Source organism: Lampetra fluviatilis, chromosome 48 (genome assembly GCF_964198595.1).
Source record: "Lampetra fluviatilis chromosome 48, kcLamFluv1.1, whole genome shotgun sequence".
Taxonomy (NCBI): Eukaryota; Metazoa; Chordata; class Hyperoartia; order Petromyzontiformes; family Petromyzontidae; genus Lampetra; species Lampetra fluviatilis.
The window spans coordinates 1965372-2098483 of NC_136322.1; the positions used below are offsets into that span (position 1 = coordinate 1965372).

The 133112-nt window shown below is 46.9% G+C and overlaps 1 protein-coding gene across 4 annotated transcripts; it reads right to left on the reverse strand.

The window, feature by feature from the left end:
• Positions 1 to 5003: 5003 nt before the first annotated feature.
• LOC144948270 (NACHT, LRR and PYD domains-containing protein 3-like) lies at positions 5004 to 62554 on the reverse strand. 4 transcript variants are annotated; one of them, XM_078877693.1, is made up of 8 exons: positions 62449 to 62554; positions 30321 to 30711; positions 26617 to 28333; positions 24085 to 24168; positions 21993 to 22076; positions 16657 to 16740; positions 6319 to 6402; positions 5004 to 5500 (listed from the first exon to the last, which is right to left on the reverse strand). In XM_078877693.1, exons 2-8 carry the CDS (start codon positions 30685 to 30687, stop codon positions 5404 to 5406), a joined length of 2517 nt encoding a protein of 838 aa, XP_078733819.1. In that variant the 5' UTR covers positions 30688 to 30711; positions 62449 to 62554; the 3' UTR covers positions 5004 to 5403. The 4 variants fall into 4 exon arrangements, with proteins under 4 accessions (XP_078733819.1, XP_078733821.1, XP_078733822.1 ...); XM_078877695.1 differs by lacking the exon at positions 6319 to 6402 and having other exon boundaries at positions 5420 to 5500; XM_078877696.1 differs by lacking the exons at positions 5004 to 5500; positions 6319 to 6402 and adding an exon at positions 9636 to 10164.
• Positions 62555 to 133112: the final 70558 nt, after the last annotated feature.

Here is a 133112-nt window from a genome sequence, read left to right on the forward strand (position 1 = left end):
ACACCTTAGAGATGGTGTTCATGGCACATTTCTGGGACGTCATACTTGACCGGTTCCATGCTACAAGCATGCACCTACAGAAAAGTGACATTTACATCTCTGTAGCAGCACAGCTTTATCTTCGTTGAGGGATTTTGTGGCAGGACAGCGAGACCAGTTTGAGTCTTTTGAAAGGGAAGCTTTAAATGTGACGGGTGTCTCTCAGTCATATAAGCACGATCTTCAGTGAAAGAGGGAACGCAAAACATTTGCAGATGAGAGCTCAGAGCCAGGTCTGTCACTTGAGGGGAGGGAGAAGTTCAAAATAGAAACATGTTATGTGGTCATTGATAAGCTAGTGGCATGCTTTGAACATCGCTTGGACACTTACAAACGTTTGACCAGTCTCTTTGGAGTTCTGTTCATGTCAGATCAGGTGTCAAACAGTGATGTCATAGTGGAAAAGATAAATGCACTCTCCGCTGCATATCCATCAGACCTGGACATGAACTTTGCCAAATAACTCATCAAATTCAAGTCTTTCATGTCTGACTCTGAGGGTGAGAAGTGCACAACTAAATTGCTTCAGACGTTGCAGGAACTTAATCTGCAGTCAGTATTCCCAAATGTTTTCATGGCACTTCGGATTTTTCTAACTTTACCAGTGACAAACTGCCAGGATAAGTGGACGTTTCTTTTAGGCAGAATAAAAAATGAGCCGTGGAGTAGCATGTTCCAAACACGTCTCAGCTCATTGTCACTTATGTCAATCGAGTCAGACCTTGTCAGACAGCTAGATTTTGACGATATAGAGGATGATTTTGCGAGGAGGAAGGCAAGAAAGACACCAATATAGGAAAGCGGGGGGGGGGGGGGCATCAAAAGACATGTGCCCAGGGGCCTCACGGGACCATGATCCGGCCCTGGACAAACCTCTCCCCCACAATAGTGATTTTCCCTAACACTTAAGCGAGTGGTTCCATTGCTAAGGGAAAAAGTATTGGGGGAAGTGGGAAGCCCAGTCTCCTAGTTCCCGTCCCCAAGGGGAAGACATTAGCAGTTAACCCATTCGTCATACCTGAGGCCATGTGGTCTGTATAGAGTAGTTTTCACATGTCTATAAATTGTTGAGGAAATCCAAATTTATCCGCTGCTCTGAAGAGAAAAGGCCCATTTGACTCTTGAACGCATTTTCCCCATCCAATGTCAGGGCATATGCAGGGAGGTTATATCTGTTGATAATCTATATTGCGTTAACTAAGGTCCTAACGTTTTCAGTGGAGTGCTTATTTTTGACAAAACCAGTCTGAACTTCCCCGATGCTTGTTGGTAGAAACTTTTCCAGTCTCCTGACTATGATTTGGCTAATACTTTATAGTCTGCATCTAAAAGGGAGCTTAGCCAAAAGCCACCCATGGCAACTTCTCGGGAACCTGCCTTATGGAGAACTGTAATCCTGGCATCATTCACAGAGCAGGGGAGAAGTTATAATTCGAATGCTGCATCTAGGGTATATTTTAACCAAGTTGACAGAGGGGATACAACCCTCCTGTTGAGTTCTACTGGTATTCCATCGGGACTGGTCATATTCCCCGAAGGAGACACAGCCAAGGCCACCTGAAATTCCTTAAGGGTGATGGGTTCACAAGGCTCTTGGGCTAATTTGGGAAGAGATATTTTCCCCAGGAAGGAATAAAGTCTTGCTGAAAGGAGAGTCGGATTTATAATATTCCATGAAATATTAATTGATCTCTTTGGTTCTCCTAAGAGGTAGATCTTTTCCTTTACGTATGAATGAGATGTATGCGCGGTGCCTCCTGGTTTTGATAATTATTGACAATATGATTAGAGTGGCTGGAGAACGATCATGGTAGGAGTGCCTAGCTCTTTGGTATAATCTGCTTCTCTGGTCGTTTATTCGTTGCTCGTTATAATCTTGTCCCATCTATTTCTTCAATAATTTCTGTTAAGCACGTGGTTTTAAATCTTTTGTGTAGCTTAACCAAAGCGTCTTCCAACTGTAGTAGCTTTTCACAGGTTTCTTTAAAGCCTCCATTCTCTCTATTACAGAGCCCCTAATATATGTTTAGAGTGGACCAGGATGTCCGTTACCCGCACATCGTGCACAAATCGAGCACGCCGCCCTGCACCAGAGTCAGATGGGGAGGGGAGCTTGGGGTCCAGATCGTCTCATGAGGATGAAGTGGCCGATGGAGCCCGGGGCACTGGGGCTTGCAGTCAGGCAACCCGGGCGCCCCCGGTCGGGTCTGACATGGAGCTCCACACATGTTGCACGGCATGTACACTAAACACTAGGAATGGCTTTAAAAGTTGTATAATTTCCTGTAGATGTCACTGTTTTTTCACGTTCTGCAAATGTAGTTCCCACCACCATAATCTATTGCTTGGAGGTTAAACTTACGACTCTCGGTCCGAACATACAACTGGACATACGGACAGGTTTGTTCGTATCTCTGAGAGTTTGTAAGTCGAATGTTCGTAAGTAGGTGAGTCCCTGTACATTTCCGTCTCGTTGTTTCCTTGATCCGATTTTTTCTGTTGATTTTATGATTAAAGTGTTACCTGCTACTGGTCATTCTGAGTTTATCAGGAGATCTGTGAAGCAACTCTGCGCTTTATGTAAAGGGAACACTACCGCGTTGCATTAAGCGACTGTTTTCTAGCAGGAGGAACCGGTTGGGTAGGTCGCAGAGCTCAGTCAAGAACACAATCATAATCCTTATTTAGACTGCAGGAGGAGGTATCTGATGAGCTATGAAGCTCCTTTCCTGGAAGTCCAGTAGGGGGCACGGGGTCGGCGAGTTATATCACACAATACAAATACAAACCGAGTATATACCGTTAGTATACCACAGTGTACACAGTACACCACACAGTATACTCAGTACACACGACACCACAAAGTATACTCAGTAAACACTACACCACAGTATACACAGTACACACGTGTGTGTACTGACTGTACACACTACACCACAGTGTACACACTACACCACACAGTATACTCAGTACAGTGTATACCACGCAGTTTACACTGTGTACACACACACTACACCAGTATCCACAGTTAGTACACACACATTGTACACACAAAACCACACAGTATACACAGTAAACAGATTCAGAATCTTTATTTAGACCGGAGGAATCCGATAAGCCTACAGTAGAAGGCATGGGGTGTCTTGGAGTTACATCAACAACAACAATACAAACAAACCGATGTCACGAGAGTAAGACAAATGAAGAATAAGCAAGTTGCTTAAAACACAATATATAAAAAGGACCAATAGTCCGAAACTTGCGAACACCCGCACTTACGAAACCAGCTTCCATGACATGTTGAAGGAGCTAACAGCAGGACCCCAGCAGTGCACGCAGTCGCGGCAAAGGTGGTTCCCGGCTCAGCACCAAGGCGGGGGAGTCCACCAGGGCAACCCCGAAAGCAACCCGATAGGTCAGGCGAAGATCCACGGAGGAGCCCGGAGCCAGACAGGAAGGCAGACGGTGGCAAAGCAGACGAGTGTGCGCCACGAAGTGGGGTGGGGGGGAGCAGCCCAAAGTTTGTGGTGGCTCAACGCTACGACAGCGAGTCGGGAAGCCGGCTAGGGTGCCGTAGCAAAAATAATGGGCCATAAAGAATAAATACAAAAGGGAAAAATAGGGAACTGAAATACAAAGGGTGTGGGAGGGAGGAAGAAGGGGTGACAGGGGGGACTGGGAGCAAAAGCTGGAGCAGAGAATCGCTGTCTGCAGATGCAGAGCCATCTGATGCGTTGGTCATGTGCAAGAGACTGCTGTTGGTAGGCAAGTATCTAACTCTATGAGATGGCTCGGGACCGAAGGGGAGGCCCTCCATTTAGAAAACCTTCCCTGCCGCCTGCGAGGCGCGTGCACAGGGGGTCTTCACCCCGATTAATCATCTCCCTGAGCTGTTGGAAGGCCGCGTGACCTTGGGTGGCAGGGGTATTTTTTATTGGGTGCAATTGTGAACAATAGCCATATCAGACATGAGTACATCTAATCGGAATAATAATTGGTTCACTGCAGCTCAACGACTCAGTCCCTACAATGCATGTGGTGAAGTGAGTAGATGTACCATGTGTTCTGCATTTAAAGGCCTGAAGACCAGAATCGGTGATTTCATCGACAATTAGTTCAGATATTAGGCCGCGCTCACGCCGCAAGCAGAGGAACCACCGCCGGGTAATTTGAATTGTAAACGAAGCGGTTCCCCCTCTATCAGGCGAGATCAGGCACGACCCGATATTACTCCGCCATGCACCACCAGAGGTCGAGAAAAATCAAGGAAAGCGCCGATTCGCAGTATGTGTGTGGCGCGAGGGGCCTCCTTTAGGTTTTGCTCACACCACTCCCAAGCTGTCTCTGCACCGAAAATCCTGGAGCAAAGTTTTCGCGGGCGGGGGGGGCTATAGAGCTGTAGAAATACACACATATATTACATGCCCACAAGCCGATAATGGTATAGATATATATATACCCCAACCACAGCTGCCGTTCACTACTAAGTGGCAGTGACGGTACCTTGACGCTTGTGCCAGGCTAGGTGCCACGTGAAGTGTTAAAGGCTCACCGGCAGGAAACTAAGCACGTTGCTGGTTATATACATATACAAAGATCCCCCATTTCGCCTTGACAGACTATTGGGGCAAGTGCTGTTAGCGAACACCTATGAAGGCCGGCATGGCACACGAGGGAGTGAGTGGCCAGCAACATGCCTGCACAGACGCACAGATACGTTTAGAGCAATCCACCTACATAGAGACACACTCACCATGAACCGATGACCGCACGGGCACTTCCTACTCTACGAAGCGGGGTGGAATATTAACCCGTGTGAGGTCGCGAGGTGTAAAGTGGTTTCCCAACCGAGGTGGGCGACGATGGGGGGAAGAAGAGGACCCAGGAGGGATGCACTCTGGGCGAGTACACCTCGGGGTCGCCCCTCCGCCCCCAGACGCCCCCCCTCCCCCACGCGTCGCTCTATGATTTTTGGTGCAGAGAGGCAGCTCAAGGGAGGCCAGAGGTGGGGGAGGGGGTACCACCCCCTCCCGTGCGTGTGTGGGGCGAACCGCTGCCAGTTGGCTTCCAGGGCACAGGGCTACCAGTCCCTGCGCGCTCAAGTGAAAGGACTGTCCTCCCATACAGGGGATGAGGACACCGAGGAGGAGATGGAGACCTGCCGGGGCGGCCTCATCGAGTCCGCGCGCCAGGCCCGGGGACGTAGCAGAGGGGCCACGCGACGCACACCGGCAGGACTTTCTCGCAGAAACTGAATGATGATGGTGGCCCGAGGTCCTGGCAGAAGTGGGCAAGGCCTCGGGGTGGCGCAGCCTCACCAATTATGCTGATGTAGACTTTGCATCGCATAATACATCGTCTCTCTCAGAGGTAATTAAAGGAAATCGTCAAGTCTCCTCTGTGAGCCCATTTGCCCTTCAGTTCCATCTTCCCCTCTTCACTGAAGCCATTGCCCCGCACCCTGCAGCACACAGAGAGGTTCACGGCAATCGGGGTTCATAGGAGCCTGAGGCAGCTCCTCGCAGCTCGAAACCCAAGCAGCCCCCACAGCAACAACAACAACCACCCTGTGGGAGTTAGTTTACCATACTTCACCAAACTGGTCAGTGAAGATAGGTGATGGCTGGGACTGCAGATGTGGCATATAGGTTTCCAATATTTTATGCGGGTTTAATTTGTGCGATTCTGTATACGAGGCTAACACATTTCTATCCAAACTTCACTATATATGCGGTTTGAATTCACTCATATGCCAACACTGTCTATGTACTGTATGTGCTATTCGGCAGGCAAGCAGCTGTCTCGTGCGGTTTCACTTTGTCCATATTTTTTTGGGAATGCATCGAACGCATACAACGAGCAAAACCTCTCTTAGTACGGTACTATGGTGGGATTGTGCGATGCTGCATCCTGCTACTGACAGCAACACCCTGCAGCCCATAACACTAGTTTTTATTCCTGGTTTTCACCCACCTAATAACTATCCACGCTCAAACCTGCTTCTCTTCCAGATCTGATATGAACAGGCACATTCCCAGTGATTTGGCCGTGTGCCTGGGACTCAGAATGAATATCAAATGCACTACAATACACAACACTATTACTAATCTAACCACTGGCAAATAGCGCTTCTTCATAGAGCAAAAATGTGCTCAAAAGAAAGGTCATTACCCGAAATGTCACCAATTACATATTCACTTTCACGGCAGAGTTTTTTTGTAACGATAATACGCAGTTTTCACACAAAGAGCGTGTTAGAAATGCGTAGAACATCTTTACCCGAGCCACCACAATGCTCTGTTGGTGCTGATGATGTCATGAAGACCCACGATTGATTTGTCCGTCAGTGAGCAGCGATCCAGGCTACAGGGAGAGAAGAGACGAGTCGGGGTTGAGCAGAGATTGAGAGATGGTGGAGCAGCGCAGAGTGACGGATGCTGAGCGGTGGAGAGGGGTGAATACGTGACTGTGGAGACAGTGGAAGACGAGAGCACCAGCTGTAATAGGAGCTCGCAAATAGAAATTGCTCTCAAGCTGAGTAACATCAGCTGCAGCAGTAACAGCGCTCACTGCCTTTATCATCTTCTTCATCATCTTCTTCATCATCATTATCATAGCGACTCGTTCTAATAGGTGGTACAAAGGGAATGACAGCAAACTGAACACAAAACGTAGTTATAAAAAAAAAACGAGTTTAAATCTATATTTAAAAGTGCACAGCTCCAGTGGCTTCCTAATATTAGAAGGAAAGCATTCCAGACGGCCGCAGAAGCACACCTGAAAGCGTTTGATGCAGTGAACATCTTTGTTCGATGGCCAGCGGCATGTGGAGCGAGTGTGGGAGTGGATTGCCGGGGAGTTTGTTGTATGATGGGAACAGCATAAATCCTGCTCCTGTTTTCACTCGCAAAAGCTTGCTTGCCTCCAGTGAATTTTTCTTTCTGGCTCCTCTTTCTCGTTCACTTATTTAATTCTCCTTTTCTCTCACTCCTCCTAGTGGATAGACCCCACCTATCTCTCTGCTCCTTGTCCTCCAACTCTTCCACAATGGCCTCCTCTATCTTGCTGCCGTGCATGCTTCTCTCGCACCACTTATCCACATTCACCTCTCGAATCGTCCCATCCTCTCCTCCTGCCATACCATTCCCTACCTTATGCCCCTCCACTCTACCTCCCTCTCTGCCCCTCCTCAATCCTTTCCCCCTCTCTACCTCATTCCCTCCACTTTCCAATGATTCCCTCTGTCGTCCATTCTCACCTATAATACTAAACTATTTTCATTTAACCAGATAAGGCCCACTGAGCTATTTAGCTCTTTTTTTAGAAGCGACCTGGTCACAAATTATAGCTCAAGGAAGTGGTTTGTCACGTGGAAATTGATATCAGCCACACACTCTAAAAGCATAATTCTAAACGTAGAAAGAAAACCCGGAGGACTCGGTTGAAAATCCACGTGCCCGAAGGTAGAACATGTAAACTCCAAATATACAGGCGTCAGGATCGAACACAGGACCTCCTGTATACCAAGCGAGATAGTCAACATCTCTGAGCCACCATGGTGCCCTACATTTCACTCCCACACCAATTAACATGTTCCTTCGGAGTGGGCAGGTAGGAACTTCATTTTACCAGATAAGGCCCACTGAGCTATTTGGCTCTTTTTTTAGAAGCGACCTGGCCACAAATTATAGCTCAAGGAAGTGGTTTGTCACGTGGAAAATTATATCAGCCACATACTCTAAAAGCATAATTCTAAACGTGAAAAGAAAACCCGGAGAACTCGGTTGAAAATCCACGTGCCCGAAGGTAGAACATGTAAACTCCAAATATACAGGCGTCAGGATCGAACACAAGACCTCCTGTATACCAAGCCAGATAGTCAACATCTCTGAGCCACCATGGTGCCCTACATTTCACTCCCACACCAATTAACACGTTCCTTCGGAGTGGGCAGGTAGGAACTTGGTTGGACAGCGCATTCGTGCGACCCGTGTCACGTGGTGCAAGCTGCGTGGGGTGGCGCGTCACGTGGTGCTGAGCCCGCCTGAAGCGCTCTATGAAATACAAATCGAGGGCGTAGCTATGCACGACAGACAGACAAATAATCCCTGGTGGGCAGTGTGGAACTGTTGTTCCTACCTGTATAATTTCCTTCCACTAGCTCTCTCACTAATTCCCTAAAATTGCTGTTCTCCTAATATATCCTCAGTGTTCTTCTACTAAACTCCTGCGACGTAGGCCCATTTGTTGATAACCAAATATCCGTTAGTAAGCTGCTAGTCTTGCTCCTACTCATGAGCCGGATTGAACGTAACTCTGGGCCTACATCGTTCGTGCCTCCCTCTTCTTTATTTAGCGCAACCAACTTTGCTAATCGTTCCGGCTTGGGCATCCTCCATCTGAACATTCTCGATTTCTGAACAACAAAACTGGACCTTCTCAAGCTTGAATAAGACAACCGCTGACCAGACATTGACTGCACCAATGAAAATTTGGCACTCATCTAGAAATAACACAAATTAAATTTGTATGTCTTCTTGGTTCTTTCGGTAAAGTCACGTAGAAGGGAAGTAATAAAATAATAAAAATAAAAAATAATAAAATAAAATAATTCTCACGACGTTTCGGCTACAACGCAAGCAGCCGTCTTCAGGTGAAGAATGAGACACTGCCAAGCTAGGAGCTTATATATAAGCTGAGTTGGAGGTGGAAGAAGAAGAGAGCCTTAACAAAAGAATGTGCATATCAAGAGGAATTTAGCATATTCATGGGAAATACATAGGAGGTGGGCGGGGGGGGTTTCAAAGTCATATTATGCCCATGCATTATGCAGGATCAGCAGCACCAAGGGAGGGTGCAGGGAGTAGCATTAACAAAGGAAAGGAATGTTAATAGTATGTAGCTGCAGTTACTAAACAACCACGTAGAAAACTAAAGTATAAACTACATAAAAAACTAAAGTATAAACTGCATAGCGCCATCAGTATATTTACTATACTCTACAATAAGCTGAGTTACTAACAGCAAGTAATACATTACAATTCTACGTCGTAAAAATTATATAATATGCTTCCAGCTAAACTTTATTCTCTTACATCACACGGGTCTACCCCATACTATATACTGCCATAGACAAACCCAACATTAAATTATATATACTGTATTACTATACACCACCTTATACATTTTAATATAACACTATGTATTATTCTACCCACCCTAATGTGTATCACACTGCTATATGTTTACTATACAATTACGATACTATATATTACTTTGTACATTGTGTAATGCGGGCGTAAACGGCTTGGCAGATATGACGTCATGGGAGGAGGAGTCAGGGTCACGTGGTAGGGGATGGTATAACGGGGAGACAGGAAGACATCGGGGTCAGTCGGGGGAGAGAAGAGTGGAGACCAAGTTGGGTGGTCACCGTGCCTCAGCCTGGTGGCTGAGGGGCTCATGACGGCGCCAGCCAGCGGGGTGGAAGAGAGAGTTGGGGATAGAGACGGAGAGTGGCGAGGTCGCCACAGAGGCCACGCAGGGCTGAGATTGGAGAGTGGCGAGGTCGCCACAGAGGCCACGCAGGGCGAACGTTGGGGAGTGGCGAGATCGCCACACACGGTAAGATGAAAGGCTACGGGAGCGAAGGCAGAGGTCGAGCTGCCAAGCGGGGGAGACTCTGAGCGAGGGCCGTGTGGGAAGAGTGTAAGAACCCAAATAAAGGACAACGGAGACAGACCCAGGATCGAGTCCTTTATTACACTGGTGTCAGAAGTGAAACGGCTTGTCAAGACAGCTCAGAAGAAAGAATATTCCTGCGCCATCATCTGCTACATCATCCGACTTACGATTGAGACAGATGGCGCAGCTGGAGACCTGGAAAATCGTGCTGGCGCAACTGTGTGAGCTCACCACGCCGACGACGGCAGTGGGGAGAGCCGATGGTGGTCTGCAGGCCGCCGCCTTGCCTGCGCTGCCAGCGCCATCGGCCACGCGGCACGAAGACGCCATCTTGGGCGTGGCAGGGGAGAAACGGCGGGAAGCCGCCATCTTGTCTTCACCGCGGCGGGGAGACGCCGCCATCTTCAACATCGCGGCGGAGAGGCAGCCTTGCGCTGCCATCTGGAGGTGCCGCGGGGAGAGCAGCCTGCTGTGAGCTGCTGTTTTGCGAGGGGGAGCTGCGAGGAGAGGACGCTGCAGCTGCTGGGGCGGGAGCTTCCCGTCCTGGCTCGGGTGCGAGACAACGGAGCAGTCAAGTCATCGTTCGAGTTCCGCGAGGCGTCTCAAGTTACCACCCTGCTGTCCTCTTCTTGCTGCAGCCCCGGGCGAGTCGTAACGATACACACCCGGCCTTAACACACACCTCACCCATCTTTCGAGGGCCGGGGGGGCGATTTTTTGTCATGTCTCGAGCGTGTAGAGCGCGGTTCGGGCTGTGTGTGTGTGTGTGTGTTCTGGATGAACGCGCTATTTGCTTGTTGCTCGGTGTCAATTAGTGTGTATGAGTGTGTGTTGAGGAGGGAAGGAGAGTCGGCTGTGCTTGCTGAGTGTCAAATTGTGTGTGTGCGCTGCGGTGTGGAGTTGTTATCTTGATGGCGAAGTTAATTATTAACTCGGGAGCGTCGGGTATCCTAAGCTGTACCATCTCGTGGGTTACCGCGTGCGACGGGCTTGATTGAAAAATATTTTTTTTTTGGAGTATGGTGCTGCGAGATGCTGCGTACGATGTGGTTGGTTGCAAGAGAGAGAATATTTGTGTTGTTGCTGCAATGTTACGACTGGATTAATGGTGTGTTGGTTGCCTGCAGATCTGCTTGCTATTGTGCTTAAATGTACGCGTGTGATCGCGATATGGTGACTGCATGTGCTGTTACACCGTTCTGTACGGTTATGGGGTGCGATGCATTGGTTGTCTATTGGGTTTCGGAGTGTTATTAATTGTGCGTACCTGTTGGAAATTGGTAACAAATTCGAGGGGGACCCAAAAATTTGGTTGTATGGGTGTTGTGCACACGAGATTGCGTGTATATTATAGGGGTAATTGAGCTTTTTGAAAATGAGGGTGCGCGATGACGCCGTTGTGGGTGGATCAGATGTTAATGGTGATGGGGCCGTAAATTGGCGCCAAATGGCGTCGCTCATTCGGTTGATTGCATGCAGCCAGGAGTTGCTTTGCGAGTTGATGTGTGTAACCAATGTGGTTTGGTAAAATATTGGTTAAAATTTCCCCGATGTGACTGCTGTGCGCAGCAAGCTGGGGCTGTGCGTCTATCATTGGTGGGGTTGTTACAACGTGACGGGGGATGCATTTTGTGACCCCCAGCAAAGGGCAGCTGGGGTGCACGCACGGAGAAAACTGGCCACGTGTTCGCACGTTGGGCCGCCATTTTGTGCGCACGCGGGGTATGGCGACGATAAGCTTTGCGCAAGTGGCCGCCATTTTGAGTGCGCGCGAGATATTGCGTGAACGCGCTTGGCGCAGGGGGCCGCCATTTTCAGCGCGCGGGAAAAACCTCGGTGGGGCAAATATTCCATCTGTTATGCCTGCCATTGTTGATTGGGTGATGCACGAGTGGTGGTCACGTCGGCCTATGGCTGATGGCTGACCTGACAGCCTGGAGGCGAAACCTCCGTGGTATGTCTCAAACTAATGGGCCGTGTGCTCATATGGCTCGGGGAGTCATGGTTCAGTTGTGCGGTGGCAGACTGAACCTGGTGTGTCGGGGGCTCACGGGATTTGGGTTAGGGCGTTATTGTCTCTATAAGAGAACATTACCCCGTGGGGGGGGGGTCGTTGGTGTCTGGCCTTGTCGAGGGATTGATCTTCCCTTGGCTATAAAGCGTCAGACTATAAGAGGCTGGTGTGTGTCCATCGCTGATGGGATAGTAAGGGAGGAGCATGGCCGAGTGCTGCTCATTCCCGAAATTGCACTAGCTGAGAGTATGATCAGTGGATGTTGCTGTGGTTTGACGACCACGGTGAGGGTTAGGGCGAGTTAAACGTTACCGCTGGGGAGCGTGGCTCTCTCCACGCGAGGGTGTGCGACTGGGGGTTTGGTTGAGAGTGACCGTGGGTACATGCTGTGTACGTGAGATGTCTGTGCTGGTCCTCAAGGGAGGACTGCTGGTGGGCAAGAGCAGAAATATTTTTTTGTTGTTGTTGTTGTCGCGTGTAAATAATATTGTTGTTAAAATGTAAATACTGGGGCATCCATCGCGTTATTTTGGGTAATTATTGGGGTTTTCTTAAACGGGCCGGAATTACATCATCTCCACTACCCTTGGGCCGGGTGGCTGTCGTGTACGACATGCGGATGTGCGTTGTTGTGCTGTGCCTCAGGGGATTGGATTCTCCTTCTCGTCACAGATCTTCGGCGCCTGCCACACTGGGTGTTACCTGGTGTGCTAGCTGGATGAGGACTTGAAGGAGCAATTGAGCGCCCGTTCGTCATTCTGCTCTACCACTTGTTCTTTGATGTTGGACTTGAGCCGAGTGGATGGAACAACAACATGGACACGCTCTAAGACACCACATTTCTGGGTTGTGCGCGTGTGCCATTCTTGCGTGTCGGTTGCCGTTGTTGCGCTTTGTGCTATTATTATTCTTTTTGTTCTGTTCCGGTTCCTGATCCCTCCCCTTTCGTTACTTGCATTGTTGTTATAATCTCCGTTGTGTCTGGGGGACTCCTGTTTGTGATGCCTTCGCCCGCATTATTTTGTTCTGTTTCAGCCGAGGACGGCTGGAATTTTCTCTACGGGGGAGGGTGGTGTAATGCGGGCGTAAACGGCTTGGCGGATATGACGTCATGGGGGGAGGAGTCAGGGTCACGTGGTAGGGGATGGTATAGCGGGGAGACAGGAAGACATCGGGGTCAGTCGGGGGAGAGAAGAGTGGAGACCAAGTTGGGTGGTCACCGTGCCTCAGCCTGGTGGCTGAGGGGCTCATGACGGCGCCAGCCAGCGGGGTGGAAGAGAGAGTTGGGGATAGAGACGGAGAGTGGCGAGGTCGCCACAGAGGCCACGCAGGGCGAACGTTGGGGAGTGGCGAGATCGCCACACACGGTAAGACTCGGCACCGCCAGCCAGCGGTGACCGAGCACGGAGGAACGGGGAGCAGCATGGAGCTGCTGTGAGAGCAGCCGGAGCGCTGCACAAGGGAGACCTGCAGCGGAGCTGCAGGAGCGCGAAAGGCTACGGGAGCGAAGGCAGAGGTCGAGCTGCCAAGCGGGGGAGACTCTGAGCGAGGGCCGTGTGGGAAGAGTGTAAGAACCCAAATAAAGGACAACGGAGACAGACCCAGGATCGAGTCCTTTATTACAATTGTATTAAGCATATAAATGTTATACTATTTGTTATTATACACTATACCATTGACCGTCGTGTCAATGGGTGAGTCGTGGGGGAAAAAAACTTGCAGCGGAGCAAAGAATCCATTCCCTGCGGAGAATACAATGCCAGTGAGTGGAACGCGGTCTGAAAGTCACCGTAAACTTGAACACAATCAGTTAAGATCCGAAATGGTTTATTACGTCCTTCCAATGATTCATCTTCTCGGTTGAAATTGTCTCTGTGTTTGTATATGTGGATCGCCTCATGAACGAATCTCTCATGATAGCCAGATGGCTTGCAGAGAACCTCTGTCTTGGAGAAGTCAATGTCATGTGAGCCCACTGAGTTGTAACAGTGATCTGCCACTGCTGAGGTGTTTGTCCTACCGTGTTTCAGGTCTGCTTTATGTTCACGGATGCGGTCCGAGACATGTCGTTTGGTTTCCCCAATGTAACTGCTACCACAGAGGCAACTTAGTTTGTAGACGCCAGGGTACTGTATGTCTGGAACCACATCTTTTACAGACGGGACCAGATCACGGATTTTATGTACTGTGTTGAATCGGACCTGGATCTTGTGTTTAATCAGGATTTTGGAGATCTTTTTTGTGACCCCAGCAATGTAGGGTAAGGTGATGGTCTTGAAAGGCTCCTCAACAGGATCCTTCTTGATGGTTGGAGTGATGGCTTTGCGGATTGTGTAGTCGGAGTAACCATTAGCCTTAAGAACTTGGCGTACGTGCTTGAGTTCACTGGCAATGTGAACTCAAGCACGTACGACAAGGTCTTAAGGCTAATGGTTACTCCGACTACACAATCCGCAAAGTCATCACTCCAACCATCAAGAAGGATCCTGTTGAGGAGCCTTTCAAGACCATCACCTTACCCTACATTGCTGGGGTCACAAAAAAGATCTCCAAAATCCTGATTAAACACAAGATCCAGGCCCGATTCAACACAGTACATAAAATCCGTGATCTGGTCCCGTCTGTAAAAGATGTGGTTCCAGACATACAATACCCTGGCGTCTACAAACTAAGTTGCCTCTGTGGTAGCAGTTACATTGGGGAAACCAAACGACATGTCTCGGACCGCATCCGTGAACATAAAGCTGACCTGAAACACGGTAGGACAAACACCTCAGCCGTGGCAGATCACTGTTACAACTCAGTGGGCTCACATGACATTGACTTCTCCAAGACAGAGGTTCTCTGCAAGCCATCTGGCTATCATGAGAGATTCGTTCATGAGGCGATCCACATATACAAACACAGAGACAATTTCAACCGAGAAGATGGATTCTGGCTTAGCAATCATTGGAAGGACGTAATAAACCATTTCGGATCTTAACTGATTGTGTTCACGTTTACGGTGACTTTCAGACCGCGTTCCACTCACTAGCATTGTATTCTCCGCAGGGAATGGATTCTTTGCTCCGCTGCAAGTTTTTTCCCCCCACGACTCACCCATTGACACGACGGTCAATGGTATAGTGTATAATAACAAATAGTATAACATTTATGTGCTTAATACAATGTACAAAGTAATATATAGTATCGTAATTGTATAGTAAACATATAGCAGTGTGATACACATTAGGGTGGGTAGAATAATACATAGTGTTATATTAAAATGTATAAGGTATAGGGTGGTTTATAGCAAGATAGTACGTAATTTAATGTTGGGTTTATCTATGGCAGTACGGTGTATGCTCGTGTGATGTAAGAGAATAACGTTTAGATGGAAGCATATTATATAATTTTTACGACGTAGAATTGTAATGTATTACTTGCTGTTAGTAACTCAGCTTATTGTAGAGTATAGTAAATATACTGATGGTGCTATGCAGTTTATACTTTAGTTTTTTATGTCGTTTATACTTTAGTTTTCTACGTGGTTGTTTAGAAACTGCAGCTACATACTATTAACATTCCTTTCCTTTGTTAATGCTATTCCCTGCACCCTCCCTTGGTGCTGCTGATCCTGCATAATGCATGGGCATATGACTTTGAAACCCCCCGCCCACCTCCTACGCATTTCCCATGAATATGCTAAATTCCTCTTGATATGCACATTCTTTTGTTAAGGCTCTCTTCTTCTTCTTCCACCTCCAACTCAGCTTATATATAAGCTCCTAGCTTGGCAGTGTCTCATTCTTCACCTGAAGACGGCTGCTTGCCTTGTAGCTGAAACGTCGTGAGAATTATTTTATTTTATAATGTTTTATTTTTATTATTTTATTACTTCCCTTCTACGTGACTTTACCAAAAGAACCAAGAAGATGAATCCCTGCAGTCACGAAAGCTTTAAATCGAAATTTAAATTTGTATGCATAACTTTAGAGTTGATAGGTCCTCTCTGTATTTTTGGATTTGTGTGCATTTGTGCGTCTGTCTCATTTGTGTTTCTGTGTGTGTCCTATAACGCCTCCCATTTCCTCTTGAATTCCTCCCATTTTTTTAATAACTAACAATTATCTCACCTTCCTCCCATTTCCTAAAAACTTCTTCCATTCCCTCTCAAACTACTCCCATAAATGTGTGTGTGTGTAGGGAGTGATATTGCAGCGGTTAGCGCGCTGTGCTATGAACCCCACAACCAAAGTTCGATTCCTGTTCACAGCCAACACCAGTGGCGATTATCTGAACCGGTCATGGGCCTCCCCTAAGTTTATTCAGCCTCAAATGTGTACCTGGTGCGGTGTGTTAGTAAACATCGCCACTGGTGGACAAAGGCGGACGGGCGTAGTGCTGGCCACTCACCCCCTCGTGTGGCGTACCGGCCTTCATAGGTGCTCGCTAAGAGCACTTGCTCCAACAGTCTGTTCAGGCTATATGAGGGATCTTTTATCGTTGTATTTGTGTGTTTGTGCATGGGGTGAGGGGCGATGACGCAGTGGTTCGTGCACTGGTCTAAGAACCCGACGACTCGAGTTTGATTCCGGCGCACGGCCAACATTGGTTATCAAAATGTGAACGGGTCCTTGGCCTCCACTAGGTCAATTGAGCCTTAAATAATTACCTGGTGCAGTGTGAGAAAATCAGCATTGAGGAGATAATGGTGATAATGGCGTAATGATGGCCACCCACCCTCCTTCCCTCATTTGGTGTGCTTATTTCAAGCGAGCCTTCGACATTTCACGTGGCCTCAAAGTGGACCTGGCCTGGCGCCGTGGTGATATCACCACCACTTACTTGCGAATGGCAGCTGTTGTTGTTATGTGTATATGTGTATGTACGCGTGTATGTAAGTGTGTATATGTGGGTTGCACGAGGACATCACTTACTATAACATCTCCAAACGCCCTTCTCTCCCCGCCATGCCATCCACCAGAAGTTGGATGATGTCTGTAAGGTTGTTGCCACTCAGCCTAAACCCACGTAGACGAAAGAAGGAAGAACGCCGACTCAATGCAGCCCTTGAATCTATTATCTCCTCTTTCAGCTTTCCTCACCATTTCTTTGCTGGCGACACACACGCATCTTATTTTCCTCTTTCACCCCTGATATTTCCTCTGACATCTCCTCCACCTGTCTTGCTGCTATCCAATATTGGATGGCGTCTTCTTTCTCTCAATTCGTCTAAAACTTCAATCATTTTCTTGACAGCCTCTCACTCTCCTCCTCCCGTCCCAACCATCTCCTTCCCTCCTCTCTCCCTCACTCCTGTTTGCGCTTCCCTCAACATTTGTGTCACCTTTGCCTCTTCCCTCACCCATTCCACCCACATATATGCTACTACTCACATCTGCCGCTTTTATCTGTTCAACATCATTTACCTGGCGCGAGTTGTTAAATCTCTCCATGGCATTTCCCAACCTGATCTCGCCTCTCTCGTCTCCTTCCATGTCCCCTTCTCGTCCTCTTTGTTCCTCAATCGTTCCCAATCTTCTCTCGGTCTCTCTATGTCACTCCTGCTCCCTGTGCTCAATGCCGTCTTCACTTTTTCACTCTCCTTGCACCGCTCCACTGAAATAAATTTATCTTAAACATGAAGCAGCGCTGCCCATAGACTCAACACTGCCCTATACTCAACACTGCTGACAGACTCAACACTGCCCATAGACTCAATACTGCCACTGTACATGAAGCATTCCTCCTCTATAATAACCTCCTTCCATTCCTCTCTTAAAGCCTCACCTCTTCTCTATCATCCATTAACTCAACAATGTCCATATACTCAACACTGTCCATACACTCAACAATGCCCATAGACTCAACACTACCCCTGACATGAAGCAGTCCCCCGCCATAATCTCCCTTCATTCTTCTCTTAAAGCCTCACCTCTTCTCCACCGTCCATTCCAGCCCTTTTGTGACCCCACGTGCCCTGTGTTATGGTCTCTCATTCCTCGGCCCTTGTACTGTTCTTGCCATATAAATACATCTGTTTTGTTTCGATTTAAAGCTTTCGTGACTGCAGGGATTCATCTTCTTGGTTGTTTCGTTAAAGTCACGTAGAAGGGAAGTAATAAAATAATAAATAATAAAACATAATAAAATAATTCTCACTATTATTATGTTTTATTTTTTATTATTTTATTACTTCCCTTCTACGTGACTTTACCGAAAGAAACAAGAAGACATCTGTTTTGGTTACCGATTTTAAACTATGGAAACCCCCTTGAGCTAAGGCACTATGAGTATAAAATAAGATATGCAACAACTTTTGGACACTCAAAATCCCGGTGAACATGACCAGCGCACAGCTGCTTACAGTTTTATTCCAGTGTTATACATTTATATATATAAACCAGGAGACATTTAAAAACATTGCTATACTCAACAATTTTTGTCATTCTGCACTGCACCATTATAATCTAGAAAAGTTTGCATTTATATGAACATAATGTTGGATCAGTAGTTTTTAAACGAGTTGTTTTGCATCTATGATCACAGGGACGTGTTTTATAATTAACATTGTGAATATGAAGATGAATTTAACAAATGTGTTAAGGTTCCAGTAAAACTTCCTGAAGCTGGTATCAATTAAGGAGGGATCCTGGGTAACCGAGAAATCATCCCCTAAATGGCTTTACATATATAGGGCATTAGTCAGATTTTAAAATAAACCAATAAACTATGGGTAGAAAACTGCTCACATGTACATCGGTCTGGAACAGGGGTAGGATACAGAGTTCTCTATTCTAATCAAGCGAATACAATTTGAGATTTCGATGGTAATCAAGTGTATAAAAATTGTGAAATCTTAATGCTTTTCAAGTGATTTTCAGACAGTCATTCCAACTACTGCTAACTTAAAAACTGTATACACCTATGTAACTTCTCACGTTACAAAAATAATAATGAACACCATAAATAGATTATTTTTTTTACCTTTTCAGGGAATCCTATCTAAAGGAATCATATTTGGTGGTGGGAATCAGGCTTTAGAAAGGAATCCTATCTAAAGGAATCCTATCTAAAGCCTGATTCCCACCACCATCCAGCCCAGAAGAATTCCCTCATCAAAACACGACACCATAGGGCCCATTGCATCTCCGACCAGCACCATCTATCCAGTGAACTGGAGCACGTACGCCAATCTCTCAAGATGAATGAATATTCGGACCGCACAATCCGCAAAGCTGTATCCCCAACCATGGGTAAAGAACCATCTGAGGACCCAATCAAAACCATCACCTTGCCATACATAGCAGGGCTTACCAAAAAGATTTCCAAAATCTTGAACAAACACTAGATCCAGGTTCGATTCAATACAGTACACAAAATCCGTGACCTGATCCGATCTGTTAAAGATGTGATTCCTGACATCCAATACCCTGGTTTCTACAAGCTAAGTTGTGTCTGCGGTAGCAGATTCATTGGGGAAACGAAACGACGTCTCGGACCGTGTTCGTGAACATAAGGCAGATCTGAAACACGGTAGGACCAATAGCTCTGCCGTGGCTGATCACTGCTTGAACGCGGTGGGCTCACACGACATTGTTTTTTTCCGAGAGCAAGCTACTCTGCAAACCTTCGGGCTACCATCAAATATTTGTTCATGAAGCCATCCAGATATATAAACACAGACATAACTTCAACCGAGAAGATGGGTACAAATTGAGCAATCATTGGAAGGACATTATTAACCAGGTAAAGTCTTAACTGGTTGTTGATGTTTCCATCCTACCTGCCATTGTCAACAGTTATTTCCGACTCTCTGAGTTACATTAGCAAGTTAAATGTTTTTACACTAACGGGCTAAATGTCTCACTAACAAAGCCAACGTTGCCCCATTCCCTCGATGTGGCGGTGGCTCTCGTTTTTTAGCAGACTATAACTGGCTGTGATGTTGTTGTGTGTGTGTCTCTGTGTGTGTGTCTCTTTGTGTGTGTGTCTATCGGTTTGTGTGTCTCTCTCTGTGTGTCTCCTTGTATGTCTCTCTCTTTGTTTATCTTTGTGTGTATGTGTGTCATTTTGTGTGCGTGTCTCTCTGTGTGTGTGGGTTTGTCTTTCTGTGTGTCTCTTTCTGGGTGTGGTCATCTGTGTGTGTCTCTGTGTGTGTCTCTCTCTGTCTCTCTCTCTCTGTGTCTCTCTAGGTGTCTATCTCTCTCTGTGTCTCTGTCTGTGTGTCTCTCTATATGTGTCTCTCTATGCGTGTGTCTCTGTGTGTGTCTCTCCCAGATGCCTTTTATGACCTCCTGTCACAGGTGCTGGCTAAAGTGGCCACTCGGGACAGAGTCATCTTGTTGGGTGACTTCAATGCCCGAGTTGGTCATGATGCTGGCACCTGGTCTGGAGTGATTGGAAGGCATGGGCCAGATCAGCTCAATAACAACGGTAGGAGGCTGCTAGATTTTTGTGCAGCCCATGGGCTTGTAATTACCAACACGCACATCCGGCATCGGCGCATCCACACAACATCATGGATGCATGCCGGGTCCAAGCAAGAACACCTGCTGGACTACATAGTCACGGACCAGCGGATGCGAGCCCATGTCCTTGACACCAGGACCTACCGTGGAGCTGATCTGCCCTCTGACCATCGACTAGTCATCTGTAAGATGCGCCTGCCATTCTTCCACTCTGCAGGTAGGGATGGCTCCCTATTGATTAACCACGTTATGTATGCCGATGATTTGGTAATAGCTGCTCATTCAGAGGAGTAGTTGGAGATGCTGCTGCTGAGACTGGAGCGTGCCACTAAGAGGTGGGGCCTTACCATCAGCCCCACCAAAACTAAGCGCATGCCTGGGTATTTTGTACCATCGGACACTCCAGCTCACAACTCCCAATCGGTGATGGGGCAGTAGTGGAGAGAGTGGAGAGTTTCCCATACCTGGGTAGTGTGCTTATGACCAGCTCCAGTTTAACAGCAGAGGTCTCACTCCGAATCAGTCGAGCGGCAATATCTTTTCATCGGTTGTGTAACGCTGTGTGGAAGCTACCTGGTCTGTTGCTCCGCACTAAGCTTCAGGTTTCACTAGGCTGGATTGTGTTAAGAGCTCACAAATCCTTGAAAGATCTGGACAAGGTCTCATCAGTGAACTCCTCCGGCAGGCAAGGCTGCGTTGGCTGGGTCATGTAGCCCGCATGCCCAGCCACCGCATGCCTAAACAGCTTTTGTTTGGCCGGATCGAGGGGGCTAAGTGGGCGAGGCATGGGCTAGAGAAGAGATGGAGTGATGTGGTGCAGGAGGACGTGGAGCTGAGTGGACTTGCCGATGACTGGTACCAGCGGTCTCAAGATCGGCCTCAGTGGAGGAGGCTCGTGAAGGATGCCACTGGGCAGTTGGAGGCAGTCGCCCTCCAACAACAATGGAGGGCGGAGGAGCGACTCTCACAACAACGAGCGGAGCGCCGGGTGGCTAAAGCACAGCAAATTGGCACAGTAGGGGGCACAGGTGGTACATCAACCAGTCATCTCAGTCGTCTCAGTCAGTCAACCCGTGGCACCTGGGTCTGCCCCGTGACCTCCTGCCAGTGGGCTTTCGACACTTCACGTGGCCTCAAGGTGCACATGGCCTGGCACAAGCGTCGTGGTGACGTCACCGCCACTTAGTGGCGAATGGTGGTTGTTGTTGTTGTGTCTCTCTCTGTGTGTGGGTGTGCCTCTCGGTGTGTGTCTCTCTCTCCTTCCCTCGATGTGGTGCTGTCCCTCGTTTGTTTCCCTCGTTTTCTAACGAGCTGGATGTCTCACTAGCACAGCCAACGTTGCGTTGGTTCGTTTACATTGACATGCTAATCTCTCACAATACAATGGCCACCTCCTCAGCTCTGAGTCGTCGTGCTTCAACCACAACCCCCCCTTCCCCCTCCCCCCCCATCTCGGCTCCCATCTTTGAATTTCCCACTCGCTAAGGCACAATCTCTAGCCCCCACCCTCTTGCCCGATGCGGTAACCCCCCCCCCTCCACCCCTCTCGGCTCTATATATTTAAGGACTTGTTTCAGCTGCTAGTTTCTCTCTCCCACCTGAAGACGACTGCTTGTGTGGCGATCGAAACGTCGTGATCTATTATTTTTTCTACCTACGTGACTTTACCGAAAGAACCAAAGAGTATGGATTCCTGCAGTCACAAAAGCTTCAAATCAAGAATTTTCGTTTATATTAATAGCAACAATAACAATATTCTGTGCAAAGAGCAGATGTGAGAAACGAGCAACAGAGCTTCTTACCGGAGTTTTTTCAACTTTGCGTTGGCCTCAAGAATGTTTCTGAGGGAAGAACTTGACTTGTCCGTCAGTGAGCAGCAATCCAGACTACAGGGAGGGGAGAGAGACAATGAGGGGACAGTAGGAGAGCATGGGGGGGGGGGCATAGTGTGGATCGATGACTGGCGGTGATTCAGGGGGTTAGTGGTGGATGGGGGGCGAGTTGGTGAGGAGCATGGTTGTGGAGTCTGTGAGCACCTATTAAACTTACGCCAGCTTCAATGGGATCTCACAAATAGCAACCGCTGTTTCACTTTCGAAACATGCATTGAGATTACTTTGATTATTTTTGCTGATATGTGATAGCCAGGTCGCTTCTGAAAAACAAGTCAATGCTGAAGTAGGCTTTGCCTGGTAGGATGGGGATGGTTTAGTTCTATTTGTATGTTTAGGCGATGTGTTTACCTTTCTTGTACTTTGCACTCCAATTGTGTTTTTGTATTGTTGTTGTGATGTTCTTACCCCATGCCCCTACTATACATTGGTGAAATGAAGCTTCATAGCTCATCGGATCCTTCCTCCAGTATAAACAAATATTTTTATTCTAATTCTGAGGTTCATGGGGTTAAAATGCGACGTTTTCCTTTGTGCATGTGTAGAGGAGTAAAATGGGGACATGACGTCAGGTGTGCCGTTCAGTGTGATGACGTCACGTCTCCTAGGGTACTTAAGGGAGACCCCGTGACGTAAGCGGGGTCACTGTGGGAACGGGTAGAGTAAGCAGGGTGAAGAGGTGAACCAGGGGTAGAGAAAGGGACCGAATAGGGAGTCTGGGGAAAAGCCGGTGGTAGCCGATAGAGGTGCTTCTCTCTCTGGTCGGTGGAGTCGGCAGAGTCCACGATCCGACACGAGAGAGAGAAACCGGAGCTAGCCGGCAGGGACCCGGACTCAGAGTAGGAACCCTAGCCCCTGGGAGTTGTGTACCCTTGTGTAATATTGATAAGCTTTAATAAACCCTGGCGAAAGCCCTTAACTTACCTCCAAGTACGTCCGTCGGAACTTCTCTACACATGTACACAAGTGTGTAGCGATGAGCTCGCTGTGCTATGAACCCAGCTACCCAAGTTTAATTCCTGCTCATTGACGACACCAGTGACTATTATCTGAACTGGTTCTGGGTCTCTCCTAGATCTGTTATGCTGGCCACCCACTCTCTCATGTGCTGTGCCGGCCTTCATATTTTCTCCTACTCGCTACCAGCACTTGCCCCAATGGTCTGTTAAGGCTATATGGGGGATCTTTGTCTTTGTATGTGAACACCTCTGGAAAAAAAAAACATCTTGCTGATTGCCGGTCGGTAACACTGTGGTGTGCTGTGAGTAGTGCCATTCTAGGAAGGCTATTTTTCAGAAGCAACCTGGCCACAAATGATAGCTCAACGAAGTGGCTTATCACGTGGAAATTTATAGCAGCCAAATACTCTAAAACACATGTTTAGAAATATGGAGGGAAAAGCCGGAGGACCCAATAAAAAATTAAAGCGTCTACGGGTATAACATGCAAACTCCAAATACATCAGGGTCGGGATCGAACTCACGTACTCCTGCATACCAGGCAAGGTAGTTAACATCTACTCACCGCGGTCCCCCTCTCGGCGCTCGCAGCTGCCACGGTGGTCAATGGGTGCTCTGCAAATGTGCAAGTGGCTAGTGACCCCTCCCCACCTTCAATGCCATTACCCTGCTAATCGACATGCAAAAAACAAACTAAGCTTGTGCTGTAGGTCCTGATCCTGCCCACTCCAATCTTGGGGTTTTTCCAGAAACAGCAGCAAACAACTGCTTGTGGTCACATAGAATGTTGGAATGCTCACTGCGGATAAGAGACTGCCATTACAGTAGATAATCGATTATCCGGCACGCAACTATCCAGCTTCTAAAATTACCGGGCAGTTCCAGGCCGATCTGGCAAAACAGGCATGCAATCCGGCGATCGCCATAATACCGCTCCGAAGGCTGCACCAGTCCGGCGATCGGCACCGTGTGCATACAAAAAACCAAGTAGCTATGTTAATGTGTGTGTACGTGAATGTGTATTGCATCAGGACATCACTCACTCTAATGTCTCCAAGTTTCCTTCTCTCCCCACCATGCCGTCTGCCAGCAGTTGTATGCCCTCTGTCAGGCTGTTGCCACTCAGCCTAAACCCAAGTGGACAAAATAAGGGGACAACCCTGACTCATTGAGCCCACGTGAACTGCAGCGTCAAACATGTGGCAAGTGGTGAACATGAGCAGCACATATACACCGTGTTTATGTTATTTGGGTCTTTCGGTCAAAAGAAGTTCAACATACATACGGACAGGGTAAAGCATGTTATTTTATCTGACATTTATGGAACGTGTACGTGCATCTGCCATGTTGTGTTCGAGCGTGGTTCAGCGTGGCCCAGTCGTCATGGAAGAGAGAATCCCGGTACTTCTACCGTCGGATCGTGAATTATGTTTCTGTTTGCCACGTCCATAGCCGCCCACGATTCAGACCACCGAGTGGAGGTGTCTTTAATTTTGGCTGCTAGAGCGGAGGCGCGTATTCAGAACAGTTTCCTGTATTTTAAGCCTTGGGTGTGGGGGTTCCTTTAGATCTTGGTGGAGCGGCAGAGTGAAGTTCTTCATTATCTTGTTGTACTGCCATGTCGTCGCATCATCGTGTCAGATGTTGGCCGGAGCAATATTCGCCAACACAGGAAACTACGGGAGTGGAGTAGACTTTAGCGAACCGCTGATGATACGAAGCGCATTATTAATTTCGGCGTCGACAAGGTTTGTGTGAGGGCTTGCACCCCACACTGGGGCACAGTACTCCGCAGTAGAGTGAACAAGAGCCTGCGTTGATATCTTCAACGTGCTGGCATCGCTCCCTCAGGTTGTCCCTGCAAGTTTCTGAATAAGTCACTCGTGCTTTCATTTTATCTTAAGCTTGGTTGAGGTGGTGATGGTAGTTAAGCGTCTGATCCAGGGTAACTCCTAAATACCGAGGGTGGTCATCATGCCTTAGCTTCGCCGCACAGAAATTAACGTTAAACGTTTTTAAAGCTGTCTGTTGTTCAGGTGGAAGGCGGAGATGACGCTCTTCGATGGGTTAGGCTTAAGGCACCAGACTGCACTATTATAATGGGTTTTTTGTCATTTACAGATTTCATGTGGAATATTATACTGTACTATACTGTTAGAATCTGGAAGAATGACGTCTCATATGAAGACCACAATGTCGCCGTGGTTTACGCACAATGCTAATATTCTGCAATGAGAAGTAAAGTTACTCATGAATGTCATATATGAATATTTATCGTGTTAATCCTATCGTTATATACTTCATTCTACATTTAAATTTCTGCAGACTAAAAGCAGTAGTGTGTATGTGTGTAGTAACATGTATGCATTAGTGTACAGTACACACACGTGTGTGTGCATTGGCAAAGTAGGGGACACAGCTGGTGTGCATCGGCCAGTCATCTCAGTCAGTCGACCCATGGCACCTTCTGGATCTGTCTTGTAGCAACCTGCCAGCGTGCATTCAACACCTCACGTGGCCTCGAAGTGCCTATACCCTGGCACAAGCGCCGTGGTGATGTCACTGCCACTTAATGACGATTGTTGTTGTGTGTGTGAGAGAGAGAAATAAAGACAAATTAATAACAGTGCAAAAGCTTGAATTTATCTCCCTGACTTGCCACTACCTCGTTGTTGTATATGAGAGTTCGTCTAAGTGTCGTGGTGTGGTTGTCAGCATTTCTTCACGTGACTTTGGGCCACACTTTTGTTGCGAGCCTGTGTTCGCGCGCGTTCTTCAGCTGACGCGTGTGCTTTCGTATTTATCATACAGTAGTGTGTAGTGAGCAGATTGTGGTAAATGCGCTACAAACCCTGCGACCCGAGTTCGCTTGCCGCTCACGGCCAACACCGGTGACGATTATCTGAACCGGTTTTGGGAATTCCCTAGATCGCTTCAGCCTCAAATGAGTATCTGGTGCGGTGGATAAACATCAGCACTGGGGGAGACAAAGGCGGCCAGGAGTGGTGCTGGCCACCCACCCCCTCAGGTGCTGTGTTTGTTAAGGCTATACGGGAGATCTTTGTCTTGATGTGTAGTGGAGGAATATGAGGTATGGTGTAGTGTGAGGGTAAAGTGAGTATGAAGCCAGTGTGGCGTGACCCAAAGATTACGCAAAGAAAAGCCTGAAACGAGGCAGTGGCAAGGTTGGGAGATATATTCAAGTTTTTGGTACTGTTATTAATTTGTCTTTATGTCTCTCTCACACACACTCAACAACAACTGCCATTCGCCACTAAGTGGTGGTGACATCACCACGGCGCTTGTGCCAGGCTATGTGCACGTTAAAGCCATGTGAAGTGTCGAACGCCCGCTGGCAGGACGTCATGGGACAGACCCAGCAGGTGCCATGGGTTTGACTGATTCAGATGACTGCCGATGCACCACCTGTGCCCCCTACTGTGTCAACGTGTTTTATCAGCCCGGCGCTCCGCTGGTTGTTGAGCGTCGCTCCTCTGCCTCTCTCACACAAACACACACTCGCACGCAAACACACCATTTGTGAAGCAGTTGAACGCAAGGCGCGCGAGTCTTACCGCAACACTTTACACCTGTGCAGCGCAGGCTGGAGCCTCTTCATATCCTCGGTGCCGATGCCGCAGCTCTGCAGGTTGAGGCGGTGCACGGGCTCGTCCCGGAACTGCAGCGTCCAGCAGAGCGCGGCGCAGTCGAGCGAGGACAGCCTCGTGTAGGAGAGGTCCAGCGCGGCCATGGAGCCGGTGGCCTCGCTCAGTGCCCCCGGGTCCTGCAGCTCGTGCAGCCGATGGAGCAGACTGAGGAGCCGGTGGCCGTTCTGGTTACGCGTAGTCCTGTTGTGCAGCGTGATCCACTCGTTGATTGCCGTCTGGGACTCAACAGACGGAGGGTCAACAATGCCATCGAGGATCTTCCATGGAGCATCTGTGGCCAGTCCGCAAAGGAACCTCTGAAACACGTCGTAGCGCCCGTCCTTGTCGTCCTCAATAGCCTTGATTACACGGGCAACTGAATGCTTGGAGGGCCATATTAGCTCGGAGACTGACGCAAAGAATCCACGTTTGGGTTGTTCCAAATACACCGCCAGGGCGGCAAGATATTCTTGGATTGTCAGGTGGGAAAATGAATATAACGTGTCGCGCCTGATGCCATCCCATCTAAAAACCTTATTGATGAATGTGCTCGATCCTTCAGCAATGGTGACCTCAAACTTTTGAAGGTGCGCGCGCGTGAATATCTGCATATTGTCATGTACCCCTTCGAGAGCCATTTTAGAAAGCGATGCAATGATTTTGCTGGTCTCTGTTGAATCACCCGTGTGGTGTTTGATGAGCACGAACAAGTAACGTGTAAACAGATCCGTCGTAGACCTCAGGGCAAATTCAGAAGTGCCCGGGCGTTTTATTAGATCCCCAATTGTAATGGCGGACATGTGACAGAACGAGGGATTGTAGCACAAATCACTCAGCGTTGCATTTTTCTCCAGAAGCTGATACGCTCTCTCTCCCAGGATGGGGTCCTTGTAGAATTTGCAAAAGAACGATTTTCTCTCTTCCACAGAAAACCCAGTTATCTCCACTGAGCGGTCAACTCTCACTGCATCCAACTTCTCCATCGCTATCGGCCTGGTCGTTATCAAAACAGAAGATCCTGCGAGGAGCTTTCCAGTTACCAAACCAGCAATGAGCGCTTCCAAATTTGTTCTCTCGCGGGGATCATTACAAGCCTTTGAGAAGTCAAGATGCCTCCCAAATTCATCCAGACCGTCCATCACAAACAAGACTTCCTCTGGTTTTTCAAATACATAATCGGCTATCTCTCCCAAACTTGGATTCAGTGTGCGCAGTAACTCTGCGAGTGACACCTCGCCAATATCACTCATCTCTCTGAATGGAATGTAGATAACAACTTTGAATCGCCGATCGAATATGTTGCCATCTGTCACCAACCTGTACACAACCAGTTTGCTGAGAGTGGATTTACCAATGCCGGGAACCCCAACCACAGCAACCAGTCGAGGCGGCTCTCCATTGGATTCCATTGGGTCAAAGAGTTGCAGGAAGGTCATGCCATTGCTAATCGCTTCTTGCATCATCGTCTCATGCTCACAGGCCCTGTCAAGGAATTCGTGCCTCTTCCTCTCACCCCTACGGTGGTAACACACCAACACAGGCTGCACAAATCTTTCTGGTATGAATATCGTTTCTCCGGGCAGGTAGTCTTGTATAAATGAGGTTTCTCTCTTCATGTAAGTCCTGTATCTTTCGAGATGTTTACCTAAAGTGACAGAATCAAGTCGAACGTGTTAATGTTTTTATTGCCTTGAAATCAGAATCTGTATTTATACTGCAGGAGGAATTCGGTGAGCTGTAAATCTTTTTTTCACAGATGTCCAGGAGGGGTACAGGGTAAGAACGTCACAACAACAAACAGTAGAAAACACGAGAAGAGTACAAAACACGAGAGGAGTGCAAAGCATAGAAAAGGTAACCAAATCTTTTAGAAATATATACCAAGAAAAGTAAACTAATTTATCTTACCAGGTAACGCCCATGGAGCTATATAGCGCTTTTTCTGAAGCGACCTCGCTATCACAAATGATAGCTCAACGAAGTGGCTTATCATCATTGTGTGCAAATGTATAGCAGCACAATCAAACATAATATCGACAGGAGTATGATATTGAATATTAAAATACAGCAGAACATAAGTGTAGTGGTTAGCATACTGTGCTATAAATCAGTCGAACTAAGTTTAATTCCCAGCCATGGCTAAGACCAGAATCAGAATCTTTATTTGTCCTGGAGGAATCCGATGAGCTATGAAGCTCTTTTTCACAGTTGTTCAGTAGGGGTCAGTGTTGTGACCGGCGATTCATACCTCTGACAGCCCTTCACCAACCCAGAAACGACACTTCATTGATTGACAAAGCACTGTGAAGTATTAATAATTGTAATTTAGATTGGGGATAGCTGTCATTATAATGACTGTGTGTGTGTGTGCGTGACACTGTGTGTGCGTGTGTGCGGAGTGGTAGTGAAATGGTTAGCACGCTGCGCTACGAACCCGGCGATGCTAGTTTGATTCTCGCTCTCAACCAACACCTGTGACAATTATCTAATTGGGTCCTGGGGCTTCACTAGGTCGTCTCAGCATTGCCGCTGAGGAGTGAAAGGTGGCCAGGCGTGGTTACTGATTACCCACCCCCTTGTGTGCCGTGCCGGCACTCATAGGTGTAACTTGCTAACAGCACTATCCGCAACAGTCTGTTACGGCTATCCTGGGGGATCTTTGTCTTTGTTTTTTGATTATCACTTATAAAGACAGTCACTCCTATACTGTATCATCAGATCTGCAAAATATTATGAGTTGAAGAAAAAAAACTGTTAAAATGTTCAAACATCAAATAGACACCTATTCCAAGATATATAATCTGTATTAACCACACATGGCTGTGGTAAAACATACAAACATTACGTAGGTGCAAAATAAAATAAATCACGACGTTTCGGGCTCAACACAACATCATGCAAACATTATTTGGTAATAAGAATAACCTATGCATTCTCTTTGAAACTAATTGTCCTACACCAAAGACAGCCTCCATGCTTGCCTTGTCTAACCAAAGTAATGCCTTGCAATAGGTGCCTATTTGGTGTTTGAACCACCGTAACATTTATATCATTGCCGGAAAGGCTAGAGCCTATTATCTTTTTCATTATTTTGATACCGGCAAAAAGGGTCCTGCTCACAGAAGATGTTGGACAAATCTAATACTGAGGAATTTACCAGTTTCTCCAATGTAGCAGAGACCACAGCATTTAACATGCGATGCAGAGCAAACCAGATTGGTGGAGGTCCATGTAAACATATTGGTACATCACAAATGATGCTCTGAGAGTTAACAGTCTTTTGTGACCAATATTAACCATAAACTCTCATGAACGTTCTGGAAGTTTTAATCCGTGTTATTGGTTGACGTGAAGAGGGAATTGTGTTGCATCTTCTCTGATTGCATGGGAAAAGTGTCTGGTGTGCTCATCGCTAGTGTGTGTCTTTCGCATTGAGCCATGTACCAGCAGGTCTGCAAGGTTTGTGTCATCTGCGAAATGCACAGAGGTGGTTCCTTTGAAATAGTTTTCATTATTTTGATACTGCGACTATAGTGGGTGTCCCATAGGTTAAAACATTATTTGTCTCAAATGTGGACGAGTTCTGCTGTGAATGTTCACATGCCACAGCGTCCATACAAACTTCCACTCACCAAGAGCCACTCCAGGGACGCCACTGTCCCCGTCTTTGCCGAGTGTCAGGCCCAGTCCGCGCAGATCCTCCTGGTGGCGTGAGACCCACTCGCTCAGTTGGGGGATCCTGGACCTCAGCGGCAGAAGCACCTCCTGCAGGAACTGGCTGCAGGTGTCCTCCCCCTTGTCGAGCACCAGGTCGATGAGGCGTCTGATCTGTCCAACGGGGTCCGTGTCACTTCGGAGCTGTGCGTACTCCCTGCGCCGAATGATGTCATCTTGATCCGAACGGCTGAGCACGTCCGGCGCAAATGGATACAGATGTTCTTCCAGATACACTCGGTGCTTTTTAATGACTTTCCACGAGGGACCAGAATTTGAAGCCATGGCAATCAGCTGATGATAGATATCCTAAATAAATAAAACATTTGAAACTGTGAGTCATTTATTAATTAATGTAACAATGATTACTATCATTACAATGACTATCAGACAGCCTCCTTACACCGCATAGAGAATAAAGCTTACATGGCATGGCTACACAGAACTAAGAGCCATAATTCGGACCCAACACACAGGGAGAAGGATAATGAACCCAACCTCTCAGAGAGAAATAAAAATCACACAAGCAGCCATCGCACTCCAAATACGAGGCATTCAATGCAGAGCCCCTCCATGCAGAAAGGAACAAGCACCCACAAGCTACCAACATAATTACACACACAAATGGCAAAATAACAATCCAGAGAAAGGGAGGCACATAGACTGGAGGCGACCACAGCACAGAAAGCCAAATATTTACGAGAATCGCAGGATGTGGAGGCCAAGAGCAGAATCCTATCAGTACCCAATGCAACGGCACATGAGAGGTCAAACACAATCTTCCCATTTCCGACCGATTCCCCCACCAGCTATACCAGGAGGGAGTAGAGAAACAGGTAATAAAGGAAAATAAATGGGCTTAACTGAGATACAAAATGCGGCACAAACACGTGATGAATCACCCACATTAATTGAGAATGAGCTGCCAGAGAGCACACCACCCGCGGAATTAAAGCAAAATCACAGCCCAATTGAAAAATGTAAGCAGGCTGCTAGTTGCAAGGCAAACCAGAAGGATAACCACAATCGAGAAACTCTAAATGCATCGAGTACCAATTCGGATAATGTGGTAGAGAACGCAAGCATCGCTCCCGTAATTGACACACCTATCGAACGCAATAACATCACTACATTGAGGTGTGATCGAATAGGAGATAACAGACAGCAGGGAGGAAGAGAAAAACCGAACCGCCAGGTAATGGGAAAAGCCGCCCGGGGTGTCGCAAAATCGCGCGGTTGTACTCCGAAGGGTGCAGGGGATCGGGCCACAGAAATACACCCTGAGGAATGCGGACGTCAGCCTTTGAATGAAAAATTGTGCATTGATACATTGAGGATGGATGTAGATCGGAGTGCTGAAATGGAGGAGATGAAGATCCATAACGTATCGGGAATTGTGTTGAAATCCAGCACACTCGCAAGCACAAAAAGGGAGACACCACGGGGCATGGAATCAAATCGACTCACTGAGTCGACAAATGTGCATATTGTCGCAGGGAGGGCAATTGCCACCGACAACGGAGCACAAAAACTCATGGTGTGTGCAGATTCTGGTTATGTGCAACACAATTTCACACCACACAGTCCCACAGCGGGAGAGAGTGACATGAGAAATTACAAAAACGAATCCGGAAACCGTGATCGAATGATCAAAGCCATAAAAACTATGAACCAGGTCGATAATCTTCTTGGTGCTTTCGGTAAAGTCACGTAGAAGGGAAGTAATAAAATAATAAAAATAAAACATAATAAATTCATTCTCACGACGTATCGGCCACAACGCAAGCAGCCGTCCTCAGGTGAAAACCAGGTCTGTCGAGGCGACAGCGTCTGAATGAAACAGCACCATGCTTGGAGCATATATTTAAGCTGGGTTGGAAGGGGGGGAAAGGGCACCTTGACAAAATAATTTGCATATCAAGAGGATTTCAGCATATGTATGGGAAATGCAGGTATGTGATTAGTAATACTTATGCCCGTGCATTATGCAGGATTAGCAGCATCATTGATGCATCAATGATGCTGCTAATAATGATGCTCCCATACATATGCTGAATTCCTCTTGATATGCAAATTATTTTGTCAAGGCGCGCTTTCCCCCCCTTCCAACCCAGCTTAAATATATGCTCCAAGCATGGTGCTGTTTCATTCAGACGCTGTCGCCTCGACAGACCTGGTTTTCACCTGAGGACGGCTGCTTGCGTTGTGGCCGAAACGTCGTGAGAATGATTTTATTATGTTTTATTTTTATTATTTTATTATTTCCCTTCTACGTGACTTTACCGAAAGAACCAAGAAGATGAATCCCTGCAGTCACGAAAGCTTTAAATCGAAACAGGTCTATAATGTTGTGATGTTGCATAAAAGGGTAAATGGTTGCGCTAAAATACCTGGCCATGAAAATATTTCGATTTAAAGCTTTCGTGACTGCAGGGATTCATCTTCTTGGTTCTTTCGGTAAAGTCACGTAGAAGGGAAGTAATAAAATATTAAAAATAAAACATAATAAAACAATTCTCACGACGTTTCGGCCATAACGCAAGCAGCCGTCCTCAGGCGAAGAATGAAACACCACCAAGCTTAGAGTGTATATTTAAGCTGGGTTAGAGGGGGGGGGAGGTGGGAAGAAGAGCGCCTAAACAAAATAATTTGCATATCAAGAGGAATTCAGCATATGGAAAATGCGTAGGAGGTGGGCGGGGGGGGTTCCAAATCAATACTATGCCCGTGCATTATGCAGGATTAGCAGCATCAAAGGGGGGGGGGGGGTAGCATTAACAAAGGAAAGGAATGTTAATAGTATGTAGCTGCAGTTACTAAACAACCACGTAAAAAACTAAAATATAAACTGCATAACAAACTAAAGTATAAACTACATAGCATCATCAGTATACTTACTATACTCTACAATAAGCTGAGTTACTAACAGTAAGTAATACATAAAAAATTCTACGTTGTAAAAAATTATATAATATGCTTCCATCTAAACTTTATTCTCTTACATCACACGCGTCTATACCGTACTATATACTGCCATAGGCAAACCCAACATTAAATTACATACTGTATTGCTATAAACCACCCTATACCTTATACATTTTAATATAACACTATGTATTATTCTACCCACCCTAATGTGTATCAAAATGGTTTATTACGTCCTTCCAGTGATTGCTAAGCCAGAATCCATCTTCTCGGTTAAAATTGTCTCTGTGTTTGTATATGTGGATCGCCTCATGAACGAATCTCTCATGATAGCCAGATGGCTTGCAGAGAACCTCTGTCTTGGAGAAGTCAATGTCATGTGAGCCCACTGAGTTGTAACAGTGATCTGCCACTGCTGAGGTGTTTGTCCTACCGTGTTTCAGGTCAGCTTTATGTTCACGGATGCGGTCCGAGACATGTCGTTTGGTTTCCCCAATGTAACTGCTACCACAGAGGCAACTTAGTTTGTAGACACCAGGGTACTGTATGTCTGGAACCACATCTTTTACAGACGGTACCAGATCACGGATTTTATGTACTGTGTTGATTCGGACCTGGATCTTGTGTTTAATCAGGATTTTGGAGATCTTTTTTGTGACCCCAGCAATGTAGGGTAAGGTGATGGTCTTGAAAGGCTCCTCAACAGGATCCTTCTTGATGGTTGGAGTGATGGCTTTGCGGATTGTGTAGTTGGAGTAACCATTAGCCTTAAGAGCTTGGCGTACGTGTTTGAGTTCACTGGAAATGTGTTCATGGTCGGAGATGCATTGGGCTCTATGATATAGAGTCTTGATGAGGGAATTCTTCTGGGATGAATGGTGGTGGGAATCCGGTTTTAGATAAGCATCCGTGTAGGTGGCTTTCCTGTAGACAGAGTGGCTCATTGAACCATCAGGTCTCCTTTTGATTAGGACATCCAAAAAGGGTAGCTTGCCATCATTTTCGACTTCCATGGTGAATCTGATGGCTGGGTGTATGGAATTGATGTGGTCGAGAAATTGGTCTAGAGCAGGCCGGCCATGTGGCCAGATGACAAAAGTGTCGTCTACGTACCTCTTCCATAAGGTCAGGCGTAGAGTGGCAGTCTGGATGGCGTCCGTCTCAAATTTCTCCATGAAAATGTTGGCTACAACCGGAGATAGGGGGGAGCCCATTGGGGTGCCCTCAATTTGCTTGTAGAAGGTTCCATTCCAGGTGAAGTATGTATTGATTAAGCAGTGTCTCACCAGGGGGGGTACCCCAGCATTCAATCCTTGATGAACCAAGTCTTCAATGATTGCGATGGTGTCAGGCACAGGCACCTTGGTGAACAAGGAAACCACATCAAAACTGACAAGCAGGTCATCTGGGGACAGGGCAATCCCCTTGATTGTCGATACCAGGTCAGTAGAGTTTAGTACTGCAGAGGTGGTTTTTCCAGTGAAAGGCCGTAGGATTTCGGACAAAAAACGAGCCAGTTTGTAAGTAGGGGAGTTGATAGTAGAGACAATAGGACGAAGAGGTGTATCTTCTTTATGTATCTTTGGCAAGCCGTACAATCTAGGTGGCCTGGCTGCAGAAGGTTTCAACGAGAACCGTTTGGTCTGATCAATTAATGCGGTTGAAGCAGAAATTATGTTGTTGGTTTTGGAGACGAGGCTCTTGGTGGGGTCTCTTTTTATTTTTGTATAGCTGCCATCGTTGAGTAGTTCTTGAATTTTGTTGTTGTATTCTATTTTGTCCATGATGACAGTGGCATTGCCTTTGTCGGCTGAGAGGATGACAATGTCATCCCTCTTTTTTAATTGAGCTAATTCAAAACGCTCATCTTTGCTGATGTTGCTAGCTGGCATCTTAGCGTTTTTGAGGGTTACAGAGATTTCAGATCTTGCTACGTCTGCAGCGATGCGACTCAAGCCCTTGAGAGCTACATCTACTCGAGCAATTATTGGGGAAACCAAACGACATGTCTCGGACCGCATCCGTGAACATAAAGCTGACCTGAAACACGGTAGGACAAACACCTCAGCCGTGGCAGATCACTGTTACAACTCAGTGGGCTCACATGACATTGACTTCTCCAAGACAGAGGTTCTCTGCAAGCCATCTGGCTATCATGAGAGATTCGTTCATGAGGCGATCCACGTATACAAACACAGATACAATTTTAACCGAGAAGATGGATTCTGGCTTAGCAATCACTGGAAGGACGTAATAAACCATTTTGATACACATTAGGGTGGGTAGAATAATACATAGTGTTATATTAAAATGTATAAGGTATAGGGTGGTTTATAGCAATACAGTATGTAATTTAATGTTGGGTTTGCCTATGGCAGTATATAGTACGGTATAGACGCGTGTGATGTAAGAGAATAAAGTTTAGATGGAAGCATATTATATAATTTTTTACAACGTAGAATTTTTTATGTATTACTTACTGTTAGTAACTCAGCTTATTGTAGAGTATAGTAAGTATACTGATGATGCTATGTAGTTTATACTTTAGTTTGTTATGCAGTTTATATTTTAGTTTTTTACGTGGTTGTTTATTAACTGCAGCTACATACTACACACCACATAACATTGAGATCCTTCAACAAGCTCCGTGATAAGAAGGCTCAGCTAATCGAGTCTCTCACCTTTCTGAAGAGATGCCGCGACTCTAAGGTAATACCAAACGCATTTACACTAACATCTGCTGCTGTAACTTCTTCTAATGCGAAACGAATTCTGTCTAGAACTAGCTTAGCTCTTATCTCAGAGAAAATCAGACTTACGCGCACCGAACTAGATCAGTTAGACAAGACACTCTACAAATCACACTTATCTTTGAGTGCAACAATGTCCACATCGGATTGGGAACATGTAGAAAAAATGACTGCCTCTTCAGCTGCCGCTATGTCGACTAAATGTAAGGACAACTTGATTTCCAAATTCAACCGCCTCTCAAACAAGAAACCGGACCCACACATTGAAAAGCTAGATGTTAACAAAGTCGTAATTAATCGCAGTAACAAGCCTATTTCTGAAGGTTTGAAATCCGTTTTAGCTAAAGGACTAAACTTTGCAGTCACACCTAGACACATACCAGTTAATGATATAATTGCTCGAGTAGATGTAGCTCTCAAGGGCTTGAGTCACATCGCTGCAGACGTAGCTAGATCCGAAATCTCTGCAACCCTCAAAAACGCCAAGATGCCAGCTAGCAACATCAGCAAAGATGAGCGTTTTGAATTAGTTCAATTAAAAAAGAGGGATGACATTGTCATCCTCTCAGCCGACAAAGGCAATGCCACTGTCATCAAGGACAAAATAGAATACAACAACAAAATTCAAGAACTACTCAACGATGGCAGCTATACAAAAATAAAAAGAGACCCCACCAACAGCCTTGTCACTAAAACCAACAATATCATTTCTGATTCAACCGCTTTATTTGATCAGACCAAACAGTTCTCGTTGAAACCTTCTGCAGCCAGGCCACCAAGATTATACGGCTTACCAAAGATACATAAAGAAGATACACCTCTTCGTCCCATTGTCTCTACTATCAACTCCCCCACCTATAAATTGGCTCGTTTTTTGTCTGAAATCCTACGGCCTTTCACTGGAAAAACCACCTCTGCGGTACTAAACTCTACTGACCTGGTATCGACAATCAAGGGGATTGCCCTGTCCCCAGACGACCTGCTTGTCAGTTTTGATGTGGTTTCCTTATTCACCAAGGTTCCTGTACCTGACACCATCGCAATCATTGAAGACTTGGTTCATCAGGGACTGAATGCTGGGGTACCCCCCCTGGTGAGACACTGCTTAACCAATACATACTTCACCTGGAATAAAACTTTCTAGAAGCAAATTGAGGGCACCCCAATGGGCTCCCCCCTATCTCCGGTTGTAGCTAACATCTTCATGGAGAAATTTGAGACGGACGCCATCCAGACTGCCACTCTACGCCCGACCTTATGGAAGAGGTACGTAGACGACACTTTTGTCATCTGGCCACATGGCCGGCCTGCTCTAGACCAATTTCTTGACCACATCAATTCCATACACCCAGCCATCAGATTCACCATGGAAGTCGAAAATGATGGCAAGCTACCCTTTTTGGATGTCCTAATCAAAAGGAGACCTGATGGTTCAATGAGCCACTCTGTCTACAGGAAATCCACCCATACGGACGCTTATCTAAAACCGGATTCCCACCACCATCCATCCCAGAAGAATTCCCTCATCAAGACTCTATATCATAGAGCCCAATGCATATCCGACCATGAACACATTTCCAGTGAACTCAAACACGTACGCCAAGCACTTAAGGCTAATGGTTACTCCGACTTCACAATCCGCAAAGCCATCTCTCAAACCATCAAGAAGGATCCTGTTGAGGAGCCTTTCAAGACCATCACCTTACCTTACATTGCTGGGGTCACAAAAAAGATCTCCAAAATCCTGATTAAACACAAGATCCAGGTCCGATTCAACACAGTACATAAAATCCGTGATCTGGTACCGTCTGTAAAAGATGTGGTTCCAGACATACAGCACCCTGGTGTCTACAAACTAAGTTGCCTCTGTGGTAGCAGTTACATTGGACAAACCAAACGACATGTCTCGGACCGCATCCGTGAACATAAAGCTGACCTGAAACACGGTAGGACAAACACCTCAGCCGTGGCAGATCACTGTTACAACTCAGTGGGCTCACATGACATTGACTTCTCCAAGACAGAGGTTCTCTGCAAGCCACCTGGCTATCATGAGAGATTCGTTCATGAGGCGATCCACATATACAAACACAGAGACAATTTTAATCGAGAAGATGGATTCTGGCTTAGCAATCATTGGAAGGACGTAATAAACCATTTTGATACACATTAGGGTAGGTAGAATAATACATAGTGTTATGTTGAAATGTGGTTTATTGCAATACAGTATATAATTTAATGTTGGGTTTATCTATGGCAGTATATAGTACGGTATATGCTCGGTTGATGTAAGATAATAAAGTTTAGATGGAAGCATATTATATAACTTTTACGACGTAGAATTGTAATGTATTACTTGCTGTTAGTAACTCAGCTTATTGTAGAGTATAGTAAGTATACTGATGGTGCTATGCAGTTTATACTTTAGTTTTTTGTATGTAGTTTATACTTTAGTTTTCTACGGTGTTGTTTAGTAACTGCAGCTACATATCATTGGCATTCCTTTCCTTTGTTAATGCTAATCCCTGCACCCCCCCCCTTGGTGCTCTTGATCCTGCATAGTGCGTGGGCATGGTATGACTTTGAAGCCCCCCCGCCCCCTGCGCATTTCCCATGTATATGCTAAATTCCTCTGGATATGCACATTCTTTTGGTTAAGGCGCTCTTCTCCCACCCCCAACCCAGCTTATATGTAAGCTCCTAGCTTGGATTGTCTCATTCTTCACCTGAGGACGGCTGCTTGCGTTGTGGCCGAAACGTCGTGAGAATTGTTTCATTTTATTATGTTTTATTTTTATTATTTTATTACTTCCCTTCTACGTGACTTTACCGAAAAAACCAAGAAGATGAGCTACATACTATTAACATTCCTTTCCTTTGTTAATGCTACCCCCCTCCCCCGTTTTGATGCTGCTAATCCTGCATAATGCACGGGCATAGTATTGATTTGGAACCCCCCCCGCCCACCTCCTACGCATTTTCCATATGCTGAATTCCTCTTGATATGCAAATTATTTTGTTTAGGCGCTCTTCTTCCCACCTCCCCCCCTCTAACCCAGCTTAAATATACACTCCAAGCTTGGTGGTGTTTCATTCTTCGCCTGAGGACGGCTGCTTGCGTTATGGCCGAAACGTCGTGAGAATTGTTTTATTATGTTTTATTTTTATTATTTTATTACTTCCCTTCTACGTGACTTTACCGAAAGAACCAAGAAGATGAATCCCTGCAGTCACGAAAGCTTTAAATCGAAATTTAACCGCCTCTACGGGGAGGGTTTCCACATAACTTTGAGATCCTTCAACAAGCTCCGGGATAAGAAGGCTCGGCTAATCGAGTCTCTCACCTTTCTGAAGAGATGCCGCGACTCTAAGGTAATACCAAACGCATTTACACTAACATCTGCTGCTGTAACTTCTTCTAATGCGAAACGAATTTTGTCTAGAACTAGCTTAGCTCTTATCTCAGAGAAAATCAGACTTACACGCACCGAACTAGATCAGTTAGACAAGACACTCTACAAATCACACTTATCTTTGAGAGCAAAAAACACACACGCCCCCTCCCCCGGACGAGGATAACCAACAGGCATTTCATTTCAGTTAACTTTTTTTTCATGTTTCTTCCAACAACGGTAACATTATCGATCCTCACACCCACTCAAATTAAAAACCAGGCTACAATCTACATTAGTGGATCACTACTCCTCATTTATTAATTCAATACTAATGTTATTTTTACTTTTCATAATTTTCTACACGACCTGACCGAAGCATCAAAGAAGAATTCTGGCAGTCAGGGTTATTCCTAAGCCAAGACGAATTCTCTAACCTCGGGATATCAGATAATAATAATAATAACTCGAGAACAAACAGTACAAACCCAGGATACAGGCGGTGGAATGAAGGTTAGTAAAACCCTATGAAATACGTAATAATAATGCTAAATCACAAATCTTGAATAAACACAAACCAAATAATAATTACTAGTAGTAGACAAAAGGTCACCTAGAAGAATTAAAGGCGAAATAAGTCAGTCATACCTAACCAAGATGTAATGTACTAAATAGGAAAAGAGCCTCCCAACCATTTGTCTTCCCGCAGCACGGGATAGCAAAGAAGGTAACGCCCAGAGCGAGGGAAGTGGCTCTCACAAAGAGTTGTATTGCAGGTTGGGCATCTGTGTTCCACGGATAAAAAGATGGCTTGGGGAAGGAGATTTAACAGATGTCTCAATAAAACACACGCACACACGGACACACATACCACTCCCCCTCCCCACAGCCAGCAAAATCAAAGAAAGTTAGGCCCTTTTGTGAACAGAGAGAGGGGAGGGATTATACAATTCTAAGTACCAACACGATTCACAAATCGTCAGTCTTGCTACAGTCTTGCTCCAGTCTCACAAGGGCGAGTCTGGCGGTGCCGTCGCGAGGGAGCAGGCACCGACCCCAACCATGGGTGTCACATCTCGCAGAGAGAAGTGACGATGTGTGTTTGGAGAGCTGGGTTCGGCATGAGCCGACAAGAGTATCACCGAAAGTGTTATGCTACATTTACCCTGATGTGTTGATACATTCACAAAGTCAAGGATTGCGACTAGTGGTAGTGTAATAAGCTTTCACAGTTGTTTAAGAGGTGTGCGAATACAATTCACAACTTTTAAAAGTGAGCGCGCAGCAAAAGCGCCGTGAGATCATCACCACCGACGCAGGAGATCATCACCACCGATACAGAAGAAGCTTGCCAGCAGAAGAAGACTCCGCAACTCATCAAGGATGGAGGCTCGCTGAGTAGCGACATGCTAAACCTAGCAAGAGTTCTGCGCCAACAGAAGAAGTATCGCTCCACCGATCCGCTGCAGTGCGAGTAAAGCTGGCGAAATTCCAGCTATCACTCTCGTGAAATAGCGGAAAGCGCCCAACATCGATCAAGCAACGAATGAGAGCATTGTTCATTGCCAGAGAACCTGGAGCCGGAGAGCGCGCACAGCCGTGTCGCCTAGTGCCCAGAGCACAGGTGCCAGCCTACCAGCGCACGAGCGAACGAGCACTGCCAAGCACCGCCAGGCACCACTGGGGCCACCGGAAGCCACCGGGCACCACCGAGCACCACGAGCGACCGAGCCTCTTCAAGAACAACATTGTGCCGACGCCGCTCATCTAGCAGCGGAGAGAGAAAGCCGGTGGCTCACTGCAGCCACGCCCGAGCGAGAGGGAACTCCTCCGAAGCCGTTCGTATGATACGCCCTCCCCCACACTCACAAATCCACGACGCGCCCGGCGTCTGCTCACAGAAGAATTTATCAAGGGGACAATCAAACACCCCCACACAATGGAATCAACCCTAGCCAATCATAAGAAGACTAATTATAAAAGTGCATGAACCATCAGCTGGCCGTGAAGGCATCCCGGCTCTACGAGTGATAAGAATACGTCGTTTATAAGTACCTCAGTCGTTTTTTCTCTTATTATTTTTATATTACTTCTAATCGCATAAATTACCAATAGATTCATCGACACAAACGAAACGTTTGAAACCTTCGTCACGAATCTACACGCTCACAGAGAGAGAATATCGTGTTAAACCTGCTTCTTCATCATAGAATCTTGTTCACGAATTAATTAACGCTTAGCCAAAGATAATAATCTCCCGTACGAGGGCACGCACACACGCACACCATTGTTCGAAGACATTTCGTTAATTATATAATGTTGCCGATGAATCTATTGACGTATACGTTTGCCTTTGGGGTAGAATAATTAGCTTTTATTGCCTTTCATATGAATATCGTTGCATGCCTGTTTTAAAGACTCTCCATCTCCGTCTAAGCTCGCGTTACGCGGTGGAATTAATTATATGTGCAGTTGCAAAAGTGAAACAACGCAATCCTTGATGGTTATCTATACTGCTCGTGGAGGGAGATTTCCCCGATGGTACCGTGGATAATTCCACCCAGCCCCACCCCTCCCATTTTTGGATGCACGACGGACGGACGGACACAATAATCCCCTGTGGGCTGGTGTAACCAGGAGGTTCCTACCAGTATAAATATCCCATCCTATATGTACAATATTTATAATATATGCAGTGACGAACAGGGGAAGAGAACAAATGTACAGGACCAACAGTAGGCAAAAACACAACGGAAGAGAGAAAGGAAGAGAGAAGAGAGGATGAGAAAAAATGAAAACACACGGTAACACACGAAATCTTGGGACCCCCTCCAGCACCAGCATCACCCATAACAACACCCGCAAGCACAATAAAGGCAAGGTTCAGCCAATGATCAATACATGACGAGTGCGACAACCAACTGACGGCATGAGTATGTGTGTATGGGGGTCACGAAAACCGAACGGTCTTGAGTCCTGGTGGCCGGGCCCCTGTTGTATATGTCGGGTTTTGAAAAATTTATAAAAAAAATAATAAAAATTCAATGCAGATTTTAAAAATGCATAATTAGCGAAAAATGTGCTAATTTATGAAATGATGCACATAAATTATGCCAATGTCGTGTTGTTTTATGCGAATGCATATTATGCTAATGTGGGTTGTTATGATAATTAGACTTAGCTTCGTTGTCCAGGATCGTATTATCAATCGGGATAATGCAATTATTATAGCTTAAACATTTAAGTATTATATCTTAGTGTGTTTATGTCAGGTCTCCAAATTCAAATCTCAACGCAGGATGCAGTTCTTATAAATAAGATTGTTATGCATGAACTCAGGAAAGAAACTCCTACACTTCTGTGTTAAGCAATTTTTATTCTAAACAAAAACATGACACTCTAATATGCGAACTCCCATGCTTGGAATCATCCACGGTACCATCGGGGAAATTTCCCTCATTGAGCAGTACATTTACCCATCAATGATTGCGTTGTTTCACTTTGGCCACCGAACATGCAACAATATTCATACGAAAGGCAATAAGCAAATTGTTATATCCCGAAGGCAAAGTATATATCAATTCATTGGCAAGATTATGCAATTAACAAAAACGAATGACTAAAATACTTCTAACAATCGTATTCATGTAACTTGATGGGCAGAAAATGCTTTTCACGATCAGTTGATATTTAACGCACCACCTTGGAATGGCAACCCTTCTCGAAACATAAAGATAACTTTTTGGAACAATCTTATTCGTCCCGATATGCGTGTTGTGTGTGTAAAGCAGATGCCGAGGTTGGGCATTCCTTGTACCAAAATTTAGTTTGTTCCCTGCGGAGTGGTGAGTGTGTGAGGGTGGGCATGTCATACAAACGGCTTCGTTGCTCCCTGTCTCGCTCGGGGCGTCGTCTGCAGCTGTTTGTCCACTGCTGGATGACGAGTCTGCATGACGCTCGCCGTCGTGGTGCGCGATGATTCCGTCATCAGATAGCACGGGCAGCTCGTCAGCTGCGCAGGTTCTTCACTCTTGTTTTGGTTCCCAGCTGGTGCTGGTCGATGTGTGTGTGTATTAAACACACGGCGCTCTCGCTGGCGCTGACACTCTTGCTCACGGGCAGCTGGTCAGGCTCTTTCCCCTGCTCCGTGCTCTCTCCTTGATCGTGCAGCTGCCAGCTTCACACGGACACCCGCCCTTACTTCAGGGCTGCGTTGGCTCAGGCTCTTTCCACTGCTCCGTTCTCTCTGGCGATGCACGATGGCTCTCATCGCTTATCTGCTGCTGCTGGTGCCGACACTCTTGCTTGGTGGCGCTGTTTGCGTGCTCTCTTTCCTGCTCCCTGCTCTGGCGATGCATGATTGCAGTTGCAGCTTGTCCTCTGCTGCTGGTCCTGTGCGATGCTCGCTTGGTCGATGCTTGGCGCTTTCTGCCTTTTCTCCAGGTTGTTTGCTTGTCGTTGCTCGTCACTCTTTCTCTCTTGCTCTCTTCTTGATCGTGCAGCTGCCAGCTTCACACGGACACCCGCCCTTACTTCAGGGCTTGCGCTGGCTCAGGCTCTTTCCACTGCTCTGTTCTTTCTCATTTCTATCTCCTTGCTTTTGCCCTTGGCATGCAGTGGCCTTTTTCACACGGGCACCCGCTGGTGCCTCTCCCGGTTTCACTTCAGGGCTTCGCCTTATTGTTGCTCAACTTTCGTGCTCTCCACCCTTCTTCCAAGAGGGCTCTTGCTGTGAGCTGCTCGACGCTGGCTGGACCACTCACTCTCAAAACTTGTAAATTGTATTCGCACACCTCTTAAACAACTGTGAAAGCTTAGTACAATACATGGGTTGGAGCTGTCTCGGGTGTGGACCAATCAACTTCAAGGACAGTGCATACATTATTAGAGTTATGTTCTTTGTTTGCAATATGACTGCAGGTATTGTGGTCTATGCAAACATGACTCCTTGTAAAAAAAAAGGTGTCAGTTTTGTTGCCAGATAGAAGGGTAAAAAAACAATTATGACAATACCACTTGTCGCAATCCTTGACCTTGTGAGCGACTCAACACATCAGGGTAAATGTAGAATAAAGCTTTCAGCGATACTGTCGGCTCATGCCGAACTCAGCTCTTAACCACACATCGTCACTCCTCTCTGCGAGACATGACACCCATGGTCGGTGTCGGTGCCCGCTGGCAAACTTCGTCGCAAGCCTCTCCCTGGCGAGGCTCGAGTCAGACTCGCCCTCATGAGACTGAATTGCGTGATGTGCGTTTGTGCTTAAAACATAGAACGTGAAACTCCCTCCCCTCTCTGCACGTATCTTGCGAGAGAAAAACAAACAAATCCCAGATGCCCTCTACCATGTTCTCTCTCCGCGGCCGCCCTGATCCCCCACTCCTTCTGAGTGCTTGTTATCTCGAGGCCAGACCCCTTCATACGTATTTATGGCTGGCATGTGTTTGTGTCGAATTGTTGGAAGACAAAGATGGCCGGGGAGGCTTTGGTTCTATGGGATACATATTATGTGGTCCTGTGTGTTAGATGTATTCCTTGTATCTCTTATGAGTTACCCCCGGTTTTAATATATCGTGGTTATTATTCGATTCATGTTTAATCAATATTCGTAATGCTCCACGTTACGTCATTATTTTGAGGGTTTTGCCAAGCTTTGTTATGAGTTATATTTCGATGCTGGAGGAATAGTTTTGGTTTGGACTTAAGTTTTTCGTGATGGCAGGGGCTCGTGTATTTGGTTCATTTGGTGAAGTTACATAGATAGAAAGATACAATACAAAATAATATATATGAGTTGTATAAGGGTGACATAAAATAAGTAATAATGAAGCCACTAATATAGACCGCAGTCTATAACGTCGATTTGTTCTTTTTGCTGAGTTTCAAACTTTTACCGTTAAAGAAAACACGAGTTGTAACGTCCGTTTGTCTCTGCTATGTGCTCTGGAGACTTGTTTGTGCACTGTTCAAAACGTCCGGGGAGGTCATGTCAGGTGGTCATCTGCCAGCCTGGAGATTTCCAGATAGTCGCTAACCCCTCTTTGCCCCGAAGATTGTTGTTTAATGGCATTTTACGACCTCCAGATGCTTGGTGTGGCTTGTGAGTGGTAGAGTTGAGAGTTTTGGGGGTATCTGTTTTATATAAAAAAATATATATAAAAAAAAATATTGGTCGAATTATTCTTAATAAGAATTTGGAAAAAGGCTTACATATACAACACCCCGAGGCAAGTTAGGTGTAAGCTCCCTGGGGTTCCCGGGAGGAATTTGAAAATGTCCCGATGAGCCCGGCTCCTCACGAAGAGTAGTCGGCCGAGCAAACGGGCCCTCCGCTCCCGAAGTTTCCGGAGACGGCACAGGCGGCGGCATGGGCGAAGTTAAACGTATGGAACCTGAGAACAGGATCACATAACTCCCCTGAGGACCAACCTCAACGGATGCACAGCTCAGCTCGCCCGACACACCTGACACTCGGCCCCTGTGTAGTGGAGATTATATGAATTCACATGGCACGATGAAAGGTTTTAGGCGAGAGGGATGTACAAACCAATTCCGTCTACCCCAGCAAATTTGGACGCACTGGGGCCGAACGGCTCAAATCACATCAACTGGCCCCCTCCAAGGTTTAAACAATTTGGGCGATGTACCCATCGGTACCTGGGGACAATGCAGCAAGGCTCTGTCACCTGGAGCCCACTTATGTCCGGAAAGACGGAGACCCCTTAGCCGCTCATTTGCCAATTGGTGTCAATTAGAATTTTCCCTGGAAAGCCTCTGAAAAGTAAGCAGCACGGGCTCCGAAATTTTAGATTTAGCCTTGCTCAGCTTGGCTTTTAATTGGACATCAATCGATTGGTCATGTTCTCTCCCATACAAAATGGGAAGTAGCCGGTGGATACGTGAGGGGCCATTCTATAGGCAGCCAGGACCCCGAGAACATGCTGATGGCTCAACATGGAAGTCAGAGTCCTGTGCAACCGCTCCACCATCCCATCCGTCTGGGGGTGGTAGGGCGAAAAATAATAGATTAGATTAGAAAAATAATAGATAATAATAAATAATAGATTATAATAGATAAATAATAAAAGATAAATAATAGATTACGACGTACTTTCTTTTTTGCCAAAAAATCACACACTTACGTGAGCATTTTAGAAGAAGTTTTTTTTACCCTGATCGGTCAGAAGGTGCTCAGGGGCGCCCTTGTCCATGTAATAGCCGTGGAGGAATGCCTTGGTGATGACCGCCGCTGACTAGTTGGGAAGCGGCTAGGCCATCGGCCACAATGAAAAATATTTGATGCCCACCAGTAAATACTTATTCCCACGAGGGGTGGTAGGAAATGGACCGAGGACATCAAGAGCGACCAGCTCATTTAGGCGGGAAACTCTAATGGATTGCAACGGTGGACAACATGGTTCAGATGGGGGTTTCCGCCGAGCGCACTGCACACACCCGTTCAATATTGATTTGAAGCTTTCGTGACTGCAGGAATCCATACTCTTTGGTTCTTTCGGTAAAGTCACGTAGGTAGAAAAATAATAGATTACGACGTTTTGATCGCAACACAAGCAATCGTCATCAGGTGAGACAACTACGGCAACAAAAAACTGCTGAAGTAGGTGAGAAAGCTGCTTTGGCACGAGGTTATATATATATATATCGGGCAGTAGGGGGGAGAGAGAAGGGGGAACCCCACAGCAGTACTGGGGGAGAGATCTGCTGAGAGACCCTGCAATAGCACTTGAGTCAGAGATCCGAGAGAGGCACAGAGAGAGAGAGAGACACAAGGAGTCGGAAAAAACTGCTAACATAGGCAGGTAGGATGGAAACATCACAGTCAGTTAAGACTTTACCTGATTAATAACGTCCTTCCAATGATTGCTCAGTGTTGAAGTTGTGTCTGTGTTTATAAATCTGTATGGCTTTATAAACAAATCTCTGGTAATAGCCGGTGGGTTTGCAGAGTACCTTCGTCTTGGAAAAGTCAATTTCGTGTGAGCCCACTGCGGTAAAACAATGATCAGCAACGGCAGAGCTATTGGTCCTACCATGTTTCAGATCTGCCTTGTGTTCGCGAACGCGGTCCGAGACATGTCGTTTCGTTTCCACAATGTAACTGCTGCCACAGCCACAACTCAGTTTATAGACACCCGGGTATTGCATATTAGGAATCATATCCTTTACAGGTGGGATCAAATCAGGATTTCGTGTACATTAGCGACATCTTCCACCATCCCGGTGTAACAGGCTAAAATAACCCCTGCCCCGATTAAATTTGGCCCAGGTCAGAGTATACCCTGGGGGATAAAGTGTCCTAGGATAAACTATACCCAGGGGTTTATAAACTAGACTGGGCCAGACCATACTCCTCCAGGCCAGAATATGCCCCATGTGAAAGTTCAAAGGCAATTATCCATACAGAGAACAGCCGACAACGAACTTCAATCGATATATAAAAAGCGTATAAATGTAAGTAAGAATCTCAATTTGATCAATTGAAGCATTTTTAGAAGCAGTCAAAGCCAGTGAAGTCGAATACGCATGCAATTCCATTGAAGTGTTGTCGGAAGTCACGGAATAGGGTTAGCGTTAGGAACTAAGAAATACAGGACTACTTGGACCAAGATGTCAATGAATATGTAAACACCTCTGGCATCTCTCATGATAGAGTCTGGGCAACAGATGCCGAGATCATGGCCACAGCAAATTCATGTGTATATCGCTCAACACTATTACTATCATGGGGGTATGATTTGGCCTAGAGGGGCATAATTTGGCCTAGGCCATAATATACCCGGGTATAATCTAGCCTAGGCCGTTTTAACCCCGGGTATACTACGGCCGGTGGGTATACTTTGGCCTGTTACACCGGGCCAGAAGTCGAGCTTAAGTGTGGCTAGCGTCTTATGCACAACCAGGTACAGCAGTCACTCTTGCACCGCCCAGGTGACTTTACCCCACAGGGCAGTGGGCACGACAATGTTGTAACGGCGCAACCCTCCATCCCAGTGCATGAGCAATCCGCCTCTGAGGATGACAGAGGCTATACCCCATCGATCCCCACCCCCGTCCGCCCCCTTGACATGGCGTCATAATTTAAACAGGGAAGCGTCCTCAACTTGGAGGATTCCCCACTCCGCATGGTCCAAGCTAATAATGGTGTCACGCGCCTCAGGACCGTCGGCTTCATCAGGGGTGTCAACCTCGACCGATGTCGCAAGGGGAGGGGGCAAGGCCTCGGTAGGCGTCTTACAGTGCCCCGAGCCCGAGAAGCACATGCACCCGTCGCTCGTTGGCAATCACGACAGAGCATCCGCGTTCGTATGTCGGGTACCTTTACGGTAGGAAACAGTAAAAGAATAGTCCTGCAGGACTTCCATCCAACGTGACAGTTGGACAGACGGCTGTTCAATACGCAGCGCATACTGTAGTGCTGCATGGTCAGAGCGTACCTCAAAGAGTCTTCCATAAAGATAGGGGCGATACTGCTGCACAAAAAAAAACTATAGCCGAAAGTTCCCGGCGTGCGACACAGTACCGTTGTAAGATGGAGACAGGACTCTGCTGCCATATGCTACAACACTCTCCACGGCATTTATGACTTGAGTCAGAACAGCACCAATTCCGGTGTTGCTAGCATCCGTATCAAGAATGAACAGCAAGGAAAAGTCGGGGCACAAAATGCCAACCACTTATGTCGTTGCAAAAGCAGGTGCGCCTAGATGCATCTTGAGAGAAGACAAATCGTCTTTGTCGACGGCCGGCAGGACGATGTTGAGGTCCTTCGCCAAAGTCAACAGTCTTTTGAGGACCAGCGAGTCGACTCCGTCATGGTCCATCTTCAGAAAGGCAGCCTTCGCTAGCACCAATAAAGTGCTGTAGAAGGCGAGGGGCGTCTCAGCCTCCCCCCTCCTCTGCGCAGTGAACTTATGGCATACATTTTACGGTGGTTCATAAATTGCCGACATTTGGGTGAAGGTTCGCTGAAGCACGGCCCTCTCCGACGGCGGGATGGTGCAAAACGAGGCCAAGGCATCGTCGTCAAGCGTTGCGGGTAGCGCTTTCAGTGCCTCTGCCTCCATCCATCCCGCCAGGTCGCAGTTTGTCTGGAACCGGTGCTCGAAGGCCACCCAGTCAACTCCCGTAGCCGAAAATTCCTTTACAAAAGGTAGACCGCCTAAGAAATGGAATCTCGACAGGAAAACTCAGCATACTTTCAGACTTGGCGGGCTCTCCGTCCCGCTCTGTGAACAAAATGACGGTCGTGTGCGCGGGCTGCGCCACAAAGTTTTCCCGCTGGCGGGTAACAGCAATGGGAGGATCGACCCCACGCAGCTCCAGTGCTCTCTCCTCCACCGCTGGTTCTGCACGGTCGAGGTCAGCCACCATCGCAGCCATGCCCTCGCGAAATTCAGTGAGGCGGGCGCGGAATGTGTGGCACTCTTTCCGGGATGGTGGTGAGCTATCGCTGAGATGATCATCGCGATGCTCTGCCAGGGGCGCCTCACTTCATTTTTCCGGGGTCACCATTCCCGGAGCTGTCTGGGGAATAACGCCTTCGTTATCCTCGTCGTCCGACAACGTCCTGGTATGTAGTCTGCATCACGTAAGCATAGCCTAACTCGGCCTATCTTACCGACCAAATAACGTTTGCCCACTTCTGATGCCAGTTGTAATGGGTTCAACTGAGTCGCAGATGTAGACTTGCAGGCAACACATTTATTCAGTTCCAACACACAGGGTAACTTCCCCTTAACAGACAAACAACCTAAGGTGGTGACCACCCGGCTAACTACACTGATTACAATGTAACTGCTACTATGGACAGGGACCAATGAATTCGGCCCTGGTCCACGTGGTGGAAACTTGTTGAACGGAGAACGTAGAACGTAGGTGAAGGTTTCTTCCAGGATGAACAACAACGCCGGTCCCTCTGGGGACAAGGCTTATTATCTCTGTGGTATCCTTCGGTCGGCACCTACACACCCTGTCCTGTAGGGTCGGCACAGCACTTAAAGCGTGGTGCCATCCAGCGCAATTATTCAGCGCACACCTTGCCCCTCTAGGGCCGGTACTACACCCACAACATTGTGGTATCCGGCGATGTCGCTACACCGCATGCCATGCCCCTCGAGGGCTAGTACTAAACCCACAGCATGTTGACATCCAGCGAAGTCACTACAAATGTGTTATGTTCCTTGGCTGCCATTGATTTTAATACATACCATGGGGCATCATGCCTTAAAACTACGTCCTGCCCAACCCCACTTCATTTTCTCATCACATTGAATGATCGTACGGATTGAAATTCAAAATAATCATGATCTATATTATAGAAAAGATAAATTACAAAATTAGCGGATGTCTCCATATATCTGTAGTGGTGGTGTTGACGCGCGCCGACTGTGACAGTGATGGATCACGGGGCGGCACGGGGTGCGGGGTTGGGCACGCGTTGTGGGCGTGGTATGGACGCGCGCGCCGGGAGTGACGGATGACGGGGCGGCGCGGCGTGGGTGGTGAGGCACGCTGAGATGTGGGAAAACAGGATCGTAGCCAGCGCCCAGTGATTGGTCAAATAGGATGGGTGCTCTCAGCGACGTCCGCAGGTGGGGTATAAAGGGGGACGCGCGAGAGCACTCGGGGTTGTTAACCAGTTGAAGATCGAAGACGGAGTTGAAGACATAGTGCCCCGAGACCCCTAGTCCCGCTGTCCTTGTAGGGACCGGGGCCCTGTGTGGCTCGGAGGCGAGACTGTGGGACCCGTGGTTCGACGCCCACGTGGGTCGGGACTGGGGGACCCACAGTCAAGACGGACACCCCGGCAGGGTGTGTCCCGAGTAGCTCAGTGGGTGTTTGTCACCCGAGTAGCTCAGTGGGCGTTAGTCGCCAGAGTAGCTCAGTGGGCGTTAGTCGCCAGAGTAGCTAAGTGGGTGTTGGTCACCCGAGTAGCTCAGTGGGTGTTTGTCACCCGAGTAGCTCAGTGGGCGTTAGTCGCCAGAGTAGCTCAGTGGGCGTTAGTCGCCAGAGTAGCTAAGTGGGTGTTAGTCACCCGAGTAACTCAGTGGGTGTTAGTCACCCGAGTAGCTAAGTGGGTGTTAGTCACCCGAGTAACCAAGTGGGTGTTAGTCACCCGAGTAGCTAAGTGGGTGTTAGTCACCCGGGTAACCAAGTGGGTGTTAGTCACCCGAGTAACCAAGTGGGTGTTAGTCACCCGAGATACTACAGTGGGTGTTAGTCGCCTGTGAACCGAAGTTGGTGAAATAAAGAGTGTGCTACCCGTGAAGTCGTCTCCCGCCAAGTTACTACATTACATATCCATCTGTTATCGAAATAAATGACTTTTTTACACAATCCATCAGCCGCACAGACTTCAGGAAGTGCATAAGTTCAGCTGCATTGACTGAAGACAAGAAACCTCAGAACCGAGTTTAACATTCAGTGTCTCTTCAGCAGTCAGGCTTGCTTTAAAGAATGCTGACGAACTGCCGATGTTAAGATAAGGACACTCTCTTTACATTGTGGGTCCTTGTTCTTACTCTGCTGATAAGCCACTGCCGGTCGAAACTGGTCCAGTTTCATATGATGTGAAATTATTTCTATGACCTATTCAATCACGAGCAAAAGCAATACACATACATTCCTTCAAATATTTGAATTTGTGAAGCCCTTTTGAAATACCAGCCATGTAATGTAAAATGCACGTGTACACGTTACAGGTGGAGTTGTGTTAATAATTAAATAATCCCCGAGTCCCTGTATAAATACGGCAGCAAGAGCAATGCTACACTTCAGCGCCTGGAGGCTGGCAGAATGGGGTCATCAAAGAGCAAAGGTAGGTAGCGTGCGGTGATTGTGTGGAGTAGTCTAGAGGTGTGCATGTTCCCCGAATTTGAATGCTTTCATATTTAATGGCAAATATATTGAGTTGATGGTTTCATCTTATTGATTATTTCGGTAAAGTCACGTAGAATGGAAATAATAAAATAATAAAAATAAAACATTATAAAATAATTATCACGACGTTTCAGCCACAACGCAAGCAGCCGTCCTCAGGTGGAGACTTTACCGAAAGAACCAAGAAGATGAATCCCTGCAGTCACGAAAGCTTTAAATCGAAAATTGATGGTTTCAATTATGTAACCAATGACTGCACAACTATAACGATGAATTTGGTCTTAAAATTAAATTTGCCTATTTTGGAGTTGTGGGAATTACATAAACGTGTTATTCAAAATTAATTAACATGTTAGTCTGTCATGTGATGAGCGTTATATTCTGTGGCAAGGGGGATGGGATGGTACACTGGTTGGGTGGATTGGTGATGCAGTGGTGAGTGCATTTTGCTAGAAGCCATCCTGAACTCGATTCCTGGCCGCAATATAAAATCAGTGGCGAAAGATATCTGAGCCAGACCTGCAAGTCCCCTTTCACCAACCCACATTAAATGAGTCATCAGACCCCTGTGAACGAAACAGTGTGGGAAAGTATTCATTCCAGCAGTGGATTAACAAAGGGCAGGTGTACTTGAATGTCCACTCTTTTATTGACGTTTAATCATTTGTTTTAATGCAGTAGCCTACTTTCTATGCTACCAACATAGGCAGTGTAACGCGTGATCGCTGCGCAATTCATCAAGCCTTTTTGAGTGTGCACGAGTTGACGATTATATTGTTGAAGTATATTAGCAGTGGCTGAGGCCACTACTGCAGCACAGGAGTGCATAATATGTATGTGGTGTAAGCACAGCCAAGATGCTAGAGCATAACAAGCATATGGGACAGGATGCAATGTCTTTGCTGCTACGACCCCAACAACACGGGATTGTGTATACAAACTCCACTCACTGTTTCATAATTTTAACTTCATCCTACTCCAATCTGCCCATTTTATCTGCCAATAGTGGGGTAGTTTGTTTGTTGACAAAAGGTCAAATTTATTAACGTAAAAAACTCGTTCCATCCATGTTTTCCTATAACGCGATATGCAACATCTATTCAGATGGTGTTCAGGATGCAGACAATGCTACGTTTAACCACTACAGTGTAGTCTGTCCACTGTGCATTGCAGAAGTTCCATTGTGGTTTGAAGGTGCTCGTAATAATGGGTAGCTGTAGTCCGATGTGTATCAATGATAGGTAGTGCTGACTCCTGGGGAATTGTTCAGAACAGCAGTGTATGACGCTGGCATTTGATGGCCGTGAGCTGCGCTGACCCAGCAAGAGGTCCGGTGAATATTTTCCCATTTTCATCTGGCTGAGAGGAAGTTGTCACGCTGTTTGGGGTCGTGTACCAGATGAAATTCTCACTGTGATGTCCCCAACCACAAGCGCCTCGCCATTTCCATCAGACTCTGCATATCACGTGTTGGACGGGATCGCGACGATTCAGCCAACTAGCTGCAGTTTTGGTTTCCTCAGACATGGCTCACATGGCCGGATATTTAGAGGAGACATGACGAGGAATTATCTGAATTTGTCCCCCCGGTTCACAATGCGAATTCACGCAAGAACTGAGCTATTCGCACCTGATGCTGGATGTAATCTGCAGCTAAACTTCGCCTACTACATTCTCAATCTTTGATATCTCTGTCCCTCCTTTTCCTTGCGCTCAATCCATGCTTTCGCTCTTTCGATCACTTCACCCCAGCTCCTTCACTGGAACAAACTTCCCCCTCCACATTAAGCAGTCATCTTCGCTCACTAGTTTCCACTAAAACTCACCGATTGTTCCCTAGCTCACCAAATGACCCCCCGCTTAATCTCCTCTCCCCCTCGAACACGTCCGTTATTGATTCTTCTTAATATGCTCATTATACAGCTATCACTCAATCCCCATTCATTTAATACATTCATCTACTTCATCAATATAGCTTTTACCAAATTACCGCATCATATATTCACCCCCATTGCCTCATGTCACATATTTCATTCACCTAATTTCCACCATTACATTTATGTATATATCCTGTTTTTTTTTTGTAAAGTGCCTTAGTTGAGGTGCTACAAATTCCGTTAAGATGTAAAATTTGATTTGAAGCTTTCGTGACTGCAGGAATTACTCTTTGGTTCTTTCGGTAAAGTCACGTAGAAATAAAATAAATAAAATAATAGAGTACGACGTTTCGATTGCAACACACGCAACCGTCATCAGGTACAACAAAATTTGAGAGACAAAACAGAGACACCGAGACACAGACATACATACAAGCAGAGAAAGACAAACAGACAGAGAAAGACACACAACATAGACACACATAGATCGAATGCCTATGTGTCGATGCCTTAAATAGAGAGAGAGGGGGGGGGTAGGCAGAGAGAGAGGTGGGTCTGCTGGGGCAGCTGGCTGGAGCAGAGAAATGAGCATGTCAATGAATCCACCCCGAAGCGACCGAGAGGAAAGAAGAGAGATTCTATTTATTTATTTCTTGGTCAGTTTTCTCAAAGGGCCTATTTATCCCTCTAAAATTTACCAGGCTCTCATAGGTCCATTCGCTCTATCTGTCCCCCGGCCGCTTCGGGGTGGATTTCCACACCTCTCTGTGTGTCTCTGTCAAATTTCACACTTTACTTCTAATTTTACCAATCTTTGGATATCGTTATCAACCAGGCTATGCGTTAACTGTTTGTTAGCCGACTCTCTGTGTTGCATTACATTGCATTTCCAAAAGATTTGCTAAATTTAGTTTTCTCAAACTATTTCTCTCTCTCAAAATTTACCAGGCTATCATAGGGCCATTCGATCTTCTTTCCCTCGGTTACTTCGGGGTGGATTCATTGACATGCTAATTTCTCTGCTCCAGCAGCTGCTCCAGCAGCTGCCTCAGCAGACCCACCTCTCTCTCTGCCCCCCCCCCTCTCTCTATTTAATGCCTTGACAGAGGCATTGGGTCTCTGTGTGTCTATGTTGTGTCTCTGTCTTGTTTCTCTCTGCTTGTGTGTGTCTCCGTGACTCTGTTTTGTCTCTCTCTCAAATTTAGTTCTACCTGATGACGGTTGCTTGTGCTGCAATCGAAACGTCGTACTCTATTATTTTATTTATTTTATTTCTACGTGCCTTTACCGAAAGAACCAAAGAGTAAGATGTAAAATTGTTAAAATTGTGTTTGCGTTTCAACATTTCTGACTGCTGAAAAAACTAATCGATTAGCATATTTGCCAAAGTGACAACTTGACTTGATCCATTGTGCAGGTGGCAAAAGGTATATAGCTGCAAATTGGCAATGTACCTGCACGTATTATGAATCATATCTCATCAAATCAGCGATAGAAAATTACCAATACACCAAACATAAGAAAACAAAAAAAAATGTGCGTGGATTTCATTGAATTGATATTTTAGTTCAGTAATTTAGTTGTGTTATATGGGAATTTGGTTCATATGTTAAACATTTTGTAAGCCACTATGTTTGGAGTATTTAGTGAAACGATATATACTTTGTGAATAGCAATCAATCCCAAATTGAGGGCATTGATTTGACATTCCTGCACAGCATCACTACGTAACTGCACAACTTTCACCAACCTATTGGGCTTCTCTATACCTCATGCACACCTACGTGTAAGATGACAGTTGGCAGGATAACGAAACCGACATTGTAGTGGAGATAAAAAAAAGTAGACATGAAGTGAAATAGTTAAATCTACAAAGTGGATTTCGGTCCTGCTATCTTTTCGATTTTGGTCGTTGAAACCAATATTAAAGCCACCATATAAACACAAACATTATAACATCAAAAACCACCAACCCGTAACTGAAATAGCAACAATACCACTCCAACGAAAACTACATTGTAACCACAACAATACCCAAAACAACTGCATTATGACCACAGGCACAATCACATCATAACTACAACCATAACCACAAGTATAACCGCCACCTTTGTCTCACCAATGTTGATGTTTATACGTATACACTGCATATACATTCTAGATTTGAAGCTTTCGTGACTGCAATGATTCATATTCTTAGGTTTTATCGGTAAAGTCACGTAGGTAAAACATTAAAATTAATGAAAGCAAAATAAAACAAAACAAAAATAAAATTCACGACGTTTCGGAGGCAACACAAGTCTCCGTCATCAGGTGGGACCGTCACAGCCGAATTAGCTGCATCAAGTGAAGCAATGATTCAAGATGTAATCCCTTATAAGCAAGTTGAAGGGAGGTGGAGAGGGGGGGAGAGCTTATCAGACTGTGGTAGCCAATGAATGGAAACGTATCGGGAGGGAGGAGGAGCGGTGATCAAAGACTACACATAGTGCTCAACACAATGAACACGTGTCGGGAGGGAGGAGGGGCGGTGATCAAAGACTGCACGTAGTGCTCAACACAATGAATGGAGACGTGTCGGGACGGAGGGCGAGCGGCGATCAAAGACTGCACGCAGTGCTCAACACAATGAATGGAGACGCGCCGGGACGGAGGGCGAGCGGTGATCAAAGACATCACGTAGTGCTCAACACAATGAATGGAAACGTGTCGGGACGGAGGGCGAGCGGTGATCAAAGAACAATGAAGAGATTACTGTTAAACACTGGGGATGTTAACACTCGGTGAAGTAAATTAAAAGTGCCTGTCAGATAAGATGGTCCAAAAAGTGTAATTAAGTCTTTTTTGCGTGGTTAATAACATCTTTCCAGTGATTACTGAGTTTGTACCCATCATCACGGTTGAAATTATGTCTGTGTTTGTATATTTGTATGGCTTCGTGTACAAACCTTTGATGGTAGCCAGGAGGTTTGCAGAGAACCTTGGTCTCGGAAAAGACAATTTCATGAGAGCCCGCCGAGTTGTAGCAATGATCGGCAACGGCCGAAGAATCAGTTCTGCCGTGTTTCAGATCTGACTTGTGCTCGCGGACACGATCAGCAACATGACGTTTTGTTTCTCCAATGTAGCAATCACCACAATTGCAACTCAATTTGTAGACTCCAGGATACTGTAAGTCAGGAACGACATCCTTCACAGATGGAATCAGATCACGGATTTTATGCACTGTACTGAATTGGACTTGGATCTTATGTTTGTTTAGAATTTTGGAGATCTTTTTGGTCACGCCTGCTATGTATGGTAACGTGATAGTTTTGGTCGGAGTTTCATGTGGTTGTTTCTGTGTGGTGGGAGAGACAGCTTGGCGGATAGTCCGGTCAGAGTATCCGTTCATCCTGAGGGCCCGATGTACATGTCTTAATTCATCAGTCAGGTGGTGTTGGTCAGAAATGCCATGGGCTCTGTGGTATAGCGTTTTGATGAGAGAATTCTTTTGAGATGGGTGGTGGTGGGAATCCGGTTTCAAGTAGGAATCTGTGTGGGTGGCTTTCCTGTAGACAGAATGTCCCAAGGATCCGTCAAGCCTCCTCTTAAACAGAATATCCAAGAATGGTAGTTTACCGTCGACGATAAACTCTCCGACGTACAAACTAGCCCGTTTTCTATCAGATACTCTGCTCCCCTTCACAGGCAAGACCTCTTCGGCAGTACTCAACTCAACCCAATTAGTCTCTATGGTTAAGGACATGGTACTATCTCCTGATGACATCCTCGTCAGCTTTGATGTAGTATCTTTGTTTACCAAAGTCCCACTACCGGACACCCTAACAATAATTGAGGACTTAGTCCAACATGGATTGAATTCTGATGTACCTGTGCTGGTTAGGCATTGCCTCACCAACACCTATTTTACCTGGAATGGCACCTTCTACAAACAGAATGAGGGTACCCCTATGGGCTCCCCCTTGTCACCAGTTATAGCCAACATGTTCATGGAAAAGTTTGAATCAGACGCCATCCAGACATCCACCCTGCGTCCTTCCCTGTGGAAGAGATATGTGGATGACACTTTCGTCATCTGGCCACATGGCCTCCCAGCATTGAACCACTTCTTGGACCACATCAATTCTAGACACCCATCTATCAGATTCACCATGGAAGTGGAGAAAGATGGTAAACTACCATTCTTGGATATTCTGTTTAAGAGGAGGCTTGACGGATCCTTGGGACATTCTGTCTACAGGAAAGCCACCCACACAGATTCCTACTTGAAACCGGATTCCCACCACCACCCATCTCAAAAGAATTCTCTCATCAAAACGCTATACCACAGAGCCCATGGCATTTCTGACCAACACCACCTGACTGATGAATTAAGACATGTACATCGGGCCCTCAGGATGAACGGATACTCTGACCGGACTATCCGCCAAGCTGTCTCTCCCACCACACAGAAACAACCACATGAAACTCCGACCAAAACTATCACGTTACCATACATAGCAGGCGTGACCAAAAAGATCTCCAAAATTCTAAACAAACATAAGATCCAAGTCCGATTCAGTACAGTGCATAAAATCCGTGATCTGATTCCATCTGTGAAGGATGTCGTTCCTGACTTACAGTATCCTGGAGTCTACAAATTGAGTTGCATTTGTGGTGATTGCTACATTGGAGAAACAAAACGTCATGTTGCTGATCGTGTCCGCGAGCACAAGTCAGATCTGAAACACGGCAGAACTGATTCTTCGGCCGTTGCCGAAGAATCAGTTGATGGGTACAAACTCGGTAATCACTGAAAAGATGTTATTAACCACGCAAAAAAGACTTAATTACACTTTTTGGACCATCTTATCTGACAGGCACTATTTTAATTTACTTCACCGAGTGTTAACATCCCCAGTGTTAAACAGTAATCTCTTCATTGTTCTTTGATCACCGCTCGCCCTCCGTCCCGACACGTTTCCATTCATTGTGTTGAGCACTACGTGATGTCTTTGATCACCGCTCGCCCTCCGTCCCGGCGCGTCTCCATTCATTGTGTTGAGCACTGCGTGCAGTCTTTGATCGCCGCTCGCCCTCCGTCCCGACACGTCTCCATTCATTGTGTTGAGCACTACGTGCAGTCTTTGATCACCGCCCCTCCTCCCTCCCGACACGTGTTCATTGTGTTGAGCACTATGTGTAGTCTTTGATCACCGCTCCTCCTCCCTCCCGATACGTTTCCATTCATTGGCTACCACAGTCTGATAAGCTCTCCACCCCCCTCTCCACCTCCCTTCAACTTGCTTATAAGGGATTACATCTTGAATCATTGCTTCACTTGATGCAGCTAATTCGGCTGTGACGGTCCCACCTGATGACGGAGACTTGTGTTGCCTCCGAAACGTCGTGAATTTTATTTTTGTTTTGTTTTATTTTACTTTCATTAATTTTAATGTTTTACCTACGTGACTTTACCGAAAAAACCTAAGAATACTGCACATACAGTGCGAGTATAAACACTTTTTATAGACTGCCATAAAAAAATGGTTTGCCAATGTTCATCGGTTACTGTCCATGTTTGTACTAAAAACAATAAAATGCACAATGCATTCATTCTTATTTGTTTCACCTTTTGTTCACAACAGCCCAATTATAAACAAATAAGTAAACAAACGAAAAAAACTTTCTCTGAATGGAAATCGCAGAGAATGGAGATCTTGAAATATCTTCTTCGTGTCATTATTCTACTGAGAGAAAGATCTAAAAATGTGAATATCACCAAGATCACTGGTGCTTCTGCCGGTGTTGCTGGAGGAGCTATGTGCATCGCCGGCATCGCCCTGATACCGGTCACTTCCGGAGCTTCTCTGGGCCTCACCATTGCTGGAATATCTGTCGGGGTGGCTGGTGGAGTCACTTCTGCCGGGTCTGTTATCGCCAAGTCGATTATGGACAAGACGACGACTGCAGAAGTCACAGATGTCCTTGATGCAGACATCAAGCTCAGCGAGCAGCTAATCAAGAATATGGAATGTTTGTTCAAGGCGGCAGGTGGTGGTAAATTAGACAGCATTATTTTACTTTTATTCATTTAAATTTTTCACCTACGTGACTTTACCGAAAAAACCTAAGAATATGAATCCTTGCAGTCACGAAAGCTTCAAATCTGGTTCTTAATATAGCTGATGACGTCGCAGTTGGGGTAATCAGGGGAACAGCAGCGGCTGGTTTAAGAATCGCGGGAATTGCGCTGACTAGTGTTTTCATGGTCATTGACCTCGCTAGCATTGTAAAAACTGGAATTGACATGAGCAAGGGTAGCCCATCATGATTGGCTGACCAACTGCAAATAATTTTTGATGGGCTTAAATTGCATCTCATCAGCATTGTCAAACTCGAGGTTAAACTTTAGTTGCCATTGATTAATGTATCACGATGAATGGGTAAACCAAATATCTGTGTAATTGCTATGTATCGTTTGCATGAATTTTAATGAATAAGCCAATAAAATGTCATTTATTAAAATCGATACTTACAATACAAGCATCAGTTAGTGTATGTGTATAGTGATTTAATGATTACTTTTTTCCATTCCTGTGTGTTGGGTGTAAATTGATGTCATCCATTGTGCAGAGAATTACAAATCTATATGCACAAAACAGAAATTAATACATAAATAAAACATTAATTTAATTGCGAGCCAAAATTTAGGAAATGCAGGCAGTACCCGGGTTACAGAAGACCCGACTTACGGATATCCGACTTCACGGAAATGCTCCTGTAAATCATGTAACAATTTAAATACAATATCGTACGCGTAAATGTTTGCATTAGTTATGTAAGCACAAATAGTGCAGTGTGTGAGATTGTAGATGAATACAGTGGCGCAAGATGTAATGCGGGGCTGCATAATCCCAAAGACGGTGGTGTACTGTACAACACTCTTCGTCACGCTCTCACATTGTACCCATCACATCGTCTCTTTTCCTTTTGTAGCATTACATAATTGTTTTCTAGGCTTCATGGAATTCGTAAAAATTGTACAGTATATGTTCCATTAATTTGATTATGGGTAGTGTTAGGGTAGATATTCTCTACAATGAAAGATCCCGAGGAAGTGCAGAGCATATATACAGCGATACAATACATGTAGCGATAAAAAACGGACAAGAGCGCGATACAGTAGAAAGAAAACGGTAGGGGAGGCACAAGTATTTCCCAATATGGGATTTTAACTTGATTTTGGAGGAAAATGGTTGTTTTCCACATCAGGAAAATTCGGGTTATGGATATTTCTCTGGAACATAACCCGTCCGTAACCCGGGAACTGCCTTTACTTGCAAATTGTAAATAAATAAATTAATATTTGCCTGCAGAGCTAACATATTTAAGAGGCCTAGGCATACTTCAGAAACTAAATGTTTCAATAGTTTTTTTTATTTCCTTTGTGTGATCACCATTTGTTATATTCAGAGTAGCTAGTTACATGCTGCATTGTCAGATCACGGATTTCTGCAGAAAATTCACAATACTTATTCCATTTCTCTACATTAGTTTAAATATAACACTATTTATAATTTCATGATCTTCAAATGTATACTCATTATGGTTATCTTGGCCGCACTATGTATTGCGTTGACCCACTATCTGAACAGATCAACTTCGTCTTAATTACACAGAGAGCCAGAATGAAGGTCAAGAACTCCAATTAGTTTAATTAAAGTAAACGTGGTGGATAAACAGAACAGATAATACAACATCCATTAAGATTTGCGATATTATTCAAATGAATGAACACTGCAGCAAAATAACATTATGATAAATAATATCAAACTCAATAGATCTTGGATGGACCAAGCACCTATATTAATAGCTATACAACAAAATGAGCGATTGCGTTACATTGGGTTACGTCAAGTAAACACCATAGTGTGTCCAAAATGTACAATGGACCATATAACACTGACTGTGGGTGATATATTTCATCATCCTTGCTCTGAAGAGCACATTCAAGTTAACATAGGCGCAAGTCTGGCTTGACTTATCCAACCACAGCTGACAAGAACAAGAATGTTGGTGGCAGGTTTTACTGTTAAATGGGCCCCAGATTTTTCACAACAAATTCACAGGATTATAAATACTTTCACAGCATGAAAGCGGCACTCAAAACCTTATTACAGCGTTCCCAGCATTATAACAAGATAAACAACACTTACAGACAATTCTTCTTAAAGTCTTGCCACGAACAGATGCAACTGTCTTGGCTGAGATGCTACACTGGCCTCCATTTCGGTGTCTGTCTAATAGCCGACACCCCGAGGGCCTCGCCGCCAAAAATAACCTTTCACCCGGAACATCACTGGTCACGTGGCCAAAGTCAGGAAACTAACCAGGAAGTTTTGTGTAAACAACACCCACATATCTGCCGTGGGTCATAACGTGTTCCATAAATTATATGTAGTCATTTTGTGATTGATAGATGTATGGGTTAAGATCGTGGCTATCATAGTGATTGTTAAAATAATTAATATCTGGTCACATTTTCACTGTGAAGCTAAATATCGCATTTAGCTTCAATTGTAGTGTAATTGTACAGAATGGATAAATAGGTTAGATATCTTGACTTAAAGCTGCAGGAATTCATATTCTTTGGGTCTTTCGGTAAAGCCATGTATATAGAAAAAAATAACAAACATATAGACGTTTTGATCGCAACACAAGCAGTCGTCGAAACGTCGATATTTTTGTTATTTTTTCTATGTGGCTTTACCGAAAGACCCAAAGAATATAAGTTAGATATATGAGAGGCTCCCAGTGAAGAGAAGTGTAAACATGGATGTGTCATTTATATGAGCAGACCAAAATTAGCTAAACACGTGCTTGCTAGGCGTTATAGGCTAGAGCATTCCAAGCTCACAATGGGCCCATTTAGCACCAACAGCAATGTCAAAATCCTAATTGTGTGTCATCGTGGCGAATCATAGCTGGCATCTATCATTGTGTGGTATTAAGAGGAATGTTGGTCGTCGTAAAGCCACTCGACCCCCACCTACTATCCTCACTGGGATGTTAACCCCCTCGCCTGGTACATTGTTCGTGGTTTTGGTCCCAACCCCGACGCCTATATATTTGGAGTTTGCATGTTCTCCCAGTGGTCCTGTGTTTTTTTTTTTCCTTCAGGTTCTCCGATTTTTCTCTCCACATTTAGAAACATGGATTTAGACTATTTGACTAATATAAGTGTCCACATGATAAACTGCTTTGTTGAACTATCGTTTGTGGGCCAGATCTGAAAGAGCAATATAGCTCAGTGGGTCTTACCTAGTAAAATAAAGTTTAAAAGTTTAGCCCTCACCTGCACCTACTGACTGGTGCACATGCACTCAGACCTGTTACATAACCCCGACCACTCCCATGTTTATCCCTCACACCCCTTCCTCTCTAGGCACCACCCCTTAATGTGTATGCTGTCAATTTCTACTTCAGCCATTCTCTTCCTTCAGATACGGGGTTAGGTTAATTTCGTTTGTGGTGAAGCTTGTGGTAGGCGTGGTTATATAGTGGTTGGTGAAATATACGAATCATTATGGTTAAAATAGTATTTGTTTGAAATACATTTTACATATTTAGTGCGATAATATGGTTGTGCATGTATTTGGATTCATGGGATAATATTTTACTGTGTATAATTTGTGGTTATAGTGGAATAAAAATGTTTTACTCCCCCCTCCTTTACCTTGCCATTCCTTTTGGAGCAGTAGCCCTCTTCAACAATCTCAAATTTGCAGTGCCATCATTTATCTGGGGCTATAAAACTCCATGGATAGACCTTCGCACCCTCACCCTTCCTAAATTAAAGGTGATGCTGAGCTTTCTCAAACTTTTAAAAATACTACGTAGCAATTTTTATTTATGCACCATACCATATAACGCACTTCCAAGAGCCCCATGGCTGGGCCTCCTGGGTTGGGAGAGTATGTGAGCCTTAATTGCCCTTTGGGCCAGCACTTTCTCCAGCCAGTACTATGCACATACCACAGCACTCGACAACCCCCCCCCCCCCAACTGTCATATGAAGAGCCCATCTGGTGTAACCTGGAGCCCATCTGGTCTAACCACAGTATTTGGAAATTGTGGCATAATAGTGGGCTCGTGACAATCTTAAACTAATGAACCCCCAGGGAGTGTTTAGACCCTTCAAGGAAATGCTAACTAATCTTGCTTAACCCACGTCACAATTCTTATTCCTTCGTTGAGAGAGGCCATCATAGTAGCAGGACCATGCCCATTTTCCCAATCCAGGTGACGGAATGGCTGGTAGACCAAACCCCCATTGGCAACCTACTACTTATTACCCCAAAAGTTCCCAGCTTCAATGGCAGAACCTGATACTTGTTTAAGCGGCCACATTTGGGACAATGCTTATAATCGTATTTGTACCGTCCCATTATGGGATACTCAATTTAAATTATTGCATATTGACTTCCTAATGAAACAAAACTATTCTAAATTTAATTTAGATGACTCAGACAAATGCCCTAGATGAAAACCAGACACTCCGTAAACCTACTGACAAAGCATTTTGGTACTTCCCTGACATCACCAGAATGTTTTGCCTTGTAAGTTGTTACTTGAAATCACATCACTAACTCGTGTATTACCCCCTCAACTTCCACCAACCTCCGAGGCTTATGACCACCAGGACTCACTCAGGAGGAAAACTCCCTGTTCCAAATCTTTATCACTCCACATGACAGCCACATACATGTAACGGGTTCCGGAGACACTTGTAGAGGTAACTTCTATATTACAATTCAACACTCCAACTCCCCAACACTCCAACAGTCCAACAGTCCAACAGTCCTGATACTCTGTAACAACTCCCAGGTACACAGCCTCGGTACACAGCCTAGATACACTACTCTGCCCTCACAAGGTCGTAGAGTCGGGAGTTCCAGAGTCCCACCACTGGCTCTCACAGCGTCCCAGGGTCCTCAGATGGCTGGTCTTGGGTCTTGGGTCTTGAGCTACTACTGGCCCTGATCGTCCAGGGAGCTCCCCTTTTATGCCTAGTCCCCATCGAGGGGTGGGGCCGTGTGCGCCCCCAAATATCCCACAGAGCACACACAGCCCCCCCCTTTGGCGGCACCAAGTGGCTTAAGAGCCTGGGCCACCCGGGAACCCAACGCCTGGCGCCAAGAGGCTTAAGCGTCTGAACCGCCTGGGAACCCACGCCTGGTGCCAAGAGGCTTAAGCGCCTGGCCCGCCCAGGGTCCCAGAGCCCCCAGCAGCTCCTCCCTTCTTATGTCACTAAATTACCCCCCTCTACGTAGCCTCCAGCCGTCCCGGCTGTCAATAATTCGAAAGTTTAAATTAACGAAAGGGAGAGAGAGAAAAAAAATACGCGAGCCTCAACAGGAGAAGAAAAGAGAGCAAGAAAGCAACCATAAATACCATAACCAACCTGTACAACTTTACACTATATACAAGCATCAACAACAAAAAGGTGAAGCAATGACACGTGAACAAACGACCCGCGGCACACCTAGCCCTCCTCAGGATCCGCATAGAAAACGGGAAATTAACAAAAACAAATATACAGATTCCGACGCGTTGGATGCACAACCAACATCGGTAATCGAACCGAAATCACACAACCACCGCATGGATGGCAGGGATCCACACCACCCTGCCACCCTCCCATCCGTCAGGTGGTGAGAAGGCAAAGACCAACATGTCTAGCACCCCTCTACACACACTTATCCGGACGTCTGTCTACGTCCCGGGTCGAGAAGTCGTACTTCAGGGCCGACCCATGTACTGGGCAAAGAAGTCACACTTCAGGGCTGCTCCAGTATCTACATTTTAAAATATATATGTAATGCGGGCGTGAGCGACCTTCCGGATGTGATGTCACGGGGAGGCGGAGCCAGGTGACGTGGGTGAAAGGTTGGGGTCCTTAAGTGGGTAAACCGGAAAGAGAGGTTAGTCGGGGTGTGAATGGAAAAGAGTGGGGCCGCGCGGGCGAACGTGAGGAGGGGGCACCGTTGGCCAGCGGGAGCCAACCCCGGAGAATAGCAGGGAGCTAAAGGGTGGTGAGAAGCTGCGGAGAGTACAGCCAGGAAGGCTGTGTGTTAGAGGCAGCGGTGTGGCTGCAGAGAGTCGCAGGAGCGACGAAGAGAGAGAGAGAGACAGCACGAGGCTGTCAGCGCTGCGGAGTAAGCAAGAGGGAGAAGAGCAGCAGCGATTACAGCCAGGGGGGCTGAGAGTGAGTAACGGCAGCGGAGCTGCTGTGGGGGCTACAGGAGCGACAGAGGCCAACAGAGGGGCTGCTGGTGGAGAAGAGAGAGACATCGGAGTCAGTACTGTGGGGACTGAGCAAAGAGGAGACAGCCGTGTGGGTAATACAGTACGGACCAAATAAAGGACACTGAGCCAGAGATTGTGGTCAAATCTTTTATTACACTGGTGCCAGAAGTGAAACGGCATGTCGAAGCAAGTGAGGAAGAAGATTACTCCGCCGCCAGCATCAGCTTCATCGTCCGACGACGACGAATTCCCTCCAACCATGGATCCTGCTGGGGTGGTGGAGGAGAGCTCTGCTGAAGCGAGCATGGGGACGGGTGTGGAAGATGTCGGCGCGATGGCGGGGCCGTCAACATCATCGGACGCTGATCAGAGATGGCAACAGATGGCGGTGCAACTGGAGGCACTCAAGGACGTCCTGGCGCAGCTATGTCAACTCGTCACGCCGAGGACGACGGAGGAAGCTGAAGGTGCTCCACGGGCCGCCACGTTGCCTGCCCTGCCGCCGCCATTAGCCACGCGGCAAGAAGCCGCCATCTTGCGCGTCCTGCGGCGCCAAACCGCCATCTTGGACACGCCGCGGGCCAACGCCTTTTTGAATTTGCCTCCAGAACAACCAACAATTGAAGAGAACGTGAAGAGGAGTCGGAGTCGCCACCTCACCACAGTTAAGGAATTCTCCATCGGGGGCGATTGGAGCGCTTTCGCCTGCCGATTCTTGGCGGCGGTACGTTCAGCAAGATGGACCGATGCTGAGGCCTTGGAAGTGTTGCCGACTCTACTGGACGACGAATCGGTTCAATTTTTCCGTTCCATAACGGCCGATAAGAAGAAGACTTTATGCGGAGTTTTTGAAGAAATGGCCGACGCTTATGAGCCACCTGACGATGCGCATCGGCGATTCGCTCAACGACAACGAGCACCCGAGGAATCGCCCGTGGCGTTCAGAGGTGCGGTGCTGGAGCTGGCCATGGCAGCTTATCCGGAGACGCCACAGGACCTGCTCGAGCCTCTCATATTAGGCAAAATGCTGGAGCTGTCTCGGGATCTGGGGATCCCCATGCCTGTGTGTGGGCATGAGAAGCTCACTTCCCGGGCGGCAGCAAAGTGTCTGGATGCGCAATTTAATCTCCGTCGCTGGAAGCAAGTGGCGGCATGGACGGGTGGGCCCGTCAAGGAAGGAGGCGCGATGGGGTGGGACCCCACAAAGGCGGTCTATGTGCCGGATGAGCGGGGTCCTCGGGAGCTGACGGCCGCCTCCTCTCCATGGTCGGGACGCGGAGGCCCGGGGCCGCGCGCTACGCCATCGGAACGGGGCCGTCGGGATGCAAGGCCTGCGCTTCGGCGCAACGATGCCGATTGCTTCCGCTGCGGCCGTAGGGGCCATTACGCCAAGGATTGCTGGGCCCGCTTCCCGGGTCCGCCGCAGCGGGAGGTTTCAGTACCGGACAAGCCGCCCAAAGACCCTCCGAAACAGGCATGTCGGCACACACCAGACACCCGGCAAGGCTTTGCACCTCACCCATCACCTTCGTTGCGCGACCCTATTGTTGTTATTCATGATAGGCCATCGACGGGGCCTTGTCGCTCGGTGATGCAGTGGCGCAAATTGGCACGGAGAGTTGTCGCGGCCGCTACGGGTTCGTCCACTGTACCGGGGTCTATACAAGGGGTGGACGTGCGCATTTTGGTCGACTCCGGAGCGTCTGCGACTATTATATCGGATGTCATTTTCCATCTGTTGGGCATTCCGCCGGGGGCTGTGCGCCCGGTTTATGGGTCGTGCGTCGCTGCGAACGGGGGTAGCATGGGTATCGTGGGCCAGGTGGATGCTAAGATTTCTATTGGGGATGTGTCGGCTTCGGGTGTTGTGTTAATATCAAGATCTTTGGCGGTTCCTTGCTTATTAGGCACTGATTTTTTGGCTAAAATGCCCATTTTGATCAAAATCAATGAGAATTGTATTGAATTGCCGGGTGGCCGTCAAATATCGTTTCTGCCGTCGCCCTGGGGGCGACCTGCTTCGGCCGTACAGGTGCAGGCGCTGTCCGTCGCATCTGTGGACATCCCACCTGGTTCACAGATGCTTATACCCTTGCGGTATCGGAAGCCCCTGCCTAATCGTCTGGGAGCAGTAGGGGTCTTGTTGTCGCCATCCGCCACGATAACAACAGGATTGGCGTTAGTTGGGGCACAGACCATTGTCCGGCCGGATCAATTACCGTTTTTACAGGTGCATAACGCAGGGGTGGAAAACATCCGTGTTCCGGCCGGTACGGTTGTGGCACATGCCACTACGGCGTTTGCGACGCACAATTGTCCGCATAGCCGGGGAGTGGTCGCTGGTGTTTCCGAGCCGAGGGGTTCGGATAATCGTTGGATTGCTAACTTATGTGACGAAAATTCTTCCCTGTCCGTGGAGCAACGTGATGCGCTGCGTAAATTGTTGTTGACGTATTCGGATGTGTTCAGCTCCGATGATTTGGATCTGGGCCGCACATTGTTGCTTTCCCATCACATTGAGACGGGCGACGCTGCCCCTATTCGATTAAATTCGCATCGGATGAGTCCTGCGGAGCGAGAACACATTCGGGGGGCAGTAGAAGGCATGTTGGCTGCGGACATCATATCGCCATCTAACAGCCCATGGGGCGCTCCTGTGGTCTTGGTTAAGAAAAAGGATGGCAACTTGCGATTTTGTGTTGATTTCCGGAAATTGAATAAGATATCGGTGGCAGATGCGTACCCCCTGCCGCGTATGGACGACTCCCTTGACGCATTGTCGGGGGCTAAGTTCTTTTCCACACTGGACCTCTCTTCGGGATTTTGGCAGCTCCCCCTTGACGAGTCCTCACGGGAGAAAACCGCTTTCCGTACGCCGCAGGGGTTATTTCAATTTAACTGCCTCCCGATGGGATTGAATGCGGCCCCTGCCACATTTCAAAGATTGATGGAGCTCGTTTTGACGGGGTTGCAGTGGGAGACGTGTCTTATATATTTGGACGATATCATTGTCTTCAGCCGCACATTTGAGGAACATGTAACACGGCTGGAGACAGTGTTCACGAGGATGCGCTCTGCGAATTTAAAATTTAAACCAAAGAAATGCCACCTACTGCAACGGTCCGTCTGTTATCTGGGGCACATTGTGAGTGCTGAGGGGGTGTCCACGGATCCGGAAAAGACGGCGTGCGTCCGGGATTGGCCGACTCCGGCCACCGTGGGGGATGTTCGGCGGTTTTTGGGATTTGCCTCGTATTACCGAAGATTTGTGCCGGGGTTTGCGACGATTGCGAGGCCCTTGCATCTCCTTACGGGTAAAGGACGGAAGTTTGTTTGGGGACAGCCGGAAGAGGCGGCCTTTCGGAGTCTGCGTGATCTATTGGCAACGGCCCCAACATTGGATTATCCCGATTTTGATCGCCCATTCATTCTTGATACGGACGCGAGTGACACAGGTATTGGGGCGGTGTTATCACAGTCTAAAGGGGGTGTAGAGCGCGTCGTGGCGTATGGTAGCCGAGTCTTGTCTCCTGCGGAAACTCGCTACTGTGTCACTCGTAGAAAACTTTTGGCGGTTGTTTATTTCCTACGGCAATTTCGACCGTACCTTTACGGTCGTTCCTTTGTTGTGCGAACGGATCATGCCGCCTTGCAATATGCACTTAAAATGGACCAGCCATCCGGACAGTGGGCACGTTGGTTGGACACGCTACAGGAATTTTCCTTCCAAATTCAACATCGGAAGGGGGTGCGCCATGCGAACGCTGACGCACTTTCCAGATTACCGCGGCGAGCCCCTTGCAAATGTGAGTCGGGGACGCATAGGTGTTCGCCGATTCTGAACCCCCCTCAGCCGCTTACGTTGGCCGTCGAGAAGTCGGATACTCCGATGGAACCGGGACCGACTGACGGGGTTTTGAATCTGCCGCGGTCTGTCTGGATTCGGGAACAGATGATGGATGAGTCGTTGTTGTCCATGCGGAAGCGGTCTACGAGGGACAATGGGAGTCCGAGTTCGGCTGTGGGGCCGCGAACCGCTCTCCGAGATGGTCTGCTTATGTGGCGAGAAGGGGTCCAGGAAAGCTGGCGTGTGGTGGTACCGACGTCCTTGCGATTCGAGTTGATTAGGACTCTCCATTGTGAGACACTCTTACATTTAGGGGTGCAGAAGACTTTTAAGACGTTGCAACGTCATTATTTTTGGCACGGCATGGCGACAGATGTCGTAGGGCACGTGCGCGCGTGCCCTGAGTGCGCCCGACGTAAGCCGCCTAAACATCCTTACGTGCCGCCTCTCCAGTCGATTCAGGTGTCTCGAGTCAATGAATTGGTGGCACTGGACATATTAGGACCCTTCCCACCATCGGCGAGGGGAAATAAATATTTGCTGGTAGGGGTTGAGTATCTCTCCCGTTGGCCGATGGCCTGGCCGTTGCCCGATCAGTCGGCCGCAGCCATCACCGACGCCTTTTTGTTTGGGTATATTATGGACAAGGGGGCGCCTGAGAGACTCCTCACGGACCAGGGCCGAAATTTCTCTTCTAAATTATTGGCGGAAGTGTGCGCGGGCCTTGGGACTAAGAAAATACGGACATCCCCATACCATCCGCAGACGGATGGTATGGTTGAGCGGCTGAACAGGACATTGTCTGCCATGCTTTGCCATACTGTGAGTGAACAGCAATCAGATTGGGATCTGCACATCCCCGGAGTGCTTTCGGCGTACAGGATGACGCCTCATGCGGCTACAGGGTATTCGCCGTTTTACCTTATGTATGGTCGGGAAAACGTGCCTCCGGTGGATGTGCAATTGGGTACTGGGGTGAAGGGACGTCGTAAACCACTCCCTGAATACATTCAGGACACGGTTCGCCGGGTCACGGAGGCGCGGGAAAATGCCCGCGTGGCTACGGCCAAAGCCCAGGCCCGGAACGAGCGGTATGCTCGGCGGTCCGAGGGGGAGTGCCCCTGGAAGGTTGGTGACCTGGCCTGGTTCCATTGCCCGCAGGTGCGGCCGGGGACCTCTCCTAAATTGCACAAACCTTGGCATGGTCCTGTGCGCCTCATTGAGGTTCCCAATCCACAGTCGGCGCGCGTTCAGTTTGGTTCTCGCCGTTGGTTTGTTCATACGTCGCGGTTGAAACCATATGTTGCTCCCCTACGTGATGCGTCATCTCCCAATGTTGCCTTGCCGGGGTCTGTTGCTGCCGACTCTCCCCTGCCTGCGTCCACTGATCTTGCTCGAGCGCCTGTCGTACCTGTTCCAGACAGGTCGGCCGTGACACCGAGGGGGACGAGGGGCCCTGCTCGGAGGGCACCTGCCAGGTCTGCGAGACCTTCGAGCCCTGCAGCCCTTCCGACCCCGCCGCAGGCACATTCAAAGGACACGGCCAAGACTGATTCTTCGGGAACACGGGACGTTGGTGGACTTCCAACCGCAACAGGAGAATTACCCCCTGTCATTCATCGAGTTCCATGGCGTTCCCGTTCTGCGAGCGGGCCGCCGACCGTCCGGGACGGGCCGGCGACCCGCACACACTCTAAATCACTTACGTTTCGTTGATTGTATGTTGTGTTGTTGTTCTTGTTCTTACCCTTGTATTTATTGCATGCTTTCTGTACGTCCGTGATGTTACTTGTTGTTATTGTTCTGTTGTTATATTGCATGCTTGGTGTCCTTTAGCGCGGAAGGTCGGTTCACCGCATTACGCTTTGGTATTGTTCAGCCGAGGTCGGCTGGGTTTTTTCTACGGGGGAGGGTGGTGTAATGCGGGCGTGAGCGACCTTCCGGATGTGACGTCACGGGGAGGCGGAGCCAGGTGACGTGGGTGAAAGGTTGGGGTCCTTAAGTGGGTAAACCGGAAAGAGAGGTTAGTCGGGGTGTGAATGGAAAAGAGTGGGGCCGCGCGGGCGAACGTGAGGAGGGAGCACCGTTGGCCAGCGGGAGCCAACCCCGGAGAATAGCAGGGAGCTAAAGGGTGGTGAGAAGCTGCGGAGAGTACAGCCAGGAAGGCTGTGTGTTAGAGGCAGCGGTGTGGCTGCAGAGAGTCGCAGGAGCGACGAAGAGAGAGAGAGAGACAGCACGAGGCTGTCAGCGCTGCGGAGTAAGCAAGAGGGAGAAGAGCAGCAGCAATTACAGCCAGGGGGGCTGAGAGTGAGTAACGGCAGCGGAGCTGCTGTGGGGGCTACAGGAGCGACAGAGGCCAACAGAGGGGCTGCTGGTGGAGAAGAGAGAGACATCGGAGTCAGTACTGTGGGGACTGAGCAAAGAGGAGACAGCCGTGTGGGTAATACAGTACGAACCAAATAAAGGACACTGAGCCAGAGATTGTGGTCAAGTCTTTTATTACATATATATAAAATTGACATGACACAAACAAAATAAATCTGCCTGCTCCTGTCCATAAATAGTGGCCGCACGCGCGAACCGCATCTCCAAGGCATCCCGTGCTTGCGTCCCAGCAGCCCTCAATGAGGACCACCACCGACATTACATGTCAACCGTTAGCACCCCCTGCCTTTCCAATGTGGCGTCTCCATCTTAAAACCGCGCACGTCGGCCATATCGGGGGGGAATTCCCGTGTTACCACCCCACCGCCTTTCCGACGCGGCGTCACAACCAGTAGCACGCGTCGGCCATATCGGGGGAACTTCAACCCAGTCTCTCTCCAAGACTCGCATCGCAGCATATAGCTGTACCGACCGAGCTGAGACCCAGTCTCTCTCCAAGACTCGCATCGCAGCATATAGCTGTACCGACCGAGCTGAGACCCAGTCTCTCTCCAAGATTCGCATCGCAGCATATAGCTGTACCGACCGAGCTGAGACCCAGTCTCTCTCCAAGACTCGCATCGCAGCATATAGCTGTACCGACCGAGCTGAGACGACCCAGTCTCTCTCCAAGACTCGCATCGCAGCATATAGCTGTACCGACCGAGCTGAGACGACCTAGTCTCTCTCCAAGACTCGCATCGCAGCATATAGCTGTACCGACCGAGCTGAGACGACCCATTTTTCACTCCCTGCACAGCATGCACCCTAACAATTGAGGGATACAGTCCCAACGTAACGGGACAACTACAGCTGAACACCACGAATCTCCAGCCCACTGTTTCAACGCGCCTCGGAGTGTTTCAATCTCCGGGCCGTCAGGGCGAGCCTACTGCTCCAGACGCACCACGGAGGGTCTTAACCTCCGGGCCGTCAGGTCAAGCCGTCAGCCATTCCATGACGGGACCACACTCTCCGAGCCATGTGAGCGCACAGCCCACTAGGCTAGACATGCCACGGAGTATCTCTATCTCCGGGCTGTCAGGTCAAGCCGTCAGCCGTAGTATGACGGGACCACAACTCTCGTGTTAGACACGCAATACCCACTGGGCCATCCTGGTCAGGATCTGCACCCCAAGATATTCTTTGGCAGCATGTCACCATCTCAAGATAAATGCCCCATACAGTTTATACATCGTTAACAATGACAGCACAAGCTATACATTAACAATCACGAACAAAGCTCCATACAAACCATACATTGTTAACAATCACAAGCAAAGTTTCGCACACACATTGACAACACTCACGAGCGAAGCTCCACACAGTTGACCCAACAACAATCACGACTCCCCGACGACAACGAAGAAAATGTCAAAAAAAAATCATTAATCCGGAGCGCGTAAATTGACGTAGTGTCAGGGGCCTGGTCTCCCGACCTCCAACCTTTGGCCAGAGCAAAGGCGGCGACCAGCGTGTCGGTCGATGTGCCGGCCCCGGCGCCGGTTACAGTAAGAATGGCGCTCTCACTGTCCGGTCGCAGCGCTGATGACGCGGTATGCCAGGTTGAAGCCAGCTGTTGTCCGGCGGTGAAGGTCGCAGCGCTGATGACGCGGCATTGTTTGGTTGGACCACGCTGGGCCTGGAAGTGACGTTGCTCCCAGCGGTCATTGCTCCTCCAGTGGAAGTGATGTCATTCCCGGAAGTATCCCCTACATCCGTGGGGAGAACGCCAGTGGCGGGAATGGCGGCGGCGGGCTCGGGTGAGCACCGCGCCTCCTCTCTCCCTCCCGCCATCACCCGCAAGCGCCGCACCCCGCCCAGGAGGGAGGCGGTGGTGCAGAGCAGCTCTGCGAGGCGAAGCAGCGCCTCCTCCATCCCTGCTCCCGACGCTGGAGAGGGGACGGTCGGCGGAGCAGACAGCTGCTCAGCCGGCGGTGCGGCGTTGTTGTCGGCCGGCGGTGCAGCGTCGCTGTCGGCCGGCGTTGGCCGCCCCATCACTGTTTGCTCCTCGACATCGCCGTCAGGACTGAAGGTACGTGCTTACTTCTTGTCTCCATGGCCACTTCTGACGCCAAATGTAACGGATTCGGGAGACACTTGTAGAGGTAACTTCTTTATTACAATTCAACACTCCAACTCCCCAACACTCCAACAGTCCAACAGTCCAACAGTCCTGATACTCTGTAACAACTCCCAGGTACACAGCCGAGGTACACCGCCTAGATACACTACTCTGCCTTCACAAGGTCGTAGAGTCGGGAGTTCCAGAGTCCCACCACTGGCTCTCACAGCGTCCCAGGGTCCTCAGATGGCTGGTCTTGGGTATTGGGTCTTGAGCTACGACTGGCCCTGATCGTCCAGGGAGCTCCCCTTTAATGCCTAGTCCCCAACGAGGGGTGGGGCCGTGTGCGCCCCCAGATATCCCACAGAGCACACACAGCCCCCCCCTTTGGCGGCGCCAAGCGGCTTAAGCGCCTGGGCCACCCGGGAACCCAACGCCTGGCGCCAAGAGGCTTAAGCGTCTGACCCGCCTGGGAACCCATGCCTGGCGCCAAGAGGCTTAAGCGCCTGGCCCGCCCAGGGTCCCAGAGCCCCCAGCAGCCCCTCCCTTCTTATGTCACTACACACACACACCCCTCCCTCCAGGCGTGGAAGAACACCCTTGAAAAACAGCATCTCACTCTGGTCTTCAGGGATAGGGAACAGGAATTCTAGGAAATCCGGAAACTATAATCTTCTACCACTCTAGGAGGATTAACGGTCTAATAGTCTTAGTTTAAGGCCTGCTCCCCCCTAAAAACACCCTACCCCCACTTATTCCCTATCTTCACCCTGCGTTCGGTTCGTTATTTTATTTGCTGTTGTCTTTGTATGTTAGTCATAACACCGCCACACTCTCCCACTAACATGTGCCTCCTACTTGCCCCACCAACATACACTTACTCAATGAACACGCACTCACCGATTACCTCTCAACGTGTCACCCACCTCCACATCGCACACGGCACCCTCACACCACTCCTCAATGCATCACGTCTTCACGATGTCGCTTCCACTAGTAACCTTTCACCCCCTGTGTGGGACCCTAACTCACCAGACATTGTCATTACATTATGCTTTACTCCTCACGTTCCCCCATCCAACCCCATCTGATGTACGCTGTACCATCCCCTGTGTTGTTTTTCAATAAAATACTTCCGGTGAAAACATATTTTAGTCGTATTTCATTAACCATTCTTTCTCCATGAACACGAATATTTTTTAGTTAGGAGAAGGTACAGACCTGCATTTGATTACTCATCCCACTGCTGCTGATATGCCTCTAAGAAGGTAGCACAGGAGGTTTACACCACTAACCTCAATTATGTCGAATTCTAAAAATATAAAATATATATAAATGATTTTTATTTCACTACGTAAGGCTGCATAGTTCGTTTTCAGAAGCGACCTGGCCACAAATGATAGCTCAACAATGTGGCTTATCACCTGAAAATGTATAATAGCTGAATACTCTCAACACTTTTACTGGTAGGAACCTCCTGGTACTGGTAGGAACCCACTGGTTCCACCAGCCCACAGGGGATGATTGTGTCCGTCCGTCCGTCGTGCAGGGAGGAGTTGGGTGGGGATGGGAGGGTGGGGAGGGGCTGGGTGGGGAGGGTGGGTCTGGGTGGGGAAGGTGGGGAGGGGCTGGGTGGGGAGGGTAGGGAGGGGCTGGGTGGGGAGGGTGGGGAGGGTGGGGGAGGGTGGGGCTGGGTGGGGGGTGGGAGGGTTGGGGCTGGGTCGGGAGAAGCAGGTCACCCCGTGGTGCTCTTATAAAACTCAACGTTTAACCTACTCACGCCGGCTTGTGCCCACCCTCACAGTCGGGCATATTTGCGGAATACACCACGCCGCCGTTGATCCTGGCCATTGACCGAGCAACCCAACGTTCCTACTAGCTCCCTCCGCAGGAATGTGTTTTCTAAATTTGGAGGGAAAACCGGAGATCTGGAGAAAAATCCACCCCACCACAGGGAAAAAACATGCAAATTCAGGGTCAAACCAACGACGTCTGGTATACCAGGCGATTTAGGTAACACCTTACCACTGCGACACCCTTATTATTATTATTATTTCTATTGATCTCAGTTTGCTACTATGACAATGATCGATTATTGACAGGGTTGAGGGCAGTGAATGGATGATGTATTACCTTTTAGTGGTTAATTTGTTTGATGAATACATGATCGATGAATTACTGGTGGTGAATGCGATTGATTGATGACAAATGTGTAGTGACATCGTTGGATGTCATTGTACATGTCACTGTGTGAAGCCGGCCTGGGAGAGGCACGGTGCGCGATGTATTGACATCGCAGACAACGCTGAAGGTGGATACAGTACCAGCCCTAGCGTGGCTCAGTGAGCAATGACTGTCAGCAATGGTAAGAGGGTGCCGGCCTCGGAACGGGGTTTCCATGGGACGTGGCACTCTGGTTGACCCCGCAGGACACGTGACCTTAGGTGTCTACCCGAGGACCCCCAAAGGGTGGATGGGGTGCTCACGTGCCGAGTTGGAGATCGTCCTCGAGCATTCGAGAAGGTGGTCATGCCTCGGGGCGGAGCGTGCCCCGCCACACAAAGCCGGGCCCCCAGTGGGACCGGCTACTGTTGATATCCTCAAGACTGCGTTCTACGCCTACATACTGAACAGTTATTACTTTTGTGCTAAATCGCATTGATCATAACTATAATCAACCATGTTCAATCCACTGCTGGATGTAAGCCTCCCTAAGCTGTCACCATCACTTATGCCCTTACCATGTAATAATGCATCTAGTCAGGAACCCTGCTAACTTCATTGCTCCATCTCCTCTCGTTGAACGCCCTCCATTCTTGGCTGCCACTCTTATCTTTCGTGACCAACGGACATCATCAATACTCGAATAAGTAACTTTAATCCACGTGTTCTTCCTTCTGTTTCCCAATTTCATTTTAACCGTGTATCTTGCCATGTTTCCTTGTGCACTTTTCACATTTTGTTCTATACGTTTTGTTAATGACAATGTTTATGAATCGTATGTCAATGCAGGTAGTACACACTGATTAAAAAAGAATCTTACTTGAGTACATTGGTTTGTTAATGCATACTATCAGTTTAAGTGACGTATATATTCATAGAAAACTAGCGGGAGAGTGATTTCTAACAGGGCAATCTGAAATGGTTTCCATATTTAGTCATTTTTAACGCGTTCTCTCCTATGGTTATATCGAGTGCCCATTATTTGTGGTAAACGGTGTAAATACACAATGTATAAAACACAACTATCTAAATACGATTTTGAAAGAAAAAAATAATATTCGAGGGGGAGACAAAGAGAGAGACAGGTGAGAACTAGAAAAAATACAGCCATTTGCTCATTGCTCACCGTCATGTGGTGCCACGACTGCGAAGCAATTCCACAAGTGCCGTGATTCCCCGCTATCACCCCCCCCACCCCCCTGCGCATACGCACACATGCAGCACACACACACATGTAGTGTCCCGGCGGGGGATCGCCTTGCCCCACGGACTTTCATCCAAAGTGCCCCTAGGTGGGACGTCCCGCGGCGCCCCTAAATTGGCATAAAATTGTATGGGTGCACAAAGGTTCACCCGGCCAGCCGCAATGAGTCACGCACGACATCGGGGAGAGGGCTGGGTGAAATATTAAGCGAGCAGAGCAGACGATTAAGCGAGCAGAGCAGACGATTAACCACGGTGAGGCAGGGATTGATGAGTACGGGGCAGAGATAATCGGCTAAAATAGCTTAATGTAACGCTCCATGAAAGGGCAGAACAACTTTGAAAATCACAGGTAGGCACACGATTGGCTGTGCAAGATAACGTAACCCCGGATGTTTTCTTTTTAAATCAAGAGACATATAAAGAGGATCCAGAAACGGTTCGAGTGAGATCTAATCTTCAACAGCTTGGTCGCTAAGACCCCCCCCCTGCCATCTTGCCTCCTCGAGCCACTCAAAGCATTCATGGGATGCCAGCGAGTCTTGCTACGATGCAGTGATAAGCAAGGTTTTTTTTGTCATCCTCCCTCCGACTCTTAAAGCTTCCGTGCGACACCGTGAGTACAGCTGCGAGGTACGTGATAGGGTGTGTGATTGTTTGGGTACTTGGATAGTAGTAGGATAGGCTCTGCTCACAGAATATTCCCTCTGGACAGTGCATGGTTTTGCGCCGTGAATAAACTTTAGCACAGAGCATCGGTGCAGTGTGCTGTGAGTGATTTATGTGTGGGCAGATGCATGGCGAGAGTGAGGGCAGAGCCGCAGCGCCAGCGCTCATTGAGATAATCGCCTGCAGGTGCGCTCGTGTTCGCGCAAGCTGCTCGAGCATCAGCTGTAGTGCGGGTGCGGGGTAAAACATAATTGCCTTCAAGCGCGCGCGTTTTCGCGAAGCCGCTTAGAGTGAGTCTTAGTGCGGGTCGAGGGTAAAACATAACCACCCGCAAGCGCATTGGGGGAACTAATACGCCGACTCAGCCAATGCTTCTGTGCGTGCGACTGTGAGGAGGCAAAGGCAGCATTGAACGTGCGCCGCGGCCAGCTTGGCGAGGACCTCCACAGCTATGCCTAGGACATGTGCTCGCTAACGCAAGAGTGCATGCCCAGGGTACACTGCCGAGATCATTGATGACCTCACCACCGAGAAAGTTCAGCAGTATCTGATTCGCACGGCATGGTGGCAGCCAGATGCGAACTGCCCGTATCCCCCATTCAACACCCTTGTCGAGCGCGCGTGTGTAGGAGAGATTTGCTCACTAGCGCGCAGTTCCGAGGGCTGGGACGGGAGCGCTCCATTGCGAGGGAGCCCCTGGGACCCAGCAAGACAGCCCGAGCATGGGTGGTAGGGCTACAGACTGGCATAGGATATCTAACAGGCTTTGTAACCCATTTACTCGGGGAGGTGACCCAAGCACGCGAGGTGACCCAAGTAAGCGAGCAGGTGACCTGAGTACGCGGGGAGGTGACCTGAGTACGCGGGGAGGTGACCCGCCGAGTACACGGATATATGGACAAGCTGCAGTCCAAGGTGGGAGGGCTACGCTCTATGGAAGGGGGATAACCGGGTGGGTGTCTCAATTAGAAGCAGAGCTCGAACAAATGGGAGGGGAAGGGGGGGTGAGTACCACCCTCCCCCAGGCATGCTATATATGTGACCAATGGGGGCATCTCGTAAGATACTGTCCTTAGATCGCCCACGCTAGACAAGGACCAGGGTTAAACACCAATGCCTCCCTAGAGAGGGTACCAGAGGTGTGGACTCGAGTCATGTGACTTGGACTCGAGTCAGACTCGAGTCATGAATTTGATGACTTGCGACTCGACTTGGACTTGCATAACAATGACTTTGTCCCACCTATGAGATGTGGACTCGAGTCATGTGACTTGGACTCGAGTCAGACTCGAGTCATGAATTTGATGACTTGCGACTCGACTTGGACTTGCATAACAATGACTTTGTCCCACCTCTGGAGGGTACCACCGAGGGGTGCAATTGACGTAGTCCCAACATAAATAAAATGTAATGATAATGGTGAGCAAGTGACCCCCACGCATATTCCGACAACACCCAAGAATGCGGCGACTGCGGGAAACTGGCTGCGGGAGCTAGTGGCAGGAATAACGGGGGCCACATCGCTGGTGGAAGGGCAGGTGAACGGGCGGCGTACCCGAATTCTGCTGGACACAGGGGCAGTAGCCTCACTCGTGAGCGCAATACACTGCAGCGTGGTTTGGGTTGATGTGGGCTGACTACTGGCCCCGGATGGCGCACTGTACACGGAAAATGGATCTGGGATGGGACTGCTGGGGAGGGTCATGTTTGAGGTCCGCCTCGGACACCAGGTGTGTACCCAGGAGTTATATGTGTTGAGCGTGTTATGCCAAGAGTGTATTGCAGGTACCGTCCTCCTGGAAAAGTTGGGGCTCAACGGGCAGCCCCGCCAGCGATGCACCACTGTGGAGGGCAGCGAGAAGTGGATTCCGTTCTTGGGACAGGAGCTGGCCACTATCCTGGTGTCGGCCGTCACCATCCGCATACTCGCGGAGATGCTGTTGCCGGTAGCAATGCCCTCCACCGACCCCTCCCACCGACCATCGGGTGAGGTAATGTTGACTCCTCACCTGGAGTTGGCGGCACGGTACGGAGTTGTAGGGTTGGCCATATTGGTAAACGCTCATGGGGGCCGACTGTTTATGCGAGCCTTTAACCCCCACAGTACCTCAGCAACGCTGCGACGGCGCACCACGGTAGCCACAGTATACCCTCTGCATGCATGCCACTCTAGCAGCCCCGAGGACAACCAGGACCTGGCGTTGCAGGTTGACCTGACCACAAGGGTGGAGGTCGTCCCCCTGCTTGATGCGCTACAGGTACCCGGGCAGATTTAACCAAGCTGGAGGCCGATCAGCTGCAAGGGTTTCTGCAGGAGTACTCCGACATGTTTAGTGAGCATGACTCAGATGTGGGCCGGACAGAACTCGTTAGGCATCAAATTGACACAGGTGCAGCATGACCCATTAAGGTCACTGCATACCGAGTGGGTGCACCCAAATGGGCCCAGATTAAAAAGGCGGTCGTGGATATGCTCCATGATAACATTATCCAGCCCTCATAGAGCCCCTGGTCTGCCCCAGTTGGACTGGTGACGGCGACAGCTTCCCCATCCCCCACATCGATGACACCTTTGACAGCCTCACGGGGGCACGGTATTTATCCACCATAGATCGAGCATCTGGGTACTGGCAAGTGGAGATGGCGGAAGAGGATCGACCGAAAACTGCGTTTACCACCCCGATGGGACTGTTCGCGTTCCAAGTGCTTCCGTTCGGACTTACTAATGCGCCTGCGATGATCCAGCAGTTGATAGAGTTTGTGATGCGGGGCTTGCAATGGGAACAGTGCCTAATTTACCTGGATGACGTGATAGTGTTCAGTAGGTCCCTGTCTGAGCACTGATCCAGGTTACGGGAGGTGTTCTAATGACTGAGAGCAGCCCATCTCAAGCTCAAACCTTGTAAGTGTTATATTGCACCGCACGAGGTTGGATACCGCGGACACCGCATCAGCGAGGCAGGGGTGCGTACCAACCCAGAAAAGGTACGCACCGTAGTAGAATGGCCACGGCCGAGGAACTTGAAGGAGATCAGGTAATTTTTGGGGCTAGCTACTTATTATCATCGATTAGTGAAGGGATTCAGCGAGATTGCACGCCCCTCACCCAACTCAACTTCCCATAAGAACCCCTACCATTGGACGGAGGCCTGCCAGACGGCCTTCACCTCCCTCAAGGACCACCTCACCCATACCTCCACCCTGGCTTTCCCTGACTTTTCCACAGATTTTATCCTGGACACTGAAGCCTGCAGCTGTGGGTTGGGTGCTGTGTTGTCACAGTTGCAGGATGGGACAGAGCGGGTCATCGCGTATGCCACCTGGACCCTGTGCGGGGCCGAACTGAATTATTGCATGACCCATCAGGAACTGTATGCCGTGATTTTCACGTGTCAACAGTTCCAGCCATATCTGCATGGCAGAAAACGTCGCATGCGCACTGATCATTATGCTCTGCAGTTCCTCCTCACATTCAAGGAACCACGGGGGCAAATGGCTCGGTGGCTGAACGCAGCTGCAGGAATATAACCTGCAGATCAAGTAGAGTGCTGGATGGATGAACGCGAATGTGGACACGTTGTCGAGGCAACCCACAGTATGCTCTGAGACACGGGCTGGGCTGAAAAGGCCTGCCCATGTTTCACGGGGGGGGGGGGGCATCAACTGTGCATTCCCTGGCCTAGACAACGAACAGCGCAACAAGCCCAGCAGCGGATCCCAGACATGGCAGCGGTGGAGGCGGCCCTGCGGGAGGAGAAGGCCCTGGAGTGGTTTATACTCCCGGTTGTGTGTGAAAGATGGGGTGGTATAGGGAACAAGCCAGAACCGGGCAGCCAGGGTGCATCTATGTTCCCGCATAGTTGCGGTCCCAGTTGCTATGGCTGGTGCATGACCACTCGCTCGGGGGCCATAATGGCGTACTGGGGAGACCCTGCGTCGCCAGTATCTCTGGCCCAAACTGACGCAAGACATGGCCGCCTGGGTACAGGACTGGCGTGCCTGTCAACAGTATGAGCAGAAACCAGCGCGATATCAGGTGCCCAATGAGGCCGTTCTATGTCAGCCGGGTGAACTAGTTGGTTGAGGTGGACCTACAGGGGCCATTTCCGCATTCCCTCTGAGGCAACCAGTACATCCTCGTAGCGGTCGAGTATTTTACGCACTACCCAGTGGCAGTGGCCATCCACGATAAGACGGCCTTTGTGGTCGCCTGGGCATTTGTTGAACAATATGTGCTCAAACACGGGATTCCCGAGCGAGTCATTACTGATCAAGGTAGTGAGTTCGGGGCAGAGCTATTTCAGGTGCTGTGCCAGGAGATCAGAATTCCAGCAGGACCAAACCACCGCATACCACCCCCAGGCAAATGGTATGGTGGAACGCATGAACCAGACCTTGGCCTGAAAGCTCAAACGTATGGCGACCGCCAATCAACAGGATTGGGATGAACACCTCCCCTATTCTCTGTTCACCTATACCACCACCACGGTACACACATCCATGGGACAGACCCCTTCCTAATGATGTTTGGTCATGACTTTGAATGGTGAGGTTTTTCAGATTGTTCTAAGACCTGTTGGGTTGTGGCTCCTGAACCACACTGATTCTTTATTGTGGAGCCCTATGAAGCTATGTGTACCACGTGAACCAGAAGCCCGTGGCCTATTCTGCCTCAAGACTGGTAAATATTTAATGAGTCCACCAGTTGAAGTCAGGGGAGCCCCCCTGTTCTTGATTTGTCCCGCGCTCACGCGAAACACGTCCTCCTCTCCAATCTTGATTTGGAGCTTTCGTGACTGCAGGAATCCATACTCTTTGGTTCTTTCGGTAAACTCATGTAGGTATAAAATAAAATAAATCACGGCGTTTCGGGCGCAACACAAGCGTCCATCATCAGGTGGGAAAGCACGGTCTGCTGCTGAGCCAGACTGTTTTTAAAGGTTTTAAATTGGTGTAGCTCAAGGGTCATAAAGAAGTGGCCGGGGCTAGTGATGTTAATGTGAGAAATTAGCATGTAACTGTAAGATAGGAGAACGGCCTCCTCAAAGAGGCCACGTAAGTGGCTATGTTAATGTGGGGGATTAGCATGATGTTAATGTGAGAAATTAGAGGACACGGAAGTGGCTATGTTAATGTGAGAGATTAGTATGATGTTAATGTGAGAAATTAGCATGTAACTGTAGAAAAGAAGGAGAAGAAGAGCAGCCTCCTCGACGAGGGAGTGCAACCCAATGAGTGTGATCCAAAGGGCCTGTGAGTATGAGAGTGCAATACAAAAGACATGAGAGCATGAGAGTGCAATCCAAAGGCATGAGAGTGCAATGCAACGGATATGTGAGCATGAGAGTTCTAAGAGAGAGGCATAGAGAAAGAGACAGAGATTCTAAATAACAGCTGACATACAGTGAAGGAAAAGAGTATTTGATCCCCTGCTGATTTTGTACGTTTGCCCACTGACAAAGAAATGATCAGTCTATAATTTTAATGGTAGGTTTATTTGAACAGTGAGAGACAGAATAACAACAACAAAATCCAGAAAAACGCATGTCAAAATTGTTATAAATTGATTTGCATTTTAATGAGGGAAATAAGTATTGACCCCCTCTCAATCAGAAAGATGTATGGCTCCCAGGTGTCTTTTATACAGGTAACGAGCTGAGATTAGGAGCACACTCTTAAATCGGAGCAATCTTATTCTCTCTCTGAGATTTGAACTTTATAGTTTAGACAAGACTCTCATACAATCACACTTAAAATTAACAGATAAAATGTCCACTTCTGATTGGAACCATGTAGATAACATGACAGTTTCTTCTGCTACTTCAATGTCAATCAAATATAAAGTTAACTTGATTGCTAAATTCAACTTCCTGTCAAAAAAGAAGCCAGAGCCACACGTTGAAAATTCGTTTCGACTGTTGGGAGTTGCCGTCGGGACAGCGTATGGCTTTTCTTTTGTCCCCGACTCACGTATATTTTGCTAATGCCACAGTACAGGCACTCGCGTGCCACATGGTGCGGATGTGTAAACCGCTCGATGCGCACACTGTGGGGGACGGTATGGTACTTGGTCCCTCGAATAAGCTCAGTCGGGGGATGTCGCTCATTGTGGCGCAAACGCTGGTCTCCTAGGACCAGCCACCATTTATTCAAGTCCTTAATGCCGGATCTGACACTACGATTATTCATGAGGGTTTCATGATCGTTCACGCGTCCCTGAAGTGTCTAAAAGCGGATGTCATGGGCAACGTTGGGGTCGGCGTTCGATCTCAAGGACCTCCGGTGGTTGATGAGGCATTAATTGATAAACTGTGTTCGGAATGCGGCGATTTGTCCGCAGGCTAGATGGGGAAGCTGAGAGCGCTCCTACCAGAATTTTCTGATATTTTTAGTAAGTAAAAATTTGATATCGGTCGGACATCTCTGTTGAGCCACCATATTGACACAGGAAATGCCGCCCCCATTTGGCAGAATCCTTACCACCTGAGTCCGGCTGAAAAGGACCATGTTCGTAAGGCGGTGGATGAAATGTTGGCTGCGGATATCATTTCGCTGTTCACTAGTCCATGGGGTGCTCCAATCATCCTTGTTAAGAAGCATGACGGCAGTCTGCGTTTCTGTGTCGATTTCCGAAAACTTAACAAAGTTTTGGTCGCAGATGCCTACCCCCTGCCTCGCATGGACGATTTGTTGGACGCTCTAGCGAGCTGGCTTTTCTTTTCAACCCTCGACCTTTTGTCGAGGTTTTGCAAGTTGCCGCTTGACGATGCCTCAAGGCCCAAGACAGCTTGTCGGACACCCCAAGGGCTGTTCGAGTTTAACCGGCTTCCGATGGGGCTCCATTCCGAGCCTGCCACTTTTCAAAGGCTGATGGAATTGGTTTTGGCGGGCCTCCAGTGGGATTCATGCCTAATCTACTTGGATGACGTCATCGTTTTGGTCGCACGTTTGCTGAGCATTTGGATCGCCTGCGGGCTGTTTTCGTCAAGATGCGCGCAGCCGACTTGAAGTTCAAGCCCCAACAATGTCATCTACTCAAAAAATATGTTCGTTACTTGGGCCACACAGTCAGTGAATCAGGTATCACAACGGACGCCTTAAAAATTGCTTGCGTTCAGACGTGGCCAACCCCCACCTCGGCTAGCAAGGTGCACAGTTTTATCGGCTTCGCCTCTTATTATCGCCGATTTGTTTGGGGTTCGCATCCATAGCTAAACCTCTCCACGCCCTGACGGCTAAGGGCCACACATTTCATTGGGTGGACGTGAAGGAGGCTGCGTTCTGCTTCATTCACGATGGGCTTGTTAATACCCCTCCCCTGCGTTATCCCGACTTTCTGTTGCCATTCATTATGGATACGGACGCCAGTAATACCGGCATTGGTGCCATGTTATCCCAAGTCGTTAATGGCGTGGAGCACCTGGTTGAATATGGCAGCAGGGTGCTGTCCCCGGCAGAGCAGCGGTACTGCGTTACATGCTGGGAGCTGTTGGCTATTTTCGTGCATGTGCAGCAATATCGGGGCACTTTGAAATGCGCTCAGATCACGCGGCTCTCCAGTACACATTGCGTATGGACCAGCAATCTGGTCATTTGTCGCGCTGGCTTGAAATCTTGCAGGATTTTTCATTCAATGTCACGTGTCGTAAGGGCTCTGGTTCGAGTCATTGTCGTCCGTGCGGCTCCACCTCCCCTTCCCCTGCGTGATGGGGGGGGGATGGGCAACGTCCTCGTTGCGCGTGATGCAACTTTGGGTCTGGACTATGAGGTATGGGGACGTCGACAAGCAGAGGATTCGTCCCTCCTTAAGTTGCCCCGGCATGTCAGGGAGACCACTGCAGGTACGGCACCATGAGATGTTTACTCGTTTGTGCTGCAGAGAGGGTTACTCATGTTTTGAGATGGAGGATTGCGCCGTTATGCTATTGTTGTCCCTACAGCCCTGCGGGACGAGGTTGTGTGGGCTGTGCATAAATGGCTGTTGCACCTCGGAGTGCAGAAGACGCTGGCCGTGTTTAATTTGGATTTTTATTGGCCGGCCATGGCCTCCGACGTTGAGGATCTACTGAAAGGCTGCGTGCAATGTGCCCAGCGGAAGCCGCCGGCGAGATCCTGTTGTCCTCCGCTGCAGTCCATCCAGGTGTCTTGCGCGTGGAAGTAAATACTTACTTGTGGGCGTTGAGTATTTATCACGCTGGCCTATGGCTTGGCCGCTCCCAAATCAGTGGGCTGTTGCTATCACCGAGGTGTTCCACAATGGCTATGTCCTGGATAAGGGGGCTCCTGAGCGGATCAGGGAAAAATCATCCTGAGTGGATCAGGGAAACAATGGAGGGGGGAGGAGCGACGCTCACAACAACGAGCAGAGCGCCGGGTGGCTTAAGCACAGCAAGTTGGCACAACCAGTCTTCTCAGTCAGTCGACCCGTGGCACCTGGATCTGCCCCGTGACCTCCTGCCAGCGGGCGTTCGACACTTCACGTGACCTCAAGGTGCACATAGCCTGGCACAAACTTCGTGGCGACGTCACTACCACTTAGTGGCGAATGGCAGTTGTTGTGTGCAAGTCGATGTGTGAATGGGTCAATGTACGTGTGTTTGTAAGTACATGTGTTTGTGTGAGTGAGTCAATATATGTGTTTAAGTCGATGTGTGTGTGTGGGTCTATGTGTGTGTGTAAGTCAATGTGTGTGTGTGTACGTCGATGTGCGTGTGTAAGTCCAAGTGTGTGTGTCAATCTATGTTTGTGTGTCCGTCTATGTGTGTGTGTTAGTCGCTGTGTGTGTGTATATCTTGATATCTTATGCATCGAGTCCGATGCGGAGCTGCTTTAGTATAATTGACAGCCGGGATGGCTGATTTTTTTTTTACGGGTGGAGTGATGTAGAGTAGTGTGATGACGTGACGTCATGAGCACTGTGAGGCGTGATGACGTCATGTCATGAGCGCCGTAGGCAGATATTGAGAACGGGGGCGGGTCAGAGAAAGGGGGAGGAGCCGCCCAAAGAGATACTTAAGGGAGATTCGAGTGAGATCACCCAAGGGGAAAGCCGAGGTTATGACGAGAGTAGAGCCTGGGGTCCACGGGAAGGACCAATTGTAGCGGACACCTTCCTCTGGTGTCAGTGTGTGTACCCTTGTTAATAAACCGGCGTAAGCCCTTACAAGAAGTTCCGTCTTCGCGTCATTCTACACTACACAACAAGTGTATTATCCGTTCGTTTTCCATTCAAAACGATAGTCCCATAAAGGTGTTAACATTTTTTTTTTACAATTGAGATCGCATAATTGGCAGCCCATGTAAAATGAAACACGAACACATCCATGCGTGTATTTGTCTGCGTTTATTATGGAAGATATACAACCAGGAAATCCCACATGAGATTAATGTGTGTGTTTGCAAGTGTCCATGAGTAACTGACAGTGAGCAGCAGCAACACTGGCAGTTAAACAAACCCGGAAATTACACCGTGTTAAAGAAATCACATAATAAAAAATACATCACAACATGATACTCATAACTGAGCGTTGTTGCATTTGACAGACGCTTTCCATCTTTCCCAATCGCCAATCATCTTTGTCATATCTTCAGCTTGGACCCTTTTTATATGTTCAGTAATACGTGCTCAGCATGGCTCCATCTTTGTATTAATCACATCAGCATGAATCATGTTTCACTGGCATATCCACGACACTCCACACTGCAGCATTCAATAGATTAATCCGCACTTCTGTTTAGTTTCCGAGTTTCTACAACCTCTTTAACTTTTCAAAAGCAGTCTTGACTATGCAAATTCTTCTGACAACTATTAGTCATCTAAGGTCTTGGGATTGACAGAAATCCTGTGATTGAGACCTGACATATGGCGCTTCTAATAAACAAGTGATTTGGGGTTGATCTAACATACCGGTCTTCCTAGTGTTCTGCTCTTTCTCTCGTTTATCAATATAATTCTTACATATATGCAAAAATGCATTCTTCAAGCTATTTAGAAAATGTCTTATCCAGTTAATGAACCTCAACCTCCTCCCTGCCAGTTTCATGACGATAATTAAAAAAAGTGTAAATATTAAACTGTAGCTATTATGTTCATTGTTATGGAGTATCTACAAGTGTTTGGTATTCATTACGTGTGATTGTAATGACACCCACTCGAAAAAATTACAAAATCTAAAACGCACTTTTTTAAGTACTTTTTTTAGTGAGAATACATACGTAGCAGCGCTGGCCAAGGAAATCGTACCCCGTCCCTGTCATTCGTGACATAGCCAAAGTAACATGGTATCGCCAAGGCTCGATTATTGCCCGTTGGAACGCTCCTTCTTCCGAAATCGGGAAGCCACTGGAGCTATGTACTTTTAAGTCATCTTTATTGACAAACTAATTTCTTGAGCACTGCTCTTTCTGTACAGTTTGTTGTCCTCACCCACACCTCGGTTAGCTGCGTAAGGTGCGAAATAAGTTCAATATACATACAATGAGAATGTATGCTCTTGAGCCAAGCAGACCCCACCCCCTGCGATTTGATAATCACGAATCATAGTCACGGTTACATTTAAATATGTTTTCAATGTTATTATAGTACAATGTGTTTAGCCAGTTCAGAACTCGTCAGACCAGGCTTGAGTCTCAGGCTCCACCGAAAAAACACATTCCTGCGGAGGGAGCTGGTAGGAACGTTGGGTTGCTTGGTCAATGGCCAGGGTCAACGACGGCGTGGTGTATTCCGCAAATATGCCCGACTGAGGGCAGGCACAAGCCGGCGTGAGTAGGTTAAACGTTGAGTTTTATAAGGGCACCACGGGGTGACCAGCCCCTCCCCACCCAGCCCCACCACTCCCACCCCCCACCCAGCCCCACCCTCCCCACCCAGCCCCTCCCCACTCTCCCCACCGAGCCCCTCCCCACCCTCCCCACCCAGCCGCTCCCCACCCTCCCCTCCCCACCCAGCTCCACCCTCCCCACCCTCCCCACCCAGCCCCTAACACCCTCCCCCTCCACCCAGCCCCTCCCTTTCCACCCAGCCCCTCCCTGCACGACGGACGGACACAATAATCCCCTGTGGGCTGGTGTAACCAGGAGATTCCTACCAGTATAATCTCACCACAGAATTTTTCGATTTAAAGCTTTCGTGACTGCAGGGATTCATCTTCTTGGTTCTTTCGGTAAAGTCACGTAGAACGGAAGTAATAAAATAATAAAAATAAAACATAATAAAATAATTATCACGACGTTTCGGCCACAACACAAGCAGCCGTCGCTGTCGCCTCGATATACCTGGTCTTCACCTGAGGATGGCTGCTTGTGTTGTGGCTGAAACGTCGTGAGAATTATTTTATTATGTTTTATTTTTTTATTTTATTACTTCCCTTCTACGTGACTTTACCGAAAGAACCAAGAAGACTCACCACAGAAGTGTAGACAGAGGGCATCACTAAGACTACGGGGGTCCCGGAGCTCTTTTCTGAGAGTGACCCAGATTGGGAGTGCAGCAGCTGCCCCACTGCTGCCTTGTTGGAGGAGTACAGCCGAATGAACCCGTGAGTACATTGCATGATATTGACTGATGTTATTGATATTTATTTATCAATGTTTACCATTTCTATTATTAGCACTATTACACATTCTAGATTTGAAGCTTTCGTGACTGCAAGGATTCATATTCTTAGTACACGAAGCCATACAAATATACAAACACACAGATATAATTTCAAACGTGATGATGGGTACAAACTTAGTAATCATTGGAAAGATGTTATCAACCACGCAAAAAAAACTTAATTACACATTTTTGGACCATCTTATCTGACAGGCACTATTTTACTTTACTTTACCGAGTGTTAACATCCCCAGTGTTTAACAGTACTCTCTTCATTGTTCAGCCAGCACTGGTATAAACATGGGCATTTTCGTTCTTTTCTATCATGTGTATCAACAGGTGCTTGTACACACACATGTCCACGTACACTTGCACCCCACACTCTCGTTTGGCCTCCCCTCCCCCTCTCTGTCCAATGCGTTGGCGTGTGCAGCAGTAGTTGCTTGCGCACAACCACGTCCACGCCGCCGACTCTCGTGTACCACGTCGTGCATTCTTTTGGCCCCGCCCCCCCTCCCCCTCCCGATGTGTTCTACGTGGTACTTCGTGCCGTCTTTGAGCCCCGCCCCCCTCCCTCCTGATACGTTCCATTCATTGGCTACCACATTCTGATGAGCTCCCCCCCCTCTCCTCCCCCCTCAACTTGCTTTTAAGGGATTACATCTTGAATCATTGCCTCACTTGATGCAGCAAATCTGGCTGTGACGGTCCCACCTGATGACGGAGACTTGTGTTGCCTCCGAAACGTCGTGATTTTTATTTTATTTTACTTTCATTAATTTTAATGTTTTACCTACGTGACTTTACCGAAAAAACCTAAGAATACTATTACACATAACCAAATGAAGCCCTCATATAGGCTGAACAAAAAATAACGCTGTCAAGAACGCATCCCCATATATGCATTGGGTGTAATGACCCTTTTTAGCACACATTCGATGAGTGCTTAATTATTTATTAACGTATCTCAAGCACTAAGCGAGGTCTGCCTGCATTAAAAATAAAAGAAAATGTTCCATATTTCACTATATATGCTGGTTGAGGGGGATATAGAGATAATATAGGCCTGGAAAAAGGATACATGGCAAGCTACATTTTGGGAACCACTTCCAATATAGATCACAAGAATTTGCGTTGAACCGTCCTATGATACACGGTGTAACATCTTAACAGGAAGCGCCCTTTACGAATCATACCCTACTATAAACTATGAATAATGTTTAACACGTTGGTGTTCGCGACCAACATTCATAAAGGGTGTTGGGTTAAAATGTGTAAGTATAAATGTGTCATAACCCTCCACCACCCAACACAGCCAGAAAGTTTCGATTTAAAGCTTTCGTGACTGCAGGGATTCATCTTCTTGGTTCTTTAGGTAAAGTCACGTAGAAGGGAAGTAATAAAATAATACAAATAAAACATAATAAAATTATTCTCACGACGTTTCGGCCACAACGCAAGCAGCCGTCCTCAGGTGAAAACCAGGTCCGTCGAGGCGACAGAGTCTGAATGAAACAGCACACGAGCTTGGAGCATATATATAAGCTGGGCGCCTAGACAAAGGAATTTGCATATCAATAGGAATTTAGCATATTTATGGGAAATGCAGGAATGTGATTAGTACTACATATGCATGTGCATTATGCAGGATTAACAGCATCAAACTGCAGCTCCCTTTGATGCTGTTAATCCTGCATAATGCACATGCATATGTAGTACTAATCACATTCCTGCATTTCCCATAAATATGCTAAATTCCTCTTGATATGCAAATTTCTTTGTCTAGGCGCCCAGCTTATATATATGCTCCAAGCTCGTGTGCTGTTTCATTCAGACTCTGTCGCCTCGACGGACCTGGTTTTCACCTGAAGACGGCTGCTTGCGTTGTGGCCGAAACGTCGTGAGAATAATTTTATTATGTTTTATTTTTATTATTTTATTACTTCCCTTCTACGTGACTTTACCGAAAGAACCAAGAAGATAAACAGCCAGAAAGGTTTGTTACGTAAACAGCGCACCACTTAGTTACTACTTCAGCCCACCGGTATGTTAGAGAGTAAATCCACATTTACAATTTGAGTACGCCGTTTCGCTGGCAATTACATCCAGCATCATCGGGCGATTTGCCAGAATAGTGAAGCAATCCACCTGCTTCCGGTCTTAAATATAGCAAGGTGACGTCATCACTGAACCCAACAAGTGCAGATATCAGAGGCGGAGGAGGGGGTTTATTATAATTATATAATAGATTCTTGATCAGTTAATTAGCATGTGTTTTCTCTATAAGGAATACAGTTGTAAAATGTATTACTTAATAATACGCTTCTAGACTGCACTAAGATTGTAACTGTGAGAACGGTTAAAATGATTTGTAGTTCTCTCAATTTCAATAGTTTCTCAAATTAGTCTCGGCCAGTAATAATTCGTTTTACAAAACACTTCAACGTTATCCAAATCAACTGAGTGTCCTTATTGGCAAGAATGTTCTGCAACTGCCGAAAGTTGTGTTTGAGGGAATTTATTATTTCTTTGATATTCTTTAAGTTTTATGTGAATGTTATGTCCCGTCTGTCCAATATCACATCTGCCACATAAGCACCTTCTGTTGCTAACTTAGGCAATTCATCTTTAGTACAAGATGCTAGTTTTAGAATTTTGTGTACTGTGCCAAATCTTTATCTTATTTTTTGTTTTTCCACAACTCTAACTAGTTTGTCAGTTTCTCCCACAGTATATGGTATTTTAATTGTTATAAATGTATTGCTTTCAGCAGTATTTCTGTTCGATCTTGGTTTGACATTAACTGCTCTGTTAATATGAGCATTATTGTAGCTATTTAATTGTAGCGTTTTTTTTACATGATTTAAATATTTCGTTAGACTTATACTTACGCGATCTAACCCAAAAACCTGTACTATTAATGAATAATAATGATTAAGGTGGATTCTAATTGACACATCACCTCAATATCTAATCACTCCACTGGCTGCCAATGTAATCCTCGATGAATGCAAAGATTACACTCGGTATCTTGTTTCCTAGTACCTGGGTGCCACGTTGGCGAGATGTTAACCTCACCCGGTACATAGGTAATCGTGGGTTCGATCGAGACCCTGACACCTGTATATTTGGAATTTGCATGTTTTCCTCGTGGGCGCGTGTATTTTTCTCCAGGTCCTCTGGTTTTTCCCTCCACGTTTAGAAACATGCGTTTAGGTTATTTGGCTGCTATACATTTTGGCGAGCTATTACTTGTGGCTAAGTCGCTTCTGAAAAATAACTTAATAGCTCAGTGGGCCTTACCGAATTTAAATAAATAAAAATACCTGCCTTCCTCTCACCTCTCATATCACTCTACTACCTCCACGTGCCCTTTCATCTCTCCCTTCTAATGAAATTGGCTGAAAGTATGGCTGATGTCATACCCCGTCTTGTTCTTTTAAATGGCCTGGGGTTTTATGGGGCGTTAGACGTTTCTGCATTTCCAACATAAATAAATGTTTATATACCAGTTTAAAACCCGTGCTCGTAAGTAAGATTTTAAGATGTGTCGCTATCGTTGCAATTATCTTGTTCATTAGTTGTATTTATTGAGTTCAGCTCATCATTTTGTTTGATCATTCTAATTAGTCCGATTTTAAGGTCATTCGCTATAATTTCGAAATTTTTTCCGACTTTTGTTGGATTCCCTTTGGCAATATCAACTCCCACGCTCACCAACGTGGCGATGTCCACTGCAAGAAATGCGCTAGTAAAAACTATCCCCGTTATCCGTAATGCGGACACGGCAACTCCTTTGGTCAACCCGGCAGCGATATCATCGACTGTGCCAAGTACGCTAAAGGCGATCTGCGTTGCGCTCCTAGCCATTGTCGGTAGAACACTATCTGCAGCACCTAGATCAATAGAAGAAACTTCTCGCAAATGTTGCATCGCTTCAAACAGTTCTTTGCTCAGTTTCTTATCTTCATCCATCGCCCTTTGAACGTCTTGTGCCGTAGTTTTGTTCTTCACTGTCAACATTATTGATGCTCCAGTGTTGGTCAATGCTCCGGCTACTCCCATAGTAGTTCCGGCTATTATGAGACCTAGAGATGCTCCGAAGGTAACGGGAATCAAAGCAAAGCCGACAATGGACATTATTCCACCGGCAACACCGGCAGATGTTCCAGATGCTCTAGCGATGTTTACATTTTGTTGCCTTTCTTTGAGTAGACATACAATTCCTCGCATGAATTTGATTATCTCAATTCTCTTTTTTTTCCATTTGTTAAACACAGTGTTGATTTCCGCAATTGCCACTGTACGTTCAGCCTGCGAAAAAAAGAATATTAAACAAAGTTGCATACAATTTCACTTGATGGAATAAAAGTTATAACTTCCTGTATGTAATATAGTTGGTGTGTAGCGGTTACACCTTTCGGCGACCTCTAGGGTTCCTCACGACAGAGCTCTCAAGCGACCTCCCTTCTCTGAAACAAACTCTCACTGAACATAATTTTCTTTTTATAATTCAACAAACCCCATATATTCTCTCCTAACTCATCCTACAGCTAATCCCTACCCTCGCCCCACAGCTACGACCAGGCTTACGCCAACCCCTATCACGACTTCTATCACTACCCCAACCCCTATCACTTCCTTTATCACGACAGCAACCTATATCACGACCCCTATCACTAACCCAACCCCTCCTTGACCACTCCCACTTGTCCTCCACTCACAATAACTACACCACCACTATGAATAGCCCCACTCTTTATTTTAACTACTATCATCTTATCCATAATTGTGTTATTGTAAAGTTAAGATAAGATTCCTAAGTCCCAACAATATTGGTCAATCTGATGCACTCACGAGGCCTCTGACCACGACTCCTCCTACCTCTCCTCCCCTCGCTCTCCTCCCCCTCTTCCTCCTCTACCCCCTCCCCCTATGTCGTGTGCACATTTTCTTCCTTTCCAGATTTTGTCACTAGATGAAAGAATTACAGTGAGGGAAAAAAGTATTTGATCCCCTGCTGATTTTGTATGTTTGCCCACTAAGAAATGATCAGTCTATAATTTCAATGGTAGGTTTATTTGAACAGTGAGAGACAGAATAACAACAAAAATCCATAAAAACGCATATTAAAATATTATAAATTGATTTGCAGTTTAATGAGGGAAATAAGTATTTGACCCCCTCTCAATCAGAAAGATTTCTGGCTCCCAGGTGTTTTTTTATACAGGTAACGAGCTGAGATTAGGACCACACTCTTAAAGGGAGTGCTCCTAATCTCAGCTTGTTACCTGTATAAAAGACACCTGTTCACAGAAGAAATCAATCAATCAGATTCCAAACTCTCCACCATGGCCAAGACCAAAGAGCCCTCCAAGGATGTCAGGGACAAGATTGTAGATCTACACAAGGCTGGAATGGGCTACAAGACCATCTCCAAGCAGCTTGGTGAGAAGGTGACAACAGTTGGTGCGATTATTTGCAAATGGAAGAAATACAAAATAACTGTAAATCTTCCTCGGCCTGGGGCTCCATGCAAGATCTCACCTCGTGGAGTTGCAATGATCATGAGAACAGTGAGGAGGATCTTGTCAATGATCTCAAGGCAGCTGGGACCATAGTCACCAAGAAAACAGTTGGTAACACACTACGCCATGAAGGACTGAAATCCTGCAGCGCCCGCAAGGTCCCCCTACTCAAGAAAGCACATATACATGCCCGTCTGAAGTTTGCCAATGAACATCTGAATGATTCAGAGGACAACTGGATGAAAGTGTTGTGGTCAGATGAGACTAAAATGGAGCTCTTTGGCATCAACTCAACTCGCCATGTTTGGAGGAGGAGGAATGCTGCCTATGACCCGAAGAACACCATCCCCACCATCAAACATGGAGGTGGAAACATTATGCTTTGGGGGTGTTTTTCTGCTAAGGGGACAGGACAACTTCACCGCATCAAAGGGACGATGGACGGGGCCATGTACCGTCAAATCTTGGGTGAGAACTTCCTTCTCTCAGCCAGGGCATTGAAAATGGGTTGTGGATGAGTATGCGTTTTTCTGGATTGTGTTGTTGTTATTCTGTCTCTCACTGTTCAAATAAACCTACCATTGAAATTATAGACTGATCATTTCTTAGTCAGTGGGCAAACGCACAAAATCAGCAGGGGATCAAATACTTTTTTCCCTCACTGTATATCATGTGTTCCCTTCAGAAACAAAATCTACATCCATCAAGCGAATATCTGGAGCATATAAAACAATGAGACATTGCCAACTTACCTTTGCATTGTCTTCTTCCACATGCTCGTTGCCATTGTTTTGTCTTCTGCGCTCCTCTTCCTCTGCTCGCTGAGATACCTCATGTCTTCTGAGCTCCTCTGCTCGCTGAGATACCTCTACATTGTTCGTCAAGTCTGGTTTCCAGTTATATGTCTCATTGCAAATTGGGCATGTGTATGTCCTCTCCTTCACTTCCAATTCCCAGTGAACCTCTATACATATCCGGCAAGCTATGTGATTGCAGCTTAATGATACAGGGTCAACATATATGAGCTTACATACTGGACACTTTAAGTTTGTGTGATCGTCGTTTAATTCTATGAGGTTATCAGTCTCTGTAATGAGCAAAGAACACAACAAAAACAAGGGTTTATATAAAAATGCAATAAATACATGTACATCCATAGATGTTTTTTTGAGTTAAATTGAGTAAATATAAATTTGTCGTTAACCAACCACCTGCTAACACAACCAATTAGTACATAGTTGGAATGTTTTGTCATGTAAACAAAACATTCCAACAAGTTACTAGTTCAGCACGCCAGTGTGTTGGAGAGTAAACCCACAACATTTATAATTTGTATACGACGTTTGGGCGCTAATTACAAATCAGCCTCATCAGGCGCCGGTCAGAATGGCTTACATGACAAACGGTACTAATTGGCTGTTTCGGGTGGTGGCGGCTTTAACAACACATTTATATTTACGCGATCTAATCCAAAACAACCTGTATTATTTCGACTTGAAACTTTCGTGAATGCAGGAATTAATGTTCTTTTGGTTCTTTCGGTAAAGTCTCGTGGATAAAAAAGTGAATAAAAATATCACGAAGAAGTAATAAGGGTAGTGATAGGGGTTGAGGGAGTGATAATCGTAGTGATAGGGGATGGGGACGCGATAGTGATAGGGGTTTGGGTAGTGATAGGGGTTGTGGAAGTGATAGGGTTTGGTGTAGTGATGGGGTAGTGATAAGGGTTCGGGTAATGATAGGGGTTAGGGTTGATGGTTGTTGGGTTAGTGATAGGGGCTGGGGTAGTGAAAGGGGTTGGGGTAGTTCAAGTTCATATATTAGGTATAGCCCTGTGAGCCATTCGGCTCTTGAATCGGGTGCAACCGCAACAAACAAAAAACAAAAACATGAACAAGAAAACATCTTAAAGTGACTATGTGACTAAGTGCAAACAGAAAATACAAGAAAATACAGCAAAATATTAAAGGAAAAAAAACGTACACCAACGCTGTGTGCAAAAATCCCAGTGGGATGCAAGTCAAACAACAACAACAACCACAAGACAACTTAGATTAATGCCATCAGTCTTACTCCGTACTACAACAAACAAACATGGCTAAACCAATACACTTTTCGAAATCACCAAAATAAAGCCATGAAAGCAATGAAACAGTGATCATAGGAACTGTGACGAAATTTTCACAATAAATTACATAAACAATATGTACTACCAAAACCCTGCAGCCATAGCTGGCTGCATGAGTCACTCCACAACAGCAGGAGCATCGATCGGAGTATTATAATTTTTCAATGCACCTTTAAGATCAGCACACTAAATCAAAACACAGGTCATACTTTGCAGCGATCATCCGGAACGAAACATTTTATTTTAGGCCACTGAAAAGCACTGGCAGCAATTTATTGGCAACAGCATTCCAGACCCTGGGGACATCAATAGCAAAGGCCCTTCCTCCAGTATATGTACGGCAATAGGCAATATGAAGCTGGTAAATGAGTGTAGACCTTAGGTCAAATTTGTTCTTTGAAACAGAGAGGAGTTCCAGCAGGTAATCTGCGGATTTTTTTGTAAGTACATCATGAATAAATAAGATCTGGTGCACAAGCCGTCGAACATTCAGAGATGTTAAGTTTGACCCATTGTAGAGATCACAGTGGTGAGTCCTATATGGGCAGTTCAATGCAAATCTTAAGGCCGAGTGATACATTGAGTCAAGCTTCTTCAGTACAGTACTTGGGGCTGATTTATACACGATGTCACAGTAATAAAGTAGAGGCAGTATGGTAGCTTTTATCAATTCCAAACGGAACATAGGGGGGAAGCAGTGCTTGTGTCGATACAGAAACCCATTTTTAATTTTTGTCTTTTTCCCAATATAATCAATGTGATCTTCAAAATTCAGTTTTGAATCCAGGATGACCCCAAGATACTTATAGATCTTGACTTGCTCTATTTGATCATTATTTAAGGAATGTAATTTGGGGAAAATAACTTCCTGCTTTAGTCCTGATGAGAAGCATAGCACCTTGGTTTTGGCAGGATTTATGACTAGTTTAAGAGCAACTAGCTGATGTTGTAGTTTGTTGAAATCACTCTGGAGCTTAGCAATCACGTCATCCGGAGAGTGGCCAGCAGTAATCAGTACCGTGTCATCTGCAAAAAAACTTACCCTGGAATGATCCAGTTCAGTGCCCAAGTCATTTACATAAAGAGAGAACAAGAGGGGGCCGAGAATGGAACCCTGTGGAACCCCATTTGTTATCTTAACACTGTTTGACCTCCAACCATCTTTGAATACAGTTTGGGTGCGAGAAAAGAGGTAATTTTTTACCATTTTACTCTGTTTTCGGAAAAACCGAGGCAACTTATTTTACTAAGCAGGATGTTGTGGTCTACTGTATCAAAAGCTTTGGACAAGTCAAGAAAAAGACAGGCGCAGTACTGCTTATTATCAAGGCTACTGTAAATGTGATTCAGAGAGTCAAATGCAGCAGATGTGGTGCTGTATTTTTTCGGAACCCAGATTGTTTTAGATGTAATAGATTGTTGGCGGACAGGAAACTGCTAATTTTGGTAGTTCAATAATTTTAAAAAAAAATTGTATCAACGGGGACAAAAGTGAGATAGTTATTTGGATCATCTTTAGGGCCCCCTTTGTGAAGTGGACGAACATAGGAATGTTTCCATTATAGAGGAACTGATGCTTCTTTGATAGACAGGTTGAAAATATGGGCTATAGGTTTGTATATTAGGTGACCAACAGTTAGTAGAGCAAAGACGAGAATACTATCTGCTCCAGTACAGGAGGACCCTTTGAGATAGGACAGTTGTTTCAGAACATTACTTTCGTGGAGTGGCTGAAAACTAAATTCGTTTAATGTTTGTATAGGGGTGTAGGAATTTGCATGAGCAGGGGTGACTCCCAATACATTATCAAATAGAGTACCAGCTTCAGAAAAATGAAGGTTAAAATTGTCAACTATTTTTTGGGGATCTGAAAAATATTCTCCATTTTGGTTAAGCTCAACGGGCAGATTATCTGTTTTGGATGCCTTTTCGATACATTTGATTGTTTTCCAGAAAATCCGTGCATTTCCATGTGATTCCAGGGGAGTGTAGGAAATGTAAGCATTTTTTGCATGCTGTATTTTTTTGACACATCTATTCCTTAAAATCCTGTTTTCTAGCCAGTCATTGACCAAATTACTTTTCTGAGCATATGCCCAAGCCTTGTTTCTAGTTTTCATGAGCTTAGTAATCAAAGGATCAAACCATAGTGGGCGGTTGCCTTTAATTTTAAATCTAACCAACGAAATATGTTAGTTAAGAATTTGGAGAAACGTGTACCTGAAGGTCTCCCAAGCCGTAGTCAGGTTGGGGATATCACAGACCTTGTCAATATCCGAGTGAAGCACATCATTAGTAAATGCCTGTATGCTGAAGTGTATCATGGAGTGCTTCTCAACCAATTTAGGGGGGGCTTTGGGTCTGGCTGATGATCTCACCCAAATATGAAGGAGTGATCACTAAGGTTATTACCCAGAACACCAGTCAGTGTGAAATTGTGAGGGGCATTTGTCAATAGGACGTCAAGCAGAGATGACTGTCCCGGATTTTTTAGGATGGGTCTTGTGGGGACATTTATTAATTGAAATAGGTTAGATTAATCAGCAAAATTTGTGGCCATGGCCGGCGGGTTTAGCCAATTCCAATTTAGATCACCCACTAAAACTATTTCACCTTTATGGAGGCCCCCAACAAGCTCTGTCAGTGAAGACGCAGCTTAAACATCCTTACCACTAGGTGGTCTATAGCAGCACGCTACCAATATCTGTTGATTATTTGGGAGAGTTATTCTGAGAGCCAGACCTTCAAAGCAACATTTTTTTTAACAAGGAGTGAGCTGGTGAACATGCAATAGTATTACGAACATAGATAGCATTTCCACCTCCTTTAGACCCTCGGTCAAGCCGAAAAAGGTTGTAGTTATGAACCATAATCTGCAAGTCATTTAAGGCAGGAGTGAGAAATGTTTCTGTTAGGCAAAAAATGTCCGGGTCCAGATTTGCCACTTCTAGTTTTAGTTGACTTAATTTAATCACAAGCCCTCTGATGTTGACATGTAGAACACCAACACCTTTTTTGCCAGAAAAATCTACAGAATTATACGATTTCTTTACATTTGGGCCAGGATGAAGCTCAATACCTCCCAGAAATAAGAAAAGTAGAATTAATAGTTTGCACAGGTATTTTATGTGAAAGGATTAAAAGCGGCGAATCTTATACGAATAGCAGCAGCTCGCAGATGGCAATATTTTTAAGAGCAGAATGAAGTTTGGAAGGAGTGCTGGTGAAGTAATGGGACAAAGATAGGGTTTAAAAGGATACAATGATGAGGTGTAGAAGTGTCTATAAGCTGTTTCATTAGCAGGTGTAGTGGCATATTGAGCAAGAAGTATGGACGAGAAGTAACAAGGTGGTAGAATTGAGTGTGGCACTAGATATGGCCGGGAATGATAGCAGTAGGATACACAGCAGGAGAATTGCCATCATTAAAATATGGGAAAATGTCAAAACTGGGTGGTTTTTAACTTTTGCCGACAAAACTGGATCCCAAATGTCAAAACTGGGTGCACCCTGGGTGGCCAAAAACTTGAGTTTTGGACACTCAGGGTGCACCCAGTTTTGACATTTGTCAAATACACTTGATAATTGTATACTAGCACAGTGTGCCAGCACCCCATTCATCCAAACACTTGGTATTTGTATACTGGCACACTGTGCCAGTATACATATGGCAAGTAAGTGTTACTGTAGTAGCGAGCTGGCACACTGTGCCAGTATGCAAACGGCAAGTAAGCGAGCTGGCACACTGTGCCAGTATACAAACGGCAAGTAAGCGAGCTGGCACACTGTGCCAGTATACATATGGCAAGTAAGTGTTACTGTAGTAACGAGCTGGCACACTGTGCCAGTATGCAAACGGCAAGTAAGCGAGCTGGCACACTGTGCCAGTATACAAACGGCAAGTAAGCGAGCTGGCACACTGTGCCAGTATACAAATGGCAAGTTAGGGTATGTTCGCGAGCTGTAAGTGTTACTGTAGTTGCAAGCTGGCACACTGTGCCAGTATACATATGGCAAGTAAGTGTTACTGTAGTAGCGAGCTGGCACACTGTGCCAGTATGCAAACGGGAAGTTTGTGGTGCAAGGTATGGAACATGAGCCACGAGAAACATCATTTGGAACGCTCTGAATCTGTGGCGACATATGGATGAATAACGCAAGGACCTAAACGTGTACAAAATGATACATTAAATCGTACACCTTCTTCACCCAGTTTTGACATTTGTCCACATTGAACATCACCCAGTTTTGTCATATCAAAAAGCACCACCCTGTTTTGCCTGTCGTTTTCCAAGACCACCCAGTTTTGACATTTGGGATCCAGTTTTGTCGGCAAAAGTTAAAAACCACCCAGTTTTGACATTTTCCCATTAAAATATCAAGGGTACACACAGATTAACACACAAGCGAAAAAAAATACTTGTAGGCCAAGTGCGAGAAACGTCTTGCCGCACTCGTCACACATGAACAGCTTCTCGCCCGTGTGCTTGAGTTTTTGGAGATGAGCACCGCCCTCAATGTGACATCAGAGCAAGAGATCACTATTGATCATAGCATTGGAGGTGATGCGGAAGAGGATGGCGTGCTCATTGACGGCCTTTAGCTTCTCACTGCACTCGGGCGGCAGCTTAAGTGTTTTCAGGTTGTTGAGCGAGCACTGGAGGGCGGCTCAGTGCTTGCCGATCAGGTCGTTGCATGTGCTCATATCCTCGAGCTTGGAGGACAGCGAGCGGAGCGTGGTCTGCAGTTCCGTCTTGTCAACCTGCGCGCCTAATTTCTCATCGCCCGAGTCATACGCTTGCAGAACGCTTGTAGAGCCAGCCCTCCTTCACCACCGTCACCTCTGCCATGGCATCGTAGTCCCTCTGCCATGGCTCTCTCAGTCTGCTCAAGCACTCCGCCACAGACTCTCCGTGCACTTCACACGAGCATGAGCGACGCGTCACTCCTCACCACCACGACCACGGCGGTCCGCAGGGGCCTGGGTGCTGCTCCCTGTGACTTCGGGAGACAAAGGCGGCCGGGCCAAATGTTACCCACACACCTCCTCCTGTGCTATGCCGGCCCCCATTTATGTTTCTCGGGAACAGCACTTGCCCCAAACGCACGTTAAGACTAAATGGGGGTCTTCGTCTGAGTGTGTTTGTGTGTCAGTCGACCCGTGGCACCTGGGTCGTGCACATAGCCTGGCACAAGCGTCGTGGTGACGTCACCGCCACTTAGCGGCAAATTGCGGTTGTTGTTGTCACTGTTTGAGTGTTTGTGTGTGTGTTTGTGTGTGGGTGTGTGTGTGAGTGTTGAGTTGAATATCTGCACGGTTTTAAACATCCCGGGAGGCTTGCCTACGACCCGTCCTGGGTGTCACCAGGCCATCTCGTGTAAGCAACTCACAGACCTACGTTGAACTTCTTTCGCACCGTACACAACCGACCACGATAATCGGAAGTGAGGGGGAAGGACAACAAACTAAACACGCAAAAAAACTGTTCTAAAGAAAGTAGTTTTCAATCTGCCCCAGTGGCTTTCTCGTATTCATTCATAAACCCTAAAGGATAATAAATACACAATATGAAAAGCTTGAAGCCTAGGGCTTTAGACGAGGTGCTGGCGAACTAGGCCTTGATAATTTTTAACCCAATAAACAAACAAATAAACCCTGAATTTGAATAATTATCCGTGCATTTGTATTGCAATAAATATAGACACATAACAATCTAGATTTGAAGTTTTTACTGCAGGGATCCATACTTTTTGGTTCTTTCGGTAAAGTCACGTAGGTATAAAATAAAATAAATTAAATCACAACTTTTCGGGCGCAACACAAGCATCCGCCATCAGGTGGGACAACTACAGCAAGAAACAATTGCTGAAGTGGGCAAAAGGGCTGCTGTAACAAGAGGCTATATAGGTAAGAGAGGGGGTAGGAGCCAGAGAGGAGAGATAGAGAGGGGGTGTGGGGTAAAGGGAGTTGAGCGCTGCCAAGTCAAGAGCTGCTAGAAGGGATTAAAGGGCGAGTACGGGGGGCTGGGGGAGTGAGCGGGGCTGGGAGTGGGAGGCTGAAGAAGACTGGAGATGTGGATATGAAGGCAAAACCATGAAGCAGTTAAGGTTTTACCTGGTTAATAACATCCTTCCAATGATTGCTCAATTTGTATCCATCTTCTCGGTTGAAGGAAAGCATAGTTATAGTGAAGATGATGATAATGATATCGCAAACAAAAACTGGTATTTTGACTTTCCAGATCGTGGAAACAGAACACCACACATTATGTTTGACAATATGGATTCACATTAACGACTCTGCTGAAAAAAATTGTAAAATAATTTCACATAGCATACCATGAAAACGTAAGAACTTTATAGAAATAAAGTCAGGGTAAATGCTGTTAGCAAGCAGCCATTAAGGCTGGCATGACACACCAGGGTGGTATGACAAACACCACACTGGGCCTTCTTTGTCTCCCAACTGATAATGTATGTATACATCATTAAGTACTTGTGGTGCCACAGCAACGGAGCAACTCCGCCGGCGCGGCTATCCCCTCGCACCCCTCCACACGAACGTACGCACACCCCCACTGAACACACACATGCACCCACGTAGGGTCTCGTGGGGGGGTCATATGGTACCATAGGTTTTTACCCGGGGGGCCCCTAGCGGGGATGTCCCATGGTTTCCCAGTGCCAGGAGATTGGCCGACCCCCCCCCCCCCCAGGCCGAATTGCATTGCGGCCCCCGTGAAATAGCTTAAAATTGTATGGGCACGACGAAGCTCACCAAGCGAACCACAATGAGAACACTCACAGCACAGAAAGATATGGCCTCGAGGGCAAACCCTCAGTGAGCAGCGCATAAGAGGAGGTGGGAGGGAAATTATTGGATTGACTACAGCTGTGAAAGCCGCAGGACAGGGTGAGAGGACGAGGGCGTAGACAATGAAGCAACGCTCCAGGTAGGGGCAGGGCATCAGTTTAAAATCGAAAGGTAGGCGCCCAATTGGCCGCTCAGGATAACACCACGTGACCCTGGATTTTTGGATTCCAAGGGCATGAAGGGAGGGAGGGAAAAACGTTGGGCAGTGCTCCTCTAGCCGTTCAGCTGCCCGATTGGACTCCCAGCCACTCGCAGCGTCCGAGGGACGCTGGCAAGTGCTGCTTTGACTCGACCCCAGACAGAGACCTCTCGTACCCTCGTCCCTCTGACTCCCACCGCGTCCGTGCGACACCGTGAGTACGTCCGCGAGGTGAGAAGTATAGTAAGGGTACACCCAGGGATTGAATAGGGATAGGCTAGGTGCTGCTCGGTGAGAATTTTGTTCCGTGCCACGCAGGGTTTTTTTCTTCAAACGCGCCATTAATAAACTTTAGCACAGAGGATCGGTGTGGTGTGATTTATGTGGGTGTAGGGAAAGTGTTGGCGTAATGTGTGTTATTCGAGCGTGTGTGTGAGGCAGCGTGGGTCGTAATTCATTAACGGCTCCCGCGTCCTTGCAGCGGCGCCGAGCCATTAATAGGGCGAGGGAGGGGTGGGTTAAAACCTGTCCGTGTGCGTGTTTACACAGCACGTTTTACGCAGTGTTTCCACGTAGGGACGATAGAATTTAGAGGTGGAGCGCACGTATATTTCCATCAATACGGCCGTCGTTGTGCCCGAGTGCTTGTGCTCGCGTACGTGTTTGCACAGCGGATTAAGGCTAACCCAACAGGAGGGGGGAGGGGCGCGTGCATATTGATATGGATATTTTTAGCGCGAGCCGTGGTGAGTGAAGGTGTGCCTACGCGGGCACACGCGTGCACGCAGCCACCTTCACATTATTGGTGGTGTACATGGGGAGTGTGTGGGATAACTCCGGGCGGTGGTGAACTAGCCACTTAGCCATGTACCTCATAGAGGGCACTGGTGCGGGGGGGTCGATCACTCAATCGGCGGCAGCCAGGAGAGAAGTGGCTGAGGAGGAGCGGGGAGAGGAGGAGGTGGGCCTCAGCCCCCACATACTCAATGGTGGCAGTCATGCCGTGACAATCGAACCTAGGTCAGCAATTTCGTAGCACGATCTTCTAAACTCTGTGTTCCTAATTTATACAACTACATGACCGCCGGCATACGTAATATTCTCGATAGCTAATCTCTATGAATGAGCTATCATGTACAACAACCAAGGTGTTACAGGGATTTGGGGCTATGTAATGAAACAGACTCAATTCTTCTGTACTTATAGCCTCATACGTCTTTCCTCCCTGCCTTTAGAATCCACCACTGAGTAGCCTTGGTTTTGTATGTTTAAATTATTTTACGGGAGACTACCATGGAGTAGCGGATTGTAAAGCGGGATTGGCCAACCATCCCAATTAATATCTACTGGAACCATTTTGTCATTATCAGGATGATGGAAAAAGAATTGTCTTTAGCCTTCTGGAAAGAGTGCAGAAGGTATTAAAATGTTGACACCAACTAGACACACCGATTGCAAGGCATCAGTGAGTGAGTGGGTGACTTAGGCTATAGAAACTAACTATATGAACTTTTTCATTGAATTCTACTACGTAAGGCCTATTGAGTTATATAGCTCTTTTTCAGAAGCGACCTGGTCACAAAATATAGCTCAACAAAGTGGCTTATTACGTGGAAATTTGTATCAGCCAAATACTCTAAACGGAGTAAAATCCACATGACCACGGAGAGAACATGCAAACTCTAAAGATACAGCAGGTATCAGAGTCGGGATCTAACTCACAACCTCCTGTACACCCAGCGAGGGCCAGGTTCGTCACGGTGTTACACCGTCCACTTGTCCGCCTGCCATTTAATGTGTTTTTTTAGTTTCATTTTGACAATGCCATTGACCAAACTTCCTCTTTTTTAACACAACCAAAATGTACAGTCAAATGCCATTTGTCCACCTAGCAGTATAAAAGGGTAGCAACCACACGCGGGCGATCTGCATGGTCACTCGTTGTGGGGTAACTCCTACATTGTTCAAGACGTCTGGACAGTGTGGAGAGTAAACAAAAGTAGCATCAAATGGGGTTGTGTGGAGTCGAGAGCTCACTTTCGTGGCAGCCCTTAGACCAACAGTGGCGTGACCAGGCATTTGGATGACTGCACATTTAACCTAAAAGTATTTTCTTTAATTTTACCAGGTAAGGCCCACTGACCTATGTAGCTCTTTTTCAGGAACGACCTGGCCATCTAAAATTATAGCTCAACAAACTGGATTATCATATGGAAATTTATTGCAGCCAAATACTCTAAACGAACGATTATAATAGTTTTTTTTAAATTATAAATCTGGAGGGAAAATACGGAAGATCTGGAGACAAATCCACGTGACCAGGGGGAGAGAGAGAGAGAGACGTAAACTCCGAATTTACAACAGCAGGCATCATGGTCCTTCGATCAACAGTGGCGTAACCAGGCAATTGGATGGCTGCATATTTTGAACTAAAACTAAATAATGTTTTTATTCTACCAGGTAAGGCCCACTGAGTAATAATAGCTATTTTACAGAAGCGACCTGACTATCACATAGTATATCTCAACGAAGTGGCTTATCATCACGTGGACATTTACAGGAGCCAAATATATAAAAAGCAACAATTATGAATGTGGAGGGAAAGACCGTAGGGCCCAGAGAAAAATCCATGCCACCACGGGGGAGAGATATTGAATCATCTGAGTTTAATTTTACGACACTTCTGATTTTGAAAGGCTAAAACAGCGTGGCTGGGTTGTGAGCGTTCTCCAAACATGGATTCCTGCAATCACGAAAGCTTCAAATCAAGATATTCTTATTAAATTAAATAGTTTAACCCATTTGGGTTCAAGCGCACACTATTGTCGGGGCCTCTCTCGCCGTTTATAAATAGTAACATTGACACGACCCCCACCTACAGTGAGGGAAAAAAGTATTTGATCCCCTGCTGATTTTGTACGTTTGCCCACTGACAAAAAAATTATCAGTCTATAATTTTAATGGTAGGTTTATTTGAACAGTGAGAGACAGAATAACAACAAAAACATCCAGAAAAACGCATGTCAAAATTGATTTGCATTTTAATTAGGGAAATAAATATTTGACCCCCTCTCAATCAGAAAGATTTCTGGCTCCCAGGTGTCTTTTATACAGGTAACGAGCTGAGATTAGGAGCACACTCTTAAAGGGAGTGCTCCTAATCTCAGCTTGTTACCTGTATAAAAGACACCTGTTCACAGAATAAATCAATCAATCAGATTCCAAACTCTCCACCATGGCCAAGACCAAATAGCTCTCCAAGGATGTCAGGGACAAGATTGTAGACCTACACAAGGCTGGAATGGGCTACAACACCATCTCCAAGCAGCTTGGTGAGAAGGTGACAACAGTTGGTGCGATTATTCGCAAATGGAAGAAACACAAAAGAACTGTCAATCTCCCTTGGCCTGGGGCTCCATGCAAGATCTCACCTCGTGGAGTTGCAATGATCATGAGAACGGTGAGGAATCAGCCCAGAACTACACGGGAGTATCTTGTCAATGATCTCAAGGCAGCTGGGACCATAGTCACCAAGAAAACAGTTGGTAACACACTACGCCGTGAAGGACTGAAATCCTGCAGCGCCCGCAAGGTCCCCTTGCTCAAGAAAGCACATATACATGCCCGTCTGAGGTTTGCCAATGAACATCTGAATGATTCAGAGGACAACTGGGTGAAAGTGTTGTGGTTAGATGAGACCAAAATGGAGCTCTTTGGCATCAACTCAACTCGCCATGTTTGGAAGAGGAGGAATGCTGCCTATGACCCCAAGAACACCATCCCCACCGTTAAACATGGAGGTGGAAACATTATGCTTTAGGGGTGTTTTTCTGCTAAGGGGACAGGACAACTTCACCGCATCAAAGGGACGATGGACGGGGCCATGTACCATCAAATCTTGTTTGAGCACCTCCTTCCCTCAGCCAGGGCATTGAAAATGGGTCGTGGATGGGTATTCCAGCAGGACAATGACCCAAAACACACGGCCAAGGCAACAAAGGTGTGTCTCAAGAAGAAGCACATTAAGGTCCTGGAGTGGCCTAGCCAGTCTCCATACCTTAATCTCATAGAAAATCTGTGGAGGGAGCTGAAGGTTCGATTTGCCAAACGTCAGCCTCTAAACCTTAATGACTTTGAGAAGATCTGCAAAGAGGAGAGGGACAAAATCCCTCCTGAGATGTGTGCAAACCTGGTGGCCAACTACAAGAAACGTCTGATCTCTGTGATTGCCAACAAGGGTTTTGCCACCAAGTACTAAGTCATGTTTTGCAGAGGGGTCAAATACTTATTTCCATCATTAAAATGAAATCAATTTATAACATTTTTGACATGCGTTTTTATGGATTGTGTTGTTGTTATTCTGTCTCTCACTGTTGAAATAAACCCACCATTAAAATTATAGACTGTGTGATGCCGCCGCCACGAAGCCGTTCGGCAGGCGCCCATCCCCGACCTCGCCACCACCAAGCAACGGAGCCAACCCCCTCACCTCACCTGAACACACCCGCACGCATTTTCCCCCACCCCTAGAGCTGGAAGGGGAGATCACCTGATCGACCGGTTTTTATCCGAGAAACCCTTATCGGGATTAACTCTCACGGTTTCCGGCGATCAGGAAATTGGACGACCTCCCCCGACGCTACGTTGCGCCGCGGTGCTGCGACCGGCCTTAATACGGTATGGTCGCGGCGTGGGGCATTCGGCCACCGCGGTTGAGACACATTCCCCTCACACACACCCCCACGGGTCGGCGAGACAGGCGGAGGAGGGATGGGGCGGCATAGTTTAGGGTGCGCAGGAGCACGGCGCCATGCATGAGAGGGAGATTAATACAGGTAGGAACAATGTTCCACACTGCCCGCCAGGAATTATTGGTCTCTCTGTCGTGCACGAATGCGCTGTCCAACCAAGCTCCTACCTGCTCACTCCGAAGGAGCGTGTTTGGAATCGGCGCCGCAGCACATCCGATTAGCATAACAAAAGCGCCGTGGAGGCGCCACGGAGCCGCCGTGCGCGTGCAAGAGGGGCGCGAGCCAATGTTTAGAGTTTACGCCACGCAAGCAGGACATTGATTAGCATATGCGCCGCTCATGAGAGGAGAGCATTCGGGAAGTACGGGACAGAGGATAAAAGGGATCGTAGCAAGGTAGAGAGAGCTGACTTCTCTTCAAGAGGCACGCGTGCAAGTCGGCTCCCAGCTCTGCCCTCCGGACGTCCGCGTTACGTGTCCCGACGGCATAGAGGAAAAGCCACAGGACGCCGAATACTTCGAACCGTGAGTAGCAAGGTGACAGGGTATCGTAAGCCGATACATAGGGAATAGGTCCAGGGGAAGTAGGATAGGCCAGCCTCGTCGACTCATACTGACTTAGCATCAATTCGCGAGTAGCAGATAATAAATCATTAATAGCGAAGCGTGGTCTCGCGTGATCCTGTTGAGCAGTGTGTCGCGTGGGGAGCTGCGTGTGTGTGCGTGCGTCCACCCCGTGTGCGATACAGGTGCGCGATCATAACGCGAGTAGTCAGGGGTGAGTGTAGTGCTGCGGCTCGCCTCGGGGGAGCGCTGCGCAGAGCGGCGCGAGAGTGGGTGTCGCGTGTGTTCACTCCGTGTGTGATACAGGTGCGCGATCATAACGCGAGTATTCAGTGGTGAGTGAGTGCCGCGGGGAGCTGTGTGCGTGAGTGCGCATACGTTCGGTACGTGTCGGATACGGATGCGCATTGGTAACGTGGTTATTCGACGTGGAGGCGAGTGCCGCACAGGGCTATAGACGGGCACACGCTCGCAGCGTGCGAGAGCTGTACGTAGCGGTGTAAAGAGGGGGAGTATGGCGCTTGATTGATGATGCTGTGCGCACGTATGCTCGCAGCGTGGGAGCGCGGCGCGAGGCTGTAACAGTAGGGGCGTCGCATTCGAATGCCGGCGAAACCGTAGCGGGTAATAGGGAGGTGGGGTAACGTAAACGGAATAGGGGATGAAGGCGGGAGGGACCCCGGGGGCCAACGGCCCCCACAACTGATCATTTCTTTGTCAATGGGCAAACGTACAAAATCATCAGGGGATCAAATACTTTTTTTCCCGCACTGTAAGGAGACGATGACAGTCGGTTCTCATAACAAAAATGGGATACAACGCGATGAATGTAATTAGGGAACACATTTTTATAACGCCGATGCGAATTGGATACAACGGGATCGAGCGAATAGAACTACCGCGCGCGAGTATGAATAAGCTGTCGTGTGGCTGCCTCAGCGTAAGAGCACACAAGGGGCAATGGAATGCTACTGGGTGCTTCTAGATGCTCCCCACACGCCTCAGTCTTTGTTCACCCGGTGTACGCATCTCACGTGTTATTGCAGACTGCGTCTTACCCTATATTATTCGTCTCACTTTGCATACAACTTCGTTGATTTTAAATACAAGTGGCAAAGGCTGTGAAGCGTTCTCAATTCTTTCGTACTTCTAACCTCATGCATATATGCTCCCTGCTTATAGTATCCACCACGGAATGGCCATGGTGAAGTATGTTCAAATTATTTTGTGGGAGACTACCGTCGAGTAGCGGATTGATAATCGCGCTGTATTCGTGTCTATAAATACGTAATGATTCACAAGAACAATATTAATGAGTGGTGAAAAAGTGCTGTTCTAGATAACCCACCTCTCTTGCTGTTAGATTAGCCCATTCCGGTGGCAGAGAATGATGTGTGGCAGCTTTAAGTGTCCAATTAAATAGGCGGACGTGGAAAATTACAGTTACGCATCAAAAATAATGATGCAGCTGAATCAGTGATGACTCTAGTTGTGGTGCCAGGGAGCAGGGGCACAACTATGGGTTGGGTATGGCAGCGTTATGTTACACATAGGAGCACAGTCGGCCACAACGGGGGCCTCAAATCCATAAAATACACAAATAACACGTTTCCAAAAATAAACCATAAATACCAAACAAACATAGTTATCAATGAAAAAAATTATTCGAAAAAATACAGCCTGATAAAGAGGATGGGGTAATGATAGGGTTGGCGATAGTGGTTGAGGTGGTTCTTGGCGTTGAGGTAATGATACACTGTAAAAAATATATGTAATTTTACATGAGAAAATACCTTATTTTCTCACTGAAAATGTACTGTAATTGAAAATTAAACGGAATATCCGATATATAATTGAGTAGTGCATTGTGGGATAGCTCTAGGAGTAGGCGGGAAATAGATTAAGAGTAGCTTCATTTTCAACACGCAGCCATGTCTCTTCCTCGGTTTTTGCTGATAAGACTCTCTCTGTGATGAAATGTAAAGACATATAAAACACATATACTTAAATGATCATCAACAGGACTGGTTTTTTTTACATGATGGTTTTTTGTAAAAAAAAAATTGGACAAAGGCCAGGACCTCAACAAAACGCTAGTAAGTCGCCTACAGTTTAGTAAAGTGTGATTTTAACTGGTTGTGAAGTTTTGTTCCTGGAGGGCTAAACTATGGTCATTTTGGGAGATGTAGAAAACATGCTAGACTGTGGCTGCCAGGATCAGGGTTGAGAACCACTGCTGTAGATGTAGGGGTGATACGCGCTGGCAGTAGGGATCGTGGGGCAGCGCGTGGTGATTGGCTGTGTAGTGGTGACGTGCGCTGACAGTGATGGATCGTGTGGCAGCGCGTGGTGATTGGTTGTGTGCGCTGACACAAGCTGGGAAAAGGGATCGTGTGGCAGTGCGTGGTGATTGGTCGACTAGGGTGGGTGCTCACATCGCGGTCCGCATAGGCTCCGTCTCCTCGGGAGTGGAGGACTATAAAAGGCGGTGCGCGCGGGCGCTCGGGGAGTTGGTGACCAGTGAAGACGGAAGACGGAGGAGGAAGAGATAGGGCCCTGAGACACCTAGTCCCGCTGTCCTTGTGAGGACCGGGGCCCTGTGTGGCTCAGAGGCGGGACCTTGGGACCCGGGGCCGGACGTCCGTGTGAGGGCCGGGCCGCGGGACCCAGTGGTCGTGACCCATACCCAAGCTGGGGTGGGTCTGTAGGTTCCCCTGGATGCTACGGGGCTGGAATGCCCGTGTATGTGTAGCCGGGTGGAACGTGTAGCGTGAACTGTAGTAACCACACGTGTCGGGTGGAACGTGTAGCGTGAGCTGTAGTGACCACACGTGTTATTGTGGCAAGACAAGTGTTAATAAAGTGTGCTCCCCGTCAAGTGGTCTCCCGCCGTAATTTACAATATTACATAGAGATGCAGTAGTGTATACTATGATGCTGGTTTGTTTAGACTTCACGTTTAAGCCATTAAAGATTAGCCATTGCACATACAATGTTCAGGTGCTCAACATGTGACTTTAGAAATGCCTCAGTCACTGCTTATACAAGACACTGCAGGCAGCATATACATTTGCATAATGCATTTTTCTTGTGGATTTCTAACTTGTGGTAGAAGGTGTTCAACTTTTAATTCGTTTAATAGTCATGTTACAAGAGTTCACCGTAACTTGAGAGCAGAAGCATGTTCAAATACACGACGCAATATATCTGTAGCTTTGAAATGTTTCTGGAATTATTGCAGTAAAGAATGTGGAACCTTTAAAGAGCTTGTAGGTCACATGAATTATCATCTGCAGGAGGGCCTAGAGGTTATTTGTTCATTCGAGGGATGTGGCAGGACGTTTACATTGAAGTCATCATTTACTTCCCATATATCTAGATATCACAAGGACTGGGGCATAACAAATATTTATTCAGCTTATCTAAGTGATGCTGTAGAACAGCCTCATCTACATACACAACAGCCATATCTACATATAGAACATCCAAAAGAAACTGATAACCTACCTGAGGTAGGAGAGGAAGAACATAGCAATGTTGAGTCATTGCAAGAGACATACACTGACAATTTAGCCCAGTTTTACTTAAGTTTACAGGCAAAACATCTTGTTCCAGCCTTAACGATCACACACATGGTTAGTGAAATGAGAGCTCTCTAGATATCACTAGGGCTGGGGCGTAACAAAAATGTATTCAGCTTATCTAAGTGATGCTGTAGAACAGCCTCATCTACATACACAACAGCCATATCTACATATAGAACATCGAAAATAAACTGATAACCTACCTGAGGTAGGAGAGGAAGAACATAGCAATGGTGAGTCATTGCAAGAGACATAGACTGACAATTCAGCCCAGTTTAACTTACGTTTACAGGCAAAACATCTTGTTCCAGCCTCAACGATCACACATATGGTTAGTGAAAAGAGAGCTCTCCAGGAAACACAACAGGAGTGCACAATGAACACATTAACAGAATGTCTCCATGATGCTGGTGTAACTGACCAAATTATAGACAACGTGGGGAAAACCAGTTCTGAACAAAGCTCTGTGCAAGTGGCACTTAATCGTGGAGTTCTTAGTAGCCATCATAATATAGTTCAATTCTATTTAAAAAAATCTATTTTGTGGAGCTGCTACAGATTTCTTTGGGTAGGAATGACAAAGGTCAGCACAAGCACATCCATTACGTTCTTTTAAAATAATCTTACAGGTCCTGCTTAAAGACAAACACACCATGAGTCATATTTCCAATCCACTCCCTTCCAAGCTAAGTATATTGCAAGATATAAGTGATGGGCATGCAATAAATTGTTTGCTTCTGATCCTCAAGCACTCAAAATTGTGTTGTTTCAAGATGCATTTGAAGTGGCTAATCCACTTGGATCTGCAAAGCAAACGCACAAAATCATTGCAGTGTATTCCATCCTGGGAAATTTGTATCCACAACACCGTTCAACTGTAAATCAAATACAACTTGCATTGTCTCCAAGAAAAGATGGCTTCCATTGTATCTGATCTTGGTGTGTATGAAGTAGAACACCTTAGCCAGAGTAAAGTAATTTGTAAAAGCTCTTCTACAATTCATGACTACATGCCTCTTACATTTTATCACAGAGGGAAAAACTGATTTTACCATTGCAGCACACACCTGTAAACGATGGAAAGAGTGAAAGAGCTGCTGAAGGTGACATTGCCATCCCTCTGTGAAAACACCAACTACAAAGGCTGCATGAGATTGGGGTAGAGTGTATAGATGATTACCCTGGTAAAAATAAAAGACCTGGAAGGAATTTTGAGACCAATTCAAGGTCGAAAGCTGCTTCAAGCATTCAAAGCAGGTATTTTTTTTTAAGTATTACAATGATAAAAAATAGCCAATACAATGTATTCCAATTTACTAAAATTAATTGCTGTGTTTTCTAATAAAATGGTGATGATTTCTCATATTGACACTATTAACTTCTTGGGTATAAACATTTGTTGAATGTGATGTGTGTTGTATAGGTATGCATAGGCAAGGCGGTCTGAAACGGGAGAGCCTCCTAGAATATATAATATTTGGTGTATGTGGGTGTTTTATAAACAGTATGAGACAGAACCCCTTATGATTTCTAAAATGTATGATTATTTTGACTTCATTTTTGTTTGTTTTAACTTCAGGACCATCAGCTGCTGTTGAATCTTTGGTATAAACACTTGAAATTCCGTTGCACAAAATTCCACCTGCTCTGATCCTAAGATTGAACTGATAAAAAAAGGCCAAATCTACTGCTTATAAAATAAATAGTGAGACTAGTTGTGAATGAATTGCTAGCTGTGCAGAACAGGCCTGGCAAAAAATATCTGCGGGAAGTAGCAAATGAAATTGTACTTAAGTATCCAGCTTCATTTCGCGATGTGAGTGGAGACAATACGGTCGGATCTGGCTATGACTCTTTAATACTGCAATTGGAAAACAAGAGTTGAAAATTGCAAAAGACCATTAACAGAAAGGAGTCCAACTCAAAAGGCAAGTGTCAGTGGATGGGAAAAAAAGAGAAGTTACGTGACAGTTATGGCTGTGTCCAGTGGCAGCCTGGAGTTTTACCTGCTAATGAAACAGAGCAGAGTCAACTAGAGAAGCAAACATAGTTGCAGACTGCATATCGTGAAATGCATCGTTGTGAATCAGCTAATGCGTGAGACTTACTACAGTGAACGTTTATCAATTAATACATAAGCGAAATGTGTTTCTGCTTTAAAATAATCATGGGCTTATTTATTTGAGGCATCCCACCTCTATAGGCATTTTGAAACTCTGATTGGGATTCCAATTCAAACTAAATTGTCAGAGGAGCTTTCCCAAAAAGGACCAATGATCACAAAATTCATCCGACATGCAAAAGCAGCCCCTCCAGATCATATGAGTACTGAAAATTATGACAACAGCAACACTGAATCACAACAATCACTGGACCTGCTGCTGCTTTTGGCTACCTACTTTGGTGACAACCCTACAGAACTGGTCGTCCTTAAAGAGGTAAAAAAATATATTCATGAACTGATTGAATAATGTGTCAAGTTATAAAATACCTGTTCTAAATTGTAGAAGTTATTTTTTTCAATTATTCAAATGAGTTTAGTGCCCAGTCTTGGACTCTACTATATTCAAAACAGACAGTAAAGGTAAATTGACTAACAACTAAAGGGAAATACCACTGATTGAATTTTGCTTTATGGCCTGATCAGTCAGAATATGACAGACCCTTGGTATGTCAATTTATAGAAAAACAGTTACCCGCTTCTTTCATAGATCCTGATTAGCACTAATCTTAGATTACCAATTATTTAGGTAAGTAAATAGAACTAGTGTTAATGTCTACATAATTAGACCTCCTTTTCCAGTACCAAAATGTAATAATAGGGTTTTCCCCTTTTTCTGGCAACAAAACTGAAACCTTTTTACAAGGATTCATGTCTGCATTAACCACAATACTTGCAGTCAAAAATGCAACAAAAAACACACTATGATAATATATGCATTGTCCTTGAAACTGATTGGTCCACACCAAGGGACGGCTTTCTTTTGAGCCTCGACCCAATTGGTGCTCGACCAGAGGACGCCAAAAGACGTCCAGCTCAAAGACAATGTAATATCAAAGTAATGAGGGCTCGGGGTGAGCATCTACATCATTGGACCTCCTTTGCCAGTACCAAAATATAATAATAGGGTTGCCAGGAAAAAGGAAAAACACCACACGTTGTTTGACATTATGGATTCATAATATTTGGTTCTTTCAGTAAAGTCACGTAGGTAGAAACAAAATAAAACAATGTGATTCATTATGTTTGTTTTGCGATAGAATTATAATAATCTTCACTATAACCATGCTTTCCTTCCTCCCTCAAATCAACAACTCTGATTTATTCTGTTTCATTTAGTTTTTACCTACGTGACTTTACCGAAATAACCAAAGAGTACAATATGTCCTTGCAGTCACGAAAGCTTCAAGTCTAGATTAATATGGATTCACGTTAACGACTCTGCTGAAAAAAAATTGGCAATTCATGTCACGTAGCGTACCATAAAAATGTAAGAACTTTATACAAATAAAGTCAGGGTAAGTGCTGTTAGCAAGCTGCCATTAAGGCTGGCACGACACACCAGGGTGGTATGACAAACACCACACAGGGCCTTTGTCACCCCACTGATAATGTATGCACACAGCACTAAGTATTAAATGTCGGCAGTCATGCCTGGCAATATAACCTATGCCACCAGTTTCGTAGTGTGGTCTGCTAAACACTGCGTTCATAATTTAAACAACCGCATGACCGCCAGCAGACTTAATATCATCGACAGCTAATCTCTATGAATGAGCATAGATAAGTAGTCTTTGTATTGTTTTCTATCCTGTACACAAACAGGGTGTTATAGGGACGTGGGGCTATGTAATGCAACATACTCAATTCTTCTGTACTTCTAACCTCATACGTCTTTGCTCCCTGCCTTTAGTATCCACCACTGAGTGGCCTTGGTGAAGTACGTTTACATTTTTTTAGGGAAGATAAACGTGCTGTATACGTGTGTCTATATATGTAACGATTCATTAGAAGAATATGAATGAGTGTTGAAAAAAGTGCTGTTCTAGAAAACCCACCTCTCCTGCTGTTCGATGAGCCCATTCTGGTGGCAGAGAATGATGGTGGCAGCTTTAAGCGTCCCTTAAATACGCGGACGTGGGAAATTACAGTCAATCGGGATTGGCCAACCATCCCAATGAATGTCTACGGGAACCATTTTGTCGTTATCAAGATGATAGAATAAAATCGGCTTCAGCCTTCTGTAAAGAGTACAGGAGGTATTAAGATGTTGACACACCAAATAGACACACCCATTGCAAGGCTTCAGTGAATTAGTGGGTGACTTAGTGGGCAAGTGAGTTGTGTGAGTGGCTGAGTGCGTTAGTGGTTGGGTGGTTGGTTGACTTTGTGGGTGGGTGAGTAAGTGCGTGAGTGTGTGAATAGGTCAGTGCATGTGTGAGTGTTCGTCGGTGTCTGCTGGCCGAGTCGGCCTTTAAAAAGAGCTTCTAAGCTTTACTTGGTAAATTAACTTCTGAATCTTCTGATTATTAAATTAAACAATAAAACATACTTGATTTGAAGCTTTCGTGACTGCAGGAATCCATACTCTTTGGGTCTATCGGTAAAGTCACGTAGGTATAAAATAAAATAAATCACGACGTTTCGGGCGCAACACACGCGTCCGTCATCAGGTGGGAAAGCATGGTCTGCTGCTGAGGCAGAATGTTTTTTAAAAGGTTTGAAATGGGTGTAGCCCAAGGGTCATAAAGAAGTGTCTGGGTCTAGTGAATGGGTTTTGCTCATAGTACCTTCCCCAACATTCCGAGGCTATATAAACTAACTATATGAATGTTTCATTTAATTTTACTACGTAAGGCCCGCTGAGCCAAATAGCTCTTTTTCAGAAGGGACCTGGTCACAAAAGATAGCTCAACGAAGTGGCTAATCACGTGGAAATTTGCATCAGCCAAATACTCGAAATGGAGTAAAATCCACACCACCACAGGGAGAACATGCAAACTCTAAATATGCAGCAGGTATCAGGGTCGGGATCGAACCCACGTCCTCCTGTTCACTCAGCGAGGGCCAGGTTCGTCGTGGTGTTACACCGTCCACTTGCCCGCCTGCCATTTCATCTGCGTTTTTTGAGTTTCATTTTGACATAGCCAGTGACCAAACTTCCTCTTTTTAACACAAACAACACTGTACAGTCAAATGCCATGCCTCGCCGATGGAGGACACGAAAGACTGTCATCGTATTTCAAATAACACTTAAACTTAATGTCAATCTCTTTTGCCAATTTGTATTTGTTTTATTCAACATCTCGACACTGGCGATTTTATCTCCCTTGACGGTTATGCAGGAAGACGTGGGTTCGATCCCGACCCTGACGCGTGTATGTTTGGAATTTTCATGTTCTGTGTTCGCGTGGATTTGTATTCGAGTCTTGTGGTTTAGAACCAATATCACGCGTTCATAGCATTTGGCTGCTGGTATACATTTCCTTCCACATGATCAGCAAATTCGCTGAGCTATCATTTATTAAAATGAAACATTATAGCTCAGTCGGCCTTACCTGGTAAAGTAAAATAAGTTTCGTTTTCAAATAGTTGAGTTTAGTTCATGTTATAGAGCATAAACAGAGGAATCATAGCTTTTGGAATATCCATTGTATTTACGTGGAATAGTTATGACACAATCCAGACGTGTGGGATTTGGGACAGGGGTGCACGTTTCTTAAATCCCCCCCGTCCACCTTTGTCCACCGAGTAGTATAAATGGGTAGAAAACACACGCGGGCAATCTGCAAGGTCATTTGCTGTGGGGTAACGCCCACATCGTTCAAGACGTCTGGACAGTGTGGAGAGTAGACAAAAGTAGCATCCAGAGGGGTTGTGTGGAGTCGAGAGCTCACTTTCGTGGAGGCCCGTCGGCCAACAGTGGGGTGACCAAGCATTTGGATGGCTGCACATTTAACCTAAAAGTATTTTCTTTCATTTTACCAGGTAAGGCCTACTGAGCTATGTAGCCCTTTTTCAAAAACGACCTGGCCATCGCAAATGATAGCTCGACAAACTGGCTTATCATGTGGAAATGTATAGCAGCCAAATACTCTAAACTACTATAATAGATACTCTTTGGTTCTTTCGGTAAAGTCACGTAGATATCAAATAAAAAGAAATCACGACGTTTCGGGCACAACATAAGCGTCCGTCATCAGGTGGAAAAGTGTGGTCTGGTGCTGAGGCAGACGGTTTTAAAATGTTTTAAATGGATGCCCTCGTCGAGGAGGCCACTCTCCTATCTTACAGTTACATGCTAATTTCTCACATTAACATCACTCGCCCCGGCCACTTCTTTATGACCCTTGGGCTACACCCATTTCAAACCTTTTAAAACAGTCTACCTCAGCAGCAGACCATGCTTTCCCATCTGATGACGGACGCTTGTGTTGCACCGGAAACGTCGTGATTTATTTTATTTCATATCTAAGTGACATTAACGAAAAAACCAAAGAGTATGGATTCCTGCAGTCACAAAAGCTTCAAATCAAGTATTATAATGGAGTTTGTATAATTTAAATGTGGAGGGAAAAGACGAAAGACCCAGAGACAAACCCACGTGACCATGAGGGAGACACACAATCTTTCCCTGGACACCGGATGGGCATACCAGGGAAGGCTGGGTAAACAGGAAGGGGCACGTGACTGGAAGTGGGGTAGACGGCGGGGATCCAGGGTTGATGAACACGTGACGTGTGCCCTGAACCCTTGCGAAGGATCGGGAAAAGAGGCGTGGCCAAGGGCGGGGCCTGGTCACGCTGTAAGGATAAAAGCCAATCTATCTTCGTCGGCGGTCTGCCTGGACCAGGCAGCGTGTTGGCTAACTTGGTCCGATTTGTAGTTGCCCTTCCAGAATGTACATAGCCATCAAGTGTACACAGCTAGGTGTAGAAATGGTGGGTTACCACCTTATGTTGTTCAGGGTTATGTAATGTTGGTTAATAAACCGTGTTTCCTCCAAGCCTTAGTGTGCGCTGTACTTGGACCCACTACACAAATGAAAAATACAGCCTGATAAGAGTATGGGGTAGTGATAGGGTTGGTGATAGGGGTTGAGGTGGTGATAGGGGTTGAGGTAGGGCTAGGGGTTCGGGTAGTGATAGGGGTTAGGGTAGTGATAGGGAGAATGATAGCGGTGGTGATAGGGGTAGGGGCATTGATATAAACAGTACTCGGGGTAGTCATTGGGTAGTGATTTTGTAGTGATAGGGGTAGTGATTTGGGATGGGGTATTTCTAGTGATAGCGGCAGTGGTAAGGGATGGATGAGTGATAGGGGATAGGGTAGTGATTGGGGTGGTGATAGGGGTTGAGGTAGTGATAGGGTTGAGGTAGTGATAGGGGTTGGGGTAGTGATACAGGAGGAGAGAGAGATGAAAACTTCATATATACAGCAGGCGTCAGGGTCCTTCAGCACTGAGTGGCGTGACCAGGCAACTGGATGGCTGTACATTTAAACTAAAACAAAATAATGGTTTTATTTTACCAGATAAGGCCCACTGAGCTCTAATAGCTCTTTTACAGAAGCGACCTGACTATCACAAATGATATCTTAACGAAGTGGCTTATCATCACGTGGACATTTACGGAGACAAATATTTTAAAAGCAACAATTCTAAATATGGAGGGAAAACCTGGAGGACACAGAGAAAAATCAATGCCACCACGTGGGGAGAGAGAGAGACATTGGACTCGCATTTTACTACACTTCTGCTTTTGAAAGGCTAAAACAGCACGCTGGCAATTCAAATTACTACCAGGCTGATGTTTAAAGCAGGTGTAATGCAGACCCTGCACTGAACCGTATTTGTGCAGTATGGTCAAACAAATTCATGTGACTGACACGACATGAGGGACATCCTACCCAGTTCGGTATTGACGTGGTGCTGGAATTATTGTTGTAATCAATGCTTAATGAGTATACCTTTACATGTGTAGTGACTAACTCGGAAACGATAAGACTTGGAGGCACTTCTTTATTAACAAGCACCATCGCGGTTAACACACTTAATATTCAGTCCGTCTATTATCGGCGACGCTACTCAGATAGACCAGTTGGTAGGCTGCCTGACTAGCGGCGCCCCGAGATGGTAGAGACGGAGACGACGACGAGAAAAATGGTGAAGACGACGAGAAGAATGTTGAAGACGATGAGAAGAATGGCGACGAAGGATTTCAGCAGCACGACGGGGATCCCACTCCAATAACATCCCCGAGATCCCTTACAGGGGCCACTCTTATACTGCCAGCATGGCCTCTCTCTGCCCTGGCCACGCCCCCTTTTTGGAACCTACTTTTGGGTTCTTGGTGTGCTAACGTCAGGACTACCGTACACCGCAGATCCCCTTTTCGGACAGCAGCCAGTGCTATGCCACTACGCAAGTATTTTATTTTGAGTAATTATGTTCTCAATCTCCTCCATCTCCAAATATATTCCTACACTTTTATATTATTCCATGTTAATTTTTAACGTTGATCCTTAGACCAAATCACACAGAACGTTCTTCCAATCTCGCTACATCTTGAAATATAGTGAGCTGTGCTAGAGGATGAAGATGCTCGTCTTCTCGTGGTAAACAAGTTACGTGTTTTCATGTTACCTTAAATCAGCGGTTCTTAATGTGGGGTGCATCAAGCAGCCTTTAGGGGTGCGAGATGCCCTTTCTGGGAGTGCAAAACATGACCAGATCTTTTTAGAAGGTAAATCACCGAAATACAAATTAAGCACGGGCACGTAAGTATAACTGCTTTGTTTAATTAAACCCAATGTATTTATTAACATTATACATTTTTAACAAATGAGAACCAAAGCGGTTCAGGGCTTCAGTAAAATGTTAAGAACCACTGCCTTAAATACGGAATACCAGTCTATTCGATTTAAGATAAACCATTTAAAACTATTATTTGATTTTCCAGGTAAGGGCCACTGACCTATGTAGGTCTTTTTCAGAAGGGACCTGGCAACATAAATGATAGCATCTCTATAGACCTGCTTATCATCATCATGATGATCACTTGGAAATTAAAGACCCATAGAGATACATAGAGACGCGTAGAAACACGTGAAGATACATAGAGGCCCACAGAGATACAGAGAGACAGAGATAAAACATACATAGAAACACATGGAGTTGCATAGAGACTCACGGAGATACATAAACGCATCGCGACACATAGACAAACAGAGATACATAGAGACAGACACAAAGAGACCCGGAGATACATAGGGACACATATAAACACACAATCACATAGAGACCCAAAGATATACGTAAAAACAGAGACACATAAAGGCACATAGATACACAGAGATACAGATACCCATAGACTAAACTAAAAACGAAACTATTTATTACTCTTTGGGTCTTTCGGTAAAGTCACGGAGATATAAAAATATCAATTATTCTTGGTTCTTTCGGTAAAATCACGTAGACCAAGAATATAAATCGCTGAAGTCACGAAAGCTTTAAATCGAAATAAAATAAAAAATAATAAATCACGACGTTTCGATCGCAACACAAGCAATCGTCTTCAGGTGAAAAAATACAGAGAAAGTTGCTAAAACAGTATTATATAGTCCTGAGATGGGTGCAGCCTCAGGGTAAGAGGGTGGGGCTAGAGATGGTCCACCTGAGACTGTGGAGGTGGCCATTGTATTGTGAAAGATTAGCATGTCAATGCGAGAGCATCAGTGACTGAGCTAGTAAGACATCAAGCCTGTCAATGCTAAGACATCCAACCTAGCGATGCAACTCAGAGAGTCGGAAATAATTGCTAACACCGGCAGGTAGGATGGAAACATCACAGCCAGTTATGACTTTACCTGGTTAATAACGTCCTTCCAATGATTGCTCAGTTTGTATCAATCTTTTTGGTTGAAGTTGTGTCTATGTTTATATATGTCTGGATGGCCTCATGAACAAATCTTTGTTGATAGCCAGTGGGTTTGTAGAGTACCTTCGTCTTGGAAAAATCAATTTCATGTGAGCCCACAGCGTTAAAACAATGATCAGCCACGGCCGAGGTATTAGCCCTACCGTGTATCAGATCTGCCTTGTATGTGTAGTGGTGGTGTTGACGTGCGCCGGCTGTGACAGTGATGGATCACGCGGCGGCACGGGGTGCGGGGTTGGGCACGCGTTGGGGGCGTGGTATGGACGCGCGCGCCGGGAGTGACAGATGACGGGCGGCGCGGCGTGGGTGTTGAGGCGCGCTGACACGAGATGGGGAAAAGAGGATCGTAGCCAGCGCCCGGTGATTGGTCGAAGGGGAGGTGCTCGCAGCGACGTCCGCAGGAGGGGTATAAAGGGTTACGCGCAAGAGCACTCGGGGCAGTTAGCCAGTTAAGAGATTACAGACGGAGTGGAAGGGGTAGGGCCCGTGTGGCTCGAAGGCGAGACCGTGAGACCCGAGGTCCGACGCCCATGTGGGTCGGGACTGTGGGACCCAGGGTCGAGACGGACACCCCAGCTGGGTGTGTTCCGAGAAGCTAAGTGGCGTTAGTCGCCGAGTAGCTAAGTGGGCGTTAGTCGCCCGAGTAGATAGTCGAGTAGTAAGTGGGCGTTAGTCGCCCGGGTAGCTAAGTGGCGTTAGTCGCCGAGTAGCTAAGTGGGCGTTAGTCGCCCGGGTAGCTAAGTGGCGTTAGTCGCCCGTGTAGCTAAGTGGGTGTTGATCACTCGTGTAATACCGTTGGTTTAAATAAAAGAGTGTGCTACCCGTGAAGTCGTCTCCCGCCGAGTTACTACATTACATATGCACGAACACGGTCCGAGACATGTCGCCTACTTTCCCCAATGTAACTAATGCGACAGACACAGCCTAGTTTGTAGATACCAGGGTATTGCATGTCAGGGATCACATCCTTCACAGATGGGATCAGATCACGAATTTTGTGTACTGTTGGGGTGATAGCTTTGCTGATTGTACAGTCAAAATATCCATTTATCTTGAGGGCTAGGTGTACATGTTGTTGTATGTGTTGGGTTATGAAATTTTTATAAAAATAAAAAAAAATTAATAATTTTCCGAAAAAATGCGCAAATCGCATAAATTATGATAATGTGTGTATTGATATGCATACATTATGATAATGTGTGTAATTATATGCATAACTTATGATAATCACGGAGATAATCGTAGTAATTTATTCGGATGCTTGCGATTATGTTAATGTGTGCAGTTACGATAATTAGGCTTAGTTTCGTTTATCCAGAGTTGTATCAATCATGATAACACGATTATCATTGATTAAACATTTACCGATTATCCTAGTGTGTGTTATGTTATTTTAGGTCTCCAGTTTCAGATCTCATCACAGGATACAGTTCTCAAGAATAAGACAGTTTTGCATGGACTTGGAAAGAAGCACTCGAACAGTTGGTGTTAAGCAATTTTAATTCTAAACAAACACATGACACTCTAGTATGAAAAAGCAAGTATACGTCAATAAATTCATGGGTAAGATTATGCAATTAACGAAAATGGATGCCTAAAAATACTTCTTCATTGGCGAGATTATACAGTTAACTAAAATGAATGACTAAAACATTTATTCATTGGCGAGATTATGCAATTAACGAAATTGAATGACTAAAAACTCTTATTCATTGGCGAGATTATGCAGTTAACGAAATTGAATGACTAAACTCTTCTAACAACCGTAATTTCTACTTTCCCACCAGACATCTCAGTAGTTCCCCCATGTATCGAGCACAACCGGCGACTGGCGGAGTTTTTAAACAGACATGCAACGATTTGTATGAAGGCAATAAAAGCAACTTATTATATCCCAGAGGCGAAAGTATATGTCAATAGATTCATCGGCAAGTATAAAATCCTTTTAACGAAATGTTTGAGACAAGGGTGGGTGGATGCGTGTTGTGAGAGAGAGTATCGGCTCTGCTTTGATTAATTCCTCGGCGAGATTCTCTGACAAAGAAAATCGGTTTGACAAGATATTCTCTCTCTATATATGGGTCGATTCGTAATGAGGATTCCGAGAGTTTGAGTTTGCCTCGACGAATCTATTGATCGCCTATGCGATGAACGGGACAAAAGAAAAAGGCAAGGAAAATAACCTCACTCTTATAACCGAAGGACTCCTAATCACTCGATGGGCCGCGATTCCTCATGGCCAGCTGATGGTTCATGTAGTTGATAATCAGTCTTCTGATAATTGACTAGGGTTGATACGATAAGGGTGAAATAGATAGGATAGTCTCACAGGTGAGTGGGGCGTCGATGCGTGCGTGTGTGGGTCTATGAGTGGGGGAAGTTGTGGGTACGAACGACTTTCGGAGAAGGACCCTCTGGCTTGCGCGGCTGCAGTGAGCGGCTCGCTTTCCGACTCCTCCCTCGGCTGACCCCGTACGATGACTGACAGCGCGGCCGCGCTCGTTTGCGCGGTAGGCGAGCACCTCGGCGTGGCGGCACGGCAAGGGCTGAGCTCGTTCACTCGTGTGCGGCAGGCGAGCACCTTGGCTTGGCGATGCACGTCGGGGGCTGAGCTCGTCCACTCGTGTGCGGCAGGCGAGCACCTCGGCGTGGCGGCACGACAAGGGGGTTGAGGCTCGTTGACTCGTGAACGGCAGGCGAGCACTTTGGCTTGGCGATGCACGTCGCCACCCCGCGAACCTCGTCCTTCTGGATGACGAGAGCTTCTTCGTTGGCGGCGACGAGGAGAGATGGAGGCCGAAGCCCCGTGGAGATCTGTGGTGGGGGCCAGAGCCCCTGACGATCTAAGTTGAATGGATTTTTCCTCGGCTTATATCGGGAAAATCCACTCAGTTTTCCCGAGTTGTTCAAAAGGCCGTGTCATATATCTTCCTGTGGGGGTGAACACATCTGCGTCCGTGTGTGTTGTGTGTCGTGTGCGTGTTTATTAGTAAAGACACAGCTGTGTAATCATTCTGGAAGAAGGGGTGGGGAATGTTATTTGCTCGCGTGTGCAAATCTTGCTGTCCGTGCTGCGGGGAGACAAAGACGGCCGTACTCTGTCGTCGGAGCACCCTGCGCGTGTTTAACTCAAAACGTGAACATCCTCTCCTCTCTCCGCGTCTCTTGCGAGAGAAAACAAACAGGAAAAAAACAGATGTTCTCGGAATGTTAGCACGAACTCCCCCCCTTGTGACCTTTTGCTCCCTTCTTGCTTGCCCCGCGTGGGTCATTCAGAGGCCAGACCCCGCTGGAAGACAAAGGTGGTCGAGGAGATTTTTGCAATACATTTATGTGGTCCTGTGTGTTACATTTATTCTTGAGTTACATTTTATGAGTTCCTTCGGTCTTAGTATCGTGGTCATCATTCGTCTATGTTTAATGAATATTCGTAATGATCCTCGTCACATCATTATTTTGAGGGCTTTGCCAAGTTTAGTTCTCCAGAGATTGGTGTTTATTCTGAGTGTAACTAAGTTTCCACTTAAGCTTTCTGGAATCCGTACTCTTTAGTTTTTAGGAGGGTCATGTAGAAAAAAAAACATAATTCTAAATAATATGTATGCGGTGAATACGAGTAATATAAGGGAATTACTAATAAAAGGCCCCTATTGTTTGTTGGTTAATTCTTTTTGTTAAGTTTCTACTTTTTGGTACGGAAAGCGTTTAAGGAAAACGCGAGTTGCAAAAGTTGTTTTTCTCTGCTCTGCACCCTATCTGTACATCTCCAGATGTCTTGGGAGGTTAGTCCATCGATCTTTTTGTCCATCTGGATGTCTATGACCTCTCTGTGACCGAATTCTTATCGTCATAGATTCCTGGTGTGCTTGTGAGGAGAAGTGGGTTGTTTCCATTATTTAATTAAAAAAATATATATAGATAAAAAAAACATTTTTTTTTCTTAATTATTCTTAATATTAATAACGGAAAACAGGGCATAGATACAACAATGTTCCGGTTCACTGGCTAGGTGGTGTTGGTCGGAGATGGTGTAGGGTTTTGATGAGGGAATTCTTCTGGACTGGATGGTGGTGGGAATCCGGTTTTAGATAGGCATCCGTGTGGGTGGATGTGATTCCTGATATGCAATACTCGGGTGTCTACAAACTGAATTGTGGCTGCGGCAGCAGTTACATTGGGGAAACGAAACGACATGTCTCAGACCGCGTTCACGAACACAAGGCAGATCTGAAACACGGCAGGACCAATACCTCTGCCGTTGCTGATAATGTGGGCTCACACGAAATTGACTTTTCCAAGTCGAAGGTACTCTGCAAACCTACCGGCTATTATCAGAGATTTGTTCATGAAACCCTCCAGATACATAAACACGAACACAACTTCAACCGAGAAGATGGGTAGAAACTGAGCAATCATTGGAAGGACGTTATTAACCAGGTAAAGTCTTAACTGACTGTGTCTCCATCCTACCTGCCCATGTCAGCTGTTATTTCCAACTCTCTGTGTGTCTTCCTCTCTCTCTCTCTCTGTGCATCTTCCTCCGACCTCTACTCCAGTGACCCGGGTGCTGCCGCGGGGTCCACTTTCTGCCCCGCCTCCTTCCCCCCCCCTTCTCTAATCCCCCCTGCAGCCGATCTCTGCAGTGCTGCCGCGGTGGTCCACTTTACTCTCTCCCCCGCTACTGCCGAGGCCTATATAACCTCGTGCCACGGCAGATCTCTCGCCTACTTCAGCAGTTGTTTCTTGCTGTGGTTGTCCCACCTGATGACGATTGCTTGTGTTGCAATCAAAACGTCGTGATCTATTATTTTCTACCTACGTGACTTTACCGAAAGAACCAAAGAGTATCGGTTCTTGCAGTCACGAAAGCTTCAAATCAAGATTAAAATCCTCCTATAGAATAGAAATTAATCTGTGAATAGGAATTAATCTGTGAAATATAAGCGGGCTCCGCACCTGGTGCGGGGCTGCTCGGGTCCGGGATGATGATGCCTCGTGAAGACGCCTCGTGAAGAAGAAGAGTCAAGCCTCAAGTCAGCGTGGCCAACCAGTAGCCATCCTGGCTTGGCCACGCTAGTCATATCAGAGCGTCAGTGTTAGCGAGTGTTAGCGAGTGATGATGTGTGTTAGCGAAGATAGGTCGGTGGTCACCACCCAATGTTAAGAGTTACCCATTGTATTAATAATAGTGTTGCCTCCCAAAGTTCCAGTGTGCGCCTGAATTCAACCCACTACACTACACATACTACACTACACTTCTATACCATACACTATACACACCACTGTGCACTCTACTATACACCACTTCTATATACTACACTTCTAAACACCACTATACACTACACTATACACTACTATACAATTCTGCACTACCCACTACTATCCACTACACCGTGGTTATCAACCAGGGGTACGCGGACGCCTGGGGAATTCGTGGCAATGTCCCAGGAGGTACATGATGAGGTGATTTATAAATGTGTGAATTTTTCTTTATCCTATATAAAATTCATTGGTAGATAATCGCGATGTATGAATCTGTCTATAAATAACTACAACATTTGGATCCATATGGCATAACATAGAACGATCAAAAATACCTTTCTAAACTAGTTGATGGTAAACAATGTGGTTTACAAGAGTAACCAGCAAGCACGAACAAATTGCGTCGTACTATGCGGAGCATTCGTTTAATTTTTTTATTTTCTTGCAGTAACTAGCAGCTAGATAGGTTATACCTCACAAAATGGACATTTGGTTAAAATATTGATGTGCATTACATGCACTCCTTGACATACGCAATAGATGCGTTCCTAGAAAAGCACGCGTATCTCAAAATCGCATATGTCAACAGCAATTTCCCCATAAGAAATTATGGTAAAGGAGGAGGTTCGGAGATGTCACTCGCACTCGCAGACATAATCGCTTAAATTATCCTTGCATATATGAGAAGACCTATTGCCAGCAACGCTCCCCTTTTATATCTCCCTCTCGGTTCTTAATGCTTCACCACCTCTGTTCTCTTGCTAAAGTACCCTCTCATTCATTATGCCACCACCATCTGTGCCCCTTCCTCTCCGGATGTTAGACATCTGGCCACCTGTGTTCTTAATTATCCCTTCACAACCTGTTCTCTTTCTAATTTTTCTCAGCACCTATTCTATAAATCTTTAGTAGCTCTGTGTAATGTCTTTCTCCATTTAGTCCCCTAAACATTGTAACTACTCTGGTATTGCGTTGTGGACAAAGGAAAGAGCGCACCAATGGACACGGACAGTGAGATGCTGGCCGCTGACTAACGCCATTGGGTTTCGGTGCCAGGCTAGGGTGGCGTGTCGCGGTGTGGATGGGGCGTTATTCCGAAAAATACTTCGCGCGTGTCAATAAAAGGTCTAAATACAAAGCGCGACATTATTACAAAATGGCGTACTACAAAAGTGCGTAAACCGAGGATTGCTTTCATTCATAACATTTATTTAACAGGACTACGTTGAGGTGAGGCAAGGAAAGGGTGGTAACTCGGTTGAAACAAAATTCAACCAGGAGGAGGAGGGGGTATAACAGCAGCCAACAAAATGTTGAGAACTGCCGGTATTAGATCGACCCCCCCCCCTCGCTTTTCGTAGCAAAAACAACTGGAGGCTTGCGGCCTGCGGTCACTCATCGCACACGAAAAGCCGGGTCACACGAGAAACCCCTCGCAAATTGTCACCTTTGAACCTTGCCCCCAGCCACTCTTGTCACCTGGGTCCGTGGGGTTCCGCGCAAGCACCGCACTTCGGACTAGGGGCAAATGTTCGTGGCCGCACAGTGGGGTTAATGAATGGTCCATAATATAGCTTTTAAGTTTGGGATTACATCGCGTAAATATAAATGTCGTTGAACCCGCCACCACAGCCAATTAGTAAAGTTTGTCACGTAAACAGAACATGCCAATTAGTTACTAGTGTAATGCGAGCAAGAACAGGGTGGTTGCTGGCCTCCGCGCCGCTCACACGCGCCAGGGTATTGAGAGGCGGAGCGTGTGGGAGGAGCCACTGCTCACCTCGCTCCAATGGGAGCAGGGTGAACGGGGGGCGGAGGCAGAGGCAGGATGGAAGGTGGAGTTTGGGTCACGTGGGAGAGGGGGATATAGGGAGAGAGCCGGAAGGGGAGAGGAGGAAGAGAGAGTGAACCACGGAGGGAGCCACGCAGAGGGTGGAAGGAGACGTGGCGCGATTGCCACGTGGCTGGGGAGTCATAGGCGCACACGGAGGGGCAGCGTGCAAGGGGTGCGGCCAGGCCAGGGGAGTGTGATGCCGCCACCACGAAGCCGTTCAGCAGGCGCCCCATCTGCAGCCTCGCCACCACCAAGCGACGGAGCCGACCCCACGTCCCCCTCACCTCACCTCACATGAACACACCCGCACGCATCCCCCCCCCCATAGAGCGGGAAGGGGAGGACACCTGATCGACCGATTTTTATCCGAGAAACCCTTATCGGGATTAACTCTCATGGCTTCCGGCGATCAGGGAATTGGATGACCTCCCCCGATGCTACGTTGCACCGCGGCGCTGCGACCGGCCTTAATATGGTGTGGCCGCGGCGAAGGGCATTCGGCCACCACGGTTGAAACGCATCCCCCACACACCCCCCCCCCCCCATGCGTCGACGAGGCCAGCAGGGGAAGGACGGGACAGCATGAGTAGCAGGACCGCAGGGGCTCTTGCGCATAGTCGCGGAAGGTTGGGATAGTTGCGCTTGAGCGCGCAGGCACAATTGTTGGGGAGGGTAAATGATTGAGCTGAAGGTATGAATAGATCGGGAGAGGGGAGGCGCGCGGGGAGCCCGTGCACAGATTCCCACGGCGAGCCTTTGTGACGGACGCCGCCGCATGAACTGCAATAATGGGGGGGCCTGCGTGAGAAAGGGATTGATTGGAATTTGCGCCGCGCAGGTTGAGCATTAATTAGCATATTAAAAGCGCCCGGAACGGCCGTGCGCGTGCCAGAGGGTCGCGAGCCTATTGTTCAGAGCCGCATCCCTTTGAGGTAGGGAGGATAAATAGGGAGCGCAAAGGGGAAATCGCTCTCTTACTCCTGCGCCAGGTGACCAGACGCAGCTCCAGCCAGCGACCCGGACGTCCGTGCGACGCACCGAGGTACGCTGTTAGCACAAGGATCAGCGGACCGCCGTGGACACTTAACGGTGAGTAAGGAGGTAAAAGTAGGATCATAGCCGATAAATAGAGAATAGATTCAGGGGTGGTAGAATAGGCCAGCCTCGTCGACTCAAACTGATTTAACATAAATTCGCAGGTAGCAAATAATAAATCATTAATAGCGAAGCGTGGCCTCGTGTGATCTTGTCGAGCAGTGGGAACGTGTGGGTGCGCGTGTGTACACAGTGGTTCGCCACGTGAGTGAGCGCTGCGTAGAGCGGCGCACGAGTGGGTGTCACGTGTGTGCAGGTGTGTGCGCTCGTAGTGTGGGGGAAGGGGTCGGTGCGTCCGCAGGTCCCCGCTCCGTCTGTCGCCGCCGGGACTCGCGCAGTGTGAGGGCAGCGTCGTTCGCCCTCCGACCCCTGACCCCCGTTTAATAGCGCGTGATCCATGGAGAGACAAAGCAGCGTTTTCAGGTGAACGAGAGCGGGCGGCGAGCTATGCCTCTCACACGAGCTCGCGGAGGGACGGACCAGGGAGGGGAGCCGTCGGGCGATAAGCCCAGCGACGGCAGCAGCTGCTCGCAGAGCAGCGAGGGGTCGGCGCACGGCGGAGCCCCTGCCATAGGCACGGAGCAGGGAGGGACTTCGGGGACCAGCGGTGACGGCGTGGCGAGAGCCACACGGAGCGTGCACGGGGCGCACGGACACAGAGACGCGAGGGTCTGAGCGAGGACCAGCGGGTGCGAGGAAGAACCCAATAAAGGACACGGAGAGCGACATCGTGTGAAGGAGTCCTTTGTTACACTAGTACAGCACACTGGTGTGTTGGAGAACAAATCCACAACATTTACAATTAGAGTACGAAGTTTCTCCAGTAATTACAACTAGCTCCATC

Bases quoted from the DNA above. Each gene is read 5' to 3' on its own strand.
- LOC144948270 (XM_078877693.1), bottom strand. From the start codon at position 30,687: ATGGCTTCAAATTCTGGTCCCTCGTGGAAAGTCATTAAAAAGCACCGA. The intron at 24,169-26,616 runs GTAAGACTCGCG...ACTTGGGTTTAG, and splicing joins CACAGGTGTAAAGTGTTGCG to GCTGAGTGGCAACAGCCTGA. The intron at 5,501-6,318 runs GTAAAGATGTTC...TGTGTGCTGCAG, and splicing joins AGAGCATTGTGGTGGCTCGG to GGTGCGGGGCAATGGCTTCA.